Source organism: Haemorhous mexicanus, chromosome 6 (assembly GCF_027477595.1).
Source record: "Haemorhous mexicanus isolate bHaeMex1 chromosome 6, bHaeMex1.pri, whole genome shotgun sequence".
Taxonomy (NCBI): Eukaryota; Metazoa; Chordata; class Aves; order Passeriformes; family Fringillidae; genus Haemorhous; species Haemorhous mexicanus.
Window position 1 is genome coordinate 27,327,138 of NC_082346.1, and position 140,278 is coordinate 27,467,415.

The 140,278-nt window shown below is 44.6% G+C and overlaps 6 protein-coding genes and 1 long non-coding RNA gene across 10 annotated transcripts; 4 read left to right on the plus strand and 3 right to left on the minus strand.

Moving 5' to 3' along the window:
* The first annotated feature begins 2,405 nt into the window (after window positions 1-2,405).
* Window positions 2,406-16,510, plus strand: LOC132328958 (embryonic protein UVS.2-like). The gene is made up of 11 exons (XM_059849454.1): window positions 2,406-2,560; window positions 2,723-2,747; window positions 3,660-3,797; window positions 5,075-5,192; window positions 5,731-5,909; window positions 9,516-9,597; window positions 10,511-10,638; window positions 12,351-12,466; window positions 12,870-13,095; window positions 14,198-14,316; window positions 14,887-16,510. The coding sequence occupies exons 1-11, from the start codon at window positions 2,492-2,494 to the stop codon at window positions 15,115-15,117; spliced, it is 1,431 nt and encodes a 476-aa protein (XP_059705437.1). The 5' UTR covers window positions 2,406-2,491; the 3' UTR covers window positions 15,118-16,510.
* On the minus strand, window positions 14,298-19,332 carry LOC132328959 (uncharacterized). The gene is made up of 3 exons (XR_009486926.1): window positions 19,088-19,332; window positions 17,215-17,284; window positions 14,298-14,436 (listed from the first exon to the last, which is right to left on the minus strand). It is a non-coding gene; the product is annotated as an uncharacterized LOC132328959 (long non-coding RNA).
* Window positions 19,333-19,513: 181 nt separating this feature from the next.
* ZFYVE19 (zinc finger FYVE-type containing 19) lies at window positions 19,514-38,000 on the plus strand. 3 transcript variants are annotated; one of them, XR_009486927.1, is made up of 12 exons: window positions 19,755-20,107; window positions 20,251-20,372; window positions 22,853-22,906; window positions 23,411-23,571; window positions 24,791-24,936; window positions 25,806-25,920; window positions 26,471-26,680; window positions 27,174-27,253; window positions 27,959-28,069; window positions 29,457-29,599; window positions 31,010-31,174; window positions 37,739-38,000. XR_009486927.1 is itself a non-coding variant. In XM_059849456.1 (11 exons), the coding sequence occupies exons 1-11, from the start codon at window positions 19,677-19,679 to the stop codon at window positions 31,080-31,082; spliced, it is 1,269 nt and encodes a 422-aa protein (XP_059705439.1). In that variant the 5' UTR covers window positions 19,514-19,676; the 3' UTR covers window positions 31,083-31,538. The 3 variants fall into 3 exon arrangements, 2 of the variants coding, with proteins under 2 accessions (XP_059705439.1, XP_059705438.1); XM_059849456.1 differs by lacking the exons at window positions 19,755-20,107; window positions 37,739-38,000 and adding an exon at window positions 19,514-19,730 and having other exon boundaries at window positions 31,010-31,538; XM_059849455.1 differs by lacking the exon at window positions 37,739-38,000 and having other exon boundaries at window positions 31,010-31,538.
* On the minus strand, window positions 37,905-51,024 carry PPP1R14D (protein phosphatase 1 regulatory inhibitor subunit 14D). The gene is made up of 4 exons (XM_059849457.1): window positions 44,540-51,024; window positions 40,381-40,476; window positions 40,163-40,195; window positions 37,905-38,149 (listed from the first exon to the last, which is right to left on the minus strand). Exons 1-4 carry the CDS (start codon window positions 44,720-44,722, stop codon window positions 38,081-38,083), a joined length of 381 nt encoding a protein of 126 aa, XP_059705440.1. The 5' UTR covers window positions 44,723-51,024; the 3' UTR covers window positions 37,905-38,080.
* Window positions 51,025-53,367: 2,343 nt separating this feature from the next.
* On the plus strand, window positions 53,368-71,633 carry SPINT1 (serine peptidase inhibitor, Kunitz type 1). 2 transcript variants are annotated; one of them, XM_059849458.1, is made up of 11 exons: window positions 53,368-53,527; window positions 53,729-54,201; window positions 61,572-61,723; window positions 63,097-63,235; window positions 64,105-64,275; window positions 64,969-64,995; window positions 65,915-66,040; window positions 66,949-66,999; window positions 67,791-67,961; window positions 68,622-68,678; window positions 69,701-71,633. In XM_059849458.1, exons 2-11 carry the CDS (start codon window positions 53,772-53,774, stop codon window positions 69,895-69,897), a joined length of 1,521 nt encoding a protein of 506 aa, XP_059705441.1. In that variant the 5' UTR covers window positions 53,368-53,527; window positions 53,729-53,771; the 3' UTR covers window positions 69,898-71,633. The 2 variants fall into 2 exon arrangements, with proteins under 2 accessions (XP_059705441.1, XP_059705442.1); XM_059849459.1 differs by having other exon boundaries at window positions 53,393-53,548.
* An 18,215-nt stretch (window positions 71,634-89,848) lies between these two features.
* Window positions 89,849-96,731, minus strand: RHOV (ras homolog family member V). Its single transcript, XM_059849460.1, has 3 exons — window positions 96,359-96,731; window positions 93,005-93,063; window positions 89,849-92,658 (listed from the first exon to the last, which is right to left on the minus strand). The coding sequence occupies exons 1-3, from the start codon at window positions 96,552-96,554 to the stop codon at window positions 92,218-92,220; spliced, it is 696 nt and encodes a 231-aa protein (XP_059705443.1). The 5' UTR covers window positions 96,555-96,731; the 3' UTR covers window positions 89,849-92,217.
* Window positions 96,732-105,708: 8,977 nt separating this feature from the next.
* On the plus strand, window positions 105,709-115,040 carry VPS18 (VPS18 core subunit of CORVET and HOPS complexes). The gene is made up of 5 exons (XM_059849462.1): window positions 105,709-105,854; window positions 108,760-108,901; window positions 109,089-109,180; window positions 109,881-111,751; window positions 112,484-115,040. The coding sequence occupies exons 1-5, from the start codon at window positions 105,764-105,766 to the stop codon at window positions 113,210-113,212; spliced, it is 2,925 nt and encodes a 974-aa protein (XP_059705445.1). The 5' UTR covers window positions 105,709-105,763; the 3' UTR covers window positions 113,213-115,040.
* The last annotated feature ends 25,238 nt before the right edge of the window (window positions 115,041-140,278 follow it).

Consider the following 140,278-nt stretch of genomic DNA (forward strand, 5'->3'; position numbering starts at 1 on the left):
TTAATGTAGTAAGGACAGTTGGCCTCTTTAAACATGTAGAGATATCTGTGATTCCTCCTCAAAGGCAATAAGCTTCTAAACACACAGTTGAGTTATGCCAGCTGTTTGTTCTCTAGAAATTGCCTGCATAACCTTTGAGTGAATAGCTGAGGAACTGAGCTTTATTTGTGATATTCCACTGGCTGCTTAGACAATCACACAGCCATTCACCCTCCTGAATTTTGCTTCCCTTCACAGGAAGGGAGCCCTTCATAGGTTCATTCACTCTAATGCTTTAGCCAGGGAAAATGCCTCTGTACTCTCTCGTTATGGAAAAAACATGGGACGTACTATACTTAATGCTTATGATGATACCTGTTAGTGATACAGAACTAGGGAAAAACCCTCTACTTAAACACCTTCAGGTGGTTTTTTTTCTGACTTTGTCATTTAAAGTTTTACCAAGAGCGGTTTGGATTACATGGTGAAAGAGGTGCCCATTCTCTGTCATGGAATAAAGGTGAAACTAAATAAGCATCCCCAAAAAAGTGATCAACATAATATTAAAATGTCTAACAAGTAGCAGTGATAAAATATGTGGCAGATCAAGGACAGTGTGGGTAAGAATGAGAACTGTCAAATGCAACACAAGAAAAGGCATAAGGGAGAAGTAAAGCAAGTTAGAGCTGTGTAGTCAAATTATTTGGATAGATAATGAAACCAAGACCTGAAGAGTATTCTGGTAGAATATCAAAGCAGATAATATAGACAAGCAGCATCAGAAAGGAAATTTGCATCTGAGACAACTCCTGATAATGTGTTATCAGGTGATACAAGACTTTGGTCTGTAAATTAGCCTTGAAAAATGCCCAGTTGTTTCTGGCAGTCAGGAAGACTAATTAAACCATGGGATAAATCTCTTGATTTGAGGGTTTGGGGTTTTTTTTCCCCATGGAATGAATATGCAAAACTGTATGGCAGAACTTCAAAGGGCCCTCCCATCCCTGCTTACTGCACACCTGGAGTGACCTAGCTGCAGGCTCTCCACAGTGATCTGGACTTGATCTCTTGCTTTTATTGTTTAATAATTTCTGCTCTCTCCTCTGTCATTCTGTGATGTGTAGCAGCAGAAATATGCTCCTGTGACTCCTTCTGCCTCTCTTTTCAGCCTGATCTTGAATAGACACAGAGGTTGCTTGGAACTATACTGGAGGACCTCTGGTTGATTAACAAACTAATGAGGACTTCTATACTTCATCCTCTGATCAGCCAAAGAAAAAAGTGCCCTTTTTATCTGCACCTCATTATTTTTCTACATGGAAATGATAAATGCAGATAAATTGTGGAAGTCACAGAAATGTGGACTGTTTTAGAAAGTTGAGGAGAAAACTATTAGAAGGGTAAAATTAAAATATTAGTAGCAAATCTGTACATAATATCAGCTAAAATTTTCCTAGCAAAGTGCTCTTTAAAACAAAGGACCAGCCCATATATCTCTCTGGAAAGGCACCTGCCATGCCATCTTGATTTGCTATGAACCACATAGGTTTCTCAAAATATTGTCTTTGCAGAAAATGTCAAAGGTTTTCTTGCTTATTTCTTAAAGATCTGATGCAGTAAATCTTTATGATTTTCTACAGCTCCTCAATATTTGTGCAGGGACCGAAGCTGGGATAAGAAAACAGGATCTGCCTGCCTATAGTGATTTTCATGTGGCTTTAGCATGAATATTCTAATTCTTTGCCTTACTCTTACACTGTGAGTTTTCTAGGATTGAGCCTGCTTTTCTAGTCTTGTTTCTATTCATGGACATCAAAGGAAGGAGGGCTTCCCAGAAGCTGGGAAGCCAAAACTCTGTGACCTGGTGGTTTTATGCATTTGCAGACTCCAGAAAGACACACAATTTCTGTCAGCAATGATTATATTGCAAGATACCATGTTGAAAAAACAATTTCTGTCAACAATCAGATTAATCTCTGACTCCAACAGATTTTCAGTGCTCCTGGCCAGAAATGCTTTGCTGGGAGCTGTGCACAGAGGGGACAGGCAGATAGATGGGCTCTGCAGAGCAGGGTGTCTCCTGGCAGCAAGCTAAGGAGTTACTATTACAGGTAGCCAGTGTGGATGGATCAAAGAGTTCCTTGAGATGGAGTTTGGCTGTACACAGACTGCTGCTGGATATCCTGTCCCTTGGTCAGCAGTGAGGGGACCTGCAGCAGCTCATGGATTCTTCTTAGAATTAAAGATGAGTCATTTAAAGGTTACTGAATTTTCTTTCCTATTGCTCCACTTCCTCTGTTTTCTAAAGATAAATAAGAAATGAGAGCCTGGAAATTCTCTTGAGAGGTCCTGCAGCTTGTTTGTTTTGTGAAAATACTTCTTGTTATCTAATTTTGTTGCGCTTGTTAACAACAACAGCAGCAGCTTTCCCATAAAACTTGCCCCAAGTAAACTAACCACAATTTTGAGAACTGAGCTGCAGAGCAGAGAAGTTCATCTTGGAAATGTGAAGATGAAGTACTTTCTTCTGCCAACTCATTTAGCATTTCTCTGTAGCTTTGCACTAAGTAAACCCGTCCAGGTGTGTCCCTGCTCTGAGATGTTGAGAATTTACATTGCTGCTGCTGAGTTGCTCTATCTTAAAATTAATTAGAAACTCTTACTGCTGTGAATCTACCTGACAGAAGTTTTCTGCTAAGGAGATGAGCATGTACTAAAATATATGTACTATTTTTTTTTCCAGATAACTACAAGAAAGAATGACTTAGGTGAGTTTGATTGTAATTATTATATAAATAACTACAGGTTTTGGTGGAGCTACATCTGTGTACTTCAATGTCATGATTTGGTATATTTTCCCCTTTGAAAAGGTTTTTGGGGTTTTTTCCACCATCAGTGGAAGGCAATTCACAGAACTCAAATGTGTTTTAAAGTCACATTCATTGTGATTTTTTATGCTGTTGTGATAAAGGAATTATGAAGAATTATTGAACAATTGCTACATGAAATGTTCTTTTCCATATGTAGCTCTAGCAAATCAGAGTATTTTTCATTTTGTTTTCTATCTTATGTGATTTATGGTACTTTCCTGTCTGCTATACCTAAGACTTCTGTAATTTTTTGCTTAATAACAGATAGCTTTTGTCTGTGAGAAATGTAATCCCAGTATTTTAGAGTCAGAACTGAGAAGCACATCACAATGTCTTATGTCAAATTCACAATCAACCTGGACATTAATAGCTTGCATACATTCAATATGCATTACAAAAATAGTAATTCATTTAATAGTAATGTATTATTAATCCTATTTTTACAGAGGTCATTTATGATTTTTCTTTAATTCCACAAGCTCTAATGAAGCGGACAATGATTTATAACACTTAGCATTCCCCTCTGAAAGCTCCCAAAGCTTCTTAAGCTGAAGTTTATTTAGTCACAACTTTGATCACAGCTGCACTATGACACTTATATTAATACTAACCTTTTATATCCAGGAAGCAAGGCAGACCGAACCAGTCTTAACATACTAATCCTTCCTCACATTATTAGGAAATGAACTTCAGTGAAAGAAATTTCCAAAGATGCAAAATCTTGGTTAGTGTGTACCCCTTCTCTCCCTTTCTGCACATGTATTTGCTTTCCCAGTGCCTTGCATGTTCTTCATTTTCTGCACCTGCCAGGTAGTGAAATAGCTGTGTATGAAGGAGACATCCTCTTGAGAAGAGGGCGACGCAGTGCAATTAACTGTGAGAGCTGTTTGTGGCCCAAGTCACAAGATGGACTGGTCAAGGTTCCAGTTAACATCTCTTCTGATTTCTGTGAGTATATGCAAATGGATGCTCTAAAATTAGCCTTGATTTTCCAGTCCCTAACTCCCTGTTACTTTATGTTTCTCTGGCATGCACCAAAAGCAACCATTGCACAAGTGAGAATTTATTGACACGTCTCTTTTTCTACCCTGTTAGGCCCATGGAAGTTTGGCTAAGACTCCAAACAGATGACACTAAAATATGTGGTTACTTGGGCCAATAGTAATTAATTGTAATTTTAAATATTAGCTTGCTCCTGTTAGCTATGATGTACTTCGATATTTAACAAGTACATTAGAAGAGGCATAATTTGTTTACATTATGAATGTATTTTTGTCAAAATTATCACTAGGAACATGTTTTTTAATGCTCTAATTTTCTTTTAAATCTCTCATAGAAATATTCCCACACAAGAACCCCTGTAGAGGCAAAAATGGAAGAAAAATACTTGGAGATATTTTTCCGTTGTTGATTTCTTCTAGTCAGTCAATAGCTCTGTCCTGTGCAAAAAGCTGCAGGAGTGAATTCCATACCGACCCTTCTTCAAAGAGCTTCCCTTGAGAGAAAATGGCATGGAAATAAAATACATCCTGAGCCTTATTCCTGTTCCAGGGAAAGGAACTGAGAAAAGCTCAATCTCTCTGTTCTCTAGGCTGCTTCTCTGCCCATGTGCCTCCAGAACTGCAGTATATACTTTTGTGGATAGGTGAGGGTTACTTCCTCTGTCTGCCTCTCTCCAAAGTTTAAATGTTAGGAAATTGAGATACACATCAGTTGCAGATGATTCATAACTGAGGAAGCCAAATTAGGCCAAAACGTTCCAAAGTAGATAAACAGTCTGATCTTTATTTGGTACCTGAGCCTTGGCTGTCTCAAGTGATTCCAAGGGGGCTGTGGCAGGCGTTTGCTCTTTCTGATAAACAAATTAGGGTTTTGGTGCTTAGCTACAATCAGCTGGCCTATTTGGGATACTCTAATCCAACTATTTGTATCTGAAATTGCCTCATTTCTTCTGTTCTGCCTAATGGAAGGAACAATGCCAATCTTTTGCTTTCCATCAGCTGTCTCCTAAATAATATGTGTATGAGATAGCTATAATTGTTATACTTCCCCACAAAAATCCAATCAGTTTGAAGATCTCTGAATGTTCGGTGCCCTTTTTTTACTATACTTGTATGATAAAGAGCTAATGAGTGCGGTGAAGTTTTTAAGGAATGCACCCCATCAAAGCACCTTGCTTTTTGATTAACCAAGAAAGATTTCTCCTGGTCCCCTTCTCTTTCTAGCAATAACAGAGAGATCTTGGATTGCTGATGCTTTGCAAGAGATCTCCACGCTGACCTGTGTGCAATTTGTAAATCGCACTACAGAAACAGACTATGTTTATGTTGAACAAGGGCAGAGGTAAGCTCCCTGTCTCCTGAGAGTGGCAGCAAAGGGCCTTTCTGATTTTTTCTGATTTGTTTTGGATTTAAGTAGTAGTTTTATTTCTTTCACACTAGCAGTAAAGATTTAGAGAGAAGGTGCAATTTTTCATTTTTCTTTAGATATACGGGTAGTTACATCAGCTAATAGGCTGCAGGAATAAATGTGTATGTGGATTTAAAGATAAGGGGGTATAATTAAAAATAAGAATTTTTCCTTAATTGTTGTAAAAATTCAAATAAGTGTAATTGTTTCAGGTTTTGCTTAATACTTTATACTGCTTCGCCTTAGTTTGACATAGCCAATTTACTGGTTTGAAATTTGCCATCCTCATCACAAAGGCTTTATTTCCCTCCCACTGTGTCATTTGGCAGCTTTCAGAAGTCTAGATATCTCATGCCAGTGACTATTTGCATGTCCCCTGCTGTGGCTGCATAGCTTGGTGACATAATCAATACATCTATATATTTGTATTTGCTAAATGTGATCCTTTTGGTTATTGATTGCTTATTCTTAGCTGCTGGTCTTACTTTGGAAAGATTGGAGGACGCCAAGCAGTAGGCCTGGTGAAAAATGGTTGCATGGATAAAGGAGCAATTCAGCATGAAATGAACCACGCACTGGGTTTCATCCATGAACAGGCACGGAGTGATCGGGACAGGTTTGTCAAGATTATGTGGGAACACATTGTGGCAGGTATGTCCACTAAATCTTAAGAGAAAATATATACTTACACTTAAGAAGAATATTTCTCCTGTGAACAGTGCAAATAAGAACCATGATTAATGCTGGCTGAATTGCAGCAGCAGCAGCACATTCAGTATGATGGAATTTCTTGTTCAGTGTTTGTACTAAGGGAATTTCTGTGGCTACACCTATGGCACTGTGAAAGATGCAGCCTGAAAGTAGCTCTATATTCTTATTTTGATTGCCGTCTTGAGCCCAGACCCCAAAATACCAGGATCATCAGGATTACAAAATGTTGCAAAGACTTGGCCAGGAGGCAAGACTATGGGACCCTTAACTGAGGGGGGGTGAAGTGTGACATTCAAGGTCATGTTGGGGAATCACACAACAGTTCTATCCCAGAAAAGCCATGGAAATAGGGAAAGGCAGCCAGTAGGCATCTTGGCAAGTGAGTGAAATGCACATATCCTAAAATGTATATGAACCAGGGACTCAATGTGGAGGCATTGGAAACATATGCAACCATTAGCATTTCCAAAATTCTGGGACCTGGCTTGATGTGAGAGGAAAGACTGCAATTATTTCCTCCTTGTGGACAGGATCATAGACACATGAAAAGAAGGAGCCATGGGAAGCAATCAGGAGTGGTAATTCTGTAGAGGAAAAACAAGTGGATACTATTTATGGAATGGAATGCAGAATGAATCATTTGGGCATATGCCCATGATCTGTGTGCTGGGAACACGGCCTCATCATACACAAGAGCTCCAGGCTGTGGGGAGGAAAGGGTAGAGAGAATGGCAAGAGATCCAAGGGAAAGTGAGGAAGTGGTACACAGAAGAAAAATACCAGAAGAAGGTATGCAGGGCGTCTCTTGTCTGACAGCTGTTTGGAGAGCTGAGTAATCCATAACAATTGTAGAAATACAATAGTCTATTTAGCTCATTATGGCAAATAATAGTAAATGAGGACAGACAATTGAATACCAAATTCTATTAAGTCTCTTCAAGAAATAAGATACTCAACTACGCAATATCATGCACAGCTAAAAATATATCCATCTTTTTCTCCAGATGGAACTTGATTGTTTTTATTGCAAATTCCTAACACACTGCTCTTCAAACTTTCTTCAGCTATTCCCATGATATCCTAAGTAAATTCCATTTGTGTTGTTCTTTATTGAGGTTTCAGCTCCAGTGTTAAGGTGTAATTTTGCTGTGAGTTGTTTGCCATTGTACAACAAGGGTGTGCCATGTTTGAAATGTCAGCAAAGGATGTGCTAGGAAAGAGAAGTTGAAATCATGAAGTTATATACACTAAACACACATAGTCTTACAGTAGTTTTGCAAAGGGAACTCCAGAGGTTCAGATGTCATAATTCCTGAAGGATACAGATGTAACTAAGCTGTGATTCAGGCACCGTATCATGAAATGATAAATGAGGGGGAAGAGGTAAAGAAGACAAGGCTATGCCAAAGGAGATGAGGTGTATCATCGGTGTTTTGAGCGTTCACCATGGGTGAAGAATGAGGTGATTGGTGTGGCAAGGGAGTTGGAATGCAGAGTGTGCACTGTAGGGAAAAAATGCAAAGATATGCAGGGAAAAGGAAATGGAGACAGAGTTACTTTCATGAGTACTGTAATGTTACTACTTGCTGCTGTTAACACTGCTGATGGCAGAGCTGCTGCTGACCTTGGTGGTGTAGAACTAGACCTCAAGACCTTTTCCAGTGTCTCAGCTCACTCACACAAGCTGTTTTTCTCCTGCCAGGACTTTCATATTGTGAATGTTTTCTGGGTTTTGGTTTTATCCAGCAATTTACCTTGGAAGCCATCCTATTTTTGTCTTGACAAAATGTAGCCTGATGGGTTGCTGTCCACTTTGCTACTTAAAACTCAGCTTGATTTTCCTACATTTTTGGGAGAAAAAAAATATATTCAGAGTCTTCAGCCATAGTTTCCTTTTCAGCTCTTCTGAGTCATTGCACTGACATTCTGGCAGAGGTAGATTTTTTTTTTTCTTTTTTGAGAGTGGAAAAGATGGGGTAAGTCCCCAAACATGTGCAGGTCTAGACAGCCAGATCTCTTTGGCATGTAATGAGGTAGGTAGTAGTTTGCTGGCAGCACCTCAGTCCAGCTAAGATGCTGTCACTTTTTCTTTATTTAGCAAAGTAATTCAACAAAGCAATTCTGTGCCAAACAGTAGCCATATGCTTCAGTGTTTCACCACGTTTGAACTGTGTTCTCTGTTCATCACCTCAAAAAAACCTGCACACTTCATGATAATTCTTTCTGAATTAGTATAGCAGATAAGAAGGACTGAGATTAAAACAGAGTCAGGAAGGCCAATGCTGCTGAGAACCAGTTGAAGCCTTAACTGAGTTTTAGAGCTATGAAAAGCTCTAAATTCATGTTTATCCCCGAATTTTCTATCAGTTGGGATTTCAAATCTTTTTGCATCTCTTAGCCCTCAGCCCAGGACCAATGCTGAAGGACATTACTGGCTGAGATTTGCTCTGGTTGGAAGCCTGCCAGCTGAGTTGTGTAGATCTCAAGGATATCCAACTCTGAACTCTTGTCCAGATGGTCTGTGGTTTACAAACCACATTTGTAGTTACAATAATGAAGGTACAGAACTGGAAAGGAGTGCTCAGTGGCTAGGGCTTTAGTCTTAATTCCAGGCTGGATGCATTCAGCTCCCTGCTCTGACAGTGCTTGTTTGCCTGTCTCACCATGGAGAAGAGACCCAGCACGTAATTCATACTCATGATCTTCAGTCAGTGAGAAAAATAAGTGCCTTCTTCACATGAAACACCCTTCAACTGTGTCTCTATTTCTTTCCCTCTCCTCTGACTATCCTGGAAGCCTTGAGGAATAGCTTTAGTGCCTAACTTGAAGAAATAAAGCTAGGTGACATGAAATCCAGCCTCTGTCCCTGGGCCCCAGCCATGTATCAGTGTAACATCTTATCTCATATTGGCTTTTTAAGGCTGAAAAAAGTGATGAGATGCTCAGCAACTGTTCTGGCAGAATTTGTTTTTCTGTTTCATGTGAGTTGTATCACTTCACTCTAGTCACTGCTGGTGGGTTTGTCCAGAGACAAAGCCAGAACACGTATGGTAGCAGAGGCTCTGGGGCAAGTGACAGGGAAAATATGTTCCCTTCTTTTGTGGCATTAGGACTCAACATGACATCACCCATGAATAGCTTCTAGTTTTTCATCTAGGTGGTCAACCAGATTTCCCCCTCAAGGTATGGATGCAGCTTTGGGGACATAGGGTGGATGTTTATCGTATTCAAGATATGCACTGAAATGTATTTGGAGACACCCTAATTAAGATGGACAGAGGAATACCTTTGCTTGAAGAGTAGAATGTATTCATTGATTGTATCAAAACTTATTTGATTAACTTTATATTCTGAAACCTACTAGACTGTAAAAATGGGTTCCCATGGATTTCAGAAATCTCTGGTGGTTTTGATAGGTCCAGGATCTCATTAGAACACATATTAGTATCCTATGTTACTCTCTGGATTATGACAGCAGGCAGTGTACTGCCTGTATTAGAGCAGTAATAATTGTTCTGACTGAAATGCTGCTTTCCTACCTTACAGGGGAACAAGGGAACTTCGGAAAAATGAATTCCAAAAATCTGGGCCTTCCCTATGACTACTCTTCAGTGATGCACTATGGCGCGTAAGTTGGTGGTGGAAATATCCTTTCAAAGGAGCAAACAGCTTTCAGATCCTCTGCTCAGATCTAGGAAGAAGAAGTTGCTCTGTGCAGGGAGTGACTTCTGCTGTTCATTTGAGTGCATGGACATAATTAAGGGTGAGCATACTTCCTTTGTCAGCTGGATTCCTGGAAAACAAGAGTTGATATTGATAGCAACAAAACATAGGACAACAATTTTCTTCCAAAGTACTCTTGCCTTTTTCTAAAGGCCTTTAACAGGGCTCTGACCCAAAGTCTAATTCTACTGAACCACTGATCTAAACCAGTTCTGAAGTTTAAATTATTTCATAAACGTAGTAACAGCTGATCATAGACAACAACATTCAAGTGTAGAGGCAAGAAAGAAGGAAATTTTTTATATTATTGAGATGTTGTATGGTGCCTTCTGTTAATCTGGGAACACTGTCTAGGGCTGCATTTTAGTCCATAATGTACAAGCTTGAATAATGTACCTTCTTTATTTCCACAAACAAGAAATAATTTCTGAACAAAACCATGAAACAAAACTGGACTAGAAGAAGGCAGAAGGAAATTGCAGATAGCAAATAGGCAATTAGTAACTGAGACAGAACTATCTCTGCTCCTCTGCCTCAGGAACCAAGAAAGTGGGATTCAGTCCATTTTGCTGGACGTTACTGAAAGGCCTTTTCACTCAGGACAGAGCAGCTTTTTCTGCTTCCTTACTTTCACCTGCTGAACATCAAGTATCTGCCATGCTGATCCTCTTAAGGGAAGGCTACCAGGTCTCTGAGAAGCTTCTTGTCCATTTCCATTAAAATTCTGTTTACATGGTACACGAGAAATGAAAATGCAGTTAGAGAACTTCCCGATCTAAGAAAATCAATCTAGAAATGTGATTTTCTTGTTTCTACAGGTATGATTTCTCCAGCACTCCAGGAAAACCTACTATTGTACCAGTTCCTGACCCCTCTATACCTATTGGGCAGAGAGACGGGCTGAGTAACTTGGATGTAGCTAAAATCAACAAGCTCTACAAGTGCAGTAAGTGCTGTAGATAAAAGGCATATGAATACAGCTGATGTCTGTAGGTACTGACAGACATCCCCCAAAGGAATGTGGACCACAGTCCCTTCACTATATCTCTCTCACCCTACAACAGGAAACAGAACTGCTCCTGTGCCAAACTGCTGCCTTCTTGGAAAGGACCATTTACTTTCAATAATTCACTCTCATTTTGAGTCATCCTCACCTAATCCCTGCTCTTTGAGATAAGCAAAATCCATCAGAGAACTCATGGTTGCTACCTCTGTCAAATTCTCATTTCAGGAAAGCTGTGAAGGTTGCAAAGCATGCAAGCTCTCCTCAGCCATGAGTATAGCTTAGAGTCATGTGCATCAGTGGTGCCAGCAGATTTGTGATTTCTCTTAATTACAAAATGTCTGCAGGGCTGTAAGCATGGGTGCCATTCAGCCTGATCAGAACTCCTTGGAGGAGAAAAACATAGGCATTTTGTATAGATATCTACTTTCTTGCCACATCAATTTCTTAACTCATCCCTGTGGTATCTTAACGTCTAGGAATACCTAGCATTCCTCTGTAAACAGGAACTCCTCAGCCAAGATGCACAAAACAGGTACAACATCATGTTCCACCACTGCATGGGTTTTGCTTTAACTCCCAGAACTAAGGGCTAGTTGATTTATATGGTATTTGACTTTTCTGAGATGTTATTCAATTAGTTCCCACCAAAACAGCAAGAAGCATTAACAAGACCTAAATATTAGGGTACTAAATTCTACTCTTGTGTTAGAACATAGTTAAATAATTAGAATTTAGAAGGAATCAGCATTCCTTCAGTTGGATTGTTAGGTACAGAAATCATTGCTGAGAGTGGTTCCTCCAAATTCACAACAGCAGATGAGACAACTTTACAATTTATATGCCTCAAAGATAGTGATAACAAGTATTTTGTGATGTTTATTCTTGACAGTGGGGCTGGGAATGAATCACATTTCAGTACTGTTACTATGCAATTTCATAATTAGATCTGTATGTTTTGGAAGAAAAGCACTAAATGTAAAAAAGAGAGAAAAACTTGGGGACTAAAAAAACCATAAAAAGTCTGGTTGTCTCAGGAAAAGTAGGAAACAAGAGAAAAATGTCAAAAATTCCTATGAGCAAATGTCATATATTCATATTTTGTAATTTGTGGAGTTACATTAAAAGCAAAAAATGAAGATGTGGAAAAACAAAGACAGATGAGATCAGACTTTGTATACCAGTCACTAGGTCTGTAGGTTGACTTCAGTGCTCTCTGTTACCATTTTCCCTCAGTGACTACCTCTCTTTGCTTTGACAAAATCTTGTTTTCAAACTTGATTTTTGCATACAGTTATGAATACACACAGTTGCTAACAGAAATTTATGTAGTGCTGTCATTGAAAGTAGTTCTGTGATTGAAGTTAAGGGAGTTCATGAAAGATCCAAGCCTTTTTTAAATAAACTAATATATGTGAACGAAGCCCTATTTTCTTTAAAAAAAAAACATTAGTAGCTGAAACAGGCAAATACTTCAACTGCCTTTATTTCCTTTCCAGGTTTTCAATAATTTTTACACCAGGAACAGTTGTAAGCAGTATAATTAATTTATGCAAGCTTGACTGCTGCAAATGGTTGGAGAGACTTGTCGGGCTTATGGGAATATTTTTGTGCAGTTCTCATTCTCTTCAACACTGTTTGGTTCTTCCCTTCAGATTGCTGTAGCTCTGTGTTGCCTAAACCCAAAGGCTCCTTCTCCTCTGTCAATTACCCATCCCCATACCCGAACAACAGCAAATGTCTGTGGCTGATCCGCATCCGTCGAAGTAAGGTAATTTTTATTAGGAAGAAAAAGGTTTGAAGCACAGTATAAAGGCTACACAGCATTATTTCATTACCTTGAGTAACCCCTGGGAGTCAGTTCATGCATCAAGACATTTATTTTGTTATGCAGTAAATGAAAGTCTCAACAATTTTCATAAGAACTAAGGCTATTAGAGGGATTATTTCACTCAATTTTTATCCAGTTCAGATAGGATGGCTTTTCAAAGACAAGCAGTAGTGAAACATCAGTCTCTGGGATCTCAGTAATAGGACAGCTAGATGAAATTCTGTGCTCTTTTTACATAGAAAGTAAGGTTTCAGTAATACATGGATAGTAAAATGAATATGAAGGTTTGAGACTTTCCCTGTGTATAAAATTATACCCAACTTTTGCTTTTTTGTTTCTCCAGATCTTCCTGCAGTTTGAGGCTTTTGATCTCCAACGCTCCTCAGACTGTTCTTCTGACTATATAAAAATTTACAACGGGAACAGCAAGAGCTCCCCTGTCTTGCTGGACAAGTACTGTGGGAAGGGTCCACTGCCCTCCTCAGTGGCATCTGGATCCACAATGCTGGTAGAGTTTGCAAGCGATGAGAGCATAACAGCCACAGGATTCAGAGCCTCCTACAACAGGGGTATGAACACTCCTTTACAAAGCTTGGAGAACAGCATTAGCAGTATTTGTACCGAAGAACTGAAAACATTTACTATACACTACAGAGTAGGTCTTTTCACTGTCATTCTTCACACTTTCACAGCAATTGGAAATGCAGAAGGCCAGGCAATTATGTGTCTAAAGGTTCACAGGAAAGAGAAAGTGAGATGTCACATGGGTGTCATGTTAGTTATCCTGAGATCTCACTCACATTCTTCTGAGAGCCTCCTTTAGGCTTTTCATATCCCCAGAACAATGTCTTTAAATAAAAACAATACAATGACTGAAATTAATAGGAGCAGTGCAGCCAAAGAGCACAAAGACTGCAGAATCAACAAGAGACCTCAACCAATGAGATGCAAAGCCAGTATCTGGGCAAGACATTATTCAAGGTTTTGTGGGAATTTATGCAGCAGCAGAGGTACTGACCTTGGGTACCTTACACCTTCTGAATTGAAAACTTTATTTAAAGTTATATATACAAAGCACTGTGCTTCCTGTAATCATGTAAGGGGTGTCCTTTTTGCAAACACACAAATGCATTCTGGACTGCCAGACCAAATTCTGTTGTGCTGTGTCATGCTTTCAGCAAGAAGGCAGTAGCCCAAAGTTGCCTTATTTCCACTGAAAATCCAAGCTTCTTTGGAGCATAAATTGAAGAAATCTTAGAAAAGTGTTATTTTTACTCTTTTTGCTGTATTCAATGGAGTAATTTCTAGAAAGCACTAGATCTAGCTTGATAATGCAATCTTGAATACTTAAGCTGATTCTTTTCTGAAGGGCAGTCAGTGCCATCAGAATGCTATGCTAATATGGTAACAGTTGATTGGAAAGTCAGATACAGCTTTAGATGCAGCTTTTCCCTGTCCTCCAAAGATTATTTATCAGACATGTTTCTAGTGCCTTCAGTACACTGCTGATAGAAATACTAAGTGAAGAAATAAAGTACTTCAGCAGTGGGCTTTCATGGTAGCACATTTTTTCTTGGTTTGAAGAAATAATACAATAGGCTGTAAGCAAGCTCATTTCTACTGACAAAACGCTCTTGTTAATATATCTGGTTTTCTCCCTCTTCTCCTCAGTGAATTGTGGTGCCACTTTCAGAGATTCAAAGGGAGTCATCACCTCTCCAAACTACCCCAATAAATACCCCAAAAACCGAGCATGTTTCTGGGTCATCGCTTCTCCAGTAGGATACAAGGTAAGGCACAGATGAATTCATTTGTGGGTTTCATCACTGTTCTCTGATGAAACCTCTGTTTCCATTGAAGAATAAGAGCCGTTATGTCACTTTTTCAGCAGATATCCTCAGAGTAAAAATCTGAAAGCAAAAATCCATTTTAAGAATTTATGCTGAATCTTGGTATCTGAGGTGATCTGCAAGAGAAAAGCCTTCACACATGCAAGTGAACTCATGAATCTAGCCTGTACCACAAGGCTTTGTTCAAAATAATCCCTAGGCAAGAGCTCCCACTAGAAAACTGAAACATCACACAGGTGCTGTTTTTATTTCTCTAGAGGAAAGGACGTGAAGTGTAGAAGATCAATCTTGTCCCTTGCTAATCCTTCCAATCCAAATACTGATGAACTAAGCAAATAATTTGCTACTAATTTGCATGGCCATATGGGATCAGGATGTGGTGCACACACAGAATAAAAAAAATGGTGTCTGTACACAAGAAGTTTAGAGTATTTGTTGTTGTTGTTAATAAATGGGTAAGAGAAAAGGCTGCCACCTGGAAACAAAGTCCTTTGGTTGTATTTTCTCCAGATATCTCTCAAAATGTTATCCTTTGAGCTGGAATATAGTGACAGATGCATCTATGACTACTTGCTCATACATGATGGAAGCCGCCCTACATCCCCTGCAGTTGGCCCTTATTGTGGGACAGAGAAGGTTGCAGACTTCACTTCCACTGGGAACTTTGTGCTGGTTGAATTCCACAGTGATTTAGTGTGGGAGCTGCCTGGATTTGTGATGAGTTATACATTTGCTAGGTAAGTATAATACAGACAGGGTTTGAAAACCAGAATGAGAATAAGAGTCCAGTTAGCCACAAGTAAAAGTGAAGATGCCACCAATTTCAGAAAAAAAATATATAGCCTGATACCTTTAAAAAGCATGAAGTTTGACCTTAATCTCACATCTACAGTGGTGTAATTTCCATGGTGAATCAAGGGCAGAAATGTTCCTGCCCATGGGATGCTTCTGTCTGAGACTGTATGCTTTTTGTTATAGTATTCTCATTGTTGGTGTTGCATAGCCAAACACAAAAGCAGAGCTGAAAGTATGTAAGCAGATTTTCAAGAATTTCTAGTGGTTAAAACTGTGCCCATAAAACATTCAGAACATGGCTGTGTTGCAACTTTAACCTGTATTCTGTCAAATGCTATTACCCAACCTAAATGTGCATTCCAGCATACATACAGAAAAATCTTCAGACACATTTATTTACATTCTGAAGCCAAGATCACAGTTAATATAGGCACCAGAGCTTAGCCTGGCAATCACAACGTGACACCAAACAAGTGATGTCATAGTACGGTATGACATACAGTACCTCAACTCAAAGATTTGCACTACTCCTCCGTGAGATGGACCGGGTCAGGGAACAGATTGAACTAAAGAAACTAAAGTTAAGAGTAGCAAGAACAAGCACTGAGGGAGAGGGAATGGAATGAAGCATCTGCTGTTGTCACTTTGCTCTGGCCTGAGTCAGGTATTGAAATTGTCCATAAGGTGTTACCAAATTAGTTTTTAAAAATGAGGCCTGAAAACCTAATGCAAAGACCATTGAATGTTCTCTTTGGAGAGCATTTTAGGTGTGAAGTCTGTAGAGAGAAATTCACCCCTTCTAAAGAGATGGCTGGAGTGAAGAAAGAAATCACCACTGTAAACACCTAACACTTTGCCTTGACTTGATGTTTTCAGAATTAAATGCTAGTGCGAAACTGGGAGATGGCAAAACATAATGAATAATAAAAGACTTTGCTGAAATTATGTCTTTGTGAAGAAGAGCATGTAGAAATAGCCAATTTGATTTCCTGGTGCAACCAAAAAATTTTTGAATTATGATGACTTTGTAGCAGCCGGGGGGAGGGGTTTAAGATCTGTAATGTTTTGCCTTTTAAGCACTGGTTAATTTTCACCCACAGAAGAATGATAACTGATAAGTTGTGAATATCAAGGTTTAGAGCTTTCTTGCATCATGGTGGGAAAATGCATGCACAGCAGGCCACAAATATTTGTATTTCTTACAAGCTCAAATCTACTGGCTATAAAAAGCATTCCTTCATTTAATTTGACTCACTATTTAGATTGGCATATTTTTGGAGAATGTAACCATTTCATCAGCCTGTCAGAAAATTAAACTCTACTTCTATTTTTAAGCTCAGCCACAGACTATAAAAATGCTAATTCTTCTCCTTGAGTCTGAGGACTTTGATGGAGGTGCAAAAGTAACAACCTCATGACAACTCTGATTATATAATGAAGTTGAACAGGTCCCTGTTTTAAACAGATAGGCCTGAACAGCTTTGTAACTTGAGTATTACTTTGGATTCCCTTCCCTTGGTCTGATGTGGAGCTCTACAGATGTGCAGTGTTTTAGATGTTTACCCATACTTGGTAAAAGAGCAACAGCATATTCCAAAAGCAATATACCACATACAAGAATACTGATCTTGCAATTTGTCCCTAGAAATATGGTTTTAGGTAGGACATTGCCCATGTATAAATACCTTGTACTCTGAACTATATGAAGGAAGAGTAACCAGCTAGTAGACACAAGGGACAGTACAGTCAAAAGTTTAGGATTCAAATACCACAATAGGAGGATTTTCAGAAGTTCTAACTAAAGTTCAGCACTCACTTAACACACTTTTGAAATCCAAAATGTAAGGATTTAACCTTAAAACACAGAGGTATCTAGCAGTGAGGAATATATGCATTCCCATAGATGTACATAACTCATGACACAAACAGGTATTGCCTTAACTGCATACAAAACCAGATGTTTTTAAAGAGAGACCCACTTCCAGAAGCCTCTGTGTGTGTGTAAGAAATAAGAGTGTTTGTGCCCATGTTTTCCTTTTTTACCTGCTTTGAGACTGTCCTGGTTCCTGCCTGGGAGGCAAATCAGAGCCTTTGAGTGCTATGCTTTTGTAGTCTGTAAGAACCAGAACAGAGATCTGTCAATTATTGCTGCAGGAGAAGAACAGCCTGGAATAAAGCATTACAGAAGCACATAAAAATGTACTACTCATAGGTCTATTTCTGTGTTTAATTTAAAATACATTTTCCTTACATAAACAACTGTGGTTGAGATGATGCTTGCTTGCATGAATACAACCCCGGTTATTGAATCATAGAATAATTTGGGTTGAAAGGGACAGGTAAAGGTCACCTAGTCCAAAACCCTGCAATAAGCAGTCATCTTCAACTAGACCAAGTTGCTCAGAGCCCCATCCAACCTGACTTTGAATGCTTCCAGAGGTGGGGCATCCACCATCTCTCTGGGCAACCTGTTACAGTGTCTCACCACCCACACAGAAAAACTTTTTTCCTTATATTACTGTAAAACCTTTGTCCCTTGTCCTATCACAACAGGCCCTGCTAAAATTCGTGTTCCCATCTCATGTAAGCCCCCTATAAGTATGAAAGGCTGCAATAAGGTCTCCCCAGAGCCTTCTCATCTCTTGACTCAACTCGACCTGACTCCCTCAGCATGTCCTCATAGGAAAGGTGCTCCAGCTCCCTAATGCTCTTTGTGGCCCTTTTCTGGATGTGCTCCAACAGGTCCTTGTCTTTTCTGTGCTGAGGACTCCAGACCAGGATGCAGCACTCCAGGTGGGAGCTGCCTAGAGCAGAGTGGCTATAACTTTGAAGGACAGAGAATGTACGACTTACTGAGCAACAACTGAATTTGGCAAGAAGACACACAATCCAAAGCCCATTTAATCTCTCCTGCACTTAAAATAGAAATTGAAAACCTTATAGGCTAAGTCGTCACATAGGATTTTATAATCGAGTTCGCTTTACCACGGGAAACAGCCGCGGGCAAAAAAGAGAAATAAAGAAAAGCTGCTGCTGCTCTGCTGCCAAATGGCCTTCGGCTCAGGAGCTGGAGAACTGCGGGGGCCGGGCCCCCTCTGGCGGACACCTGCAGGGAACGGGAACGGGAATGGGAATGGAAATGGGAATGGGAATGGGAATGGGAACGGGAGCGTGTAGCGCCGCTCCTGCAGAGAGGTGAGAGAGGCCCATCTCCCGTCCCGCCCTGGCCGCGGCTCCCCGCTCCGTGCGGCCGAGGCGTTCTCAGCACGGAGGCGCCGCTTCCTTAACGGGATCCCCCGCGCGCCTCTCTTTGCTGGCGCTGCTCCAAGGATGGGAAGGATTCTTTGGGCTGCTGCTCGTATTTTCTCTCCAAGAGCTGCACTCCAAATTCCACCTGTCAGTCTGTAGGCTGCACTGTAACATCAAGACCGAAGTCTCCTGTTCCTGTTTTCCCATTGAGCAGCTCAACAGCAAAGACAATGAAGCCTTTTATTGAGTATGTCCCGATTCCCTGCTTTATGCCTACAATACCTGGAATGTCCGGGTGGTCTCTAATACAATTGCTGGACAAGTATGAAGATTAGCTTCCAGATGTCTTTCTGATATTTTTTACAATTAAAAACCTAACCAAACAAAAACCCCAACACGCAAACAAATGCAAAAAAATTAAAGATTGAGAGAGAACCCCCCCACCCTGTTTTCATTTTTTCCCTTTAAATTTAGCTTTATTCAGATACTGAGTTTTAGTTCCTTGAATAAATCAGTGAGTTTCCTCATTTAATTGTGTGAGTCTTTACAACGTGGGGTTATATATTAAACTGGAAAGAATGCACAAGGCACCTGCTAACCCACGCAGTTACCGGGATGACTCGTTTGCACTCCGTGACTCTTTTTGCAAACACTGCAGAACACTTACTCCTGAGGGCAGGCGGGTCAACACTGCCAGAAGGATGGGCTGGGGACAGCTGGAGTTTTGCAGTTCAGCTGATTCTTGCTATTCTGAGCCAGGATCTCACCACAGGTTTAGGACAAAAAAAACCCACCCAGACTAGTTTGAGTGCAACGCTGTCAGCCGTAGAGAATACGCTTTCTTGTCTTATTAACACCCAAGAACAGCTAATGCCCTCTGGGCCAGGGCGCCTCCGGCGGAGGCGAGCAGGGGCACCGGACTGCATGTACCACAATGCATCGCGCGGCGATGGTAGCCGAGACGGCCAGCCACTGCGATCGTGTGGAACCCTGGGCAGTGTAGTTTATTTGCGTAAGGCCGTCTGGCGTCTGAAGCCGGAGGGGGAGGAGTAAGGGACTACAACTCCCATAGGGCCGTGCGTCGCCAGGTTTGTGTTGAGGGGACGGGAAGGTGGTGTCCGCGGCTCCCGGCTTGTGACAGCCCCGCTCGCCGCCGATCCTTGGGCCTGAGGCAGCCGCAGCACCAGGCAGACCATGGAGCTTGGGATAGCGAGGGTGCAGCGCCGTGCCTGAGGGAGGGCTGGGGCGGTAGCGCCATGGATAGCCGGTGCTATGGGTGCGCGTCCAAGTTCTCCGTCTTCAAGAAAGAGGCAAGTCCGGCTGCGGGGGTCAGGAACGGGCCGGTCCCGCGGGTGCCTCCCCCGCCGTGCGAGGGTCTGAGAAGGGAACCGGGAGCTGCTTCTCCCGCGCCGAGACACGCTTCCCGGCCAGCATCCTGGCGTTGTTGTCCTTGCTTACTGGGCTCTCGTGGTGCCTATTTCCGATATGTCTTCAGATATGAGAAATTACTGACCAAAATCCCAAAAAGTCGTTGAATGCCATCCCTCTAATCCAGGGTTCTGCCATGGTCTCAGACAGTTCACACACACACTTCGCTATACTATGGGCTGAAGTGGTGACTCTGCTCCCAGCAGGAGTTATCCGCTGGTGCTCCAAGGTTCTTGAGTCTCCATATCTTCAGCAGCAGGTGGTGAAACAGTTCTGTCACAAAAAATCAGCATAACCCCAGCATTATTTTGTGTGCCTCGGCGCGGGCACTGCTCGCAAGCGGCAGCAGTGCGGTGGCGAGGTGGTGAAGCCCTGTCCTGCCCCTCTCTCCTGTCTCTGCAGTGTGGCTGCAAGAACTGCGGACGGTCCTTCTGCTCGGGCTGCCGGAGCTTCAGCGCTGTTGTTCCCCGCTGTGGAAACACTCAGCAGAAGGTGTGCAAGCAGTGCCACGGAAAACTAACTGGGTAAGACGGGAGTGTTTCACCCAAAGACGGTTTGCTGCTTTTTTCCTTCAGTTTACATTCCATGTGGTGTTGCAGATTTCTGCAGGAAAGCTCTGCCTTCCATATGTGCAGGGATGCTGTCTGTACCCCAGAATCAAGACAGGACATCTCTGAACTTGTTGTTATATGAGCTGTGCAGTCCTAAAATAGGAATCAGGATTTGTTCCTGTTCTCTATGGTTGACAAAGTAGTTTAAAAGCATCAGGTTTAAATCTTCATGGTTGGACACTGAATTCCTGTGGACAGCTTAACTAGATGGGCTGAGGTTAAGTCACATTGTGTTTTTGCCCAGAAATCTATACAACTTTTACACTTCTGGCAGTCTTCTCAGATGTGAATAGTTGAGTAGCCTGACAATAAGGTGTTCAAACTGTTATTAATTCTGTGGGCACGCAGTGACATAAATCCTCCTTGTTGAAGGATCTCTGCTATGTGTGGCCTGAAGACGTAAAGTTTTGTAGCCTAAAATCTATAAAATTTTTGCTTTTAAAAGAAAACTTTAAAAATTATTTGCAAACCTAACCAGTAGATTTTCTGTTGAAAACAAAACATGTAATTCAGTATCAGCAGAATTATACACTTGAACAAGCAACACAAGAACACAGGTGTACACCAGAATTTATCTGTCAACCAATTCTTCTGTGTTCTCCTTTTTCTCTTGCATTTCTCTTGTTCCTTTTCCAAACTTTCCCTCTATAGCATGGAATTTTCACCAGCAAGGGGGGAATTTTCTGGCTCTGCAGGTGTCTAAAAGAGAAGAGCCTCATTAATGAAGGTCTTCATCTTCACAGGCTGCAGAAAACAGTGAAGGACATTATTCAGTCTTTTCAGTTTCGAAATTATCTGATTTCCCTTCACAACTTCAAAGCCATTAAGAAAACAGGGCCCCCTGTCTTGACGTTCCCTCTGGGTGTTTTTTTCTCATAATTTTACTATCACTAGAGAGCTACAGCACTAGAGAGCTACAGCAGAAAAACAATCTTCCCTGCCTGGATAGCAGGTAGATTATAGAATCATAGAAGGGTATGGGTTGAAAGGGACCTTAAAAATCATCTATTTCCAGCCCCTGTGCTGTGAGCAGGGACACCTTCCACTAGACCAGGTTGCTAAGAGCTCCATCCCACCTGAGCTTAAACACTTCCAGGGATGGGGCATCCACAGCTTCTCTGGGCAACCTGTTCAGTGTTTCACCACTCTCCAAGTAAAGATTTTTTTTCTAGTATCTAATCTAAACCTGTGCTCTTTCAGTTTAAAACCATTCCTCCTTGTCCTGCCACTACTTGCTCTTCTAAAAAAGTCCTTCTCCATCTTTCCTGGAAGTTTCTGGGAAGACCCCAGAGCTGAATGCAGCACTGCTGGTGGGGTCCCATGAGAGAGGAAGAGATGGGTAAAATCCCCTCCCTTGCCCTGCTGGCCATGCTGCTTTGGATACAGCCCAGGACACAGCTGGCTTTCTGGGCTGTGAGCACACATTGCTGGGTCATGTCCAGCCTCCTATTCACCAGCACTCCCAGCTCCTTTTTGGCAGGGCTGCTCTTGATCTATTCGTCCCCCAGCTTGTGTTGATACCAGGAGTTGCCCCAACCCAAGTGCAGCAACTTGCACTTTGTCTCATTTCACCTCATGAGATTCCCAAGGGCCCACTTCTTGAGCTTGTCCAGGTCCCTCTGGATGGCATCCTGTCCTGCAGGTAACACACACAGGCTGCAGTTCTGGAAGCTGCATATGTTGTTGTTCTTCATGCAAATAGCTTTCAGAGTTGAAGCCTTAGAGCTTTGGAAAGTGTTCCAACAATGTTGCACTCAGTCATTACTATGTGGGCCTCAGCTGTGATTTCTAAGAACAAATAAAATATGCTGACTAACTTACATAAGTGTCTGCTTTAGTCCCTCAGCCTGAACACAGCAAAGTAGAAGAGTTAGACGTGTTTTAGGTGTGTAGTGTTCAAGTGTTTTGTAAGATGTTATATAATAACTTTTGTAACACTTTGTTTTACTTTTATGTTATATAATTCTGTGTTTGTTGCATGCCCCAGCTCCTTCCAGAGAGTCCTGCTGCATGGCAGCTAATTACACTGGGAGTCTTACCTAAGTGCTCCCTACCTGCCCTCTGAACTAGGAGGTGCAGGCTGTGGGAGGCAAGGGTATTTCAGCCCCACCTTCTTGGGTCACTGGTGACCATATTAAGTCACATTCTGCCCAGATGCAAAACAACTGGACCAAAGTAGAGAGATGAAGGCTCCCGCTGTCCTGGGCAGCTATATTGTCTTAATCCCTTGCATAAGCTGATTCCTCTCAGTATTAGTGAGGTTAAGAAAGGGGCTGTACCAAGAGGTCAAGAAACACCTACTGATTCCTCTGGAGATGAGAGACTAGATGATTGTCAGTATTGTCAAGTACTGTTAGTATGTTGAGTTCAGAGAAATAATTTTTGTCTTTCAGAGAAGGATCTCAAAGCAGTTCAGCAAAATGGTCACCACCAGAAAACTACAAAAAGTGAGTTGCACTTGCCAAACAGTTCTTTCTACTGCAGATGAGTCTTTTAGGGCCTCCTTTTCCCCTATGGATACCAGCAAAAGTGGGACTTAAGGTGTGGGTGTTTGCTTATTCAGAGTTAGATTAAGGATGGACTTTTTGTTTTGCTGTTTAGGCTGTTAGTTTGTTTGAAGGGGTGGGGGACATGCTATTTTGAATAGACTCCTGAACAGCCACCTGCCTGCAATTATCTGTGGCTGATTAGAGTTGGCTTAGAAACAGGAACCTGGTGATGAAATGTTCCTTGTGTCTTGGGAAGTGCTGCCAAATGTGTCGTTCTTGTGAGCTAAGGTTTTCCTTACTCTTAGGAGTACTTTATTGTGCTGATATTGGAGAGAGTGTTTTCATTTCTGTTCTGCCATGGCATATTTCAGGTAGCCTGTTGGGTTCACAGAGAATGTTTTCTTGTCTCCAGGTTAAAATCCTTGTTCTCATTGACATGTGTTTTTTCCATCCATGTCACAGGCGTGTAGCAGCTTTTGAGGCCAAACAAAACCAGCTGAAAGACCAACAGAAGGCAGCTGCAAAATCCCCAGGTCGAGCAGGCTGCAGATACCAGGGGCTCTCAAAAGAGGATAGAGCTATTGCAGAGAGACTGGAGAGGCTCAGGGAGGAAAGGAAACCAAGTGAGTTTTAGAGAACACCATAAATATCTTGGGTGGGAACACCACTGTTTGGGAAACAAGGAATCTGGAGGGGGAGGAAAGGTGAGCTTTAAGTGGCTGTGATATTAGGGGGATGGAGGCTTAAAATAGGACAGAGCATCCAAGGTCTGCTGCCACTATGGCCAACTTCTACAATGATTTTAGATCAATGTTCCAGTTTCATTTTGCTTCTTGGGGTTTCTCTTGAAACTACTACTCAGTTTTGGAGCGGTGTCTTACCTGTAAAATCACTTCCTCATTTTCCATTTTTTGGGGGAAAAACCTGTGTCAAACCCACTTGGAGTAGAATGAAATTGACGTCTTTGGCCAAACTATTTTGACGAGGGTTTCAGTGAGTCATTGTCTTGGGCAACAGCAGTTCCAATTTCTGTGGGACTATATTCTGACCTGCCTTTTCTCACAGAGAAGGAAAAGGATTTTCATTCCAGTCCACAGCTGTCAGGTTCTAGGACTGCTTTGAGGTGCTTGCATGAGAATAAACTATTTTAAATGTTGTGTATGGTCTCTAAAAGGAAAAGAACACTCTTCAGAGTGGTTACCTGGTTATCATAGAATCATCGAGTCCAACCGTTAACCCAGCACTGCCAAGTCCACCACTAAACCATATCCCAAAGTGCCAGATCTACACATCTTTTGAGTACCTCCAAGGATGGTAACTCAGCCACTTCCCTGGGCAGCCTTTTCCAGTGCTTGACAACCCTTTCTGTGAAGCAATTTTTTCCTAGTATCCAATCTAAAAACCTCCCCTGGAATAACTTACAGCCATCGCCTCTCATCCGTTATGTGGCAGGGGAGAGTTTCAGTCTGATAAGGCTGGGATTGCTTTAGGAGATGTGGGACCAAGGGACTGAACTGGCTAAATTACACTCATTTCTCTGCCTGTCCCTAGAATCCCAAGTCAGCTGATTTTCAGATGACATCACGTTAATTCTTGTGTTATGGCTAGGAGATAAATTGTGAAGAAGGCAAGGACTTGGAAGAAAGGGATAGCAGTTAGCATCAGGGTAGTTTCTGAGTCACTGCAGTATGACCCTTCATTCACGTCAGGGCTGGGCGACGCTTTTGCTCAGGTGTTCAGAGTCTGACTCCAGAAAGAAATACAATTTTAAGGAAAAAAACATGTAGCTTTTCAATTTCAATGACAGAATAATCTCTTCCCTTGGGTTATTGTGAATTGCAGAGTCCATCCCTACTCAGGCTGAGATCGAAGCTAGGCTGGCAGCCCTGAAGGAGGATGGCCGAGGACCTGTTCCATCCACACAGGAAATGGAGGACCGGTTGGCTGTCCTGCAGGGTAGAGATCCTCCTTCCCAAGCTCCCAGACCTGTAAGCTCCCTCAGCTCTTTAGTCAGCAATTTATTCTGAGCTGACACAGTAAGTGGTGTCAAAGCATGCTCACCATTCTTCCTGCTTCAGCTTTCTTGTGTCCAGGTAGCTTTCTTCAGAAATCCTGATTGTGTCATTACTCCAGAAGCAAATCACCAGCCTTTACTCGTTCAAAACTTCAGTTTGAATGCAGCATGCTCCTTTATGCCAGATGTAGTTTGTGTGTATATTTTTAACAATAGATGCTAAGGTTTTTTACTCTCAACTCATTTATGTACATGAGTGGTCATAGTTTTTCAGAGCTGTTTGTGTTGGAGGCTTATCAGCCCTAGCTTCTAATTACACCTTCTAGTTGTTACTGCATACCAGCTGGGCAGAATCCTGTTAATTTTTCCAGAAATGAAAGCCCAGCGTGATTTGTCTGAGTTTGCAGATGAACTAATTGGATACATGCCTTGAAAGCCTGTAGGAATGATCTTGTCCCCCAAGATACCATTTCCTTCGCATTCTTTCAGACGCATGCCCAGCTGTTATCATAGGTTTTTGTGGAGCTGCTGGCTGGCACTGTTGAGAATGGCACTTTGTTTACACTGGAGGTAGTGGCAGAGCTGGGGTTGGGGCACAGCAGCATGTATTTCCACACATTCAGCACCCCTTTGCCTTGTTTGGGTGACTGCTCTTAGAGCTGTGTGCATTCAGCACCTCTGAAAATGAAGCCCTTACAAATCTTACACTACATAGTTGTAAACTGAGCTTCTCAGTGTTAGTGGAGGCATCTTTGTATACTGCTCCTATCTAGGGTGATCGTGCTTGCCAAAATTCTCCTTTGATTGAGTATGCCACTTTCCCACACTCACCTGGTTTCTTAGGTGCACCAAGCCCCGGATACCCGAAGTCTGGTCCAGCAGACAGATGACCTGTTAACTCAACTGTCTGAGGAGGTTGCCATTGATGGGCATTACAGACCAAGAGTTCAGCCTCAAGGTATCTGTTTTGGCTTCTAAAGACCTGTTTATGTCTAATAATCTATGTGCTATACTGAGAAGAGAGTTTGTGCCTCTCTATGTAACTTAACAGGTGAGCTGAGCGTTCAGTTTGTCCATATCTTCCTTTTATAATCCCTTGCACTGACCAAGAGCAGCTACCTGGCTCCTTGCTGGGTCTTGGAGTCTTTGCTTGGAGATAGTTCCTTCTTGTCAGGGTTGTATTATTCAGATTCTCTGTTTCTCTAAAGTGACTCCTCCCTGAGCTGTTGCTACTCCTAATGCACCTGTGCACTGTTACAAAACATCAGAATCCAGCATACCATTATCTTCCTGGCTGCATTGCCTTCTCTGTAATCTCACTGTAAGCCACAGATTAGCTCATTTTCTTCTCTTCATGTACGTGAAGATCCTACTGGCATGCCTTTTCCTCTCGTGATCCAGTTTTATGGAGAGCAGCAAGCTGCTCTTATAGCATTGTTTGTCATGTTTTCTGTGCCCAAGGAACATGGCTGCTGAGTCACCAGTGTGTTCTGTGTGTCTGTCTGCAGCTGCTAGTAGCCAGAGTTTGAATGATCTCAATCGGGCAAGTGAAGATTGTGTTTGCCCTGCAAATCTGAACCCAAAACAGCTAGAGGAAGAGAAGAATAAACTGTTGGCAGAAGCTGCTGCTGAGCTGCGGGAAGAGAACACTAGGCAGGAAAAGATCCTACAGGTTGCCAAGAGACTGGCAGCACTCAAAGGCGAGGACCCAGAGAAAGGTGGGTAGCAGATGAGAATACAGTGCCAAGAGAGGCATCGAGTTGCTGTGACAGAGTAAATTCTTTATTAGTGTTTATCCATTTAATTCTTCTGTTCTGCAAGAAACAGACTGAGATTTGGTTCTGTCTGCAAAGTTGTACAGGTTGGTTTGTCATGAAATCATTATGAAAGATCTAAGTTGAGGGTAAAAGCTGGGACTGTAAGGTCAGACTGTTTTGTCTTGCACCCTTCTTTGGGATAATTCTAGCATGCTCTGATGAGGTTAACAAAACTTTTAAAAGTTAAACTCTGGTTTTGGTGGGGATCTTTTCCGACTCTATTCCAAGTATTAAAAATAAACAGTAACATCCTTTATGAGGAACCTGCAACTTAAAAGGTCAGGGCCAGAATGCCACAGCCAGCTCACACCACAAAGAGTTGTCTCTGGTACATTAGTGTGCACAAGGCTTGAGGCAGGTGTGAGTTACAGTCTCACATTTCTTACTCCTACAGTTACACTGGAAACCTATAAGCTCCCTGACAGTGATGAGGAAGTGGCTGAGGAGGAGGCCATTCGCCGAGTGCTGAAACAGGTCAGAAGTGGCAGCTGTGGCCTTGTTTTTCTTCCTCTTGATTATGCCTTGTGTGTGTGTTGCCTGGTGAGCATACAAAGGTTGTGTTTCTGTTCCTGAGAAGAGTTTCCTTCCTTTCCTAGTGCTTTTGCAATACTAGCTCCCATGGGCCATTCAACTATTTGACAGGCAATAGAAAACAATACTTCTAGTCTGTCACACTGTCTTTCTCATTCGTGCTTAGTGTCTCCTGTGGTCTGCATGTGTCTCCTGTATAACCACACTTTGCTGGTACTTCCTCTCTTCTTGTTCCGTGTTTTCCTCCAGCCAGTTAGAGCATGGATGATGAGATATGTGCTTTGTAGCTCAATTTATGCCTACATTTCTCCTCAAAATGTCTCTGAATTGTCTTGCAGGCAGACCTGAGCTCAAGTTTGTCTGATATGTCACATGTGTGTGATTAGCATGATGCTGAGGGCCTGCTAGCTGCACTGCAAAGCAGTGTGTGTGTGAGTGCAGGCCCCTGCTGCTGCAGACTGTCCACAATGGACACACAGTGTTCCGAGTGCAGAGCGAGCTTACATCTGTCTGGGTAACACCAGCTGCATTCAGACTTGTAATCTCCTGTTACTGCATGAGAGCCACAAGCACAGGAGGTTTAGGGCCTAGAATGAGGCTCACAGCTGTGTTTGAAGCAGGAGACTTCTTGCTTTGTGTTGTTACCAGCTCACAGAGGAAGCAGCCCTGGATGAAGCAAGTGGATTCAACATTCCCCCAGATCAGACCACCCAACCAGGACCCTCACAACAGAACCTGTGCAAGCAAGCAAAGCAAAAGGTCAGTAAACTGGTTAGGATCTCTTCAACTGATGTGTGGAATGATCCAGGGTGTCAGGAGAGTACAGTTCTGCAGCAGAAGTTTGTTGTATCCTAGGCTTGATGCAAAAAAAAAAATTAAATAACCAGTTTCTCCAGAGCTAACAAGCCAAGCAGCTTCTGCAAGGCTGACCAGCTCTGAGCTCAGCTGTGAATCATCCTTGTACTTACAAAAGGACTTGTTCCCTGGAAGACAATTCCTTTCAGTCTGGTTTTGTTGAATGTTACAGAGCTCTGTAAACCAAGAGAAGTTGGAAGACACCTCACAATATGGACATTAGAGAATTATTTATATAAGATGAACAAGGCCATGGTCTAGTACTATACAATCTGAACCAGAGTAAATGGGAGGTTTACCAGTGCTTTCAGCATGTGCAGAAGAGAACCTCTAGATAGTATCCTACTCTTCATGTTGTCATATAATGTCAGAGGAAGGAATTAGTAGCAGGATATCCTATGCGCAGAGCAGATTCTGACCTACTGTGGAAATATATACATAATCTCTAATGTATATTGCAAGAATTAAATGCACCTGTGACTCAGAAGCACCTGTCAGGCCTGCTCCCAGTGGAAGAAATTATATAATTGTAAACATTATCAAAAACATCCATCTCAGGTATGACACCTTGCATTTCTGGGATTACTGATGCAAAAGATAGTGTTAGGAAAAGATTGTGTCAGGAAGCTGCCTTTGCCAGTGTCCAGGCACAATGCCTCAGTGTGTTTTCAGCTCCACAAGAGTTCTCTAAGGGAGAAGGAGGCCATAGTTGGCTGTATGGATATATTTAGATTATGATTTCATAAGATCTTTTTGTCCCAGCCTCAGGTATGAATGAATAGTAGGGGTCTTTTGGCAAAGCACTTCCTTTGTCCCACAGTTTTCTTCCCACAACAGGGAGAAAACAATGCCCCCACCTCCACATTCCTTTCCCTTCCCACATAGCCCCTTTCAGCAAAACTGTTTGGTCTCTTGCTTTTGCAGCAGGAATTGTCACATGGTATTGTTCTGGTGCCTGCCAGAATATCTGAGCTTTATGCCCTTAGCATGCACAATGTGGGTGTACATCACTATAGACACTAAATGAGGCTGAATACCTGTTTACATTCCAAGCAACATAGATTTAAACCCAAATTCTAGAAAGTACCCTTGGGTTTTTATTTGACAACTAGATGCATATGGAGCCTGTCCCTGCACTCTGGGCAAGTTCATCTCACAGACTTAGGATCAACACAGAGGAAACTGTGGATTATGGGACAGGTCACTGTGGCCAGCATGCATTACAGTTAAGGTCCTTTATTGCCCGTGCTGGGCTTTGAACTCTCTGTCTCCTGTTTTCTATGTGAATTAGAGCCACACTCCAGCCACCACAGCTCTTGCAAGGGCAGAAGATAGTGATGAGGATGAGTTACCCTGGTGCTGCATCTGCAACGAAGATGCCACTTTGCGCTGCCATGGCTGTGATGGGGACCTCTACTGTCAGCGCTGTTTTTGGTGAGTCTTGTAATTCCTCTGGGTCTGAGAGGTGGTCAGAGGTAAGCTTGGCCCCCTTTGTATGTTTTTGTCATTAGGCAGAAAACAGGCATTAGGAGGCAAGATTTGAGGAATCCAGATTTGAGCTGAATGCTAGTTGTTAGAGAAACACAGTGTGAGATCAGTAGTTGTCCCAGGCTTCAGGGACTAAACTGGTCCTAGGCAGAAATGCTTCAGTGCATGTTTGGGCACTTTGTCTGAGTGTTCTCTGGAGCAGCTGATAATGCTGCATTACGTGGGATGGGATAAATGATACCATTGTTCAGTGACTCCTATGGCTTGTTAATGCCATTGATGGATGACCTAGGCTGGATTCCCTTAAAGGGGGAGATCACATAGTATGAATTCCTGAGGGTTTTCTTAGGTTGAGACTTTGCAATCCTAAACCATATGAAAAAATTCTTTGTTGAAATATGTATGTGTGAGCCTTTTTTCACCAGTCAGGCTAGTGAAAGACTTGCTGCAGCTGTAGTCTTTGTTTTTAACATGCGTTGCTTGATTTTTGACAAAATTTTCATGTCTCAGATTTGGAGGGTTAATTCATTTGAATTCAAAGTTATTCCTGACAGGTTGTGTGACTTCATTTTTTTTCATGCCTCAGAAGTATTGGGTAGTTGGCTGGGTTCTCAGATTAGTGCTGGATGACATTAAGACAGCAGGTTGCTGAAAATGTGGTTGGGATAATAAGAGATGCTTTTTGTGCATATTCTCTCATTTCTTGCAAATGTATTTGTAGGGAAATGCAAATGCAATGGGGGAAATCCATATAAAAATGTTCAGAAAATATATGACTGGCAGTGTTAGATAGTTTTGTTCATATGCTTTGTTTTTAACAATCTGACAGCAAACATCAGTAAAAGCAGATTTAACAGTCTGGCAGGTGAGTGTATCATCCACACACTGCAGATGCAGGCTTCTATCTTACTCAACATTGCCTGCTCCTGAGCATGCTTAAGACAACTGCCAATACACTGCATTATTTTCAGTTATTTTCCAGAGTTTTCTGGAAGAGACTTTCATTTTGTCTGTTGTCACAGTTGCTAATGTCCCTGGAATCACAGACACAGTGGTGAAAATGAGCCATGAGTTACATGAATCTCTTCAAGAGGAAAAGAAACAGAAGGAACTGTTGTAATTTTCAAATCCAGCTTACAAGGATGAGCAGACCTTCCCATAAAGCACCTCAGAAATTTCTGTTGCAAGCAAATATGTTAAGTAGTTAGTCCACATGGCTGCCAGTCAGGTCCTCACAGCCAACCCTTGGGATAAGTTTCTGGTTAAGCGGTGCTGGGAGATATCTTGTGCCGTGGCTAAGGGTGAGTTCCTGGCCTGGGTATTTACTTCTGACTGCACTTTGTATTTGCTTCTTAGGGAAGGCCATGAGGAGTTTGACCTGAAGGATCACCACACCTCACGCTATCATCTTCCTTGCAAACAGAAGTGACCACACTTATGGGCAGAAGAGGAGCTGGAGAATGGGAAAACAGAGGAGCCGGCCAGATGGGAAGAATCTAAGTGGATTTGCAGCCAAAACGGGTGATGTTTTGGACAGTTAAAGGATGTGCTGTAATTTGAGAGAGGCTTGGAGGGCGTGTGACTTGGTCTTCACAAATACACCTGAGAAATGCAGGGTTTGCTGTGCATGCTTGGGGATAAATGAGGACTTGATCTGTGGAGGTGGATACAAATCCATAAATACAGATGGTAAAACAGTGTGGGTAGCAGGAAAGATGTGTGTTTAAAACAGTACTGACTGGCTGATAAATAACTTCCTGCTTTTACTAACAGCTTATACACTGGTTCAACAGGCAGCAAAACACTTTGTGCTGAGAAAAATGTCTGCATTGTGATCACGTGTGTGATGGGAACTTGCAAAGCATAATAAAAATAATTTACAGAGGCCTGTGGTTAAAGTCTCTCCTGAAAATGCCTGATAGCCCTTAACAAAGTGTTGGTTTCTTATAATGGTATGTTAGTCCTAGTGTCCAGCAGCTTAGGGAAAGAAATGAAGAATAGTGAAGTCATCAAAAATGTTTCTGTGGCATGTCTGGAAAAGATGCAGGGCAGTGTTGCTCACTGACATGAAAGGAAGGATCCTTTGAAAAGGTAATCTGCTGCTGATAGTGTTGTGGCCTGCTGTGGCTGTGCCAAGGTCATGTCATCTGTAAGAGCAACATGTTAGTCCGAAAGAGTTGTGTATAAGTCTGAAAGCAGGATTTGACTTTGTTTATTATTTGGTCTCCTGGTAGGATAAAAATGTTACCTGTGTGATGCTCTTCATCTGGTTAGGAGAGAAGCTCAGTTGCATATGTCCATATCTTTCCTGGGAGACAATCCAGATGCAAGTGGCACTTGCCGGTGCCCAGAACACCCAGAATTGCTTCAAATATCCAAGTAAATTGTCTGTAAACATGCTCTGTTATTCCATCAGGATGAGCTCTTTCCAAATAATGTGACTTGTGAGAGAGCTCTCTAAGGCTGACAAATTCCAATTGCAACAAAATAAAGGATTTGCCTTTGACAGGGAATTTCCAGTGAATCTTGCCTGTCTGGTTTGACACTGCCACTCCCTGCTGTCTGCCTTGACCTGGAGGAGGTCAGTGCCTCCGAGGTGAAGTGATGAAACAGTGTTTACCTGCACCTCTGGTCAGAGGAGAGCAAATGAATTAAACCACTGTTGAAGATAGGTTTCTGCTAATGTGTTGCTCTGGATCAGACTCTTCAACAAAAACCTGATTCAAACAATGTAGAATAGTAATTCTTTAGGTTAACACACTAAAAATGGCAAGCATATCCAGCAGTGCCATCAAAACCTTTTCTTAGGAAGGGGTGGCAAAACCTGACTTCTGTGGAGGATCTTCTTTCTCCTGGCAGCCCTTGCTTCACCAGTGCCTGTCTCCTTGGGACAGGTAGATGGGAAAACTACTTGAGTTGTTCTGATGCAAGAGCTCACAATTAACCCTGTGACACACAAAATTTAAGTAAGTTATTTAAGTAAGCCCTGAGGAACTTGCAGTCTTAAAAATCAAAACAAAATGCTGTCCTTTATTTATGTTATCATAGGAGTGAGCCTTCTTCATTGCTATTTGACATGGATAATTAGTCTGATAGTAAGACAGCCCAGTTCTATCTGAGATTAAAGCCTTCATGTTTTATGTGTAGAGGGGGAGGTGCAGCTGTCTGTTCTTATTTCTATCCTAAATTGATCCAGTGCTTTGGGCTTCAGCCTGTGTCTTCCCCAATAAGTTAAGAGTAATTTTGTTTCTTGATTTACAGCTGCTGGTTTTTTCAATATCTTAGTATGAGCTGGTATGATACTTGCAACATTTTGAATGCTTCACCAGCCACAACAAAATTTTGAGCTCCCTTGCAGCTAGGCAGCCTCTGTCTTGTAAGCCCTGCCCTGTTCACATCCGTAGTAATGGAGCAGGTTGCAGCCGGAAGCAGTTTATTTAGATTCCCAAATTGGTTTCTGTGGGGCCATCCCAAGGAATCCAGAAATGCACCCAACCCATTACCTGAAATAGAACTTAGTCACACATGGAAGACTCTCTTCAAGTCATACAGACACAAGCTGCTGGTTTCCCTGCACCACTAATGGACATTTTTGTGGCTGCTGCACTTTCTGCATGTAATGGGGCATTTTAGTAGTAGCCCAATCACTTTCCCCTGAAAAGCCATTCCCACTGTAGCTGTTGCCTCAGTGAACTCCATGTAGGAGGGGCAGAGGGGTATCCAGATGGGCTGTCTGCAGGAAGCAGACCTAGCTGAATCTGTGTTGTGAAAGAGGAATGCTGCATAACCTTTAAGTGGGCAGTGCACTCTTAGCTGTGTTACTCCCTATCCTTGTCTTTGAAAGGGTGCTGGTAAACAAAGATACTGGTAATCAGTCAGTTCCTGACAGGCCAGATCAACTTCAGTCATGGCTGTTCAAGGACAGAAGACAGCTTGGCATCTTCCAGAAAGAGATTCAACTTGTTTGCTCTTGTCTTTGTAGCAAGTCATGAGGGATTTTCTTTCCCCCTCATGTGAATTATCAAATGTGGGCTCCACTCCAACAAAAATTCAAATTAGAAAAGCTCATGAACTTTCATACATTGGGTTATCTTGGTATAATCAAGAGGGCAAAGTTCCTTTCAAGCAACATTCTTAGATAGTATCTACATACTTATGCTAGTGGTGGTGCTGAGAAACAGCAAAGCTAACTGGAAGATGTTTGTAACAAAAATTTTTCAGGCATTGCTTTTTTATCTATCCTTGTGGTCTGGTGTGAGAACAGCCAAAACGCAAATCAAACCAAGTGTGATTTACTACTGTTTAAGAACGAAACAAAAAAGAAGTTACTCTGATTGCATTACATTGCTTTTTCTTTGGCACTAGTGAGCTGAGAAATCATCTACCACTGGCCACATGTTGCCTTGCTCCCCTGATCTCAGTGTGCTCCGTTGAAGTGCTCTCAGGTATCATTATGTATCAGAATTCCTTATGTATCAGAACCAACTGCACATGATAGGGTCTGCAGCTTACTCTTTTCCTGCTACTTGCAGTATAAGCAGAAAGTCAACTTCAGTCAAGCAGAGTTTTCAGAACCTGCTTTGTCTTTGATTCTAACAATGTCTAACTTAAAGCACAGACAAAAATTCTTTTTGCATCACTCCATATTGAAGAAATACAGAACCATTCCCAGGGGGTAGAAGCTATTTCTCTTGGGCCAGAGGAGTGGCATGTCATGTGTTTGTGCTGTTGCAGCTCAGCAGAATAAAACAAAGCCTGTTAGTGGGGTATGTAAGTAATCTTGTGAACTCCTATACTGCTGTGCTGTAGCTAATTGCATCTCTAGTTTAGGACACTCTCCTTATGTCCTTTCCTGTCCACCTAGCTCTTCCACCTTAACTTCTGTTTGATCCTAGTCTTTTTTTACCAGTGCTCAGAGCTTTTTGTAAATACGCTGCTTTCCTTTTTCCAGGGGTATGTTACATGAGTCTTAGCAGGTGTCATCCATAAGCCAGATCTGCAACCATCGCAGGTCTGGATTTAACTTTTTGTTGTTATTTTACTGATTACGCTGAGATTTCATGATGGTAGGCATGTCCCACTAGCCCTTTATTAAGCCAAAATTGGCGTGTTCCCAGGGCTACCAAAGACATATATTGGACCTGATAAAGAAAGACCATTTCTCCAGCCTAGTGGGTGAGGTTTAGAACATCTTGGAGCAGCCTTAGAACAAGACATGGGGTCCATGGCTTGCCAACTTCCAGTCAGATACAAGAAAAGCATGTGAAAGGAAGCAGGCATCACAGTTGTTACTGCAGCTTGGATTTTGTCTTCTTAGAGGACACAAACTATAGTTTGTTCACTGACAGCTGGAAAATAGGAGGGAAGAACAAGATAAAAGTTATCACTCTGCTACTGATAAAGATGGAAAGACTAATGCATTTAAGATATTACTGGTCCTGTCCAAGAATCCTTGTTTGTCTTTGTTATCTAACCTGCATTCCCCTCTGGTTCTGTAGTTGGTCCCTTCTGCCTGGCTCACCAAACAGACAAAAGATTACTTAAAAGCTGGCCTTGAATGTTCTGCTCTGTAGGAGCTCCTCTGCATGTGCCTCAGACTCATCTCTTGTGTTTGCGAGTGTCCTGGTTTGAGAGGAAGTGAGTTTTTAAGATGCTGTGGTCAAACCAATAGGTGCTCAGATTTGAATATTGGCACCTGGTGTGGCCACTGAGGACATGGATATGCCTCTGAGAACACAGCGGGGTTAAAAACAGAGAACTCCCAGGGGGAAGCTCTCTTGGGTTCCGTCTGTGAAAGAGGTCAGACTCCTCTGCCCAGCTGCGGGCTGGGCTGGGGAGGGGAAGCCACAAGGTCTGAGTGAGGTAGGCCAGGCCTGGAACAGAGAAGGGAGGTGAAGGCCCCTTCAGGATGAAAGGGTGGAGGAGCCCTGAGAGACATCGGGCAGCCCCCAGAGAGAGATAGAAAGAGAGAGCTTGGGCCACCTTGAAATTCGATATCACGTGTGGGCAGCATGGCTGCTGGGAAGGAGAAGGGGGGTGGCGAGAAGGTGCCCAGCAGGGCAGCGTGGGAGTTCAGGACAGGTAGAGCCTGATATTTTAACCCTTTTCTTGGATGATGGAAACCTTACAAATGCTGATCCTCCTGGAGCTGAATGAGCAGAGAGATAGAGATGGAATAGCAGGAAATAGGCAAGTGTGATGCAAGTTGGTGCAAGTGAAAGATGTCCAAGAGAAGCTGAGAAGAATCCTAGGTGGGAGGAGATGATGGAGTGGCCTTTGACTGGACTTTTCTTGTATAGCCATGGACAGAACCATTTTTCCTGTGACACAGAGACTGCATTTAGGGGGAGGCAATGGCTCAGAGCCAAGAGAGTGCAGTGATGTGATGTGAAGGAGTGCGTGAACAGAGACAACGGGTGAGGAGGGTGGTGGTGCCCTCGATCTTCAGTGAAGGAGAGGATCTCTGTTCTCGAGACCCCTCTCGAGAACAGAGTGGGGTGAAATCTGGGGGGGACAGGTGTCCCAAAAGTGACACCTGTGCTCTTTTGGAACTGGACAAAGCACCCTTAAAAAGGAAAACCCTAGAAGTAGCTCTGGTCCATGCGCATTGGTGAGAGCACTGGGCATGGAAAGAAGATGTCACAATGGCAAAATGTTCTCCAGGCAGTGCCACGTGTGACATGGAAGCACAAGAGGTTTCAACTGTGTTTCCAGGGGAAGCCTATGGTACAAGAGGGACTCCTCTATTCTTGATGAACTGAGAATTGATTATCTGAAGGGTGGTGATGGACTGAGAGTTAGTGATCTGAGGGGTGGTAACTGAATTGAGAATCCAAGGTTTTATCTTACTATGATGTATTGGAAATTTGGTGGGGGGAGGAGGAATGTTTGGAAGGTTTTCATCCTGAGTTCTGTGTGTTTCTTTTAGATATTGTAGGTCAATAAAGTTTTTTTTTTCCTTTTATTCCAAAGCTGGAGGCTGCTTTGCTCTATTCCTGGTCACATCTCACAGTAGACAGCAGGGAAAATGTATTTTCATGAGGGCACTGGCATTGCGCCAGCATCAAACCATGACATTTTTGGTTCCCCTGACTGGGAATCAAATTTTGGGCAAGTGATAAGGTAAAACTGTGAGATGGGATCAAAGAGGAATAAAAGCAAAGCATGTATTAGGTTAAGGTGGATTGGTAGTGAAACCTTGGGATATAGGTTTTATTGTTTTAAGTAGAAGTTTGTTTAATGTAATTTTGATAATAATTTTAGAAATGTGTGTTCTCAGAGGCAAAGGGTGGAGTGTCCTGGTTGAGAGGAGGTGATTTTTTGGGATGCTGTGGGCAGGAATCAACATAGGGACCGGGCATAATGTGAGAGCGCTCTGCCTAAGCAATCAGCCTCCATTTGCTGTCTAATTTCCTAGTCACATGTGTCAAGTTACTGACTTGCTGAGAGGCTGGATGTAGTTTCCTCTGTATTTTTCCAGGCAAATACTAGTTGTAGCCAGAAGAGTTTGTGCAGTGACGTACTGTGTCCTACTTCACTGCTCATTTGTGAGACCTACCTGTCTGCAAAAGACTTGCTCCAAGATGCTCCTTGAAGGGAAGTTGGGAGCAGGTATTTTTTACTTCAGTTTTTCTTTAGAATCTAAAGAGAGAGCAAAATCAAGCAGCACATGGCTGGTTTTCTCTGTTTTAATATAAATAAGTCTTTTTCCAACATGTTTTTGAACTAGGAGAAAAATCATTCCTCCCAGACCTTGTTCCTTTAGAAAAGGCTTGTAAGATTTAAGTCTTAAATTCCACAAAATGGAAAAAAAATAGCCATTAGCTGGAGCAGCTGTTTCACAGACTTCTCCTTAAGTAGACCAGGTGCACCCAAACTATCATATATTTTCTGTCCAACCTTCATAAATAACAGAGGCTTAGTAAGAGTTACAAAGTATGTGCAATGCTGTAGAGTAAGGTACACCAGTAACAGGCAGGAGATCACAGTTGGGTTTAAGCCAGACTGAAATGAGGTGCAGCTTAACAGCAGCTGATTTTCCATGTTGATGAATGAGTGATAACCAATGCCTTGTTTTCCTTGCAGTGGATGAAAAAAAGAAGTCTTGATGAGCTCCTGAGAATTGTATTCAGTGCTCCTTGGCCAGCATGGAAATTCCTAGAAGAATCTAAAGGAGGGACATCTTGTCCTGTTCCTCAGGTTAACACACTCTTTAAGAATCAGGAAAATGTACAATCTAGCTCTCTGTGTGTAGATCTGGAAGGAGTGGAGACTTCAAACCATAGGTACAAAGTTCACAAACTTGGTGAAGCTTCTCAATAATAATAAATCCTAAACATCCTCAGAAGTTCTGTTGCTGATCCTGGTTTTTGTCAGGAAGATACACGTTTCCTTGTAACCAAAGCTGGGTTTTCCAAGTGAGCAAGGTCATTTCTTCTGAGGATTGGTGACTCTTCGGAGACCTCTCAATCGACTAAGCAATTCTGTGATGAAGTCCTACAAGAAGAGTTGGTTGAAGAAGGATGTTGTATTAATTCCAGCACTCACCAGCCCAAAGCGTACTGTAGCGTTTCCATCATTCCCACATTCACCCTCGCATTGAGCAGATACCAGAATTTTGACATATATTGAGCAAATCTATGTTTTAGCATAGGAAAGGAGACCTTGTGATGGATGAGAAGGGTCTAAAAGCTCCTCCCCTTTCCCTGTCTCCTTTGGAACAGCCATGTTTACTTTCTCCTCAGGAGCTAGCCTGACCCTTCTTATCCCAGATACCTGCTTTTCCCACCGTGAGATGACCTCAGGATGCTGTTGTTCTCTTTTAGGTTCTACTGCTTCCTGTTGCCACCATAACCTCCTGCCCACTTCTGCTGCCCTCCCAATCTAGGGCAAAGCAAGCTGTCCCTCTTGTTGAACCAGTAGGGCTCCATGTTGTGAATTGCAAACCATCCTGGAGCTGTGCCAGTTCTACAAGGAAGTGGCTGGCAGAGAAGAGGTGGAGCAAAGCAAGTAGGACTAATGATAATGTTGACCAGGGGTTGAGGACAGGCAGAGCAGATAGATGAGCAGTTAATGGAGACAAACCCCGACTACTTTGCTGACACAGCCAAGGACTATGAACTAAACTGGCCTATCTGGTTATTCCAAGCAGAAGGCAATGTGACTAGTGCAAACTTTACCCTCTGCATGGCAAGTAACATCACCATAAAGAGGTGTGCAGCCTTTCTCACCCAAAGACATGGCTACATGTTCTTGTGATTAGGCAGGGTCACTGGAAGTATTGCAGCTTGTTACCATTTGTGCTGTGTGGAAGCCCAGCGTCCTCACTTGGGTGATCAGAGGTTGCTACAACATGCTCTGGAAGTAAATGCCTAGGATCATACCTTTCTTTTCAGTCAGTCCTTTCAGTTTCTTGCCTGCCTTCTGCAGTGAAACTGCTGTGATCTTTCAAGGGGACTGGATTCAAGATCCCCAGGGTGAAAGTATGTGTTCTTGCCAACAAGGCAGCAGTATCTGTATTCAGCAGGTACTGTGCTGCCCACAAGACACTTTCCTGGCTTCTGACTTAGCAGAGCAAACTCTCTTCAGTTACTGCTCTGGGAATGTGACATTCTTGCCTCAGATCTGACATTCAGACACTCTGAAAACTATTTCATATTGCCATCTTTGCTGAAACCCCTGCTAGGAGAGTATCTGTGATGATTGCTAACGCCCGGTTTAATTTCAGTGATACTAATATTGATTCAGTGATTGAATTTCAGTCATGCATTCATCTCATTTCCTGTATGTTCAGCACTGCACAGCCACATCGGCTTGACAACACGCGGAGTCTGATGGGTAATGTGCAAGCAGCATTTTCACAAGCAGTGCACGTGGCTGAAGCAGTGATGGGGACCACATTTTGCACAGGTGTGCAGTGCAGCAAAGGACCCTGTGTGGTGCATGCACACAGTATTGCCTCCAATTGTCTGGACATTGTGGGATTAACTGTCTAATTCAAAGTAAAAACTTGCAAAGTTACATGGGGGAAAAAAAAATGCATGTTTAAAACTAACCTACATGGCCACTGCTCAGCAGTTATCTGCCCAGTCCAACCTAAGGACCATTCTACATCCTTGTCATTCATAACCCTAGAGTGTTTTAAGCTAAGAATGCATTCAGTTAACAGTGTAAAAAATGGTTATGTGAGCTATGTCACTGTCTATGGCTTTTCTACACTGAGGATCAAATAGCAGCTCAGACTGATCAGCTTAGGATGTCTGAAACATGGAAAGAACTTCCTCTGATTGTAAAGCATATTTTCTTATTTATTGTAGCGCTCTGCCTTCAGCTCATTCATGTGCATATGTAACTTTACAATCACAGAATAAAGTGGCAAACACCTCCCATTATGATTAAATAAATCTGCAGCCTGGTAGTGTCTTGGCTACTCAGCCAAGCAGCAGCAAAGACACTGTAACAGAACAGTGTAACATGTATACATGTAAATTTATATAGCGCCTCACTCACCTCTGTGGGGCTGGAGCACTCATGGAGGATTTCCTAAAAAAATAAGGAATCAGCATTTTAGTATTTTATGAGTTGATGTAGTTCTCCCCTCCCTACAAAAAGGAAGGCACAAGAAAGCATCATGCAACACTACAAACACCTATTATCTACCCCACATGCCACTAGTCTTTATGAAGAGAACTTCACTAACTTAAAATCACCAAGTCCCTCTCTCTGACCTGTAGTTTTATTTTCTGTTCTTCATTAGGGACCTCCAGAAGATCTTCAAGATCAATTTGTGGTTCAGGAGTTGCTGCCTCTGTTTCTTCCCTTAGCTAAAAGGGAAAAAAGCCACCAGAGTTAATTAACCTTCAGACTTCTAAGAACTCTAGAGACCGTCTTTAAAGAACTAAGCAGCTGAGTTACAATAAAACTATGCTGCAAAGTTGAGGTCAAGATATAAATCATCTCAAAAAAGGGAGGTTCTTGTAATGAGGACATGGATTCCAGCCCCTTTGTGGTGTCTGCTACAGCCACACATCCTGACATACATATTCTTCATCTTTTCCAACCACTGCACTGCTCTGGGATCATCATCCATCATTGGAAGACCATTTCAAGAATATCAAACAGCAGTGCCATGTATACCAGCCTGTGACACCCTTCATCTATGAAGAATTCACCAAACAGGACTCTAACAGGCTCAATCTTAGAGAGGCATAAATAATAGAAGGAGATTTTTGGGTTTTTATACTAATTACACTCACCTACTTTGTATTTATACTAAAGCTTTTGGCAGTAATGGAGAGAAAATTATGCTGTTGAAAGACCTAACAATATTTTGCCAGCTTTCTCTAATAGATATGAAAGGGATATAATAGTCTCCTTTAATGTAAGAGGGACTCCAAGTTTTGGTGACGAGTGATAATCTTGTACTGCATGGGGGTGTTAGTTGGAAACATTTGTTCACTCAATCACAGACACATTTTAGCTTCACAAATCTCTGCATGGAAAGCAGCCTGTGTTTTTCCAGTGTATTTCCAAAATTAATCTTTCACAACACAACACTAGAGATATTTTGACATAGTAATCAGTAGAATAAGGATACTGGGTGAACCGCACAGTTCCTGATTGCCAGGTTGTGGCATTTATGGATGTGTATAACATTAAACATTAAAGGCAATACTTACAGGAAAAAAAGAAACTTTTCCTGAGCAGTCACTGATTCTAAGCCAGAGAGAAAGTAGAAAGCCCTTGTTTCACTTTGATACACAGCTGACTTAAGAATAAATAATAAACCTGAGTTAAATATATTGCTCTGTGACCCACACAGTATTTCTTCTTAAAAGTAATAGTTTTCATGTGACTTTTTAGAAGACAGGTGACTTTTTCTGACTTTTTCTCTGGTTAGGGAGCTAAGTAGGCTGGGAGGGTGAGATAGGGTATGAAATCCCTGTGGTTTTTAGTCCTAGTGTGGATGCTTTTCTGGATTCCATATGCAAGGAATCATCTTTAAAATCAGTCTTAGTTTTGTTGCTAAAAAGCCTTGTGACAGTAAACATCATAGCATTCCCTGCATCAGGAGATGATGTTTGAGCTAACCTTGCTGTCATTTGAATCTCTGGAAGACACCCAGGAACTGTGCACTGCCAAGGGCAGGTGGAGCAAAATAAGAAGTAACAAAGAGACAATTGTAGTGGAAGTTGATGGATACAAGGAAGCTCAAAGAAGCAGGGCAACTAAATAGTCTTGTCACAATGCACAGAGGAGAGCAGGACGACCTGCTGGGCATCTCTGTGATTACAAGTAATTTACTGTGGCCCATGTATGTATTTGAAGAGATCCTGTTAACAGTCTCTGACCTGGCACAGCATTATGTTATGTAGTTCCTTGTAGCAAATCTCTTATGCTGGCCTGGATACATCAGGAAGCAGGGAAATCTGTTTTGCTGAAGAAATACTAGCAAGGGCAATGCACTGGCAATCTGTTCCTGTAAGGGCATGGCTGGGTTTCTCACTTGTGCCTGCTGGGATTTTGCAGTAGGGAAAATGAATCCCCTTTGGGCATCTGCTCTGATGACAGCAAACAGCTATAATTCTCTGGAAAACAGAACTGAACATAAACTGACTTTGAAGTGTAAAGGTCTGTCTCTGTACACTTCAGCAAGTAAGAATAGCACATGGATGACCCCATCTTGGGTCATGTTGCTGGTCATACCAAGTGCTTCTTGTCGGTCTCGGAAAAAAAAGTGACAAAAATCTAACTCCTCAAAACTGCAGTAATTCTCCAAAGGGCAAGATGTTCTGTTACTCAAAGCAGCAGCCATTCTCCTTGCTTATTTCAACAGTCAGGAAAAGGACTCTGAACTGAGCTACCTACTCCAGGGGATGGTCCTTTAAATGCCAGTGCAGGAATGGTTGGGAAGCAATATTGTCACTGCCACTCTTCTGAACAGCTTTCACTCACTAGGACTACCATGCTAGCACTTTGCTGACACACTTAATTTTGCCTGACTGGGTCTGCTGATAACTTCTGCTCCCATGTGCACTGTATAATGTTTCAAAATTCATTATCAAGAGGCCTAAGATACAGCTGAGAATTTCTTACTATCATTTTAATAAGCTATAGAAAACAACTGGAAATTCACAACTAACTTTAGGAGATTAGTCCTTTTTACTGAGCAAGCTGTGTTTAGGAAATCTAAACCAGTTAACAGAACAGAAGCAGTAATGTACTAATTTTCAGAGGAGCCATGCATTTGCAGCAGAAGGCAGGACCTTTTTCTCCATATTTGTTTTCTGCCTGTTCTTTGCATAAGGCATAAATTAAAACAGAAATGAACTATTCTTATCTCCCAACATGGCACAAGAATCTGGCACATTCCCACACAAATATCAAATACACAATCACACAGAAAGTCACACAGAGAATTATTATAATAATGATTATAATAATAAAAACCACAGCAATAACAATAAAGATAGACTTAGAAGCAGTTCCTGAAGTCTGGGTCTTCAGCTGTGAAGGTGACATCATTCTGTAGCTCTCAGGCCCAGAAAATCAGCCTGAGCAGGGAAAAATTTCTCTTACCATCATAGCAAGTAACACGAAACCCACCATTCATGACCTGTTCTAACATGTCCACTTCAGTGTTGATTGCAATTTGAAACTGCTGATGCTCAGAGCAGAAGACTCTAAAAAATCATCAACTCCTATTTCCTTGCATCTCAAAACTGTGCTTAACACTGCACTGGGGTGTAAATACAGAACACAGGGCAGAAAGGGCCTGGCAGTATCTTTAGTCCATCCCCATCCAGGACATAAATAAGTGGTTTTACAGAATTTGTTAAACCCATCTGTGTCATCTGCTGAAGATGGAGATTCTCTGTGAGTCAAGAAAGATGTGTTCTCTTACTGTGTCAGCCACTGCCCTAGAGAGAAAAGCAAAATCCTTAATCAAGCTATTTAAATGTGTTTAAGATCATGATGTACAATGAGGAAAAGCCTTTCATCTTTTACTGTACCGCACTCCAAAGGATTATCTCAAACACAGAAGAACAGTATTGCTTCTGAAAGCACCCAGCATATAACTCTTATACATCTAAGGACAGAGGAATAGAAGCGATAGTACAGGGTTAAAATTTCAATATACCCAGGTAGTGATGGAACTTGAATGTCACTAACCCCATGAAAAAATGCAACAGCTGAAGTAAGGACCTGTTCCATTCAGGTGCTGTAGGCACTCAGGATCTCTCCTACTGGGACAGCTCTCAGGCAGGCAGGAAGAATTTGGAAGGGACTGTTCCTGGTGCAAAGGGAAGCTCAGGCAAGGGAGACAGCTCTGGGGATTGGTGAAGATGGAGGCATAAGATCTATACATTTGAGCAAAGAGGTTTTTTCCCAATCTTTCCTGTTGCCAGTAATGTGTCCAGATTCTGCAGTTACAGATACAGCACATTCCAAAATGTCTCATTCAAACAGCAGGTAGAGCCTCACTGTTGCATGAAAAAGGAACAGGGATACACTGACCACTCTAACCCACCTAGCCTGGATACTGCTCACTGCAAAGCCACTCATCACATGGAGTTCAGCAACAAGAATCATCCTGGGTTTATACATCTCTCTAGGCTGCGCTACTCATGCTGAGCAACAGCTACACCCCCTCAGTGGGTGCAACTCCAGGCAGTTCAAAGCCAGTTGGATTGCATCAGCACAAGCTTCCCTGCCTGCCGACACACCAGTCAGAGTGCTGCAGAGGGGCATGGAGATACCTGCTGGGAGTTGAAGACAAGGAACTGTTTCCAGTGAAATGGAGCAAGCAAACCTCTGTGCCAGCACACAAGGCCTCTAGATCCATTCACCTGACATGCAAGTGGTTCGTGTGCCCCAGCTACTCACCCGGCATTGGTACAGCTCCTGCAGCTGGGCGTTGATCCATTCCTCCAGGTCTAGCCAGCGCTGTAGGTCTTTGCGGTTGTACTTTATGGTCAGCTTGCCCAGTTTCCTGTGTGATGATTCCTCCCCAGGTTTCTCTGGCGTCTGGAAAGTCACCCGGGGCAGTGCACTGGAGTTGCTGGCCATCCTCACTGCCTCCTCCTCTGACAGCAGGAGCTCACCTTCCTCTGGGCTCCCTCCCACCTTTTCTCTGTCTCCTTTAACCAAAGCCTCTCTGCAACCAGTGCTTCCTTTCCCAGCACAAGCTAGTTAAAGGCACCAAGGGTGGGAGGCATTGGTGATCCTAGGGAGAGAGTTAGGGGTGGCCACAGGGCTGGGGCAGCAGCCAGGCTCTGCAGGCTGAGTTACAGCTGCAGACTCTTGGGTTTCACCATCAGCTGTGCTGACAGGAGCAGGGAGGTAGGCAGAGTTGTTGTAATAACATCTGTTGTTAAAAGAAGCCAAGTGAACCAGGGAACTGATGAACCATGTTTGTTAATATTTAACACAAGTGAGGTCCAAGAGGTGGGGAAGAAGGAGGTTTAAAATTACTGTTTTCCTACAGGCATAACTTACATGCATGTGCAATTCCAGAGGGCTGATCCATACATAATGCATTGAATCCTGCTGCAGTTCATATTCAGGAAACTGCCTGTAGCTACAGGGTTTAGCTGCCTTCGCAATGTTATGTTTGGGATTTTCCAGCTAAAACACTGGATGCAGCACAGATAAGAAGTGGTCTAGAATCAAGCAGTTCATTCATTATTTTACAGCAGGAGGTCAGGAAATGACACTGCAACCCAAAGTTGAGCTCAGCAGTTCCATTTTTTGTTCTATATTCTCTTAAGTTAACTCCAGCTCTCCCAGAAATTTCTGTAGAAATCCCAGTGACATGAATTTGAAATTATTTGAGCAAGGAAATTCTGGGATAAAAGAACATATCTTCACTCAAAAAAGTACAGTATTTGATGTGATGGCACTGCAGGGGAAGACCTCACTAGGGATATAGCACCATCTCCTTCCCACAGAAGAGTATTCATGGTAAACAGGTTCACCTGCTGAGGCATCATAAATGGCTATCCCTCTATATATTATCAATGCTTGGTTTACAGTTCCTCTCCAATTGGTTAAAGGTCTGCAGCATTATTGCCCTAAGACATTTGGAAGAATATGTGTGAGAAGTGCACACTGCTGTTCCGTTCAGAGGAACAGAAATCAGGCTGGCTGTGATTACAGGGTGCCAGAACACCTCTTTATCCATCTGTTCCCAGAGCCCTCCAGCAGCCTGCCCAGGGAGCTGCCCCACCACATGGACAAACCATCCGAGACCCTCCGTCCTGAAGCAGATCAAGCACCTCCAGTCTCATGATTCATGTGGAAAAAGCAAGTAAGCCTCTGCTGCCAGGAGCCAAGGTATTTCCTGTTTGGAGGCCAAGAGCTAGAGAAGCCAAAGGAAAAGCAACTGATCCCTCTCCCGCTGCAAGGTGCTGCCAGGCAGCATGAGGCAGTCTGCAGAGGGGCTGGTCTCTCAAAAGCTTGCCCAGTACCCCTGGCACAGTTCTGTACCCAGAGGGATGATGGTACAGGCAGCCAGCAAAATCTTGCACACAGGGTAGTAGAAAAAAGAGCAGGGCCATTACAGCCCTTTTCATCCTTAATGTGAGTGAAAAAATAACAATAATTTTTTTAATCCTTTTCAGATGGGAAATTCTGCAATTTGCTTTCACATGCATGAAGAATAAAATGTTAAAGTATGCCTGAAAGTGATATTATCTCCTCTGTTTCTCTCGCAGCCTAAATTTTCTATTCAGAAGACTACTGTTAGCTTTAATTTTAGCAGCTTTACCCATTTTTTCTCACTGCTTGGCTGTATCCCTGCCCTAATTCCACTCCTAAAACTTCCTTATTTAGATCAAAGTTACACAGAAAAATCTGTGTTGAGAGGCTTGTAGCATACTTAGTGAGTGCAGATTCTTCAGAGATTCTTAACTAGTGGAAACCTCGTAAAACCTATTGAACAACTTATAATGCCTTTACAACTATTGACTTTTCAAAGGTTAATATGGCCTAAAATGGGCAGGTATTCACAAGGTAAGTCTGGACCAAAGGACACACATTCAGGTGATAAATTCCTGCTTCCAAATAGAAGTGCTCTATTTTGGTGTCCAAGGACTGACATATTTGAAGGGGGAAAAGAGGGGGGAAACTGCACTTATTTGGTTCCAAGAATCTCCAGAGAGGCTGGCATTAAGAGCAGAGAAAGAGGACCAGACTTAAAGGAAAAGCTACTTGTTATCTCTGAGTCACTCAGATGTCTGCAGCAGCTGAAGGGCTGGCAGGGAAGCCCGTTTCTTCCATCCCCTGTGCTAACTCTGGTGCTCTTGAGCAGTTTAGTTAAACTCTACATGAAGGGTAGGGTTTGCCCTGTTAATATTCTGCCAGTATGGTTGAATTTATGAAGCAGAGGATCCAGAAGTCACAGGAGAGCCTTGAAAATGAGGGAAAAGGGAACATAACCTGCTCTAGTGGCTCTTCAAATAGCTTGAACTTCTGTTAAGTTGTAACCTCATTAGAGCTGAGATGCCACATCTGAAAAGGTCCACAGGCCTGTTCTCTGAGTAACAGACTCACCCCACGACCTGTACTCCATCAGCAAAGTAACAAAGAAGGGGCACAAGCCCTCCTGCTGGTCCATCAGTGCCACCCTACAGCTGAACAAGACATTCAGGGGATGATGTCAGAGGCCCACTCAGGAAAGCTGCAAGCCAAATTGAGCCAGATTACAGGATGTTCATCCTACTGCTTTGGCTTATTTCAGCTGAGTCATGAATTTGTTGTAATAAGAAGGTGGCAATATAGAAACAAATGTTTGCTGATAAAGTAGGCTTCCTGCAGCAATAAAATGTTTTAATCTATGATTAAAGCAAGAAGAAGCAAAAGCAGTGCAAGATCAGTGGGTGTGGCAGAAGTTCCTGCAGGAACAGGACTGGGTGCCTCATTCAAGGTAGGGGATATTGTCCCCTTGAATGAGGCAGCATCTCCCATGGGTGCACCAGCCACCTGCCAGTGCTGGTAAATGCCAGCTGCCACCAAAACAAACACAGCTCCAAGACTTCCTTCACAGTGCCACACCCTGTGCTGTCCCTTGCTTGCATCACAGCAGATTCACATGGCCAAAGGGACAAAAAGACATTCACCATTTTGTTTGGACAGAATCTCAGAGATCTCAGGCATGGCTAGGAGACGGAATCTTATTTTCAGCCTAGTTATCTCTCCCTATAGCCTCAGACATACAACATGGACAAAATTTCTGGAGTGAACACACATACTTGGGCAACTAAGACATCTAATCAGACAATCTGTTTTTTCACAAGAGCTGTGCACACGTAAGCTCCAATGGACCTCCTGCTGCACCTGCTTGTGATCATCTTCTCTTCAAATCTGTATATCATTTATGTTGGTGAACAAGGGAGTTTAAACATGGCCAACATATTTGAACTGTTAGACTGAAAGAAACACTATGCCTCGGTTTCTGTGTGTGTGACCTGGGGGTGCTGATCCTCCAGGCCTACCCTAAAAGTGAGGTGCCTCTGAAAGGAGGGGAGGATTCAGTACTGTGGAGCTGGACTTTTAAGGCTGTCTGTGGTGCCAGAGAGGGCCACCAAACCAAGCTGAGCATAGGCATCACAGTACCAAACAGCTGTGATATTGATCCAGGCAGCAGAGTATCCAAGGGCATGAGTCAGATCCAGTTACACTCCTCTGTTCTTGAAGCTAGTAATCTCCATCCCACACCTGTGACCTAAGCTGGTGCTTCTCTTTCTTCCTGAGCTGATGACTCTGGTGTGTGCTTAATAATTCAGCAGGGCCCCAGCTCATCTTTCCACAGAACCAGGTTGGCCCTTTGCCTTGAGTCCCAGCCTAGTGAGGAACGTTTCCCTTTGAGACAGCAGAAGCCACTCTCCACCTGCTTTAGAAAATAATCACTTTCCCTGTGGTTGCAGGTGGGATAGTTAACACAAATTAAACCAGAGAAGCCAGCAGAGGTGACTGTATCAATACTACAGTGACACCACAAGGTAAAGAGGTTCTGTTCCTTCCTGGGAACAGGAATTGGCACAGAAAAAATGTTGTGCAAGAAGACAGAGTAACCAGGACTGGAGATTCAAAAAATCCAGAGCCCTAGGTGAGCAACCCCAGTACACCCAGCACCTTGATGTCCATCATCCACTTTATTTTTCAGTGTCTCCATGGGAGCATGGAAACCAAAAAGCATTGCCCCAGAGTTCTAGTGAGCAGGAGGAGAACACATCATCACTCACCCTCAACTTCTGGAGATGTAGGGAAGCAGAAAGGGATATCCAGCTCACATAGTCCCCAGCTTCACCTGAGAAGTACTACCACCTTCCCATCAGCACAGGATGAGAAGCCACTACACTCTTCAGCCAGGCGTCAGTAATCAGCCTTATTCCTTTCTCCTGACAGGCCCACCTTTCATAAGGCACTGAAATGGCACTGGGAAGGAATAATGACAAGTGCCAGAGGAAAACATTTCCCAATTTGACTGATTGACCCAAATTGCACATTTGACACTGTCTCAGAGAACAGAGAGGTCTCAGCAATAAAGAGGTCAGGTGAGCTGGTCTGCCCACCTGCCCTTCCTCTGGCCTCAGTAACTGGCAGTCAAGTGAAGCATAAAGGCTGATGTCTCATCAGCAGTTCAGAAGGATAAGTGAGAAATAGCTGTACCTACTCCTTTGGCACACCAGTTTTCCTTGTCTGTGTCCATCAACAGACTGGCTGGAGGCAGGAGGTTGAGTAAGCATCTCAACTGAGGAAGAAGACTCCCTTCCCCTTGAGTACTTAGGTGAAACATGAATTAGATGCCAAAATAATTGTTTGGAGATCTTTGAAAACCTGCCCATGTTGTTTTTTTCTTCTTTCCCTCTTGGTTGTTCCTCTCCCTCATTACACTGCTGTTTCGCTAGAGGAAGAGGTCTGAAACACTCATAGCATGATCAATGTTTTCATGTAACACGGAAGTTTCAGCAAGTCTTTGAATGGTGGAGCTGGAGACAACAAAAGTACCATTCAAACTGAATAGTTGAAGGGGATCTTCCTTTTTTCCAGCCTGCTTTCAACATTGTAGGCTTGCAGAGGTTGTACAGCTCTTGCACCAATAAGTTCATTATGACCCAGTCCCCTTGAAAGGGTACCATTCCATTTGCAGGGACTGTACTCATCACACCTGCAGGGAAATTGCCATCTACAAGCAGAGGGGAGAGCAGACTTTCCCAGGAGGCACTGGCAGCTGGCCTGAAGGTGTTAAAGAAGATTTCTGGGGACTCAGTTGCTGTAGGATGTAATGGAAGAGAGCCTATAGGGAACCCTATGGCCAATCCTGTTCCACCCGCAGGCTCAATGAAGAACAGATCAAGTTGTGAGAACTTCAGTGGGAAATGTAAGTTTCTTCTAGTTCCTGCAAACTGAAGGTTCTTTGCTTCACATTTCCATACCTATCTCCCTGTAAAAGCCTAGCACACACAGGGCAAAAATGCAAATGTTTTCTTGGCGTAACCAGTCTAGACACTGTTTCCACTTCTTCCTTTCCCATTGCTCCTGCCTTTAAGGGTTTACCTTGACCAGCAACATTAAAATAGAAACCAATGCCATGAAACCGTAGACAAGAGCATCCCCAAAGAAACAAAATACTCTCATTGTAACTGCCTTCCCCAAAGCTACCCCGATGCAATGCAAATGGCTCTCAGGAGGACTCAGCAGGCTGTCATCCTTTCTCCTGCTTTGTTCCACAGCACCAGTGGTTAGTCATAGCCTGATGAGATCCCTTCCTGTCTCCTTCCTTTGCCACATCTTTGTGCCATCCCTTGCATCCGGGTCTCACCCCTAAACCACACCAGGAGGTTTAACCTGAGGCAAATACAACAAAACAAGCAAGCAAACCTGTCTCCCAAGTGCTAATTACACATGGAGCGGTTCCCAGGTTAAACACAGCAGAATGGATTCATCTGCAGCAGCCGGTGGGACAAGCTGCTGTGAGGAAGTCATTGCAGATGATGATGCCATGGAGCTGGGCTGCACAGCGGGGCAAAGGGAAACCTGAACCAAGGCTTCCTTATTTTTCTGCCTGTTGGAGTCACTTCCACCTGGAAGGTGAGCATCCAGCTACCAAATGTGCTGTGGTCTCAAGAACACAGAAAGAAGGCAGGGGATAGAGGCTCCAGCACAGCAATTGTTACAAGGCATGCATGTCTAAGACCTCTTTTAATCTTAGTCAAATATTAAACTATATGTGATTTACCCCCCTGAGTCATTGTCGGAATAGTTCTTTCCAGACTGAGAGCAGACATTTCAAAGACAGACAAAAGTTAACAATGACTCACGGTATCAGGACCCCTTAAAAACACTCCCAAGTTGTAAAATCACACACCCTACTTTCCCTTCATGCTAACATGAATAATACATGTCTCAGCTGAAGCTGTGGGAATTTATTCATTTTGCAGGAGATGAGGTCTGTAATGGGATTTTGAGGTTAGGAGAGCAAAAATTGAGTTACTGAGTGGGAAGAAGAGCTGCTGCCGCAGAGAGGGGCTCCTAGTAGAAGTCCTTGATCTTGGGCCCAATCTCAATTAAAATTTTAATTACTGAATTCCTCCAGAATAAACTGGGCATATTTAGAAACTGTGCTACTGTTACTGAATATACTGAATAAAACTAAGTATGAAGTGACTATAAAGACAGTTAGGGTGAACAGCTGAAAACCTTGCAGCAGAACTTAGCACAGCCTTCTGCTAAGAGTAAAAGCCGATAAAAACACCAATTCTAAAGGCTAAGCTTCACCCTCTTATGAAGGGGCTCATCCTTTCATAAATATTTTTTTAAAGTGGGGGGAGACACTAAAGATGCTAATCAATGAATCCTCACAGTTCTGTGTTTGTAGGAATTACATTACTCCTATATTGTCTGGCACAAGCAGAAGAGATATCATGTCCTTCTGACATGTAACACAACACTTTTGCTGAGGCAATAGTGAAATTAACTTTTTGCCAGTGAGACAAAAATACCAAACTGCAGCGTTTAGGCACAATTCTGCCAGTGGGGATATCCAAACACAGTCACTGGTTTGCCATGGGACCATCTGCTCCCTGCTCCTGTGTCAGAGAACTGCACTGAGCCTTCCCTGGTTCCACTCTGAAGGCTTTGAATATTTATCCAGGAAAAATCTATTCCAGGTTTAACGCAAGAGAGAGTTCCCAGCAGAACATCTCAGGCAGTGCAGAACAGAAGAAGGGGACAACCTTGTTGCCATTTTTATTTTTCCTGCATATATTTAGATGTCCAAATACAACAAAATAAGCAAGGTCAGCTCCCCCTTTACTGCTTGCATGGTCTGCAGGCAAGTCCAAAAGATCTGGTTTATAAATGGGGTGGGAGACACCCATGCTTCTTCTGACAAAGACTCATAAAGTCAGTGAGGAAAGAAAACATCTCTTTGCTCTGCAGATATTCATGTTTTCACTGTTCATTTTCAAGGTTTATTTTATACTTTACCACTGCCAGATTGAAGCAATTCCTTTTTCCTAACAGATGCCAGTACTACACAAATGTCAACATTAGGCCATAGAAAGTCATTAGAGGTAAGGAAAAATTATATTCCCATAATACTAACCTCCTGTCATGGTTGTTACAGCCAGGAGGCAGGAAACATGTCTCTAAGGACTCTCAAGAAATCCTGGATCAGAGTTACAGAAAGAAACAGAAAGAATTGAAATCCTGGACACCAGAGTGGTCTCCCAAACCACAAAGCCAGCTGCTGTTTGATGCATAGCTGCTGCTCACCAACTCTTTCCAAAGACATACCATGGAATGCCATCTCAGATTTGCTGTTGTTATTTTAAGTGATGAAATATTTCATTATAAATAATGTCCAAGCAAATTACCAACCCTCCCAGCCTTGCTAAGGACAATGACAGAGGGATAAGAGCAGTTTGCCCAGGGGTTTTAGGACTGTTTACAGACAGACAGGGTGGATGACACAGGTGTATGTGTTGAACAGAGGAATTTGATCATCGATCTGCAAGTAAAAGCACGAAGGGGGAAAACATATGGACAGGCAGCCTTTGCATTCCCATGGCCCCAAACAGCACTGTCCTGCAAGGCAAGGGCATTACAGACGGACCACAGCTAACCTATAAGAGATTGGGGAGAACAGTGAAGTACTGCTCATGAGTGGGGGGTGATTACTTCAAATTTTCACTGCTGGGGTAGCAGGGGTCCGGCCACTCAGGCACTCTCCAGGTGTGATCCCAAGGGCTTTAGCTGTGAAAAAAAAACAAACCCAAAAACATATATATATATATATATACTGGATCTCAAGAGCAGTGAATTCATGATTTCGGGATGCCTGCACGGAGCACAAAACCTCTTGCAGCACCAACAGCGATGAGCGCTGCTGCAGACGGGGCTGCAAGGCTGACTCATTTGGGTTAGCGACACACAGGCTAATGGTGCCAGTGACCACACCGGAGCACAAGGGCGACTGCCACAGGACACAGATCGCCTGCTTCTCGGCTTTCAGTTCCTCTGGAGCATCCTTAGCACGGGGATGCAGCCAGCACCCAGCAGGTGGGATGCTCCTCTGGAGTGGCTGCCCTCGCACCTGCGGGAGCGAGAGACTCCATCTCGGCTCCGCTCCAAGGGGAGTAGAAGATCGTATCAGCTTGCCTCTCCTCCCCTTCCTCTTACGCAATTCAGCACGCAAGGGAGTGACTTGATTTTTTTTTCCCACTCTCTCGGGGAGTTGGTTTTCACTTCCTGTGCTCGCCGAGCCTTTGTCTCCGCTGGACGCAGCTGAAGGCGCACCTGAGGGGTGAAGGCACAACGGGGCGGCGGGGACACCCCGCTCCCACAGCAGCTTCAGCCGAGAGCGCCCAGGTGGGGGCTGAGAGCGCCCAGGTGGGGGCTGAGAGCACATGCCTGGGGCTGAGGTAAAGGGTCAGGGGACACGCCGGCTTCCTCGGGTCGAGCCGGAATCCAGAGCGCAGCCTCGGCCATGCTCCGGCTCCCTCTCGCCCCGGTTGTCATGCACCTGAACACTGTCCCTCTTAGCTTCATATGTCTTCTCCCTTCCTTTAGGAAAGGATTGAAGCCTTAAGACAGTGAGAATCGGGGCGCCAAGATGGCCAGAAGGAGTCCGGGGCCGTGGTTTGTACCCTGGCTCTGCTTGGTGCTGGTGCTGCACTCGGGCGAAGGGCAGAAGGAGAAACCCTTCGGTGAAATGTGCCTGGAGGACTTTACGGCAGGGCTGCCGGATTGGGTGCTGGACACAGACGCCTCCGTCCAGAATGGAGCCACCTTCTTGTCGTCCCCCATGGTGCATCGGAGCAGGGACTGCATGAGAGCCTGCTGTAAGGACCCCGCTTGTAACCTGGCTCTCGTGGAGCAGGGCCCGCGCTCGGAGGATGACCGCATCCATGGCTGCTTTCTCCTCAATTGCCTCTATGAGAAGGCTTTCGTTTGCAGGTTTGCCAGGAAGATCGGCTTTCTCAACTTCTTGAAGAAGGACGTGTACGATTCCTACCTGGCAATGCAGAATCACAGACCTAGTGGTAAGGTGCCCGTAATGGATCCCTGCCAGCCGGGTCTGGAAGAGCATTAATGGTTACTTGGTGCCAGCTCCTCCGGCCATCCTATGAGCAGCAGTGCTGCCAAACACTCGGGGTAGGGTGATGCTAGAGATGGTGTTTCTGTGTTTTCTTCTGCCACAAAGGTTTTTCCCAAACCCCAATGCTCATTTTTAAGATCTGTGCCTCAGTTTACTTGTTAGTGAATGAATAGGGAATCTCTAACCTGTTTGAAGCAGGTGGAGTGTGTGATTAACCAAAGTCAGAGCTTTTGCTATTTGACAATGTAGAGAAAAAGGTGCTATTTTTCTTCTCCCTTTCCCTGGGCCTTTGAGGTTGGAAAGTGAAATCCTCTAAAAATCTACGCATCACCATGTTTTAAAGGGCTGCATTAATCTCTTAATTGCTCAGGGGCTGGAGGCAGGATGCAATCCACTTACCTTTATTTAACAGCAGCCTTGATGGTGAGGTGTGTCTGTACTTCTCTGCTTGCTGGGGCTGTTTCTGCTTGTTGCTGATGGGAGAGGAGCAGCTGGGGGAGGCTGGTCATAAAACTTCCCCTTTGGAGGTGGGTTTCCCTTCCGCAATCCCTGTTTCCCTGCTCTGAAAGATTGCACCTGGACACAGAGAGCCAGGTGAACTAATGAACTAATCTGAAGCTGGCCACCTGCCATCTCCAAAGACATGCAGTGTGCTCAGAAACACTGAAAACACAGCAGCTTCTCCTTTTGCCCCCTCCTCCTGTGTTTTGGTTGAAGCCTAAGAAGGCTGGCATGTTTCTAGCCTGACTGGGTCTTTGGCAACCATAACCAGTTTATCATTTGTTGGTCCCTGGGCAGGGCTGTTAGGGATATCTCTATGGGTAATCCTCCTCACACCCCTTCCAGCCCACCTGTGGGAAGGAAAGGATCTGTGAAGATGGCAAGGGGAGCATCCAGGTGGGTGCAGGGGCTTGATGATGTGAGCTGAATAGATCTTTGATCTTCTGCTGGGATGTGCCAGCCTGAGGCCTTGTGTGTGCTGGAGGTGGGAAATGGCCCCAGACTCCACAATGACCACTTCTCCATCCAGAGCAGCAGTGTGAGAGTTGGAGCAGGGCACGACTTCTCTGAAGCGGCCCTTGGGTGTTGCTGGTTTGAACAGCAGTGTGGCAGAAGTGGTCCTCCTGGTCCTCTGTCCCTGCTCATGGCTTCCTCCTGGATTTTAGGGCCTTTTGGTAAAGGTGTCTAACTGTTTCAGCAGTTCTCCCGCATCTCCATTCCAGGCTCAAGATCCTTTTCACAGGAGCTGCAGTTAGGGGGGAGCTGAAGGCCACATCACCAAGAATGGAGGTGGCATGCTGGCAGCTGTCTAAACTCCTGTATGCTTTGCTGTAGGAGGAAAAGGGAATGCATCATCTCTAGTACATCCTGATTTCACAAGATTAGATTAAAATACAATGTACTGTTGAGCAATTCAGCCTCTTTACCTCTGTGGAGCAGTGCCTTATACAAGAAGATTGCAAGCCCCTTGTCCCTTGGCTGGTCCCAGGATCTGGCATTCCATGTGTGCACATCTTTAGAAAGTGTCACAGGGTTGCTGTGTGACCAGCAGTGACATGTTTGCTAAAATATGGCACCGAGCTGCAGCACCCCAGACACCAATACAAAGTTGCTGTCTTGCAATCCGCCCCTAGTGCTCCTTTCCCGGATCCTGGCATGGCTTCGGTGGAGCAGGAAGACCCAGGCAGGCTTATCAGTGAGAGGTGAAAAGCACTCCAGAAATGCAGTTTGGGTGCCTCTCCTTACTCACGTGGGCCTTGCCTCGGGCTGCTGTGGATGTAGGAGGGGCTAGGTCTCTTCTACAGCTGTCTTTGGCTTTGAGGGTGTTGGGTGCCAGGCAGGTCTCCAGCTGCAGTGACAGACGGTGGGCAGCTCACTGCTGTTATTTGGGTCAGACTGCGATGTTTGTGCTGTGCTTTTATTGGAAATGTGTGTGGTTCCCTCCTCTCTGAATTTTTTGGGCATTGTCTTTGATACCAAAAGCTTTCTGAATAACCTCGAATGACACTGGAGGGCTAGCAGGGGAAAGAGATGAAGGGAGTTATCCTACTGGAGAAATAACTGAGTCCCCCTCCCTACAGCAGTTGATGAGACACTTAAAAATGTGGATGCCATTTTGATTCAGATATAAACCAAAAGAATCCAGACCAAAACCCCAAGCCCTTCCAGCCATGGTGCTGGAATTGGGTCCATGCAGGACCTGTCTGGACAGGGATGTAGACGCCTGGCTGTCAGTGAGGGGGAAGAGGGGAAGGGCACAATGGGGCAGGTGCAGGAGGCCAGGTGCGGGAGCCTCTGGGCACTGAGCGTGTCTGCCTGGCAGCATAAGGAAGCTCTACAGCATTTTTGCTTCTGGACCTTTTAGGGATGCCTGAAGAGGCTGGGTGAAACAAGTGTTAAAGGAAGCTGGTTTTGGCATGTCAGGTCTTCCTCCCAAAATCATGGCCCAGGTTTTGGACTGGAGACAAAACTGTGTAGTTTTCCTGCTGTTGTGCTGTATCACTGCTATACCTGAAGTCTTGTGACTACTCCGGATCCCAGGTTACTGTCAGTCCCCTGATTCTGGCCCTGGGGTCTGCAGGAAGCTTATCTGCTGCTTTATCATGCATTCCTTTCTTGTGTTCACTGCTGTCAGGTGTCCTAGGAGCCTTTACTTGTATCAGTCTTCCAACGCCCTCTGCAATGATAAGAATTAAATGCATGTTTTTTCTAGTGAATAATGAAATACCCAGTTAGTGATTCCAGGGGGTGACATTAAACAAAGAAGTCACAGGTTATAAGACCCACACTACTATTGCTACTACAGGGAGCAGACCTGTTGAATTAAGAGGTTTATATATGTTTAGGAGGAGACTAGGTAACACTTGAAAGAGAGCACACAGCTGGGGGCTGCTGAAAGGACAAATTTAATCTTGGAGTGTTTCTGGAGCCTGATGGAAGTAGCTGAAAGCTACTATGCTGGAAGAGCATATGCTATGCTGGAAGAGCATATTCTTGCAGTGCTCTTGCTCTTGTTCAGGCATCCACAGTGATGGATGGCAAGTGAACGCAGGGACGGGGGTACTTGCTCTAACCCACTGTGGCCACTCTTACAGAGTTATGACTTCAGAAAAACCTGTGGGTACAGTCAACAATGAATACAGCTGAAATCTGGGTTCTGCACATCTTCTGAATATATTTTCAGTGTTCTGCAGAGCAAGAGCTTCTGAGTTCTTTGTAAGCTGGTGACGACAGCTTGGCACTGTCTCTTGCCTGTTTCAGCTAACGTACAGCCTGAAGTCTCTGATGTTATTGTTAAAAGGCACAATCTTCTTAAATGATTCCTGAGCCTGAACTTTGGTGCGAGTTTTCTGCCTGGCTCATCCGGGAGGGGCAGGCTCACTATGCACTTTATTGGTTATAATGGAGCCCAGTGTTTAAGTAACTAGCCCAGCTTATTCTGGTCTAGGCAAACCAGTTTTGGGTGTGAAACTGGAAAATAACCTCCCTGAACCTTTGTCCATTTCTTGAACTGAACCTTTTGTGGTTGTTTTGAAATGCTCAGTGACACTCTCCTACTCCTGTTGAGTCCAGGGCCTGTGAGTGGGAGACAGGAAGAGCTTGGGAACCACAGGGTTCTGATCAGATACGTCTGCTCCTGCCTCACCATGGAGGGAGATTTGCAGGCTGAAACTTTGGTAATGCATTCCAAAAGAAGAGCTCCCCAAGAGTAAAGCTCATCCCTCCTCAAATGTTTGGTCCGATGCTGGTTTCCATTCTGTGGACAACTAAAATGAGCAGTAGTGGTATCACAGCTGGGGCTGGGACAGGTCCCCTTTGGGTGATGCTGTTGAGCCCTGAGCCAGCTGCTCATCCTTAAGCTCAGGCCAGGAGATGGGAAGTTGCACAGTCAGTACCCACAGCACAGATTCAGAGGCTAATGTGTACTGGAAGGGTCCTAGAAGACCAGCTGGAAGGTCCAGCTCCCTGCTCAGAGTGGGTGATGAGGCATTCCACTCCGCTTGCTGTGGAATGAGTGTTTGTTGTGCAGCATTTACTGAAGTGGCTACATCATGTCCTGTCCAGAGCTCCAGTATCCTTGAAGAGACTGGAGGTACAAACCAATCTTCACTAAAATAGCATCAATACCTGTCGGAGAGTCTTTCCCTCTGTCTGCCAAAGCAAATAGGACTGGTTTCCCACGCTCTGAGGAAGGATGGAGGCAACCTAGGGACAGCAGCATCTTATGTTATTCTGAAAATATAATCCATTCAGTCATACTGTATTGTTTTAGAGAGGTTAAGTTGATCTGCTGTGTGTACCACTTACAAACCACTACAAAAACCCCTAGAAACTAATGCTGAGAGCTGCTTGGCTGTGCATGAATTGTTAGAAAACTGTATGGCTTTATCATGACTGTATTTGCTGCCCAGCCAGGATGAAGCCCTAAAGAAAGAGCCCCTATTTCTCTTTCTCCAGGCACTGCATTGCATTGCCTTGTTCCCTTTTCTCTCTTTCCACCTCAGGCAAATTAATACTGTGGCAGCAGTGTCATCCTTCATTACCTCTGCCCATGGAAATTGAGAGTTTTCTAGTGTGGATGGGTGAGGAAGCTGTTCACTTTTGAATTACTTCCCTGGAAGCAATGCAGGAGCAGAAGTTAAGCATTTGTGGGAAGAGCCACACTGCTGCCCACCTGCTTTTGCAGCAGACAGGTTCTCCTGGCTTCTGACACTTGAAATCTCCAAGGTCCTGTGTCTCGTGGATGCTGGAATTTGGATGGCCTCATTTTAGCTCCTGTCTCTGCTCCTGGCTTGGTCAGTGGCTTTTGTCCCCAGCGAGGTCTTTCCCTTGCCTGGTCCCCAGTGCAAACCACACTTGTCTCATTTGCAAGTTGCTCCTGCAAAGGCAGTCAGCAGAGGGCTGTAAGGGCTCCTCAGTCACCATGAGAAAGCTTTCCAGCTCTTTCTAGTGACAACCCCAAATCATTCTGAGGTATTTTTAAGCATTGCTTTGTAGTCTCAGCTACTCAGGGTGTATCTGCATAAGCTCTGGAATGGAGGAAATCTGGTTTTTTTATAGATCTCAAGGGCAAAAGCTAATATCTGAATTCCAGAAGAGAAATACCTCCAAACTGTGAGCTTTGCAAGTAAATTCTGCCATGGGATTTCAATGGTGCCTGCATAGCAAGGTCCTTAGTGGGGTCTCTCCCCCACTTAGATGCTTATTTTTGAAGCCCTTGTAGAAATGAATATCTTTTAAATTCCAGTTCCCCCATCAATTTTGGTTCAAGTTACCTCATTAGAGGTGAAGCCAGACAAGCCACTGACTGCATGAGCTTTTAAACAAGAGGAAATTTTTTAAAAAGCAAAAATCAGGGTCTCAGGCGTGAATACAGCATGAGTAATAAAACTTTTTAAAGCGATTTGGATTCCCTCTATCATGCTTTCCTCTGGAATCATAAAGAAAAGCTACATCCCCTACTGATGTGTTATATAAATGGGAGAGGAAATTGTTACTTATGATGTGACTCCAGGAGTATGTTTCATAGTAAAAAGCATGCCACAGACAGCATCATAAAGCTTTAACCTCCCTGTTAATTACAGAGCTTTACAGCAGAAACTTTCCATGGTCGAAAGAGCATTATAGCAAAGGTTACTTTCATTTCTCCTATAGACTTTCAGAGCAAAACAGAGTGGAGTTTCCATTGTATGAGCAGTTTGCTGGTACTCACTCTGGGTCGGTCAGCACTTGGTTCTGAAGCTCAGGTGGAAAGCAGCCACGTTACCAGGGAAGGCTTCCTGCAGTGAGTGTGGTAGAAATACTCCAAAGTCACTGACTTTTAGGCATCCTAAGGAGAAAAGGGATAGTCTTGAAAAACAGGTCCTTAAATTCTACTGAGCATTACTCCTTGGCAGTCACCACAAAAAAAAGAAATACACTTGACTCTTCTTCTGGATGTGAAGAGAGTAAATTTGGCTAATCAGAGATGGGAACTGAAGAAGTTGCTGACCCATTGAACTGAGCTTTTACTTGATCATGCAACCCACAACCTAAAGTAGCTATATGTTTGGCCTGCAATTTTTTGTTTAAAGTGTGCATGCTTACAAATGTCAAGGAAAAACATGATTTGGAGTCACATGTTAAGGATCAGCCTCTGTGTTGTTGAAAAACTGGTCTTTTCCTTGTGCAATTGCACCCACCTACTGGGCTCACCCTGGAAAGACAGTGGCAGGGAGTAGGCTGCCTTTCTCCCTGGCTCCTGGTGTTTGCCTAGCAGGAATGGCAGGAATGTGTCCCCTTTCCACAGCTTGCAGCGGTGTGTGCAAGGTGACAAAAGAACTAAGTGGCCTGTTTTAATGTCAGGTTTGTTTGTACATATGCCTTGTATTAAATGTCCCTTCAGTAGACTGCAGCAAGAGTCAGCAGCTGGGATCTGAATCCAGATACACAAGATTCAAACAGGAAATTAGGGGCAAGTCTGCAACAGTGAAAATAATCAACTAATGGAGTAATTTTCTAAGGGGTTTGGACACTAATCCTCTCCTTCAGTCACAGTTGATAGAACAGTGTAATGGCAGAGTGATTTCTATCTAACTTATAAATGATGGTTGGTGCCTTTACAAACGACTTGGGCTGAGCTGGAACACTGAGTCTTGGACTTGGTACAGGTGCTGCCAGGTGGAGTTTTATGGGTTGAGCTATGCACAAAGCCTGCAATCAGACAGAAGGAATTATGAGTCAGGCTCAGTGGTGTCATTGTATAGGCTGTTCTTGCTGGCATGGACAGGGATCAGTTTACACCTCTTGTACTTAGAGTCTGGAAAAACATTTAATAGATTGTGGAAGTTGCTGGTAAGCTAATCCATGGAACAGTACAAAAATAGCAATCTCATGAATGGTTCTTGGTGCTGTTTTAAAGGCATGTATGTCAGAGAGTGGGGTGGAAGATGAGCTGGAAGAGAAGTATTTCCCATCCAAGTGCCACATTGTGCAGGTCTGGCTAAATACACTAATGTAGTGTATTTAGCCAGGACCACCCTCTCTTGGTGGTTCCTGTGGACAGAAGTGCCCAGGGAGCCAGCTGGCTCAAAGAGACTGCCATAGTGGGTTGTGGACTTATTAAATTAGTGAGGGCAGTAATAACGGTACTGGTTGCCTGTTGCTTGCTCAGGCTGCGAGGAGCACAGCTGTATAAAAGTGTTTTTCTTTCAGCAGTTGAAGTCTGGATTGATTTAGCCTGGAAGAATCCCTTTCCCTTGTCTTCCTGTAGTGGAGACAAGGACTGGACCCTTCAGTCTCTTACCCAAGCCTTGTTCTACATTTCTTCTGCAGATGACCACCCTCCAATAGCCCGTGCTGTCAAGGACATGAGGGTACAGCCAGGGGAGCCAGTGATGCTGAGAGGCACAGAGAGCACGGATGACCATGGGATAGTCAGCTATGAATGGAAGCAGATCCTTGGCGACCCCTCTGCGGAGATAAAGGTAGGGAGCTTCAGGGAATAAGTAGCTTGCTCAGTGGCACTGTGTTCTGCACTAGGTTGGTCAGTCAGAGCCCTGACTTAAAGGTCACCTTGTCCTTCCCTCTTCAAGCCAGTCCATGCAGGAGCCTGTTCCCAAAAACTATGGAGCGGTCCTTGTGGTTGCCCTCCCTGCCTCACACACTATTTAGAAGTGTCATGTTTGGCCTCATTAGGTCTCAGGCTCCCTGCACAGGATGCTGTCACAAGCCTTCCTGAGCAACACCTGACCTGCCTGGGTGGGAGCAGCTGAGAGGGCAGAGCTTCCATGCAAGAGCTGCCTCTGGTCCCAAGATCCTATAGTTCAGTGAAGAGCCTTCTCTTAATTTTACTCTGTCCACTTCAGTGCATTTCCTCTTCTGTCTTTGAACAATCCAGTCTCAGGCTCTGCTTCTGTTCTCCTGGGGCTTTTCCTGGACTTTGCCTCTTTTTAAAGTATTTTCTTCCTCCTATTTTATCTGAACTAGAGCAGAGATCCAAGATCTCTGGTGTGTGAACACTGCCTATTTGCTAGATGTTAAAAGTGAATTGCAGCTTTAGAAGGACAATTATTTATTTTAAACTTCTGCAAAATGCTTTGGGAAGCCATGGAGTTGATATAGAGCTCTTGAGGCACCTTTTGGAAGAATTAGCAAATGAGTACATCAGGCCCACAACTGATTTTGAACATCAGGAGTGACGAACTCCAAAGTGCCTAGGGGTCTGTGTAATTCAGCAAGTGCTCCTTTCCTTTTCCCTTTGCACTAGCCCAACCAAAGCAACTTCTGTGAAGGGGGGGAAGGTTCCCTAATATTATGCTTTATTAACTACATAAAAATTATATATGGCAAGGCTGTGTTCTTTTGAAACCTAATCAAAACCAGAAATAGCATGGAAATGAATGTCCAATTTTATTGTAAATATAGAAGAAAATTTTGTCTCAATAATATTGTAGCTTTCTCTTCTGACAAAATAATTAAATACAGCTACCTTATTCCCTCTGCACTAAGTAAATGATTCATAATAGGTTTTGAGTTTTAAAAAGTTAAATAAAAACTACACATATTTCTGTTCTCTCCAAAGAGTTTTATTTTTCCTTGTGCTTTCACAATGCTCCAAACCATGAAATATCTAATTATGCTTGTGGTACTTGTTCTCTCTCTATTCCAGTTGGGTACCAGTCCATGGGTTTGGGGGGATTGTCTAGTACTGAGACATTTTTCATGCCAGACATCTGCTTGAAGGTTTCCATCCAAGTTCCTTTCTCCCTAATACAGGAACATGGACCTTGCATAGCTTCAGTCACTTCTTCCTTAGAAGTACTTTTCTCCTACATAAGCCTTTCTTTTGCATTCTCAGAAGCACGAAGAAGATCAGGTAGAAATCTCCAACCTCCAGGTGGGGACTTACGTCTTCCAGCTCACTGTCACAGACACTGCACAGCAGCAAGACTTCACCAACATCACCATCGTGGTGTTGAGCTCTGAGCAGACAGAAGGTGAGCCTGGGCCCACACATATCTACCTGGAATCCTCGAGCCTGGGTGCTGCTCTGGCATTATTGGTTCTCTTCTCAGAGGGGTGGGTGGGAGAAGAGCACAACCAAGAGCCTGGACTTGCATGTCAGCTTTTCCCAGTAATAGCCTGCACCAGTAGTGCAAGGTCTCTGCATTCTTAGTGATCTGTTTTGGAGTTCTCATGGGCCCTTGGATGATTTTTTAATAGCTTTATTTAATGATGAAAATGTTTAGCATTACAAGTGTATTAGGAGTAAGGAGTTCTTGGACAAAGCGTTGACTAGTAGCTAAGCAGGGGATGCCTCCTACCTCAGGTACCATAAAAATATAAGAGCAGTCATGTCAAGTGATGCTAAAGATCTGACCAAAGCCCAATACAACAGTGTGCAGAGCTTGGTACTTTATAAAAAGTGCAAGAATGTGACATGCTATCAGTAAATCTTTACTATAATAACCCCCAAGGATTTTGCAGCTGGGAGATGATTTTAAGCAGAAGATGGTGTCTTTGTGTTTAATAACCATGTATGAATCCGTTTTTCGCCTCATGTAATCTTTGAAAAGCAGCAACCTCCTGAAGCAAGGAGTTTCACAGCTTAACTATGAGCTGTGTGGAGATGCAGCTCTCTTTGTTTTATGCATGTGGCACCTTCTAATTCCGTTTTGTGACCTCTCTTTCATATAAAAAAATGAATTCCATGATTCCCTACTCTCCTTCTCCATGTTGGTGAAGATTTTATAAACCTTTCAGACACGTCCTTTGGAAGATTTTGTTTGCCTTCACATATGCAAAACAGAAAGCCTTCCAAAGGACTTATCTAACCCAGACCCTTTTGTATTAACTTTCTTGATAGAGCATTGTTTGACTCCAAAGAAGGTGGGTTGGTGTCGGGGATCTTTTCCACGCTGGTTTTACAACCCCAGCCTTCAGCAGTGTGAGGAGTTCATTTTTGGTGGCTGCAAGCCCAACAAGAACAACTACTTACGGGAAGAGGAGTGTGAACTCGCCTGCAAGAATGTCAGAGGTGAGTCCTTCAAAATCCAGCTCCCTCTTTCTCATAGGATTGGGATGACCCTATGGACAAGTACTGCAGCCTCTTGGCTGACACCTAGTTAGAGCCCAGTAAGCTGAGGAAACTGGGCTAATTATGGATGGGCAGTCATTGTCTTAAGCCGCCAACATATCTGACCCAGCTCCTAAAGCACTGGACAGTGTCCCTGGTATTCCTCTGGCTACAGAAGCCCTCATCAAATCTTTGTGTTGCATCTGAAGCCTAAATTAAGAGAGCAGCATCATGCAGTTGGGGGCCAGAAGTGCTTCACTCCCAAAATGAAATGAATCTCCCTCATTGCCACCCTCAAGCTACTGAGAACAATTTAGTGCTGCTCAGATAAATGGGCGGAGCCTCTGCCAGGCCCATTGCAGTATATAGCTTAAGAAAGAGGTTAAAGCCTTGGAAAAGAAAGACAATTTGGAAATGGTCTTCCTTGTGGTGGGAAGTTCCCCTGTCCCCCTGCAGGCTTGCCTCACATAGGTACAGCTCATCTGGATCTCTGAGTGGTGGGCATCCATATTTCACCTCTGTAATCCAGGGCCTCCTTCCCGAAAATATGCTCTTCTCATGTGATATATGGAGGCAATGTAAAGCTGATCTTAAGCTGACAAAACGCTGTGGTGGTAAATTTATTTTATTTTATTTTTCCCCTTGTCTCTTCAGGTTCTATTGGTGGGCGACAACAGCCAGGTGAGTCTCCCATAGGACAGTGTAATCCTACTGCAAGCTTGGGCTGAGTGTCTCATGTCCATTCCTGTGGCTTTTGATAGGACTCAGTGTGGAAAGTGAGGCACTGGAGAGTAATTTCTTTAGTAAGCCTTTCACTTTCATGTCATAGGATAATTTAGGTTGGGGATTACCTCTAGAGGTCATCTGATCCAACCCACTATTGAAAGCAGGCCCAGCTTTGAGTCACACTAGGTTGCTCTTTATCCAGTTCGGTTTTGGGTATCTGAAAAAGGAGATTGTACACTTTGTCTGGTCAAACCATGCCAGTGTTCAATGACCCTCATTATAATTTTTTCCCCTTATATTGAATTGCTTTCCCTTGTTGCAACTCCTGTCTGTTGCTGCTCATCCTACTACTGTGCTCCAAAATGAATGTCTCTTCTGTAATTTGTCTTCTCCTCATGCAAGGTCTTGTGCTCCAGGCTCTTGCTGAGATTTACTCTAGTATGTCTATGTTTTTTGTCACTGGGGAGCTGAGAACTGGGCACAGTACTCAGCACTTGGCTCCACCTCTAGAGAAAAGAGCCTTGAAGCTTTTGCAGCCCAGTGTGCAGGTCTCAGTTTGGCTTCCCTAATTTAATCCCCCATGCTTGGGCAATGTCTCCATTTTCTTCCTGAGTAGCTCATTCTTGCTTCCACCTGTTATGTACTTCTTTCTGAGAGGAAACATGGCTGTTTCCAGAGTAATGTTTCCTTTATAAACAGGATTTTTTTTTTTAATTTTATTTTTGAGTTTAGGGTGGCATTGAGGAGAGACTTTTAGCAGTCTGCCTTGTTTCTTGTTGGCTGGCCCTTTCAGCAGCTTTTAAGTCCTTCGTAAAGCATCTGGCAGGGAGAAACAATGAATTTTAATGAGCTATCTGAACTGTTTCTGATGCAGTATGCAATGGGAACTGTCAGGCCCCCTTCTTCAGATGCAAGGATGGTTGCTGCATTGATGCCTATCTGGAGTGTGATGAAACTCCCGACTGTGCTGATGAATCAGATGAGATGTACTGTGAACAATGTAAGTACTTTAAATTCTGGCTCAGACAACTTTACCAGCTGCCCAGGAATGGGTCCAATGTAAGTTACAGGTGCTGAGTCAATACTGTTTGGTGTGTTCTGTTCTTAACTCCTGACCCTGCACTATCTCTTTCCACAGTATTACTGCTAAGTTCTGCCATGTCCTGTATCTCTGCTGACTGCAAGAGATGACCTTCCTTCTGTGACATTTCCTGCCTCTTAAATGGGCTTTGTCTCTCTTCTCTGCACCTATCTGTAAGACTTCAGGCCTGTCTTTCTGTCCCCTTTCAATTTTTCTCACTGAATGACCTTACCTGCTCTCTTAGCGTGGGAAAATGGGGAAGGAAACTACTATTTCTCCAAGTCTGTCCAGTGGCACAGTCCCCTTGAAATCTTCTTATGCTAATGTAAATGCACAGTGGTGAGATGCCCAAATCCACCCTATCTCCTTTCTTCTTCCATCCCTCCTCACCTCTTCTGAATTGCCATAATCTCTTTCCTCTGTATGGGTGTTTTGTTGCCTTTTTAGATTTGCAAGCCTATGATTCATCTCTCTTGCCCTCTTATATATTCTTCACTAGTGCTCTTTTATATTTTTTAACACCTGGAGTGACTTTTCCCATACTTCTTGATGGAAAACAAAAATAAGAAAGCAGCCTTTATTTTCCTTAGTTTTGTCTCTGTATCTGTGGATTGGAAATTGGGAAGAGTTTCTTGTTACTATATTTTATTTTTCCCATATTCCTCTCATAGCTTTGAGATATGTAAGAACATCAAATGATATCTCCCTTCCCCTGGCTCGTGATAGCAAAGGAAGGTGCAGGAAAGCCCTGTCTGCCCATGTCTGCATGGACAGAGGCATTTCTTTTCAACTAGTGAGAGAAGTAACATGAAATGTTTCCCTTGCAGATGCTCGTGAGTTCAATAGACTGCAGAAAATCAATGTCACACATAAGCAAGGTATGTACCATTCAGAGCACCTAGGCTGACCTCTGCCAGCTTTTGTTTTTTTTCTTCATTTTGTTGTTCCATGGTAAAACTGCTTCCCTCTATAAATCCAAAACCAGGTGTAGCATCTGGATAGTCCCTGTACTGAAAATGAGCAAGGGCCTGTTCTCTCACCTTGAGGACAGCTGTTGACAGCAGGCATTCACTCTCCTGCCTAAACTTTTTCCATCCAGGTAGGTCTCATGCATGTTGGGCACAGTACCTGGCCTGTACACAACCCTGCAACACAGTTTGGTTTTTCTTTTAAATAGTGCGAACCAAAGCAGTGTGGGGGACACAGCAATGTCTGTGCTCAATCCCATATCTTTGCCTTGCTTGTCAAACTGTAGACAGTAGACCTATCACAGGGCTGAAAGAATATATTCCAAGTCATTTAAATGCAGCTTGGTTGTAGAGGAGACCTGAGGTGATCTGTGGTTTCTGTGTGCTCAGGCTCTTCATGTTCCCTTCTGCCTCCCAGGGAGGACAGGTCATTTCCACAGGGGAGTGAATCCAGGGTTCACCATGACTCCGCACTCTGAAGTTCCTTTTCCTGCCTGCTAGTTGGATTTATGGCAGGTGCCAGCTCACCTTGGCATTGCCAATTTGACCAGCCGCAACTGAGCAGTGGGGACCTGAGAGCCACTGCTCTGGCTATGGATTTCCTCTGCCATGGTGCTTGTGCTCTTTTGTTGTGAGCAGAAAATTTTGCTGCTCTGGGAAGACACTGCTTGGGCTAAAGCACCTCTGCCTTGCTTTGCCAGGCCACTGTGTGGACTTGCCTGATACTGGACAGTGCGCCGAGAGCATCTCCCGCTGGTACTACAACCCATTCCTGGAGAAATGTGATCCCTTCACCTATGGGGGCTGTGGTGGCAACAGCAACAACTTTGAACAAGAGGAGGAGTGCATGAAATCATGTTCAGGCATCACAAGTAAGTATACATAGTAAGGGCTGGAGTTTTACTGATCAAACTGGGAAACCCACTTCGGATTAAGTTCTGTGGTCCCAAAGAGGCAGTGCCTTGGGAGCTTTCAGTCAAAGCTGCTCTGCTGTCAAACTCTGGCCATGACCCACAGCATGGGGGATCTACAGCATCTTTCTGCAATGCAGCCTGTCATTTCACAGAGCTGGAAAGCATTTTGGGTGCTGATGCTGAGGAAGAGACAAAGGGGGATAACAAAACTAACCAGAGATATATCTGCTTTGAAGAGAATCTAGCCTCCTATCTTGGCTCCGGGTCTCCCCAAGTGAGAGGGGAGAAATTGAGAAAATCCTCAATGACACATACTAGCCTGAAGCTTTAAACAAAATAGGGAAAGGGTTACACTGTACACTTGGTACCTATTGCTTTGGAGGCCAATGGGAAGAATACTGCCAAACTGTATCTGTTAAGGGGCAAACTACCTCCCTCAGCTACACAGGGCCTCACAGCCTACCCTGAGAGTTCAGTACCATGGTGGTCGAGGAGGGATGCTGTGTGCCTCCAGTCACTTCAGAGCACTGGAAATATGCTCCTCAGAAACCTGTCTTATCCCTTGTTCCCAACCTGCTTTGTAAAACTTTTTTTCTCCCTTCTGTGTTCCCAATTCAGAAGCAGATGTCATTGGCCGAAGATGGGAATCATTTGAATCCCAAACTGCTATGTTAAGTGAGTAAAAATTTTCCCAACCAATCTTCCTTATTGCTTTTCCTTGTCCTGAAAAATACTTAGTCTTTCCTTGCAAAGAGTAGCCTTCTCTCCCCCACCCCTTTTGAAGCTGGGGGAGCAGTGTGGGATTTGTGGGATGCTGGCAGTGGCAAGAGGTGCTTCTGTGCACTGTGGTCCATTTTTTCCTGTGTCTGTGACTCAGTAGCTCTTACAGAGACTCCTGTTTTTCTCTCCGTCAACTTGCATGAATGTTCCACAGTTCAACATCAATAGATGGGAAGTAAAACTCTTCCTAAGGACCAGTTTCGCATAAGGACTGCTAGCTTCTACAAGAAAGAAAGCTCAAGTGGATATGTGAATATCAAGTGCTAGACTGTGGGGAAATGACCCTATACAGCCTCTCTACAGCACTGAAAAAAGCCAATGCTACTGAAATACAAATACTTTTTAAAATGTCACATGAAGGTTATTGTTCTTAAATCCTAGAGATTAAATCAATCTTTAAATTCACACTGTCTCTCAAAAGCATCATGTTTGACTGTCTCCACTTGGTTGGAAAAGAAGTGTTCACACCACTGCCAAGTGTACTTTCCCACAAACTCAGCCTGTCCTCCATAGCTCACTCTCTTGGTCTTATCCCAGCCAGGAGGTGCCTTCTGTGACCACCCTTTGATGGCCTCCCTGTTGAGGTATGACACAAGGCTGCTTTTGCAGAAGGATTTGATATTCCTAGGGTTGTCAAATGGCCAAGCCTGCCAAAGTCATGGAACAGCCTTTAGAGGGCGTGGTGCATCTGGGAAACGATGGGAAATATCATTAGGGAGCGACAGGCTGGCTGTGCCATGCAGTTGCCATCTTTCTTTTTTGCCGGTTGTGCAGTGACAACCGTGCTGTCATGTCAGCTGTTGCCTCTTTGCCAGCACAATTTCTGCAGTGGCTTTTGTGCTTGCTTCATCCTGGCCACTCCTGCTGCATCAGAGTTTGTGCAGCATCCCTTCTAACATGTTCATGTATTCCTGCAGGTGCCTTTGAGGTAGTGATTGCTGTGCTCCTCGGGATCTGCATCATGGTGGTCCTGGTGTTCATTGGCTACTTCTTCCTGAAGAAAAGGAAGAAGAACAGCCACCGCCGTCAGCCTCCCACTGCTACCAACTCAACCCTCTCCACCACAGAGGACACTGAGCATCTGTTCTACAGCAGTGGCATCAAACCAGTCTGATCTACAGCCTCTCTCTCCAGCTCAGCACTGGAGCACTCCCCATAACTTCTGGAGTTCTGTTTTTAGACACAGGTCTGTGCCTGAAGGACTCGTTCTCTGTGAAGACATTTGGAGCATCAGGCCAAGATTTAACTGTGATTTGGCAGTACTAGTATTTGTGATTGTCTAGGCTAAATGGCTGCTCTGGAAAGGGAGGAACTGGAAGCATTCTGTTGCTCTCTGACATCCATCCGTTCCTGACCTCAAACAATCCAGTGAAACTCTGAATTACATCTTTCTTCCTGCTCAAACCTGGGGCACAACTTTGCTCAACTTCCAGAAGGGGTCTGGAACTGGATCTGTGTAGCATTCATGTTGGTGAATGGTGCAAGCTCACCAGAGCCAGTAATTTGTTTTCAGTGTCACTTTCTGCCACTCAGCTTTGTATTTTCCACCCCTTCTGCAAAGTGCCCTGCCTTTCAGCAGTCTACCTGATCGTGGTGCATCCCTTGAGGTCTGTGGGATTCACATAATCATTCAGACCTGAACCAAGAGCTGTCTGACGCTCTCTGGCAGTTCCTGTTTTCAACATGGACAGAAACAGAAATACCTGCTTAAGTCACTAGGCTTTCTTTTTTAACAGAAAAGCACGGCTAGACTTTTTGCTGGCTGGCTGCTGTGTTTCAGTCTCCTGTGTACAGTACGTGTTCACCATTTTTCTCTCTGTGAGTTGCCCTGGTTGCTTTCCCAGTGTTCAGTCTGAACCCAAACACATTGAGAAAATATCTATTTATTCTCACATGAAGTAAATGTCCATACTTTACCTGCTGATTGTGCAGAAAAGCTGCAGCTCTGATTTTACTGAGCACACTACCTGATCTAAGTCCCTGGCATCTCCTAGAGCACAGGAGTGGTCTGGATGCCACCAGCTAATATCCACAGGCTTCCTTGCTCCTGCTGGCTTGTCCCTTCTGATACAAGATGAGCCCAGCCCAGGTCTGGGAGGTCCAAAGCTCATCTGTGGCCCCAAGGCAGCATGTGAAATCCCCTCTTTGCCAATGTCCTGTTCCCAGTCCTTGTCCTATATGCTCCCCTGTAGTCCCTTTGCAGCGAGATGCTCCCGAGCTCTGTCCTGCATCTTCTGGTCCAGGCTTGTAGCTCAGTGAGCTGAGGATTTCTTTTAAGGCAGAAGAAGCTATTTGTGAAGGGCCTGATGTGCTGTCAGCTGGCATCAGTCCCTAAACTTCCAGTGCCTGCTGCTCTTGGAAAACTGCTGTGAAGAAAGAGGAAATCTCTGTGTGTGTGTGTGTGTGTGTGTGTGTGTGTGTGTGTGTTTGTGGGTGTGTGTAAGAAGCATAAATCTATGTACAGGCTTCAGTTTAAATGCTTGGGACTCTTTCAGGGCCAAGGGCAGAGTAGTTCTGGAGTGCTCTGGTGAAGCCATTCCCGGCTCATGTCCTCTCAAGTGCAGTGACAGAACAGCTGCCTACTTGGGCTGATGGCTGGGCTGAAAGGAAAGAAACTGCTGCCCAGACTCTGCTGGCATTCTGACTGCATGCCTCTCCCCATCACAGGCAACTGCATCAGTGTTCCTGGGTCAGATTCCTCCTTTCTGTGACCTGTCTCACATCATTTCTTCCATCTCTTTGTTTTTCCCACAGCCTATCATGGCCTATGCAATAAACCTAATGTTTTGATTTTTTTTTTTTTTTTTTTTGGTGTGTGCTTACTCTGATAATAAAGAGATGTTTGTCTTATCTGGCTTGGGAGTGGTGTCTGAGGAGCAATGACCCGCAGAGGGTGCAGGTACAGTTCCCATGCCTGCTATCTCACACCCTTTCATCTGCCCCAGCTGTGGTATCTTGGGAGAGCTGCTGCAGCAGCATCCCATGGCATGGGGAGAGCTGGAAGCGGGGATGCAACATATGTGGATACTTGAAGAGGAAACTGCTGCACGGGGTGTTCTGGGAGAAAGATTATTACCCACTAAGTCACCCAGAGAGCAAGGCAGGGTGTAACCTGAAACTGGGTTCCAGCTGGTCAGACTGGTTTGGGCTTTGGGTCTGAAACCAAAAGCAGACACTATTCTTTAAACAGGAGTTGCTCTAACTGTGTCTTCAAGCTGGTGATCACTCAAGAACTGCGATCTAAGTCAGCTCAATGCAACTGGCTAACTGGCAGTGGGTTTGTACAGCAACCAGGTGGCCCTGCCCTGCACCACTGACCTGGCCACCCTGGCTGGCCTCCGAGTGCTGCTTGCAGCAGGAACGCTGCCCCCCCACACTCTGCTCTGGGCTGTGGGCTTTGGTCTGTCATGAGCCCGCACTCTGCACCAGCCCTCCCATCGTGCCATCTCCAGCCACTTAGAGGTGTAAGTGCAGACATTGTCCCTCCTGTGCCCTGAAGCGCCGCTCCGGGAGCAGCTCTGCCGAGCCCGGCTCAGCGTGGCCCATGGGGTCACTGCTCCCCTCCCGGCGGTGACCGCTGGCCTGGGGGCGCCACCTGAAACCACGACTGCTTCTCGTGACAGTCTCCAGAGAGAGGAGGGTACGTGCTCGGCAGTCTCTTTCGCTCACACCACACCTTTGTGTCCCCTGCCGTTTGACACAGCCCTGTCGGAGGCTGCAGGTCCTGCCTGAGCCCTCCCCCGTGAGGCTTCTGGGCCCGCCCTCCCCAAATCCCGCCTGCCTTCACCCCTGCACCCCCACCTGACACAGGGGCTCCTGCTTCCCAGGAAATCTCAGCTCTTGGATTTCAGATGGGAACAAGAGCCCAGAGTTTGAAATTTTGCAAAATGGGAATCCCACTCCTCAGGGGCCAGCAGTGAGGGGAGGCCGCCTCACTGCCTCAGTGCCTCACTGCCCAAGCAAGGGCAGTGTTCGGTGGCAGCCGAGCTGCCCCGTTGCACTGGCTGTGTCGGACAGGGAGCACATCCTCCATGTTCCCCAGCTGCCAGGAACATGCAGCTGTGTGAAGCTGCAGGCTGGGTCAGGGCAGGAGGCTCTGAGGTCTGGGCCTGCCCCTTGTCCTTGCAGTGTACACAGACAATGCCTTGGTCAGTGTTTTCCAAAGGGTTGTTTGCAAACCTTGAAGAGCCAGGCTCCAGGCAGGCCCCAGGAGCTGCTGCCTCACTGACGGGAAACTACTGCTCCTTCACATTGTCCAGTCAGCCAGTTGGAGGTGTCCGCCTCTGCAGAAGGATAGCTGTGGAACTTCTCTGCCCTTCCTGACCAGCAAAGCTGTTTAGTCACCTTGCTTCGACTGTCAGGAAGGAGGATTTGCCTGAGCTTTTGGCTGAGATCATCCCAGCAGGCCCGAAGGGACCTCACAGTGTTTGTGTGGCTTACTGGCCTGGATGCAGGAAGCATTAGCTTGCAGCTAAACGTTGTGTGAGCGTGTGAGTGTGTGTCTGGCTTCCCCGGGGCACCATGGCTCTGCAAACCAATGCAGCAGCTGCCCTGATAAAACAAGGGATGGCTCCGCAGTGGCAGGCCAGAATACTGTTCCACACACAAAAGCTGCAGTGGAGTGAAACTTTCTGATAAGTTGCTTTAGCCCTCAGGCTTAATTTATTGACTAAGGAAGAAATTATTTTGGTTTTGAAACCAAACTGTTCATGCTGGTTATAAAGAAGAGCTCTAAAGCTGGGGGAAAGAAGGAACAGTTTGGTGTAAGCACTGCATAATGTAAAGACAGATCTTGAATCTCATTTTTGCCCACCTTACTTCAAGCATTAGTAGTGACCGGACTTGCTCCTACTGCAGTGCGCTTTGAGCTCCTAAATGGCACACATGCAGACTTGAAGTCTAGTCCATTATGTGGTAAGCAAACCTTGCTCACTAAAATAGCACCTGTGTGAGAAACAGCCTGTGAAAACTTCCCAGACAGTTTTTTTTTTTTTCCTTTTCCTCCTTGGAATCAAGGAGAGAGAGATTGTAAATACTGTCCCTTGGTTATCAAGCATAGAACTGCATGTTATTGTAATAGCTTGTAGTCACAGAGAAATAAAGTCACCTCAAGAAATTCTAGCATCTCTGATCTCTTCTGCAGCACCTAACAGGACATGGAGGAACCTTTCTGCAAGGAAACCTGGCTGACCAGTAAGTGTTGCCTGGGCAAGGTGCCACATGAGGCGTGACAGAGTTTGTGTGGCCCTTATTCAATAGTTGCCTCTCCGAGATGTCCTCATCTCCAGCTGTGTCAGGAGTTTTGAAACTAACCATCAGTTCCTGTAACAGCCTTATAAGATTTTGCAGAGGCCACCCAATGTTTAATTACCATCTTCTCCAGGTTGCCCAGAGCCAGCCTACATGAGAGGATACACAAACTGACAGTGAGCAGCTGATGAGAGATGCAGGGAAGAGGAGCCCTGCTGGAGCCAGCCAGGCGCTCCAATAGGAAGGGAATTTTTCCACAAGTCTCAGTGCATACAAAGAGCCTGTGTCTTTGTTCTCTGCCCTGACACACCTGACCCACATGACGGCTGCTTCAGGATTGTTAAAAAATATTTGAGAGCAGTTGAAGCAAAACATTGGTCCAGAAATTTGAGCTGCTGGGACTGCCCCAGCCAGAAACTCTTCTTTAAATGAAACTATAATGTCCCTCTCATGCAGGCATTGTGTGAGCCCTTCCCTCCCTCAGCTGCTTCCCCAGGAGCCCCAAGACTTCTGCCTCTGCCATGGGCTCCGGGCTGCGCTGCTGCCTTTTTTTATTCAGTATGGGGTGTTGTTCAGCCAGAGCAGCTGCCCAGGGTGGTTTGCCAGCTCCTTTTGAGGTGTCCACAACAGGGGGCAGCAATATCTTAATATCCTTCTTGGTGTTGCCTTGGACACTACTGTTAAAGCAGCAGGGACATGGTGCACTGCTGGAGTTGGTGCTGATGTGTGATGTGAGCCTCTGTGAGCTCCATAAGATGTGAGGTCCTGTTCCCTTTATCCCCATCTATATCATGGTCTAATGTTATGGTTCGTATTATACTCCCCCAGTTCACAAAGCATCATACCCACCAGAAAGACAGGGAGAGGTGGTAAAACCTTCAGAAGAACAGAGGATTGACTTAGGGTCTCCCACACCTCTTGTGGGTGTTCTGTGCCCGAGTTTACTTCCCTTCAGTTTTGTATGGGTTACATAGAGGAAGCCCCAGATACTGGGGTCACCAGTCCAGCCCCAAAAACTTATCAGTGTGACTTAAAAAAAACCCCAAACACGTGGGTGCTTCTCTTTCTTTAGCTATTTGGATCAGTTTCCCAGATTTCTTTTGCTGACTTCGACTGCTGTCCCCAAATTACGCACTACATTTTGAAAGAAATAAGAGACTTTTTCCCAGTAGTCAGAGGACTTCAGGCAGTAGAACCTTCATTAAAACAATGAAACATTAAAACATTAAAACAAGCCAAAACAGTTCTTTTAATAGACTGTCATCAAATTTGGAAGCTGGTAGCTCTGTCTCCCAAGCTTCGCCAGACAACCTACAATCCTGCAATCTACATTAGAGGATGATGGGGCATTTGTGACACACTTGAGGTGGCTCAGCAGCTCTAGGGAGCTGTGGGGTCATTGCATGGACCATGCAGCTCTGCAGGCGAGCAGACAGGAGCTGCCGGCAAGGATGCAACGCTCTTATTCTAATGTCCTCGCTAGAGGTTTTTGGTGCATGGAGTTTCTGTTAAACCAGTTTGAACTGGTTCTCTCTCATATTTAGAAACTATCCCTGCTTATGCTGTAGAATTACACCCTGTCAACAAATTTTCCTTTCCCTCTCCTTTTAGTATTTTGGGATGGGGGAGCTCTTCTCCCCTTGACCCCAAAGCCTGGGCTAATCTGATTTAAATGGAAAATTAATTTCCCCAGGAATCACCTCTTGCTTGCCATGTCTTCGGCTAGCTGATCCATCCACCACTCTTCTGCTGCTCAGCCCTGCAATTTCCATCCTACTTCCATTTATCCTCCCTTTCAGGAAGTAAGGGACTGGCCAGAGACAGAATCTGTGCAGAGCACAACCCCTCAGGTAAAGGGAAGAGCTGGCACACTGTGTATGTGCCCAATGCCATTCTTCCCATCCCCTTGTATATGCACATTCTCAGCCAGGGAGGCTTTATCTTCTCTCTTATCTTCTCTCTTTTCTCTTGCATTCCCATCTCATTACCTTAAATATTCAAGGCCGTAAAACCCATGCAAATACCTACCGGCCATCACAAAATGAGTAAGCATCTGGAGGGCTCTGCTTGGAAATAGTCAATGTACCAGACATTGCAATTTAAATATTAAAGCATTGTGTACTGAGGGAACTTCCACTGTTGGCAAACCCTGGGGCAAGTGGGTGAGGTACAGAAGGAAGTCCAAGTACCAAGAAAATAGCTACTTGTTTTCATCAGTATTTTTTCACCACTAGGCCCCTCTTTCTCCACAAGGCCCTGGATTCAAAGAACTGATCCAAGATCTGACATGCTGTACCTCACAGCTGGTGTTTCACAATCCACTGCAGCTTCTTCCAGAGCAAATTTGTCTCTGTGCACTGGAGGTGAGCTGTGCTCCTTCAGATGGGCAATGGTCTTCATATTGCCAAGAGCCAGGCAGGTCCATTTGGTGGGACAGGCTGGAGGGGCGTTCTGTTTCTCTGCTGGATGAGCTTTCTGCTGGGCTGTCCTGGCCCTCTGTGTGGTGAGAGCCTCCAGCCAAGGGTGCAAGGCAGGGTAGGACCCCTGTGTGAGCAGCGGCCTGCAGAGCTGATGGTGAAAATTGAGCCCAAAAGAGCAGCCCAACTTTACAACTCAGTCTGTCCTAAGCCAGCTCCTGCTGAAGGAGTAGCTCTGCACTCATTTAGCTTTCCTCACACTAGCACTGCGGGCCCTGAAACATCCTGGAAAAAAGCAATTCCCTTTTCAGGGATCTGTTTTCTGCTAGTACAGTTCCTTGAACCAACACCCCAAAGCACCAGCTGAGCACCAGTGCTGGCAGAAGAGAACATACAGGAGCATGGCTTGGAGAGCATCTCTGAGGGAAGCTACCCATAAACATCAAACTGTTCAAGCCAGTCCTGACACCCCCCCTAGCCCCATGTGCTCTGGCTCTACAGTGCTGGAGTGAGGCTCTAGGAAACTGCATCCAGGTTCTGTCTGTTGTCCTGCAAGTCATTTTGCTCTTGGCCCTCCCCATGGTTCAGAGAGTTTTCCCCTACACCATTTGTAGTAAGGCTGGTGTTTGGGCAGGCTGTTTCCCTGCTGTCCTGCTTTGGCCCACAGTGCTGAAGCAGAGGGAGCTCAAGTGCTGCCCTAAACTGCCCTCATCTGCCCTTTCACATGGACCCGCAGCAACCTCATGAAAGGCTCCTGCTTCCCCCATGCCTCCGGGCTGTCTGCAAATTGCCTCGTCCAGCTGCTGAGAAAAGGGGGTTTCCCAGCTTTCTTTTATTCCCCACTACATTCAGGTTTATGTTAATTGGGTGTGATTAGTTAGCTGTGGACTGGAAACTCTTCTGACTGTCTTTTCCAAGGAAACCATGAGGGAAGAGCCAGGAAACAGTGGTGGTGAAACCCGCATATGAAACTGCAAAAGCTTCTCCCTTGAGCCTGGATTTCTGCAGCAGGAGGAGCAGGCCACAAATGCCCAGGAGTGCAGTGTCAAGTAGAACCTGTCTTTGGGAGAAAAGTGACCAGTTATTTTGCATAAGTCACCTGAGACAGCAGGCCAAATATTTCCTGGCAGGGTTGTGTGTGTGACCATCAGAGGGTCAGGAGAAAAGCCTTTTTGTTTTTTTTTTAAGTAGTGCTGAAGAGCTCATAGGTTTCTAGGCTGGAGGGAACCAAGCCCTTTGTCCCTGCTCCCCTTCCTGTACTCAAGAAAGTTCCTCCTGAGGTTTTTTGTGGCTGATCCCAGGTCTCAGAAAACCTGCAGACTGGGCACTTGAGCCTCCCTTTACTCCCTGTCTTCAGCAGAAGCAAATCAGAAATGCATAGTGGTTGTCTCCAAACCTTGAGAGGAAACTGAGGAAATTAGGATGGCAGAGAGCACAGGATGCTTGTCCTTCCCTGGGAGATAACTGTCTTTCCTGACTCTGTCCTCCTAATGCTCTTTCCACTTCATAGCTCCTAATGAGCTATCCTTCTGAGATGGCCTAATAGACATGTAATGAATGAAATCCAGAATAGTTTATCTTAGTTTGCAATTGGCTTTGGAGTATGCTGTTTCTGTTTCAAAATGGAGACGAGCCTGTGTGCCCATCCATTTGCTTTGAGCGCTGCCTCTTCTTATCAAGCTCAGAGCTTGGTCAGACCATAAAAAGATCGTACTTTGTAGAATAGGAGAAAGGCAAATATTCTGGAGAGGGAGGGTCATTTCTCTTCTGTAGAAAGAGGATCATGTTAAACTGCAATGATTTGTGAATCTACCTGCTCCTGTAGCCAGGGCCTCCTCTGCCATCCCTGTCATCAAGCAGATGCACCTTGAGGTGCGCTGCAGAGATCACTGAAACCTCCTCTGTCACCATCCACTTGCTTCCCAAGTCCTGCAATGGAGATGCCACGTGTGGGTCCATGTTTCCTCTCCAGAGTCATTTCTGGTTCCTGCACATGAGCCTGTGGCAAGGGTTGCCAGCTGACTGGCAGACTCATTGCAGGGTGTCTTGGCCACCTCTCCTCCACAGGAACACAATCAGCAAACAAGCCCCATGCTCAGTGCTGCTCAGCACCCCAGTTCCCACTGCAGTCACTGGGCAGACTGGGCTGTGGTCAGGCAGCAGACAGGTAGAGCCAGTACCTGAGGCATGACTGGGCTTGTTCAAAGTCTTAACTTCCTATTGCTCCTTTGCCCCTCTCCCGCTCACTTTCCCATAAACTCTACCTTTGTTTGACTCTCAGCACACCCTCCTTTCCTGTCTTTCTGTTTTTTCCCCCAGAGACTTCTGATATGCATTGCAAGATGTCTGGAACTGCCAAATTGTGTGGCACAATCTAAATATCACAGCATCAGGTAGGAGATAGCATCTTTCTGCAGTTGCAGAAGTCCCATGTCTCTCTGTATGTTCCTGGACACGGTAAACTTTCTGCACCAGATGTAAGGGTGTCCAAAAAGGAAGTGATAATAATTTTTCCTAGTTTGAACCACTAAGGGGATTTTTGGCACTGTGCAAAGCACTGCAATAGCTGTCTGGGCGGGACACTTGCAAACTCTGCAGAAAGCTCCATGGGAACCCTAATGATTGAAAATACAACTGTCTGTAAAAAAAAAGAGTGCCTCTGATTCGAAGAAAGCCAGCTTCAGTGGAGTAAACAGCGAAATTCAAGATAAGGAAATGTTCACCCCAGTATATCCACACTGGACCCACACTCCAACTCCTATCTGTGGGTGACGTCCAGCAATCGTGTGAATATAAAAATGACCTGGCTGTTCTCTCATCCAGCTTAATGTGCTTTTCAACAAATATGAACCAAACTGTCCTCTCCAGAGTGCCTTTCATCTTCTTAGAGCGGAAGACAAAACAACTCCTCCTTAAAATGTTCAGCTCTATACTAGCCACCTCCTTGTGACCAGACTACTGCTTATGTGACATGGGTTTGGGGCTGTCTGCTGAGATGTGCTCCTGGTGTCTTGGGCAGATTTTTGTGAGTCCACCTGGGGGGGCGCAGAGTCTTTGTCCCAGCTGAAGCTGTAATGAAATCACCTCTGCCCAGTTTTCCCTGAAAAAAGTGGCAGTCAGGAGCCCAGGCTCCTTACTAAGGACACTGTTACAAGAGAAAAGATGACGCACGGTGCATCTTAAAAGTGGCCACTGAAAGCACCGAGGCAAACCATGCTTGGTTCCTAACCAAGTCAATGCTTGCTCGTGCTGCTTTTAGAGTGGAGTAATACATGTTGCATATGGTACAGTCCAAATTTCTCATAGAGATGAGTGTTGTGGAGCTGGGCAAAGCTCAGGAGCCAGCCCCAGCCTGATTGTAATTGTGAGGCACAGCAGTCCTTTGAAACTGCTTTTGAGTGCAGGGCTGGAAAGGGCCGCCTGACTCATGTCCACTTACCTTCTATTTTAGACAACTTTGTCATCTAGTAGTTTTCACAAAAAAGACATGTTTGGTATCCAGGGAAAGGGGTTGTCCTTACAGTATTCCATCTGCTAAACTCTCCAGAAAATCCAGGCTCTGTGATGAAAAAAAATCTGCTTTCTAACCTATCTTGAATTTTGTCCAGCTCACACTCTCTTAATTTTTGCCCAAAATTGCTGTATTATTTAAAAATCTTCTTTTCTATTCCTAGCATGAGCAGGCTGAGAATCTCACAACAAGGCTATCCAGTGTCTGTGTCTGAACTTCTCCTTGCAGTTTGTCCCAAACTGCGGTATGTAATTGTTAGAGCATTGGACCTCCTGGCTCCATAGGATTAGCAAAATATGAGAGATTTCAGAAATTCTTGGGGTGTCTAAAGAAGCTATGACTGCTGATCACCTCTAGGACAAAGTAGAGAGACAACCCTGCTGTCCCAGCATCACTGTTCCTCTCAGGCAAGGATTAGTATCCAAGAGGATTCTGCCACGGCCAGTGACTCTTTCTAAGTCACTTGTTTGCCAGCTATACTTGGCCAAAGTTTAGACAGGGTGAGAGGAAAGCAAACCTCCATGTTTTCATGACAAAATATATTTTAACATAGCAAGACCTGTTTGCTCATTTAGTTTAAAAGCCCATCTGTTTTCAACCTCCCCAAACTCTCAGGAAGCACCCCTCCCCTTTGCAATGCTTCTCCAGTCCCCAAGCCTAAAGCTTTGCAGGCTGTCATTGCTGAATTGAGGCAACTATTTAAATTAGGGATGGGAACTCCATTGATGCTCTCTGCTTCACAGATACAGAAGAAAGAGTTCACCCCAGCTCTGAGGAGTTGATTAGCTGATGCAAGCATGACCCCATGCCATCTAAACCTCCAGGAAGCAAGTCAGATTGATGCTCTGCTGATAAACATATCAGCAGCTGAGGAGCTGAGCACAGTGCAGCTCCCATAATTACTGACTCTGGTTCAAAGGCTTTTATGCAAAAGAACAATGGGCACCAAAACAGTTTTGTAGCCTGTTATGCACTGCAGTGTTTTGCTGTGAAGGAAAGGTTTGCCCTGTCAGAGAAGCCTGCTTTTCATGTCCCTGTCCTCTTCACAGCACAGAGGTAATTCCTGCTGGCAAGGAGGCTATTGTCCACCTTTTAAGAGCAGAATCCAGGGATGTACCTGCTGGCTAAGGAGATGAAAAAAGATCTTAGTAAAAAGGGAAGTGCCAAGCAAAAAAATGTTCTTCTCATTGCAAATCTGTCCCTATTATCAAAGGATTTCCCTGTCACCAGCAGTGCCTAGGATGGAACTGACAGCTCATTTGTTTTGCCTTCGCTGCCAGCAGTGGAGCACATCTGTGCATGTCATTAAGTAGCGTGCAGAAGACATTTACATTTTTTCCTCATGTCCATTTTTCCTCTTTGCTCACTGAATTGAGGTTCTGCCTTCAAAATTAAGTCTGTGTTCAGCATCATCTGGGAAACTGTAGGATGTGAGCTGCTACCCAGCCAGCCCCTGCCATTCTGAGGTGCTCTCAGAGCTGCTCTCACCTACGTCAGAACCAGCTTCTTCTTGTGCAACTCTGCAATCAGCCATGCATATTATGACTGGGCAGTTTCCTTATAACCAGAGCAGTATTTACTTTGCAGGGGAATGTTTGTGTAAAGCGTTCATGCCCTGCTCACTCAGCAGTGCTGAGGCAGGACTCTCTGTGCAGCACCTCACATATGGAGTGAGTCCCTCTAAGGTGCCTTCCAGACTTTATGAAAGGCAGGCCTTTTTCCAGTTCCCTGGGTTTCTTAGAACTCTGACACTTGTACACAAAACTAGATTATCCCTTACAGTCTTTCATCTCTTTAGTGGGATGTGGTTTATTTTCAGTCAGTTGCTTTTCTTCCTGCTCATTTTTCCTACTTGACCCCAGAAGAGCAAAGCAGTGTATTTGCACAGCAGCCAGAGCTACAGAAAGTGCCTCCATGTTATTGCAAAAGAGCAGAATTCTGTCCTAGATGATGGACTGCTTGGAGGGCAAGGGAAGAAATAAAAGGGCAGTGATCCTCATGGAGTTATCCCAGCAGGCTCCTAACACTTGTACTTTTCCAACCTCACTTCATAGTGGGACAGGTGTGATGTGAAATGCTCTGTTTCCTGACCAGCCAGAGAGGTTGTGCTGGAAGTCGTGATGGAAGTGCAATTTTAAACCACCAGGCTTCTTTTGCTGTCCTGCAAATGCTTACTTGGATCTCTGGAGGTACAGGCAGGCTGGTAGGCCAGGGTCACCTGAGTGTTTATTCAGTCAGGGTCTCTGTGAGGTTGACACAGACTTCAGTGGTAAGGATGCCTACAGCCAGCATCCAGGAGTGTGTGTTGGCAGGCTGAGCTGAATAACAAAAACATGAATTAATTACTAATAGTAACATAGTACCTACTTCATATTGTGCATAATACTCGTTTTCACTTTTCTTCCAAGTGCTGCAGCTTGCTGGAACTTGATTTCTTCTCTGGGGCATATATTCATGCTGCTTTGGAATATTTCTGGCAAATATTCCAATGCAGATTTTTGTTATGAGCTACACTGAACCCCAGGATTTCTGTAGGACATAAAATTTCCCCTCTAGGAAACCATGAATTCTTTCTCTCATAAACGAAAGAAGTAGCATGGTGCGCTCACCTCAGAGAGATCTCTTTTCCCACAGACACAAGGGATCTTGAAAGAGATATCCTTCCAGCCAGGGCTCTGATGGTATCAGAGCTGCAAGGGCTGAAGGTGCAACTTGTTTCTTTTCATCAAGAAGGCAAGAATCCAGAAGATGACCAAATCAGGAATGGTCAGTGGTTGGGTTTTTTCCAGGGTTCATAAAAATTCACTGCTGAGAATGGGCCTGTGATCCAGCAGCCCTGGTTTCATTGCAATGCGTTGTCACCAAAATGGGACTGTTCCACACACAAATCTATTGGAAAAAAAATACTCGATCAAAATGTGAAAATGTTGGTTAGATAATTCCTGGCCAGTACCAGCCTGTAACCCTTTTATCAGTTATGCTGTGTGAGATGAAAAGACAGGTATGCAGAGTACATGAGGCTGCATAGTAGTTGGAGCTTGCTCCCTGCCAGGAGAGTTTCCCAAGAGTAGAATGACCAAAGGCAACAGCTGAGGACTCCAGTCAAAGGAGATGTCTGGAAGAACCTTGCAGGGGGAAGCGATCTCGCAGTGAGTCACCCTAGGCTCAGGTCTGATATCCCTGCCCAAAGAGGCAAAGGTAATTGCCTCTTCTTAGTGCTGGCAAACTTCTGTGAACTCCAATGAGGACATGAAAGGACTGACATGCCTCTGAGATGGGGGTAAGATAGAGTACAGCCAAGTGTGGGAAGAAAATTAAGCTGAGATGTAGTTTTTAATTACCAATAAAGCCATGCTCTAGAATAGAAGGTTGAGAACAGGACTCGGTCTCTTCTTACTGTTTTGTGATCCTTTGTGTATAGAAAGGAGTTTAGGGAAGACCAACTCAGGATTGCTGTGGAGTCCCATTTGTAGCATTTAAATGCTTATGCTGCCCCCTCACCCTTTCTTGTTCAGAGGCTGTAACTATTTAGACAACAGATGTAGCCAGGGATTTCCAGTGGATGCCAATAAAACATGGAAGGGCACCATCATTGAAGTCAGCACTGATATTTAGCAGGAGAAAAACTACATCTTTACTGGCTATTTATGTGGATGAGGCAGGAAGAAAGCTCTACCCCAGAGTGTGCTGTTTCCTCTTGATGAACATCCCAGGTGCTCAGCAGCCCTGATCTGATCTAACCTCTGGAAGAGGGAGAAGGGAATGGTCCAAGCCATGCCTGACAGCAAGTGGCAACACAAGGCTTTCATGCCCCTTGGGTGCATCTGTTTGCACCTCAGTCAGGAGGCATGGTGAGAGCCTGGGGGTGGTGGGCTCGCTTCGTCCAGCCACGCCGAGTATTGTGACAGCAGCATGGGCTTCAGTGTGGGTTCAGACACGACTGCCCAGGCCACCAGTGCTTACCCAGAGACCTTGGCCTTCTTGGAAGCCTGTACTGTTCCATCAGCTGCTCTTGTCTACCAAAGTCCGCAGAGGTGTCTCAGTATTCAGAATGTCTCTTCCTCCTCTGCCCTTCCTAAAAATGATAGACTCAGAATGGGATGCTGTTTCTACACCCATAATTAAGCTAGTTCAGACTCCTGCTGCTGGGCTCCTGGACTTCCTATGTGGTGTCTTCTCATCCACATGGGCTACAGGCATCACGTGAAAGAAGCAGAACAGACATGAATGTCCCACATTCTGCTCTTGGGCCCATCTCCTTATTTTATCTGGGGACTTGATAGCTGTGTGAAGACACCACATTTCAGTCTTCCTCCTCTCCCACCCATCACCAAGGTGGCATATGCACTATTAAGTAGCAATAGGCATAGTGCTTCCTTTTAATCATCTCCTAACTTTGCAGACCATATGATTCATGTTTCCTTCAGCAGCACTAAAGTTTGGAGATATTTGCTCTCAGAGCTGGAGGTATAACCAAGAGGGTTTGATTTTCCACTTCTCTCTGGAAACTCACAGAGGGCAATAATGGACACATCTCAGGACTTTTATCCCATTTCAAGGACCATGAAAAGAAGCATTGTCATGTTCCTGGCAATAACCCTTCCTCTCCTATGGCACCCTGTGTGTCCCAGTTCATAAATGTTTATCATACCCATGGAGGAGAAGGAGCTCCATTTTGCAAATGGAGTTCCCTTTTCGGGAAGTCATTCACCCAAAACTGCACAGGGAAATGATGTTCAAGCCTGGGATAGCATTTCCAGGTTTCTGATTACCTAAATTATATTTAGACTTACCTTTTCCCTTGACACCTAATGCAGGATTTTTATTATCCAAAAGGAGATGTTTGGAGATAGTGAATAAGTGCACTGCTTGTAAAGCTAGGATACTGCCATTACTGGTACTCACGAGGCAGGCAGGAAGTGCAGGAAGTCCTCTTCCTCCCAAACTATGGTTGTATTTTATTTATTAGCACAGAGTCCCTGTATTTCAGGTTCAGCATTCTTTGACAGGAGTTTTGTACGTGTAAGACTTTACTGTTAGATGCTAATAAATTATTACTCTACAAATCTATTTGGCTTACAAGAAAAAAACCAAATCATGCTGCAGAAGATATCACAACATTAGATATCCTTTCCTACCCTCCCTTCAAATTATACACTGCTGCCTAGATAATATTCCAGGGTGGCTGACATCTTTCATCTGCTCTATGTTATTAAAACCCCTTAGCAAGTAGAATGAAAATTCCTCTGTGCTATGTATAGCACCATGTGTACAACTATTCACAGCTGGGAGTACAGCCTAGGTACCCACACTTGGATCTTTATGGTCTGGGTTTTGCAAGCCTTTTTTTCTCCATGCCTGCCAAGCCTCTGGCTGGCTGGTGGCATTGGAACTCCGCAAGAAGCCTGCTGCTCTCCTTTTCTGGCAGAGGTTTCACAGGGTTTCAAAGTCTCCCTCCACTGCGGTTATTAAAGGCTTTTGTTTATCTTGTGAAATCTGCCCCGTGAATGCTGACACTGACTGAAGTGCTGGGAGAGTTTCCCTGACTCTTCCTCTCTCAGTCTCTCACGGGCCTATTCCCATGAAAATGATCTCAGGTGTGCTGTGCGTCATCAGTCTGCCCCGGGCGCTCCCTGCCTTACTGGCAGGGAGGATGAATGCGCTCTTTCTGAAGCTCTGCCCGTAGCTGGGTGCTCCTGCTGCCTCCACACTGCGGAGAGCCATCCCAGCGGCTCCGGCCACGCAGGCACCCGCTGTTCCCGGGCACAGCCGCTCCCCAGGCGTGCAGCCCGGCAAAGGGCTCCCTGCAGGAGAGCAGCGGGGGCTCTGCAATACCATCCGACACCCATAGGCACTGCTTGGGCAGCATTTTCCCAGCCTCTCTCCCATCCAGCCCTGCAGGGATGCAGCCTCTGATGGGAAAACCAAATCCTCCCACGGATGAGCTCTCCTTCAGCACGTGATGCTGACTTTCCCTTTTGGATGAGAAAGGATCTCGAGTCTGTAGGGCTGGGGTGTTGACCCACCTTCCAAGGGAGATCCCAGCTAGATTCCAGCTACATCCCTGTGTCCCTGCTGCCACTGAGCAATGTAACCAGGTGTTTACCTGGAGAAGCAGAGAGTTAAGCTCGGTGATAGGGTGAGATGCTTATGAGGATGGTGGAGGAAGGGACAAGCCCACGGCTCAAGCACCCTGAGCTCCTCGCAGTTTAACATTTGTGATGGCACCACCAGCACCACCATTCACACGTAGGTAACTGCCTGGTAATCACCAGTGCTGTCCCCACCAGGAAATTCCACTGTGCCACCAGCACAGTGATTGGCAGCACAGCCAGGGGAAGGGGGCTTTGCTGTCTGTGATTTATTCACTAAACTGTGCTCTCTTCCACAGGAGGTCGAGCTCTTCCACCTTCACCACCGGCAGAGCCAGGTCCCATGGGTGGGCTCCTGCTGCCAACTGGGGAAGCAGCAGACACCAGGCCTGGCTCCGAGGCTGCCACTGCAGTGCTTCCTTCTGCGCTGAAAGCCTGGGGAAGGTTTCAGCAGTGCCTGGCTCGCTTTCTGAGAAAACAAGGAAAGAGCTTCACCCTAGACCCTGGGAAGCCCGTGTATTTTCATTGTATTTTAATTTTAAGAGATTGTCTGCCCCGCCCAAGATTATCTCATGGGAAAGAAAAGCCTGGCTCAGTGACTCGTGGTGAAACTTGTCCCACAGCCAAATTTCTTTGCACCTGATGTTCCTCCATAGCAGCAGAAACCAGAGTATTTCAGTTCACAACACTGCCCTAGGGGTAATGCTGGGGATACGGGGTTGGAGGGGGAGGATGGGACCCACATCTCGTCCTGCTCCTCTAGAACAAGTCTTGCAAGTTTGGATGCCGAGCAGCTCAGTCTGGGAGCTGGAAAGGGCATGGTGTCACCCTGGGAACCAGGATCACGTGGGACTGCAGCAGAGGGAACCTGTCTCAGGGATAAGTTGAGACATACCCTGCCCTCTTGTGCAATAGGTCTTTGCAAGTACAATGCTGTATTTATACGGTGGGAATGGGGAGCCCAGGGCTGGACTCTGCAGAGGCATGAGTAAGCAGCTTCCAGGAGGCCCAGGTGCCAGCTGGGCCAGCTCTTTGATTCCTTCTCTGGGAGCAGATGCAGATGAAGTGCTGGGTCTCAACCAGCATTCTGCACTACAGGAGGGACAGTCTTAGAGCCATATTGTAAAGTTCAAGTGGTTGCTTTGGAAAAATGCTTTGTCTCCCAGGCTCACTACAAGTGATTTAGCATGGTCAAAGAGAAGCAATGACATAAAGCAGACTCAAGATGTACAAGCAGACCCCACGGCCAAGGGCAGCATCCTGGGCAAAAAGGACTCTCAGCAGAATGGAAGAGCAGCAGTTCAGTTAGCACACAGGCTGTGAGAGGACAAACATGCCTTGTGCTGACAGCATCTGTTTGAGCAGCACCTCTGCTCCCTTATGCTTTTGTGGTGTTCCCATGCTGCTCTTTGAGAGACTGCAGAAAGGACCATGGGAAAGGACCAATCTAGCCCAAATTAGGGGCAGGAATGCATTAAGAGCAAAGTTGAAGCAGGCTACCTATCTGCCAGTACAGCTGAGAAAAGTCAAATCAGACCCTGCTTCCAAGCTGGGCCTAATTGATAAATAAGTTACACTTGGAGCAATCTGAAGAAAAAGCCAGTTAGCACCTGAGGATTAAATTGGGGAGTGTTAAGAAAGTGATAAGGTTGTCAATGTAATCACACCCTCTCAGGAAATGGGGGCAGGATGCCATTCCGAGGTAATTGCATTTCAGCAGGGTTCCTCCTGCTGGGCTCATGTCAGCTTCTGACCTGGTAATAGTTCAGCCTGTCCCTTCAAAATAAATAGGATGTAACCTACAGGGCACAAAGATCTCCAGAAGGACTTTCAGACTTGCCCTTTTGGTGCTGGAAGGAGGATGTGCTGAGTTAGATGAAACATGTTATTATTCTGGGGTTTAACTCCCAGTCAGGGCTCAGTGGAAGCTGAGGAAAGTGTTACTAGCTGGAAACTTTTTGGCACAGCTCAGCCCATTTAGGGTGCAATACCTACAGAAAAAGGAAACTAAAGCGTCCTTTCCATACTATATCCCTACTGTTGCTGACATCTAAGCTCAGGTCCTTTGGCAATGGCAGCTGAGAGTAGCAGCAAGCACACTGGCTTCTTGTGGATTTACAAAACATGGTGTGTACCTGTACTGCAGTACTTGTACTGTTATCTATGCTGGATCTCAACCAGCATTCTCCAGTACAGGAAGGATAGTTTTTCTTATCCGTTACTCTGCTGGATGCAAGGATATGCAGGAGTCTGCTACCCACGATCCAAGTCAGAGCTCTGAGCAAGAAAGAAGGCACTGGAGAGTTTCTACCCTGTAGGAATGTCGGTGCTTTTAGCATTTGATGCTGAGCTTTATGCTATGGAACAAGTCAGATCAATTAATCATAAGGATCCTTTTTGGAAGAAAGTAAGCAGCACTTGTGAGGAATTGTGCTGGCCTAGCAATGGAATGGGCTAGCTTCACCCAGCCTGGTGGGGTGGTTTGTGTTAGTAACAGTCTCCCAGGATCTCCTCTGTGCTCTCAGCAGCATCTGAAAATACAGGTTGGTCAAGCAGCACTGCAAGGCAGAAACAAGCCCAGACTCTACCAAAGCCAGGTAGTAGCACAGATCCAGTACTGCACCGTAAGAGGATGAGAGCAAGGCTTTACAGACACCTCAGGTGGCTTTAGTAGGAAACTCCATTTAATGAGATAGATTCACCTCCCCACACCCAGGAGTTCAGCTTTGTTCACGGATTTCAGGGAGTTTTAGAGTGCTTATTGTGCATTTGACAGGATATGGCTCAGTAGAATGACTCACTCCCTGTAAAGTTAATTCACACTTTGCTGCTATTTCCATTCACAGGTGCTTCTGTAAGATTTAGTGCCAGGAAGTTACAAAGCTGGGAGCCAGCTCCAAATACTCCCATAGGTTACTTTACACCTAGTAAACAGTGGGTCTGTAGGAGAGTGTGACTTGGTAAACAACCATGCCCCCTCCCCCCACAAAAACCCCAAACAAATCCTAAAAACCCCAACAACCCCCTCACCCAAAAAATCATGTTTTATCGGTAGTGATTTCCTATTCCCTTCCAATTTCTGAATTTGCCCATTACCTCTGCTACTCTGTTTTTTCATCCATTTTCTTTCCCAGCTCTCTGCTGAACCACCACACTCCTCCCTCAGCAACCTCACTTTCCAGCCCTCTGACTCTGGAGTAGCTATGGGGCCCCACATCTGGACATGCAGGAGCCCTGACCGATCTGTAATACTGAAGATAGGGCTGAAAGGGTTAGTCCTGTGAGCTGTCTTTGATGGAGCCTTTGCATTCTATGTGGCACAGGCAAAATTTTTCATCACTTGAGCAGTAACTGCCAAGGTAAGTTAAGTGAAGCTGCTCCTAAACTACCCATCAGCCTAATGATAGAGCAGCATGCTGTCATTAAGGCTCCAAATGCAAGTCCTGCATGGGCTTGGCTCATGTGTGCTGGGAGGCTTCCTGACTGGCCCCTGGAGAGTGGCTTCTGGGGAGAGGCATTGAAAGCCCTGGATGTTTCCTACTCCATCCCCCTCAGCAGCATCCATACTGAGTGGCTGCTGAGGTAAAGAAAGATTAACTGAGATTAACTTCCTTTCCAGAAGGAACATGGAAAGTTTTAGCTATGAGGGGATTTTTACCATTGCTAGTGGGAGTTAGGACATGGAGTGAGAGGTGGGGACATTTCCCTGTTATGCTTTTTGTCAGTAAAATGGAGTAACTCCCTTTCAATATTAATGCCCAACTTAATTTGCAGTGATGAAATTACAAACACAAATTGTGGACATGAAAAAAATTTATTTGAACAAATTTTAGACACAATCACATAGAACAAAAGTAGCTCCCAGTACAGTTTCTTTTCCAGAATGAAACAACCCCTGTTTCATACCAAGCTACTGCAGGACAACCCTTGCTGTCCTTGGCAGGAAGGAGGCTGGTGTTCTTTCCACCTGTGGATTTGCTCCATAGGGATGTGACCTGCTCTTTGGCAGGTCACACCACAGCCCTTCGTCTCACAGGCTAAAGAAATGTGTAAAGACCCAACAGACAAACTGAACTAGTGATACAGCAAAGGTACCTGTACAGGTAGGATATGCACACAGGGATGCGTTGCTGAGCTTTGTCAGGTGTCCTACCTAGACCTGTGTCAGACATGCCACTTCTAGCTACTGTCTCTGTGCTCACCATCTCTTTGGACTCCACACTGGACTCAAAGGGCATTTCAGTTGGAGGAGTCCTTTCAACATTCATCTCATTTTGCTGCACCATCCTTTTCAGGTCTCTGAGCCTTACCCTAGAAGTAGCTCCAAGGCTGTGGGCCACTTCCCTTCCCAGGAACACTTCACCTCTTTCATCCTGCAATACTGCCCAGGGAGACAGCAGTCTTGTTTCACATCCTGGGAACTACATAAGCTGCACTACAAAACCAGCCGTCTGTGAGAGCTGTTGGGAGGCATTTGTTTGGAGCCAGACTGTATTAGTCACATTTGCCTTGCTACAGGCTCACTAGCTCACCTATGCTTCCCTTTGGTCTAGGGCAAGCTATCCACAGCTATTTCTCTTTCTGTCACATTACTCCAGAGCATCCTCAAAGTGATGGGCTGTGGCCAGATGCAGAGAACCCCCTGAGTATCAAAAGCATCTCTTGACAGACCTGTCATGCTCTCTGCTACATAAACCAAAATGAAATGTCTCTGCAAAAGAAGGTTTAGAAATTGCTGCAAGTTCTGTAATAAAATATAATAAAATGTGAATAGACTCTCTGAGGTAATGATCCCCTGAGAAACAGGTAAGAGGGGAAGGGAATGAAACATAAGGAATTATTTTCTCCAGCAAAAACGTCATGGATTTCCTTTGCTTTTGATTTCAGCAGATCAAGCAGTGACTTTTTAAAAAGGGAAGCATAACAGAAAGAAGCCCTGAGTCCTCTGTTCCTGTTCTGCAGCCTCAGGAAGAACAGTACAAGGTAAATTCCATTCTTCTGTGCAGATCTGAAATGGAGGATTTTCCTAATAAAGAGGAACTCTCTCTCACTACAACACCCTCCTTTTGATTCAGAACTGAATGTTTTGACAATATTACTTTGAAATTCATATCACTAGCAAAATTTTCAGGTGCCTAGAGGTTACCCTGCATATTAGCATCTCAACTAAGTAGAATCACAACTTTCATTTAACTACATTCATTCTCCTTTCCTTCTCCATCTACCTTTCTTCATTCCATCTTTCTCCTTTCTATTTGCTTCTTTTTCTTCCTTCTCCCTCCATCTACATTTGACCCCTTGGTAGTGTTATAAACCCTTTGCTGACACGGTTTTTTCTCTGCTAGACAGAGCCACACCTCACTCTTCCTCACCTCTTCTTTCTTTCGAAACACCACACACACAAAAGACCTTTCAAAGTTGGTCTCCAAGTGCACAACTACCTCTTAGGATAGGACTGTAACACCTGCACCCAGAGGACTAGAGAGTCCTCTCAGAGAAGGTTTTGCTTAAAGTATTACGGTAGCTCCCAGTGCATTTTCTCTTCAGCCTGCTAATGGCCTTTATTTAGGAAATAACTTCTCAAGAGTACTCCTAGTACAGGACCTTTAAGAAAGAGAGCTGCTTTTTCACAGTCAAGTGAATTCTACCTATTTCGGCAAATGGAATCAGAGGGGGAACCCAAGTCTCATGTTACAAACTCTGCACCCCATGCCTGACCACATTGCAGTTGCCTGTAACTGCCCCTGCCCTACTCTCTGCCATGCCTGTAAATCAGCCAAAACACAGGCTGATTTCAGAAGTCCCTCATGTTTATTATGCTGCATCAGAACTCTGAAAGTGTGTGAGCTTTAACCAGAAAACTGGATATTCTGAACAATGTAAGGAACCTGCCTGTTCTGGGGTACTGAGTCTTGATGTACTAAAGGCTCCCATTAGTCTGGGACACTACAGACATGTCCAGCAGGTATTACAGCTGCCTGGACCATTCCACATCTCAGCACAATGTCTCCTTGGCATCTGATACTGTACCCAGCAAGAGACAGGTTTCCAAGCCCGGCAGCTTATCATACCCTCCTTGCTGGGGCCATAGGAGCAGTCACTCCAAGAAGGTGCAGAGCCAATACTGGCATTGGGTGTTTCTTTTCCCCTCCCTCAAAGCAGCTTCAGACAAAGCAAAAGAACTTCTTCCAGCGGCACTTAGAGAGAGTCTTGATGCCTTTGGCAGTCATCTTCTTTTCCTGACGTGCCTTGTGCTCAACACCACTGACAATGGCCATGTCAAAAACTTCTTTAAGGTTCTTCTGGGTCAGTGCTGAGCATTCCAGGTAGGCTTCAGCCCGGATTTTGTCAGCTAGACCTTCTGCCTGAGGCCGGGGCACAGGCTTCACGTGGTAGCGATCCAGGCTGATGAGGACATTGACATCATCCCGCAAGTCTGCCTGTGTCCCCACGAGCAGCACAGGTGCCCGCGGGTTGTGAGTTCGTATCTCAGGGATCCATTTCTCTGTAATGTTCTGGAAGGAGCTTGGGTTTACCACACTGAAGCAGACAAGGAAGACGTCGGTGTCAGGGTAACAAAGCGAGCGCAAACAGTCAAAGTCCTCCTGTAGAAAAGGGAGGGGGAAAAAAAATCTTCACTGGACTGCTCTTCTAACAGCATGATGCTGCAGTAGCTTTTCTACAAGTTAACTAGGATAGCAACAGATGCAGGGCATTGTACTGACTTTGTGGCCATGCCACATTTCAGACACAAGTTTCAGAGCTGAGGGCATCTGTCATTCCCTTGTCTGTGACTGCCATACCAGCAAATAGCTGGTATGGCAGTCACAGACAGCTGGTGCTGCAGCAGTGCATTTCCTTTCTTCCCTGTTAAACACCTCCTTCCTCAAAGCCTGAAAACAATGCCTGTCCCACAGGACCAGAGTTGACAGCTGCTTTGATAGAGCTTACCTGTCCAGCAGTGTCCCACAGCTGAATTCGGACTGGGGCTCCATCCACGAGGACCTGCACTGTAGCAGAAGGAGAATAAGGATGAGTCTAAAGCAGCTGGCCAGCATACACATGTACACTCATACAGGCTTTTCCTGAGCACTTTGCTTCACACCCTGCTGAACAGACTCACTGAAGTCACTCACATCTCCTCCCAGCTGAGCATCCTCCCAAACCTTACTAAGACTGTTGAAGCTTGCCCTGGAAACATTAAGAAAACTGCAGCAGACCTGTTTTTGTTAGCTCTCAGGTGTTTTGTGCTTGTCTCCAGAATTCTGAAAGAATAGTTCCACGTTACTGAACAACTGCTCCTCTGGACAAGAAGAGCCCTTAGCCAAACAGTTCCCTGAGAACCACTTGTTCTTCTTCTACAACCCAAGAAAAAAGATAAGGATAAAATCTGAGAACTTGGGCAACTTGCACCTATCTTCTTGGCCAAGCAAATTCAAATCAGTCTCCATCAAACTAGCTATTGGAAATTTTTCCCATCCAGACCAGAAATTTGACCTTAAAAAAAAAGTTACATGAGTGTCCTAGCTAAGGAAAAACCCACCTTTGTAATGAAGAAGCTATTAAGGAAACAGTGATGAGTGAAATCCCTTTCAGAGACTATCCACACACTGAAAAACTGCTGAGTTACACATGTAAGGTTTGCTCCCATTTCACTCCCTAATCACGGTAAGCCTTCATGTGGTATCAGCTGACTCAGACTGAGGGCTGGCAGGACCTCTGATGGCAATCAGGAATGAAACTGTTAGATGTTTAAGTGCATAGACACCACAGAGATTAGTCTAGGAACTGAGGAGAGGGAAAAAGGGGTTGTGGAGTTGGAAATCACTTGAAAGTCCTGACAAGGTGGATGGGGCTGTGCTTGGATGAATAGAGGCAGACATCCTGGCTAGGGTGACAATGGCTGACACTTGGCATAAGTTAGCAAAACTCCACTGCTGTGTGCAGGGAGGAGGCTTTATTGTCTTTTTTGTTAAAAAAAAAAAAAAAAAAAAAGGAACCAAACAAAAAAGCCCCCCAAAACCCACAAACAAACAAAAAGTCTCCCATCCAGAAGCAGGATCAATTGTTTGTGATTCTTGAAGTAATTTGTCTGGTGAGAAGTGACAGAAACAAGAGAGTTCCACACAAGCTTTTGAAAGAGAGCACTCCTCCCTGAAAGCAGTCTGGGGAAAAAAAGGGGAACATAGACAAGAAGATGAATGAAGTTTGGTGGGAGACCAATACTGGAAGAAAAATGAAGGGGTGGGTGCGTCCACCATAGTGCCACTCCTCGCGGCGTAGCTGAAAGTCATTGCTTCCGTGTGACTGGGAAACAGTTGGGGTGTTACCATATCTTTGCCCCAGAGGAGGAAGAGAAACCTGTTCCTGATCAAAGAACCTGCTAGATCCTGACTTGATCTTCAAGGCAGCAGACATTTGACTTTCTAGTATCTGGTTTTCTCTGTCTCACAAGTGCATTGAGAGAAGGAATTAGCATCTCTGAAATGTCTCGCCATCTTCAGAAGAAACGCACCACACATATTACCTACTGCTCCAGCATTTGCACAAAGTTTCATCCCATCTGCTGCTAGCTTGAGCTACGTTAGCAGCTCTGCAACAGCCCTCCAAATACCGCCCTCACAAGGTCCACACCCTCAGGATGAGGATGGATGATGGTACAATAGTGAAGAGGCTGGCAGAACAGGATAGCCTGGTGGAGAAAGGTCATCGGGTGCGCATTTCACTCAAGGCTGCTCTAGCTGGCAGGGACACCCAGCAGGAGGTAGCAGCCAGACTACATCTGTGTGTGGCTGGGTCACTGCTCCAGAGACATCCCCCTGATAATGCAACACCTTCTTCTATCTTGTTATTGGCATCTCAGTCCCATGACCAGGATTAAGGTTAGAATTTAAACTGCTGAGTTCTGCAGGCTGTTTCAATGGCAGGTATTCCCCAAAAGTGGAAGGAATTGGGTTGAAATTTCTGATCTGGATCCTGAAGCATAATATTTGACTCCAGGAAGGGACTTTATCCAGGGTAAGAATAGGAGTGGGAAGGGAAACTTGTCTGTCCTTCCATTTCCTCCCAATAAGCAGAAAGCGAACTTCACAAGACAGATTTTAAATGTTTTTGATTTATATCAGCTACAAATCCTATGAAGCTCTGAAGGCAGACTTAGTACTGGGACATCCAGACTAGAACTAAACCCATGTGCAGCTGTCTTCAGAATACCTGCTGGTTATCAGGGAGTCTGCACTCATCTTGCCTTCACCTTTCTGGACCATTTTATTATGGATTTGCACTTCCAAAAATGTGCAGTCTAATAATTACAGTAATGTTAAGCCTCTCTTAGTCTAATCCATACACATTAATGCAAAGAGGGCAGAGAGAGCTGTAACCTTTCCCTTGGAGGATTCATGATTCCTTACATCTGTTCACAAAGGGCTCCTGGACCATGAACAGCAGCGTGTTCCCAGTCCAGTTCCTTCAAGTGACAGTGGAATAGCTTGGAGAAGGTCAAGGTAAATCAACAGCTCTCAGAGTGAGCAACTGAGGGGAGACATTCAAACAAAACACTCCCTCTAAGCACCCCTAAGACTATGACACATTAGATGTCTCATTCCTGGCCTGACTTGAGCACATCTCTAATCTACCAATCTACATTGTCAAGTAGTGCTGTGTTTCTTCATATCAAATGAAGATAAGAAATCTTTCAAAGGGCTTTGTATTCTCCTGGGTTTATATTAGAAATTGGAGCCAAAAGGAGTGTAGAACAAGAACAAAGATAGCATTTACAAAAGTGGAAACTAATGAGAGCTCATCAGCTTGTAATTCTAGCCAGACTTAAAAAGTGCGTCAACTTTTTGACAACCTCTGTTCAGTGCAAACTTCACCAGACAAGGAGAGAAAAGGATGGTTTTCCCGAGTATCAGTTGAAGCGAAAATCACAGCGTTACACTGTAGGCTATTTCTGAAGCTAAAACCACTAACAGTAAAAAAAAAACTAAGCCCCCTTCTATTTAGTCATAACAACACCACAAAAACAGGAAGATACCCAAGTTCATAGAACTTGCAAATCAACTCGACACAGTTGCAGAACGGAAGACCTCCACCTGCTAAACCTCAAAAAACGTCGGAGGGACTTGGTCCGAGTCCCAGAAATCCCCTGGGGCTGTGTGCCCGCAGGCTGCGCTGCCCGCACGGGGCAGCCCGTGGCCCCGGGAGCGCTCGCCTCCATCCGCGCCGGGAGCCCGCTCCTCCCCATGCTCCAGACTGGATTCCTCCCGGCCGCCCCATGCCCGCGCAGCCCGGGCGGGCACCTACCGGAGAAGGTGTCGAGGGCGGTGGGCTGGTACTCGTCGGGGTACCCGTTGGTGGTGTAGCTGACCACCAGGCTGGTCTTGCCAACGGCGCCGTCGCCCACCAGCACGCACTTGATTCCCAGCTCCGGGCCGCTGCCCCGGGACGGGCTGTGTCTCCGTAGGGCGGGCGCGTAATCCAGGAGCTCCTGGGGAGGCATGGCAATGGCACTGACGGTGGCACCGCGGACTCGACAGGGTTCAGCGTGGGGAGGGGCGCGGCGGGGCCGTTGCCATGCTCCTGAGAGCGGGCTGCTGTCAGAGCTGCCGTGCGGGGCCACCCTCTCCAGCCCGCCGAGCTTCGCTCCTCATCACTACACCTGCCGCCCTGCGCACAAAACCAGCCTCTATTTCCCTAGTCCCGCCCTGTCCCGCCCCGCCGGGAGGTGGCCGGGCCCAGCCCTGCTCTGCCCGGCCCGGCCGCCTCCTCCCGCCGCCGTCCCGCGGGCGAGGGTCCCGCAGCTGCACCCCCATCCCCCGCCATGCCCCCGAGCGGCGCCTGCCCTCGGAATTTCGGCAGGTGCCACGCCGTGCTCTGAGCTGCACACACACGTGAAAGCCGCGCTCCATCCAAGTCGCCCCTGCTTCCTTTTTGAAAGAAGCAGCTCCACTGTGCCAATTGGGGCATCTGTGATTTCTGCCATGAAATCAGGACAGAAGTAAAACCAACAGTGCTGGTCAATATTGTGAAGGACAATATAAAACAAATGGCCAAAAGTCATCCCATCTGTTAACTACATGCTTGGCATTACTGGGTTGCTGGGGCCCAGCCAAGCTGTTCCTACCTGCTGGCAAAAGCCACAAAGTGTATTTTCCCAGCTGCATGGACAAGTGCAGGAGTTCCCAGTCTGCTGCCTGTTTTTCATATTCACCTCTGGTAGCTCCCACACCACACTGTGCCCTTGGCAGCTAAGAAGACAGCTCCATCCCTGCCCTGAGGAGCTCACTGTCTAATGAAGTATGACTAAACAGAGGAGTGGGAACACACAACTTAAAAGGAGAGATACAGCCACACTATCTCAGCCATCACTGCCGGCCAGTGTAGCACCTCCAAGTGATTGGAAACACTGGAGTGAAGGTATTAATGCCTGCAATACCCAGTATTGCAACATTAGCTTTGAATGTGGAGCCGCTTCCTAATGGAGGAGCTAAACTCAGGCTATCAATGAACAACCCTCATTTAGCTACCATTATGTCCTTCACAGTCCTCTCAGCAAGGCAGACCTGTCTGCACTAGGCAGGTTTGTGCTGCAAGCAGCTGCTGATTAGCAGTTTGTGAGTTTGTCTTGCTGTAGTTTGCATCCGTGCTGAGAAAGATAGGAAGGTGTTCCACCTACACTAATGTCAAACTTGAGAGGAAATCTTTAAGTAAGGCACAGTCTGGAAGCCTTTTCCCCGTGGGTGACAGAAAGTCATAAGCACTGCAACCTTTCATATTCAGTGGACAAAGCATGTCCACTCTCTGGAGACAGCCAACAAGCTTCCTCGGAACTGCAAGAAGGCTTTTCCTCTGCAGTTTTCTCTAGCAGTTTGTTTTAATCAACCCCTTATATGTTTTTCCACATAGCACAGCCTTACATTTCTGCAGCTACAAAAAATGGGGATGGTATTAGAAACTAGGCTGCTGCTAAAACATGTGCCAGGTAGTCTTGCTACAGCAAGTGGCTGCTATCTCAAGGGACTGGCTTGCATTAGACTGGCTTTTTCCAGTGCCATGGTCTTCAGTGCTGGTTCAGAGCCAGGTGACAGCTGAACTGCTCCAGAAAAGGCAGAATGCACTGGGGCAGGCCATATTCTGCAGTGTGTGAGGTGTGGCAGTGCCTCCAATGGGACCAGCAAGGACACGCTACACTGCAGCTGGGACAGGCAGCACAGCAAACAGGGATCTTACAAAGCTTTCCCAGTGCATTTCAGACTGTGGCTGACTTTCTGTGAACTATGACATTTCCATTTAATTGGAAGAGATGAATGTAAATGAGGGATTATTCACCAAATTGTTCACTGTTGGCAGGGACAAGAAGAGAAGTTGACAGTTCAAGTTCCCTATTTGCTGTTTGCTTAGGAACGTATCTCCCTTAAGAAGATACAATGTTGCTCCACTCCCCAGATACAGCCCTTTTTCTCTTATTCCTTACCTAAAACCTCTTCCTTCTGGGACTACACTCCTTTTTTCTTGCAGTTTCTGACAACCGTTGGTTGACACACACTTAATTTGTCAATGAGCTTAAGTGATTTTTAATCTATATTTAAACAAAGTGATTAAGCAAACAAACAGGGCCGCTCCCATGGATTCGTTTCTCAGGCCTTTCCTTGGTCCTGACAGATAACAGTGGATGCAGATTTAGTTTCACAATGCAGAGAGCAGTCAGATATTTTGGGTTTGCTAGATTCTTTTTGCACAGTTCTGGCTTTTTTGCAGTGAAAGTCTGTCCCATTCCCAGAGCTGCTGAGCCAACAGCTCTGGGGACTGGCTCTGCCTATGTAGGCAGCAGGTACATTAGGAGAGCCCCATTTTGTGCTGTTTGCCTGACATGCTCCTTTGCCAAAATCAGTCATGCCTGAGTGGGAAATACACAGTCTGCAAGGCTTTATTTGGCCTCACTCCCAGGAATTATAATTAGTACAAATTATGATGGTATTTCTCATTATGTGAATTCCTATCCACCAGGATCTAAGTACAGAAGATCAAACTCTTTCCAGGCAGATCAAATACAGATTTCAGGTCCTGTTAGTTTTGAGCCATTACTCAGCTGGGCTGCTCTATCTGGGCTGCACAGAAAAGCTGCTCCATTAAAGTGATTTACAGTGGAAATAGATTTCTATATTCAGGCAGTGTGTGACTGTCACCACCAAACAGACTTTATACAACTGTACAAAGTCCTGTTATTAAAAAACCCAGTAATTTAGAGGAAGACACTTCCTGTTCTGCCCATTTCTATTAATTATAATAACTTTTCTCACCACTGCTGTGACAGGAGAAGTCCACCTATGGACCAAATCAAGAACAGTTCATGAGCCAATTTGGATGAGGAGAACACACGGGGATGCGTAGTTTCATCCCTTGTGGGGATGAAACTACAGATCAGCTCAAACTATTCCACATAATTTCCATCCTGAAGTGCAGTATTATAATATGGGGAAATGGTGACACTGGGCTTTTTAGCAGATAGTGGTCCTGACTTTCAGTGGCTCCTAAGCAATACTTGACCTCCAACAACCTTGTATTCTGTTCCTCTGGCAACATCGTGTTCTGCCTCCTTGGCTGATATTCTGCTTCCCAGTCTTGTCCGAAACTCACAGAGTGGAAGCCATTCTCATTTTTGCAAAGCTTAACAAATTACTCATGTTGCCTCAGAAAGAGCATTGTATGTTATGGGAGGTGGCAGTTTTAAAAATAACACGGTTCCCTTCTCACCAAGAGAAAGGAAAAAAAAATTATCAGCCCCTCCTAACATGGTAGTGAGCAGACCCAGCCTTCAGCGTTACCTGCATTTGTACAAGTGGGCTGCATTTGTCAATATGGCTCCCTAGCAAATGGTGCCCTGGGATCCCATTTCTGAGTCTGTTCACAGTGCTGCACAAGAGAAACCTAAACAATGAGAAAGGGGGGCACAGTGAGAACAGGCGACAATGCCATCAGGCACAGGGTAGGTGGGTGGGGATCTACATTGAGAGGGGGGCTAACTGGAGTGCAGGTGACAGAGCAAACTGGAACCCGTGATGTCAAGAGACATTGAAGAAATCGAGGTACTGCTGCTGCCCAGCTGGTCGAATTCGTAATTGCAAGCAATGACACAATCAGTTCTGAGTCACCAAGTGTTTGTCATGCACCTGAGTGTGCTTCCTCCCTGGGAAAAATCAAGCTAACTATAATTACCACTTAAAAGGAGTGACAGACAAAAGGGTGAAGACAAGAGCCCGAGCCTGGTTTTCCCTTGCGGTGTGCCTTGTCTAGTTATTGTAACCTTCAGGAAGTGATGTTCAATGCTTCTTTGTATCATTTTCTATCAACTTCGCAGAGGCAGAAAGAGACAGAACACAAAGTCAGTGAAATATCAGGCTGTACCCATTCACAGAAAAATTATGGCAGGAGAAATCCCAGGAAGAATTATTCTAGTACTTACTTTCCTTTATAGAGATTTTGATTGATAGAAACTCCATAGTTCCTGAGTCTCCAGCAATAAAAATGTTTTACAATTCTATAGCAGCTAATGGATACTTCTGGTGTGATCTGGAGATGTGTGCTTTCAAAACGCATTTGGGGAAAAAAAAAAAAAATAGAGAGAAACAATGTTCGAAAACAGCTTCCACTATCCTGGCCTCTGAACTAGTTCATTGCTCTTTGGAATTAAAGGCAATGCCTGAGAGATGCACAGAGAGGTTTCTGGTTCACCTGTTCACTGCCACTCTTGTTAAATGTGGAGGCAAAGAGCCACAAGAACAGTATTATACTACATTTTCGGATTAAAGAATAATAAGTTCAAATGAAATAAAAATGCCACTAGCTTTAAAAATATTTTCTTGAACGTTCCAAAGGGAGACAAGCACCATATTGCATTAAGTCCCTTTCTCAAATTCTACTTCATCTCCTGACTTGTTTAGGAACTAGTACTGCCTCTCAGACATGCTGTGAATAATTTAGAAGTGTGTTGCCATCTGCTGGAGAAAGTACATATTTTAATACATCAACTGAAGAATGTGAAAGAACAGGCAAAATTTAAGGCGTTCAAAGACTTTCTTTAAATCTGAAAGAAAAACAGCAAATTTCAGACTAAAGACAGGTTGGAAGACAATGGTCTGAGCTTAATTTAATTATGTCACTCAATCGGACGTTTTACACCAAAAAGAGGCGCTAACGTTTAACAGGAATGGGTGAGGGAATTAGCAAGAGAAAGGTGATAAAGTACACATCCCCCCTGTGAAACAAGGAAAGGCAGGCAGTTAACACTAAACAGTGAAGGGCTGGGTTTAAGAGGGATCGGAAAACCAAAAAATGCTCTAAGATCACTGTCTCTGCCAAGTTATCAGTTTCAGTTCTCAGGCTTATCATTGATGGATCTCCCTTGAGGATCAAAACGGAGGGATTAGCCACAGGGTGCTGGTGATGGGAAAAAGGTTTTCTCACTGCAAAAGCATGTTCCCCTCCTGCTTTTTTCACACTCTAGGACAGATGGATTACGCCCTAGGGTTTCCAAGGGGGCACTCGGTGGGTTTACAAAGGGCAGCCTGCTCTGGAATGCACATTGGTAGTTCACCTGCGGGAAAACAAAGTGTCAGGGGAACCGCGGTCTGCAGGTCTGCAATTGCTTCTCGGGCATGATACAGTTCCACCCAGTGTTTACTGGTCTGCAGGAATCTGTTTCTGACAATGGTTGGAAGAGCTTGGGAGGTTGGTTAATGGTTAGGAGGCAGGCTCTGGCAAGATTTTCAGCAGCTTTGATCTCTTCCAGGGTAAATTCTAATTGTTGTATGGCTCCCCGTGTAGGTTCCAGTTCAGGTTCTCATGGGTAACTGTAATACCCAGGGTACACAGCTCCTGTAATTCTGTTTACTGCATTAAATTTGTATACAGCATTCAAAAGATCACTCAGAAACGCTGTCCCTTCTCTCGGGACAAGGTCTTTTGATTGAGTGGGGGACACAGGTATCTGCAGCACTCTCCTTAAGGCAGTTCCAGGGGTGTCTCATAGCCTGGAAGTATGTTACACCTTTGTGGGTATCTTATGGAGGCTGGTCCATTTAGGGAGTTACACCTATTTGCCTGTGGCTTTTAAGAATACAGGGTATTTTTTATGCTGATTACTGTGAAGGAATATTCTATATACAGTGAGGTGGAGTGATGATCAGTACCGTCTGTAGTGGAAATCTGTGAGGAAGTCCAGGGTTTAATTCAAATTTCAATTGTGTCAATAGATTCTGCCCTTACTTCTCTCCCCAGCCACATCTTCCTGCCCTCTCCTCTGCACCAGCATTCATGTTTAGATCATGGATCACAGAGTCATCTGCTGCAGGGCAATGAACTGTCTCACTCTGCACTCATATACACGCTGTTGTGCACCAAGAGGGGGTTGGACAGGGCAGCCAGGAATGACACAGACAGCATTGAGGAAGCCCAGATTTAGACAGGGTTTATCTGCTGGGAATCTGAACCTTGGACACATTGTATGTTTGTCAGTGCAGATATCTAGAATTACCTGTTTCTCTAGGCATTTGAGGAGCATAACATGCCATGCAACACCTAGATGTTGATAGCTGTGCCCACAGCTTGGAGAAAATTTAAGTCAAAATTACTGCAAATTGCTGCTGTGACCACAGCTGTACCAAACCAAGACAAGGATTTAGGTTTCCAATCCAAACAGATCACCAAAATCTCCTAAATTCTCTCGCACAAGTCCCTCTTATAGACTTACACCACTGCAACACACAAAATGTAATCATCTGATTCTCCACACATTCCTGGTGAATCAAAGAACTGCAACCCTCGCTCTTCCCTTCTTTCCAGAATACCAAATCTGTGAATGTAGCACTGGGATATAATTATTGCATATGTTTGTAAATTAAATAATCACAGCAGATGATACTGCAGATGGATGGAGCAGGCTTGTGGGCTTGGGTTAGCTTTAGGCTGATGTTTTATTTCCAAATAAGGTGAAAATCTGGCTTCCAATTTAACCACATTAAAATCAGACACAGGTTTCTCATGAGGTATTAGCCCTAAAAGGCAATAATATCTGCCAGAATGAGAACAAAAATCTCTTCCATTTCTAGACCTGACCAAGTAAAAAACAACTTATAAAACATGGCCTGATCTAGGCTTTGAGCTGAAACAGCCCACAGAAATGCACACTGAGAAGTTTTTGCACAAATGTCAATTTACCCTAATATCCAGATATATTTCAAGAATATAAAAACATGATTACAAAATATGAACTGCTAAAAATATGATTACAAAGAGGAAAAGTAAAAACATCATTGCAGAAGACAACAGGGAGAGACCTCATCTTAAATGAGGGATCAACTATGCTCATCCCTGTGACATAAACATGAGCTGAAGCTGCAATCAATGTAGAGAACTGAAGGATGCTCTAAGGAACTAATCACCTCCTCTTTTTAAGAGAAGTCAAGAACTTCTTGGTTTGATAAATCTTGGATTTGATACATCCAAATGAAGGCTATGATTTGTGATGATTTTTGCAGAGGAAATGAAAAGCTCAGCAATGTCTTGTATAATAAAGATCAGTGTTTGAACAAGAACGAAAGGATTCAGACTAGCCACAGCTTATGTTAGACTGGAAATCACAGCTCAAAATCATGGGAGTGTTTGGAACAGGTATGAGCTAGAGCAGTCAGGGGAAAAAATACCCACACTATATCAGACAGAGCTTAACAGGAAGAGAGAAAGGACTATATGATGTGGTATCTACAAGAGTGGGAGAATGGATCTGATAGTCCAAGAAGTCCCTTCCTACCTCATTACCCTAAACCTAATGTAATTTGTTTGTGCCTTTTGAGATGCTGAAAGAGAACAGTCGCTGCTTATGAAGATCAGGATGATTAGACAGCAGAAGAATGTGGTTTTGCTATTTTGGCTCAGAGCTGCCACATAAAGAGGGTAAACAGCAGAGGCTGGGACTGGTGCTTGCAGGCAGGCTAGGTCAGCAAAAGCCATGTTCTGTTTTTAGCAAAGCAGGCAGAGGTGACCCTCTGGAGGCGTGCCATGGGAGCCTCCAGGAACCCAGCTAGCGTGGGACCTGCATGTCTGGCTCAGCACTGGGAGAAGGCCTGAGGCTGAGTGATGCAGACCACAGCCCTAGTTTATGAGGGTGGGGTGTCCAGTAAGAGCAGAGAAAAAGGAGGTGTAACGTTGTTTGTGTGAAGCCAACCACATGGAACTGCTGCTTGTGGTGCCTCACTGCCACCTGATGTGCAAACTAAGTTTGGGAAGATCTCTTGTGTCTTGTAATGGATCCTTCTGTGTTGCAAGCTGTCCCGTACCCTGAGAGACATTTCTCCATTGCTTCCTGAAAGTGAAGCTTGTATCTAATATGCAGTATACAGTATACTCACAGTATGGTGTATGGCACACATACAGGGTACGCATATACATCTCTGTTCATTTTATATAGGATGAAACCCAAAGGGTTGTGTAAGAGACTAGTCCCTCTGGTTAATGCCATTGTTATAAATTCTGCTAGTTAAGCTAGAGAGTAAAATTGCAAATAAACAGTTGTTGGCACACCAGAACATAAGAAAACTCCAGGTTATAAATACTATTTAGTGACACAGAAACTGGATCCGACACATAAACCTGGGATAAACTTGCAGAGCAAGTCTAGTGTAGTTCAAGGACTGCCTTACGCTGGATCCCTTTATGCTGTGCCTCAATGATCATTCTAGTGAAAAAGCCAAGATTTTGCCACTCAATGCTACATGAGAGCCACAACAGAGGAATTTTTACAGAGTGTTTTAAACCAGATAATTCCTAGTAGCAGTCAGTAGAATTGCTCTGGCAATCAGGACTGATTCTAGTAGGGCACACTGCTACGTTAATGAGGTAATTTCTCGCAATGTAGCTGCACACAACAGGACAGCGTCACTGAAAACTGGGAAAGAAAATCTTCAAACAAGAGTTACAGGTTGGAAAGCTGCCACTACTTTGTTACAGTGCCAGGTTAATGGGTGGTAGGGGGTGTCTCTCTGCCTGTTATGCACACTAAGAGTCACATTTCTATTACCTATATACAATTTTTTATATGAATATGTATTTACACGCCAAGAAGTTTACAGCTATTTCCAAGCAGCTTTGTACATCTGCTAATTAATTGTGTGGGTCTTATTGCCCATGCTCATGTATTAGGGAAGGGGTCTCTAGGGGTCATTGGAGGGGTCTCCGGTGGTCCTGTGGGATGGCACCCTACCTCTTTTTAGCCCCCTTTGGTGACATATTCAAGTTTTGATGTTTGGCATGGTTCTACTTGTTATATTCGACAACAAACCCAGAGCGTACATCGAACCTAGAGGAACCTCTGGTTATTACTGGCGTATAAAAATGCTGACTTTGTTTATTCGAGCGGGCCCTTTCTTAATTCGACATAAGCCTTTCGTTATCCGCGGCAGTGAGCAGACGCGGCGGGCACCGCGCGGAGCCCAAGGCCCGGCAGACAGGGCATAGGCCGACCAGCTCGCTCCGGGGAACACCGGGGACAGGAGTACCGGGGACAGGAGCGTCGCGGCACAGCCGACCAGCCGCACCGCCCCTATCCCGCCGCCATCGCTGTGAGGCAGCGGCCCCGCCCCGCCTCGCCCGCGCATGCGCAGGCGCCGGTGCCGCGGGTCAGCTGAGCGCGCCGCGCTCGGGCCGCGCTGGGCCATGGCCTCCATCCTGGACGAGTACGAGGACTCCCTGCACCGCTCCGTGTCCGTGCCACAGAGCCGCGGCAGCGTGGGCATCCCGCACTCCGGTACGTGTGCTCCGGGGCCTTCCGCGGGCGGCCTTCCTGCTGAGAGGGGGAGGCGAGGCGGCAGCTCCGGGTGGGGAGCAGGGCACGCCAGGCTGTGCTGCCTGGAAGAGGTGTGTCACTGTGTGTGTGGGGCAAAGCATTCGGCTGCGGCTTGTTTTTTCCACGGCTTGCTGTGGGAGGTGTTTAGAGACGGGGAGCGCTCGAGTCCTGGCTGGGCGGAGTGGTGATGCAGGCCAGCCCCGCGGACCCGCGGTGCTGCTTCTGTGCGGGAGGCTGTGGCCGGAGGTGCTGCGGGAGCAAACGCGTGAAGTCGCATGTGCCTGTGTGTCACAAGTTACACCCAGCCGCACCTCAGGCCTGTGCAGCTCAGAGCTGTGCTAGCGGGTTGAGAACATCCGTCACTTTGCTTCTTCTTTCTGCTCCTCTCTGAGGAAGCCACGCTTTACCGTGTTATGGATGTGTGCACAGCTGTTCCTGCACGGAGTTCCTTTCCTAACCCAGGTGCAGTTTACCGAAGACTTCATTTCTCTAGAGTGGTTCCTTTAGGCTGACTACATGATGGCAAGGTGACCAGCAAAGTAGTCTGTATCACTACTACACTTTTCTGTCAAGGGATGTGACAGAACTGTACTGCTCGGAGAAGTGTCCCATCAGTGTGAAGTAATGGTGTGATGATGACCAGTCTGTTTTTTCTTTCATGTCAGAGAAATTTATTTCATTATTATTCCATGATAAATTCAAGATTTATTAGGTTCAATAACCATTTTCTGCTAGATGTCACCTCTCAATGTTTTTTCAGTGTGGCAGGGAAATGTAGGTTATGAGAGAATTCTGTTGTACCTGGTATTGTCATGGTAGTACCAGCTGCTATGCAGAGCTGGTGGTTTTGGGTTACAAGTTTGGGAATACATGGACACGTTCTTTCAAGTTTTTTTCCTTGCATAGTGTTGCCCACTGGTAACCTTTGGGGAAACCAGATTGTGAGGTTCATCTATGTGCTAAGAATTGATAAATTCTGTCATGCTATGAAAACTATGGAGTATAAATACACTGACACAGTTACTTTGAGTCTGGGTATTGAAGTAGGTATGTTCCACTTGTTTGTTTTGACATGCATGGTTATTTCATTGTGCAATGTTAAGTGCAGAATAAGTGGCCTAAATAGGTGTTGTGCAGAGCAGTGTTGGGACAAGTCGTGTAATGGAAAATAAATTTTCCAGGACTCAGCTTTTCTTTGTGACAGCTGCAACACTGTCTTCAGTCATGGCTGTCTTACAGTTGAGAAATCTGTCTGTTTGCTCACAGTTGATATTGGCAGAGGAAGTTTGGGAAACTGCTTAACTGCAAAGGCACAGCCTAATCAGGATTTCAGTTATTCTTAAATTAGGCCACACAGGCAATTTTTAATAAAATTTGGGTTGGTAAAAGTTCCGGGCAATCTGAAGTTTAAGTAAATTTATTTGGTAAAAAGATACAATAGTTACCTTCCTGAAAGCAGTCCTTAAGGTTAGGTTTGCAATTTTGGAAGATGTTGAAACTCATTCCTCAGTTTCAGGGAGTTGTTCGCTGTGCTTGTTGAACTGCAGGTACTGTTTCTCAAGGTTGTAGATAAACAAGCAGTGACTCTGTATCCAGCCTAAAGTCCTGCTGCATTTTGAACTTCAAGTACTGTAGCTCCAGCTTTGAAAAGCCTGCTTTGACCCACAAGGCCTTACTGGTGATCTTAGATCATTGGACAGATTAAAAGGTCTGCAGAAATAGGTAGCTTTGCTCAGAAATCAGGGTGTGAAATGCTGCAGTAGAATCTTGATTAAACAGAAGAGGTACACTGGGGACAAAATGAGGGGAGAGACTGTTTGAAAGGAATTAATATTATTAAATAGGCATCTCCTTTATATAGAGAACTGTATATTAAGGAAGCTCATCCTTCTCCTATTAGGGACAATGGCAAAAATCCTTATGTTAATGGTGATGATCCTATGGGTGTTATAAATGTAATGGATACAGGCCTTAAAAGCCCAGAATGCTGAAATCCAATACTTTGGCTTGAACTATGATGGAATTAAACCATAAACAGCTTCTCCTTAATTCTGAACCCTCACGTCTGTACAGGTGCTATTTGTTCCCTTTCCTTCCTGCCTCTAAGTTTCCTTGCTGAGTCAGCCTTGCTTTGCCAGGTGACAGTCTGAAAAAAAATTGAGATTACCTGGATGAATGTGACTTGATGATCTGGTAACGTGTGGGTTTTCCAGAGTAATCCTTCCCTTTTATATATATATGTATATATATAAATAGGTATTTATTGGTTAGCTGTGATATCATGTGTATCTGTACCTTGGGAGCTTTTGTACGTGTTTTGAACTGCATTTCATACCAGCAAATTTAAACTGTGGCATTGCAGCTCCCTAATCCAAAAAGAAGAACATCAGTTCTACCTAAATGGAAATAAAGGAATGCACATTTGTATAAATGGGTAGAGTTTAAGGTGTGGGTCAATGTGTAAGAAAAAAGCACATCCAAAAGGCTGCCTACTCAGGTGTGGTTGCTTTGTCTCTTCCTGCATGTGCATCTTTCTTCTGGAAAAAGTGTATTTTAAGGATTCTGCAGCTGGGCTAAAGGTGAGGCAGAGGCAAGGAGAAGGCATTGGTGGAATAGACAATTAAAGGATTTGCCTGCAAGTAGCAGGCTACTTTCCACTACGTTGTCTTTTTCAGCACCAGCAGGGCTGGAATTAGAGGTTTTTTTCCTCAGTATTCCTGCTCCATGTAGCACACTTCCTTTTCAGTAAAACTTGGAGCAGGATGCAATCCTCTTAGTCTTTTAGGCTGGATTTTGATGCAGTTTGGGGTTGTTGTTGTGGGGTTTTGTCTTGTTCAGTTTCTAAACGTTCACATTCTTTCTCCAGGATATGTCAATGCACGACTGGAGAAGGAAACGCCAATATTTAACAAGCAGAGGATTGATTTTGCTCCTCCTGAGAAAATTAACAGCTTAGTTGTCTCCTCTAACCAGCTCTGTATGAGCCTTGGGAAAGACACCCTTCTCAGGTAATGTTGCCAGAATCCTGAAGTTACTGTTTGTTTTTCCCCTGCCTTCTTTTTTTTCCCTTAAGTTGATAGAGAACTTATATTTGCAAACTGGATAAAAAGCCACGAGCCCAGTATGGAAAACAGGTGAGGGTTACAGGCATGTGAACTTTTGCTGGCAGCATGCTTTCATGGTTTCTCTTTGCAGGATTGATCTTGGGAAGCCAGATGAACCTAATCAGGTAGAACTGGGACGCAAAGATGAAGCCAAAGTCTACAAGATGTTTTTGGACCACACAGGTGAGGCAGTGGGTGATGGATATTTACAGACAGTGAACAGAGCAGAGCAAGTGCTGGTGTAGGAGTTCTCTTTCTGCTTTGTGCATAAGGAGAACAGATCAATCTTCCATGAGCCAGACTCTTCCCCAGGGCCCTTGCTCACTGGTTTGCCATTTTGATATTAGTAAAGCACAGGCTTGTGCCTGTGTTGTGTTTTCAGACTCTGAAATGAGCACATGCTATTAGGCTGTTCTGAGCAAGGCTAAAACCAATCAAAGGAAGGTTTGCAGTCACTCTGCTGTATGGTTTATATAGGAGTTTTTAAAAAGGGCCATAAAACTTCTGCAGTTCACTGTAGCCTAGACTGATTTTAAAAAACTAAACAAAAATTTGGAAAGAGATGCTCATATCTCTCACCAGCTGCCAGGGATAGGAGTGAGCTCTGGGAAATGTTTATCCTTAGAACATTTCTTGAAACAGAATACCTTCTTGCTAAAGCATCTGGTACCAGTTATTTATCATTGCAACATATGGACTACTGTTCTGATCTAGCATGGAAATCCCCCACATTCCCATGAATGCCTGGGAAAGTCTTGGATTAAGTATGTTGATATTGGAGTTTATCAAATGTTAGGATTAGAAGCTTCAGGAATTTGGCTTGCTTAGGCACAGTCTTGATTTGGTCTCTCCTTCTCCCTCCCATACCCCTCTGTGTTGGCAGGCTCTCATCTCCTCATTGCCCTGAACACCAGTGAATGCCTTTACCTGAACAGAAGTGTTCAGAAAGTGCGGGCACTCTCCCGCTGGAAAGGACACTTGATTGAAAGTGTGGGCTGGAACAAATTTCTTGGTTCAGAAACCAACACAGGGCCCATCCTGGTGGGGACATCCCAGGGGCAGATCTATGAGGCCGAAATCTCTGTCAGTGAAGGAAGCCTCTTCAGCACTAACCCTGACCAGTACTTCCGCCAGGTCTACACTCTGGAGGAGGAATCTGGACCTGCCCCAGTCTGCTGCTTGGAAATTGAACGAGGGCTAGAAGGGAAATTTTTTATTATAGCCACCACTAGGAAGAGACTCTTTCAGTTTGTTGGCAAAGTGCCTGAAGGGACAGAGCAGCAAGGTTTCAGCTCCATATTTGCTGTGCATGCTGACCATCTGCCCAGCTTTCGGGAGTTTCCAGCCAACTTGGGTTTCAGCGAGATAGCCTTTTACACTCCGAAACTGCGTTCCAACCCACGCTCCTTTGCCTGGATGATGGGGAACGGTGTTCTGTATGGTACCTTGGATTATAGTCGACCTGATTCAATTCTGAGTGACGAACGGGTCTGGGTTTATCCTCCTGATATTGATATAACTGTGAACAAGCCAATATCCATTGTGCTTACCCAGTTCCACTTTCTCTTGCTGCTGCCTGACCGGGTGAAGGCGGTCTGCACTCTGAATGGACAGGTTGTGTTTCAGGATCTGTTCCTGGAGAAGTTTGGCTTGCTGACACGCATGATTAAAGATCCCACAGTGCAGCAGATATGGATTCACACTGAGAAAGTAGTGTTCCGCTACCATGTGCAGCGGGAATCTAGAGATGTGTGGAAGATGTATATGAATATGAACAAATTTGATTTAGCAAAAGAGTATTGTAAGGACCGTCCAGAGTGTCTCGACATTGTGTTGGCTAAAGAGGCAGAGCACTGCTTCCAAAACAAGAGGTATCTGGACAGTGCCAAATGTTATGCACTGACCCAGAACTACTTTGAGGAAATTGCTCTGAAGTTCATTGAAGCCAAGCAAGAAGAGGCCCTGATGGAGTTTCTGATTAAGAAGCTAAGTAACCTAAAGTCCTCAGAGAAGACACAGACTACTCTGCTGACCACGTGGTTGACAGAGCTGTACCTGAACTGGCTGGGCATATTGCAAGGAGATCCCTCGCAGCGAAATCTCTATTTGGATACACGGGAGAAGTTCCGCACTTTCCTGAGCAGTCCTAAAAACAAAGACTGTCTTTTTAATAATCGGGCATCTATCTATGAGCTGTTGGCAAGCCATGGCGACACAGAGCACATGGTCTACTTTGCAGTCATCATGCAGGATTACGAGCGTGTAGTAGCTCACCACTGCCAGCATGACGAGTACGATGAGGCTCTAAATGTGCTGTCCAGGCACAGAGATGAGAAGCTCTTCTACAAGTTCTCTCCAGTTCTCATCCAACATATTCCCAAGAAGGTGGTTGATGCTTGGATTTCTATGGGCTCTAGACTGGATGCCAGGAACCTCATTCCAGCCCTTGTTAACTACAGCCAGAGTGCCAGCACCCAGCAGATCAATGAAGCCATCAGATATATGGAGTTCTGTGTCTACCAGTTGGAGGAAACCCAGCAAGCCATTCACAACTACTTGTTGTCTCTTTATGCTTTGTGTCGGCCAGACTCGCTGCTGTCATACCTGGAGCAAGCAGGAACCAACCCAAACAGGATCCACTACGACCTGAAGTATGCACTACGCCTGTGTGCAGAGCACGGGCACCACCGTGCATGCGTCCACATTTACAAAGTGATGGAATTATATGAGGAGGCTGTGGATCTTGCCTTACAGGTATGTGTGTATCTGTGTATGCTGATACACTGGAATGTAGCTTGTTCAAGTTACCTTGAACAGCAGAGCATTGAGAGGAGCTGGACAGACTCACTGGTATCAAAGCGGTGCAGCTGATGCTTGGAAGAAAGAGCTGGCTCTGTTAACATTTTTCTGTGCTTTCACAACTGTTTCAAGTAGGCAGCTGACTGACAAGCCATAACTGAGGGTGGGGGCATGGAAAATACAAGGAGGAGTACTGTTTGTCTCAAGCTCAGTCTCTGACATAAAATACCTTTAACATATCTACATTTATGCAAGATTTGTTAGCTATTTGATAGCTATTGTTAAGGATTCTAATTACCTATTCATAGCTTTGGTAATTATCACAGAAGCCTTTGTCAGCTTAGTCTGACCTTCAGGGAGACGCTGTATTTTTTTCTGATTGGAATTGCTGTGTCTTTGCTGAAATGTGTGGCCAGCAAAGATACTATAACATGAATTTGCCTTTTCTGTGCTGGCCTTTGTTCTCGGTTGGGTAGCAAGCTTATCTTCAGTGAGGAGTACTGGTGGAGAGGAGAGGTGTTTGGCATGGAAACAAGGAGCGGGCCAGGAGTGCAGTCCTAGGCAGTGAGATAGCAGCAGAAGTTTTCTAAATGCCTCTTAAAATGGACTTGAGCAGGCTTTGAAGTTGAATGGTGGATAAACAAAGAGGGAAGCTTAACTCTGTTTCCTTGTCTGTCCAACTTCTAGGTGGATGTTGATCTTGCCAAGTCCTGTGCAGATCTTCCTGAAGATGATGAGGAGCTCCGGAAGAAGCTGTGGTTGAAGATCGCTCGCCATGTTGTCCAGGAAGAGAAGGATGTCAAGAAGGCAATGGCCTGCCTGTCCAGCTGTGCTCTGCTGAAGATTGAAGATGTGCTGCCATTCTTTCCAGACTTTGTCACTATTGACCATTTCAAGGAGGCAATCTGTAACTCCCTGGAGGATTACAACAAGCACATTGAGGAGCTGAAAAGGGAGATGGAGGAAGCCACACAGAGTGCCAAGAGGATCCGAGAGGACATCCAGGAAATGAGAAATAAATATGGCTCTGTGGAGCCTCAGGAAAAATGTGCTGCTTGTGACTTTCCACTTCTAAACCGCCCTTTTTACCTTTTCCTGTGTGGTCACATGTTTCACTATGACTGTCTCCTCCAAGCAGTTTTCCCTAACCTTCCTGCCTATAAACAGGTAAAACTTGAAGATCTTCAGAAGAAGCTGGCAGCTACCAGCCAGCCATCCAAGAGCCACCATCGTCCCAAGGATGCAGACACCATTAGCTTGGGGAAGGGGCAGCAGAGCCGGGAACAGATCAAAGCTGACATTGATGATATTGTGGCAGCTGAATGTGTGTACTGTGGTGAGCTGATGATCCGGTCCATTGACAAACCTTTTATTGATCCCCAGAAGTATGAAGACGAGATGCAAAGCTGGCTGTAATTTTCCAAATCTTCAACTGTCAAACAAATTGTGAAACTTCTCTGGTGTGGATATAACCTCCTGGAGCAGGAACACAATGACTTCTGTGCAACTCTGAACAAAGGGTAGTGCAGTCTTTTTACCAGGCTTAGGGAGAACTAGTCTTGAGAAGTGGGGAGATATAGCTATGGCTGTCTAAGAACTTTAACAATACTTAGAGCTAACCTACTGGAATATATTTAGCAGATGTTTCTGCTTGCAGTTCTTCTGAGCTTCTCAGTGTGATGCTAAATGGAGTGCCTTGTTGCCCAGAAGGAATTGGGAACAGCCTGTGATTTATCTGCCCTGTTGTGTGGTATTTGTTTTGGTGAAGACAAGCTGAAAGAGGAGGGTAGTGAAGGCCACTAAGCAATGTAGTTGTCATTCATCATTTTCAAAGCTAGACTTGCCCTCTGTTTCCTTTTTGTTGAGAGTCTATAACCACATACATAGAAAGAACATGAAAGAACCGAAGCTCTTACATATTTATATTTTGTAAACATCATGCTACACAAATACATGTTTCTACACAATGTGATACAAGAATAATTTTCAATTATTCAATTATACAATCTTGCAGAAAAATTATAAAAGTAATTTGCCTGCAATTCAAGATGTATAATTCTCTTTATCACAAGCTTTATGCATGAGACCAGGCACATTTGGATTTTCTGTAGGTACTGTTTCTCAAAATGCCTGTTCACCACTCCTCTTTCCATCCTGTTTCTACTATAACTGCCTTTGTATAATGGGTCTTGGTTTTCTCTTCACCCCAAACCAAAACGGATAGATGCAGTAGTAAGGTTTCAACTGACACTCTGCAAGCAGGAGCACAATCTGTTTGTATATCTTGCTGTGGTTCTCTTCAAGCTGCACTTGAGCATTAGACGCAAGATCTAGTCAGGGGTTTGCCCAAGGGTAGTCTACAGAATGTTCTGTTGGTGTGAAATTTGCTTTGCCCTTTGAAGCTAGTACCTTGTGCCTAAACAGTCTTTTGCCTTCCACTTTTTGGAGATGGCTGCAAGTCAATGCATCTGTCTATTGCTCCGACTTGGAAAGTTTTTCCCAGAAGGTAGCAATCACTACGTTGTGAGTGAGAGAAGAAAAAATTGTCATTAACAGTTTAGCAAGGGTTCCTTGTTTTGTTTTAGGAAAATAAAATTTTAATTAGGTTTTGCTGTTTGGGACTGAATCACAAAGGTAGTAATTGACAGAAGAATTGAATGTTCTAAAAGACAAAATACAGTTCTTGTAATTAAGGCAACAGAAAATACTGTCTTCTGAAAAACCACCTCGGTTCTTTCACATGAATATGTGTGCTTGTCTTGAATACCTTTCTCAATCTCCTAACCACTCAGCCTGTTTGTAGGGTTGTAGAAATGGGTCTTCATGTTATTGTAGGAGAATATATATTGGTTTCCTCAAGGATCTGACCTAAGAATTCTGAGTTCAGAACTTCAGAAGAACATCTATGTTTTTGTTGGGAGCATCAGCCTCGAACAAATGAATTTTATCTGTGTAAAATGACACAAGTAATAAAAAATACATATGAAATTAGGAAGACCTGAGGTTTCAAGATCCTCTTTTCTTTGATGGAGCCATGGGATAAAGAGTCCCATTATCAGCTGGTTGTGTGTGTTTGCTGGCTTGTCAGAAAGCACTTTTTTGGTGGTTCAGAAAACCCACATGCTGTAGTTTTCTTTGCATAGCCTTTTGCTTTGAAAAAGTTGGTGGGTCTGGCAGAAGAATTTGTGATGAAAACTAAATGTGATGTCTTTTGAAGTTTACCATTAAACCTATTATAACTGGCCACTCCTGTGAATCATCATCTTTTCCTCTAAGCAGTGTGATGTTTAAGGTTGTACATGTCATTGCAAACCAACAGTAGCCTCCACCCCAAACCAGTTTCTGGTCAAAGGTAAGTGGCTCTTTTTCTGCCCTTTAGCAGAACATGGATATCAGCTCATTCTGATGCAGGGGTAATTTCACATTATTTTGACATGTTCTTAACACTTGTTCCATCTCTTTTGGGCTTTTACAGGATGCTTTCCTGGTATATTAGAATTACTATAGTTCTCCATCATTTTCCTGTTCATCCTAGAGAAGTCACATCACTAAATAGACCATTGCAGAGTGATCTGTTTGTCCATAGTATTAGAAGAAGCTGTGGGAAATGAGGCATAGCAAGTAGATAAAAACCCTCTGGTCTTTGCCTGAGATTGGGTGGTAGAGAAAGGCACCTCCGATTCCAGTCATGGGTATTAATAGATCTCAGTTAACCAAACTAGAAGAAGGTATTTTTTAATGACTAGTATGCAGTATTCTCTGAGGGCTGTAGGCACACGCACCAGATACATGTACTACAAATCTCATTCTTCCTCACCATTGTTAACTGAAAAATTATTTAAGTGATTTGTGGTGGAGGTTATAGAGTGTTACTGCTGGCAAAAACTGCAGTAGTGATGAAATGACTAGTGCCAGTAATACAAAAAGGTACATGAAGGTATCTTCTGAACTTTCTTTACATTGTCACATGCTTCAAAAAGTTTCAGTAGCCACTTACCTGTGCTTCTTGGCAATTTTGCAACATCGCTCAGTGAAAAAGGTAAGAGGGTTTATTTTTTCTTGGGGGGTGAGGTGGGTTTGTGGTGTTGGAGGGAAGTGAACTGCTTACTGTTTTCCCATAAATCTAATCTGCAAGATCTCTTCCTTTTTGCATTCAGAATAGCATTTTTATCTTTTCTCCTTGTAACTTCAGCACAGTTACATTTTAGAACTTGCAGTCCTTTGTATGTATTTTAAGCTATGAATGAACTGTACCAGCTGTTAAAAATTGTGGCCTTGGGTCATGTCCTTGTCAGTGTGAATGCCTCCTACCACTTAGCCTAATGCAGCTGAAGAACAGCATAACCAAAAGGGTGTGTGGAAGCCCCAGCCCTGTATCCCCAGAACAAATATCTGTAGCTACGTCTACACTGAAGAAATTCAGTAGTACAAGCAAGGCCTAGAGCAAACTTGTGCCTACTACATGGCCTCTCCTAGGCTTTGAGCAAGGGATGCGGGAAATGCTCTGAGTTGGAGGAGACAGTGGTGAGTGTTTTGAAAGAGTTTGTGGAGAATTTCGGGTGCACTTCCTGTAGTTGGCAGCAGCTAAGTGAAATGCTGAAAGCGGTGGGTTCTGTCTCCTTTCTGAAAATGAATGCCCGGGCTGGGAATATAGAAAGGCAAATTCTTAACCTGCCACTAGATGTCATTGCTGTCCATTTAAATACTGGAGTTTGTTGCAGACAGCTGAAAGCGTTCTGTAGCAGAAGGAAGAATGGCACAAAAGTGAGGAACTGAAGCAGGATCCCAGTGCTTTTGGAAGGATGTGCTAGGTCCTTGGAGACACAGCCTTTGGTGTAAAGTAGCTTGGATTTGGTGTAAGGATTGGAGGTAAAGATGCTAAAAAATTGTCTTTAAATGGCAATTTCAGCTCACAGATCACTGATTTTAATGTTTTGAACATCAAAAGCTGGATTTACTATGTTAATAAATGAGTATCATAGAACTGTGGAATCATTTAGGTTGGAAAAGACCTTTAAGAACACCAAGCCCATCTGCTAACCCAGCAGAGCCAAATCCACCACTAAACCACATCTCCAAGTGCCACATCCACATGCCTTTTAAATTCCTTCTGTGATGGTGATTCCAGTGCTTCCCCAGACAGCCTGTTCCAGTGCCTGAGCACTCTTTCAGTGAAGAAATGTTTCGTAATATCCCAACTTTATCTCCCCTGGCACAACTTAAAGGCCATTTCCTCTCATCCTGTTGCTTGTGGCCTGGGAGAAGAGGCGAACTGGGCCCTTGCTACAGGTAGTTATAAAGATAAAATAAATAAGTTTTTTTAATTTATTTTAGTTGTAAAGATATAATAAATAAGATTCCCCCTGAGCCTCCTTTTTTCCAGTCTAAACACCCCTAGTTCCCTCAGCCACTCCTAAGACTTGTGCTCTGGACCCTCATTGCTCTTTGGACACCTTTTGGTGCTCCAGCACCTCAGTATCTGTCTTGTAGTGAGAGGCCTGAGACTGAACATGGGGTTTGAGGTGTGGCCTCTTTTGTTGTATTCTCATGTAAGTTCCCTAGAGACCTAGCTGATTTAGTAAACTGCAGAGAGATCATCCCTGGGCTTGGAGTTGCAAAATCTGGTGGCCTTGGGTCTGGTCATCTTTGCTTGCTTCTTCTTCATACTCTCATGACAGCAGAGTGTAAGCCAGCTCCTTAGTTGCCTGAGTTCACATTTAGTTTGTCTTGTTAAAAGCACCAGTAGAGCTTTGTTCGCAATGTGACATTGGACGCTGACTTGCATAAACAGATAAGCTAGAATGTTTGCTTTTTCCTTTTCAGTTGTGGCATCATAATCCCCGCAAAACAGCAAGTGGGAGTAGGTACATCTTGTACTCTATCAAAGTAAGATGTAGTTTGACTCAGACTGTAGTCATGTATTAGCATGTATTTCTTGGAATGGGTAGTTCCCATTCACCCCTGCCCTGTCAATGCCAACATGTGGATTGTCTATGTTTCCAAGTGCAAATTCTTAGCTTCTAGTGGGATTTCATGGGAAGTCTGTTGTTCCTTGCCTCACTTCATCCAACAACTCTGAGCTGTGGGAAGGCAGACTAAAAATAGATTTCTTACTTACAGTAAGCGTGCTGAGCTGAAGTTTGGGGTTTGAAATGTACAAGACTTATCTTTGAATTTTAAGTTGTTACTGTTGAGATGGATTAAGTATTTTTCTCCAGAACAGAGGGAGTAAGATGTGATTCACTGTGGTATGTGTAGTGTGTATGAGAGAATCTTATGGCATCTACAAAGCAGAGAGGGGCTGTCCAGGGTCTTCCATTGGTTTTGTACATGAAGAAAGTGATGCACTCGAAGGGAAAGGGAATGGTGGTTTCTGTAAAATAATTTGACCAAACTTTATGTATCTGACTTCAGGGAAGCTTCTGCAGTGAAACTGTGATATTGATGGATCTGTACTTCTCATGCAGAGGTGATAAAGAAGAAAAATAATTTCCTTTGAAATAAGGACTTTGTTAAAATTGAAAAGCTTAGGGCTTGAAAGAGGGACATTAGAGGCATTCCTTAAATTCATTGTGAATTATGCATGCATTCAGCTCCTAAACTGTCTGCTATCTCTGATTATGTCCAATCCTGACTTTACACCTTCTGAACCCTTTGGGATTTGCATTTTATGGTAATAGTGTGATTTTGGAGACTTGTGATACTTCCCCCTCAACTCACTGTTTGGGTTTTTCACTCCCAGATCTCATGGAAAGGCATCAGGCTACTTATTTAGGGTATGAATTTCAAAGCAACCTGGCCTGCAGCTGCTTTCAGGTGAAAGGAGGGGGAAAAGGATTAGACAAACTTGTTAGATCTGCTCGTTGAAACTTGTTGGGATGGAGAGAAAAAGGGGCTCAGGCATTTCCTCTCTGTCGTGGCCAGAGGTATTGGAGGCAGCTTGTTTGAGTAGGACTGGTTGCTTAGAAACAGGGAAGCTACAGGAGCACTCTAAGGTTATGAGTACATCTATAACTAATCCTATACACTGTCTTTGCCATGGAGGGGCAGCTCAGCAGAGGAGTTTCCAACTTGCAGCATGTCTGTATTGGGTTCAGACTTGCTACAGTGCTTGTAGGTCCTGTGGTGATAGGAGAGCTGTTTTAATTCAACACTTGAGCTGCAGAGCTTGGTAGGTGTGGGAATAAGCACGAGTGGTAAGTCTGTATGATATCAAGCTGTCCCACTGCACAGAGCTTTCCATCACATGCTTCCTAGCACCACAGAAATAGCCTTGCTTTATAAAGGGGCATACAGGCCATACCTGACGAGTGACAGGTAGTAATTTCCCTGCTTTGCAGGAGTTCATATATTCCTGCTGTGCTGCTGTGTTGGCTGCGGGCTGTGTTGTCTTCAGAAGAGGATTCAGTACAGCCTTTTGTTTAACACCTGGTTTGTTTGCTTCATCTGAACTAAGAATACTAGTTTTTGATAGTTTTATTACAGTGTAAGTGTTCCAGAGAAGCTGAACTAGAGCCTACCCCTCATTTCGTGATCCATCTTGAATGGTTCATTGTAGGTGATGGCTAAGAGGAAAAGGATTGAACAAGTGGTTTGGTATCCAAAACCAGATATTCCCAACTCCATGCAGTTTAAATCCATGTGCCGGTCACTTGGCATGGGGCATGATCTTCAGAACACAGCCTGAACTTGGAGGCTGCTGGACTCTACTTAAGCAGACATCTGTGTTTTCCAATTAGTCAGTTATTCAACAGTCTTTTTTCATCTCTTTGTGTGTACATGCTGAACAGATTTTCTAGTAAACAAATTATTACTGTGAAACTGGGTTCGTAAGGAAGTTGTTCCTATCTACAGATTCTCTTTTATTTTCACATGTTTATTAAAAGTGAGGTATACAGTGTGGTTTTGAGGAATGTCACAGGCAAAGAGGAGCACAAAGGCTGATGGATTAGTTTTTGAGGACTCTTTTCTACAGACTCTGCATGACAATTATTAGCAGCTGCCCTGGCTGTGTTTGATGGCTGCTGCATGTTTTTCACCATGTGAACAAGACACTTATTCTCTGCTAAGAACCTAGGAAGGCATGAGTAATAAAAAGTTGGTCTTTGACTAATTACCACAGATTTAGAAAAATACCTGTTGTCCAATTTTTCTCACAGTAGCTATCAAGATAACAGTATCATAAAAAATTCTATATGAATTTGAACAATACGTTGCCATCCTTGATAACAGGAGTGGAGACTTAGATGAGCTCACGTTGTTTGAGAGAATTGAACAGTGTTTGGGTGAGGAGGAAAGAGAGACTTGAGTCTCATGCTCCTGGATGCCTCAGTTCTTTGTTGAATACTTGCCTGTGTGTCACAGTGTGACTGTCTCAGAGTGACACCTGCATCTGTGTCACAGTGGTACATTCTGCTGAGCAGCCTTTTTGGGGAGAAACACATTTCCTTATGTTCTGCAGTCTGTTTCAAACACTTGCTTGCTTGCCCAGTTAACGAGATTGGAACAACTAGGACCATGTAATCTTTCCGTGTTCTTCTGATAAGTTGCTTATGGTAATCCTCAATATATACTTCAAACACTTGCAGTGGCAGGATTTCCAAAGCAAAAAATATTTTAGTACAGGAAACATCTAATGGAGGGTGAACAGAAATGTCATCTTCTGTGAACTTGAGCGGGTGCAAATCAATTCATGTGAACTTTTCTAAGTAGCATCTTCTTAAACTTGTTGGCTGTTGACTGGGAAATGCCTTGTGATCCTGGATGCACCTAGTATTGGTACCTACAGCCAGTCCTAGGAGACAGTGCAGTGGAACAATGGGCAGTGTTCAGAAGGCAGCAAGACTGGACTCTGGCAGTAGTTCCTTTGCTGGTGTAGAATCAGAGTTTTCTCCTGGAAAGCTGTATTTCTCTGCAGTGTGGTTACAGAAACAGAAGGGAGTTTTCAGAAGAATCTTGAACAGCCCTTGTACCCTTATGGAGAGGTCACCTGGGAAGTGGTAACTTATGGAATTGAGTGGTTCAGTATGGTGTTTTAGCAGCTGTGAGTTGCTTGCTTGATGCTGTGGCAGCTGAACCAAAGGTAAAGGTGTGGATTATTTACCTGCCAGGCATCTTGTCCTGCCCTGGGTTATGCTCTGAATGAAATCAACAATTTGAGAAATTCATGTTAAAATGAGGAAAGAGGAAGAATTTCTGCACACAACATAGACATTGCTGTGAGTCCTTCAGCACATCTGCATTGTTTAGGTTAGAGCAAGGTTAAATGCTCTCTGTAGGTCAACAAAAATCTGTAGGTAGGGCCTTGGGCAGAAGTTCAAAGTGCTCTCTTCTTATCCTGTTCTTCAGAAATTAGGACACTTGTGGAGCTGACTACCTTCATTTGAGACCCTGAGTCAAGAGTGATGCCTAAAAAATCATTTTTATTGATTCTTCTATCACTGGACAGGCACCATCTTAGCAGCCACTTTTGTCTCTCACTTAATTCTTTCACCTCCTTTGCTCACTGATTTAGCAAAAAACTGTTTGATTCTGACATAAATAGAGGAAGGGTTAATACGTGGGGAGTGGTGAAGCTCCCTGCCACTAAGCTTGAAAACTAAGGAAGAGAATTATATGAAGAAGGTAACAAGAGGCCCTCTGGGTTTCAGATTTCAGAAGGATAAAACATGGGATACAGACCAAAGCTGTGCCAGGGTAGTGTGATGAATGTATTGCAATGCTTATTTCAATACAGCAGAATTAGTACAAACTGTGAAAATTCTTGCTTCTGGCAAGTCTCTCTTTCCTGAAGAGTGTACTACTTTTCTCTGAGTCATAGACAGGAGCATCACAGATTTGTTAAGAGAAAAGAGTTTCAGATTTTATCATTTGCAGCAGGCACAGAGGATGATCTGCAAGCCTCCTTTATTAGTGAAATTAGGAGTTAGTGTGGGGCAGAGCATACTTTGGATTCAAGAGGGTCACTGGTGTATAAACAGTTCTCCCAGAGGCTGCTATCATATCTGGCTTTTAGGTGATTTTATTTCCTAAGCAACACTGTGTATATATGGAAATACTCAGGATCTTTAAAATGCTCCTAGATGCTTGCACAGCTGAGTCCCTCCTGAGGTGTCAGCAGGACAGTTTGGTGTCGTGTCTGAACTAAAGCCACCTCTGGCATGTCCAGTGTAGCTGTGCTGAGATGTCTCAGTAGCAAAGCAATGGAATTGCAGTTTTAGTAAACGTTGTGATTTAAGTCTGCAGAGATTGCCCACAATAGCGTGGTCATATTGAAGAACTGAATCTGGATTTTTTTGGTATTTTTTCACTGCTTTTTCAGTGCCACAAATGAGATGTGAAGAGGATTTGGCTTTTCACTGTGCTTCCATCTTTCTGACTTAGACTATTAGTGAGTATGGGAGGCTCAAGATGGCTGAAGAAACTATTCCTCCCATTGACAAACAGGTATCTGATCTTGCAGAGAAGTGACTGAGTTGTTCTTCCCAGTTTCAAGATGGGCCACACAATATCTCGTTCAAAACAAAAACAACCCTCCAAAAAAGCAGTGTGGCAAATCTCTCTCAGCCAGCTTTACTTCTGTTCCCTCTCTGAAAGTTTTAAGTTAGCTAATTTGGGTTTTGGTAGCAGTCCAAGTTGGTAGCCTATGAGAAGTTATTGTGTTCAGATGCCTTCTGAGTGGGGACGTAAACGCAACACATTGCAGGCTGCAGCTGTTAGATGGAGATTGCAGCAATGTCCCTGAAACACTGAATTTAAAAAAAAAAAGCAAAATTGTTGGATTTGAATAAATGGGGGTGTTGCTCTCTGCCCTTATGTAGTCCAGTACATATCAAAGGCCCCCTTCCTTTAATAGCAGGAAGGAAATAAGATCTGTATCTCTTGGGAACATGCTTCTAAAACCAACTTTCACTTGAATTCCTATGTCTCCTTTTAGTTCCTCTGAATAGTAAAAATTCACATTGTCACATTTTAGTCACCCCAGCCTGCGTATTAGATCACTCGAGGGTGTTGGAGGGTGTTGGTTTTTAGTCAGAGTCTTACTAACATCTTAATTTGGGTGTTGGTGTTCCTCTCCCATGTTCAGGTGCCTAATATGGATTCTTATCACCCCAAAACAGTGAGCTTGGATCCCAGCCCAGCATGTGTGGGCATTGGCAGCACTTGGATATTTATAGGGATTTCTACTTCCTTCTTTTATTTGGGCCACTTTCCTACTACAAGAATTCCTGGTTTCTTCCATGCACCAATGAATGCAACCCTTCTAGGGTGGTGTCTGGGCAGGGGATGTTATGTATGTACCTTCCCAGCTGCCAGGGCCAGTGCAAACAGGCATAGCACAGCACTGGCCTGCAAGGCACTGAGGGGGAAAAAAAGTACTACCTTTTTCACACCCTTAGATCTAGTTTTGGGAGATTACTTAGCCTTGTTGATTTATTGTGTCATTATTAAACTCAGGTATCTTGACATCTCAAGCACCATTACATTTCGGTTAGAGAGGGAGAGAGAGTCAAATGCCCTGAACATTCTTCTGGTTGATAATTTCCTCTGGATCTACAGAGTGGCAGAAGGGTGGAACTTTCAAACAGTACCGTCCTGGATTTGTTTTGATCCATTCTTTGAAAGGTGAATCAATAAAATCTGATTCTTACAGAAATCTTTGCAATTACCACTTGAAGTTTCATCTTACTTCCTAGGTGCTCATGGTAGAGAAGAACATCAGCAGAGGCAGCTGCTTGACAGCTCCTTATGTGCAGAGTAGCTCAAAGCATTTGCTGCCAGACCAGCCAGCTGACAGTGGGACTGCAGAGCAGCTAATTCCCTTTTCCTATCCCTTGTTGCTGATTCTGTCTGGGTTTCTCTGTTCCATTCAGATGTCATTTCCCTCAAAAAATTGTAGGAATCTGATAACTCTGCATCATTCTGAAATTTCAGTTAAAATCTCTCAGTATGTCTCTGTTGGGAGCTCAGCACTAGAAATATGATTTTAGAAGCTTTGTTTCCTTTGGAAGCCAGAGGAATAATGTGAATATTAGATCTGAGCTGCTGTAATCAAGACTTGGGACTTTGTGGAATGGAGCAGAACCCTGAATGCATGGGTGGAGAAGGAAAACCTGCAGCAGACATATTTTGAGCATTTCCTATCAGAAGGCACTAAGAGACTGGATTAGGAGCCCTTACTTGAATGAGTCCATAGCATCCTCTGTGTCTCATTAACAGATGGTTCTAAAAGGCAACAGTGGAAATGCAAACTCATGCATGTTTGTGCTTGCTCTGCTTGTGCCTCTCCTGGCAGCACTTGCTGGCATAATCTGTCAGAAATTAACCTTTTGCTTGAGGTATTGTTACACAGGCTGGTATAATTCATCCCATTGCCTGTGACAAATATCTGTCTAACCCCTTCACATGCTTCCCACCTAGAAGGAATTATGTCAGAATGGTAGAGAAATGCTGGGTGTAGGATCTCACCTTTGTAATGGGCAAACTTCCTTCTCCTACTCTAAGTTTTTCTGTGCTTTCATTGCCAGGATTGTCCACACAATCCTCTACCCCAATTACCCATTGATTAGGGCTCCTCTGGTAATCTGCCAGATGCAGGTTTGTTACCAACAGATGGCAGAAAGCATTTGAGGTAATGAGAGAAAGGATAATGATTGCTGATCTGCATAATAATCAGCTTGTGAACAGGTTTCATGGGTTTTTTTCCATTTCCACTGGCTCAAAGATTGCACTGTCAGACAACCAGGCACCTTCTCTTGAGTTAAAGAAAGAGTAAGGGAGGAACCAATTTCTTCCAGCTACTGTTAAGATTTCTGGAGGCACACACACACTCCACCACACAGATTAAGATTTTAGCCAGAATCAGAGACTGCACCCGGAGTGCTAGGAATGAACATTCAGTCCTCTTGTGATCAAGACCTGTAACTGACCAGTCTGGTCAGAAATACTTTATTTCTTCTGTTTTCTGAGACAATTTACCCAACTTATACCACAAGGCAAGAAGATCCTCATTTCCCTTGGACCAGCATCACCTTTGCACTGTCTAATACCTAGTCTGAAAAAAATGACTTCCCACTTCCCTGTGTTTTGGAGTTCTTCAAACAAATTCTGCATCTTTGCACATGGATACAGCTTCATACAAGCCTACATCTAAGCTACTCCAGAGTCCTTGCAGGAAGAAGTCTTCTCTGTCCTCTCTCTCACTCTAGAGCAGATTTTCTGGAGTTATGTATCTTATAACACCAGTTTCCTATGCTGCACAAGATCTGTAGTACAGATTTTCACTGTTTGAAATCTATAGGGTGCTTGGACTCTGTCCCTATCTGAAACGAGCCATATAACACTCACTCAAAATCATTTTGGTGCCATTCACTGTGACTTTTGGTGAAGGATTTGAATTGAAGAACTTTTCTCAAAACCAGCCTTACACATGTGGGTGCTAATGCTGGGCTGTTCTCCAGGTGGGCTGGCAGACATGACAGACAAGTTTCCATCAAACCCTTTTTACTTTGCAAAATCCCTTCCTTGGTTTAAGATCTAGATGGAGATTTTTGACTTGATTCCGTAGAATAGTAAAGGCAGATATTTTCCCTGATAAACCTTTCTGTTTACTCTGGGTGCTGATAATGCAGCAGCCTCCTGTCATTCTTTGTAAGGATGTTATTTATCACATTCTCAGCTGTATCACTTGTCACTATTAATTTTAGCATCTGAACCTTACAAGGCAATCACTATCTACTCCTGTCCATGTGTTGCAGCTGTATTCTCCCTCTCCAGGAGAGGGAGGATTTTTTTTGAGCTCATACTCTAAAGGACAAGGATTAACTATTCAGTCTTGAGGCCTTGCTACAGACATTGCTGTTGGTTACAGGATTTTCCTGCCCTTTGCCTGGTTTCTAAGGAGACAATGCCTGGGCATCTGAGCTTGTGCACATTTGTTATATCCTTTTTTTCTGTGTCTGTGGTTTATTTCTCTATGCTTTCTGAATTTCTTTGCCAAGTGCAATTTTATTTGACACAGACATTTAAAGTTACTGACTTACTGTAAATTTCCTGAGAATAGATGATGGGGAATGACTCTAAAGACAACACCCATGGTGTACACTGAGAATTAGAGATACTAGAGAATCTATATGAAAGAAAAAGAGAGGGGGCTGTGGCCAGAGGAAAAGCTTCTTCTGATGCTGGAACTTATTAGACACATGAGAGTTCAAATGCTAATTCATAAAACAGCCACCTTCTTTAATTTGACTTCTGCAATTGTTAGTGAAAACTAGCCACAGTAGTCACTGTGAGGGGAAGAAAACCAAGTTTCTTGTATTTTTCAGAGACTGTCTATGACTGTCCTAATTTAGCACCACTGCAACACTACAGGCCATCCTTGTAGATGCCTGCAGGACACTTATTAACATGTTCTATTTATTTTCTGGAAAGAGAATGGCTGAACCATGTCCTGTGTTAGAGGGTGATGTTTGTGACGAAAGATGGAGCTTTTAGCCATTCTGTTGAACAGGTGACCCCTGATTAAGTTGGGTCTTGCCCAGAAGCCCTGCAGGGAGAGAGAAAAGCCTGAGGCAGAGACTTCACATGCATCTGAGCTGGCATTTGGTTCTTCTGGCTTGTGGATGACACCAGTGGGCAATAAGATCTGACAAGGTATGTGTAGGGATGGAAGAGGTGAGACAAGGGGAAAGGACTTTCATCTCCTGGTAATAGTGAGCTGTTTAATTTACTGTGTCTCAGGCTGCTGAGAGTTTGGATATGTAAAGATAATGTGTATTCCTAAGGCAGGAGCTCTCTTGGTGGAAACAATAATCATGACAAATGGGAGTCAACTGCGAGACTGTGTGTATCCTGACAGCAGCATGCTGGGTGAAAAACAGACTTCTTGGAACTGATCAGAGTGTAAGTAAAAACAAGTCTGTGGGGGGTGGAGGGGAGTTGGTTTTGGGTTTTATGTTTCTCCCAAAGAGCACTGTGTGTTAATGCATCTTTCTTTACCCAGGGACCTGCCTGGTGCTAGCTGGTTGCAGGGTAGTGGTCAGACTTTCAGACTTTCAGGGTTAGATATTCTCTGCCATGGGAAACAGGGGCACTCTGGGGCAGGACTTGGGTCTGCACAGGCCACTTGGGGGACAGTGACAGCACAGGCTGCTGGTAATGGGCAGAGCTCTTGGGCAGAGCTCTGTCAGGCAGCAGAGGCTGGGGTGGTGTCCCTTGTTCTTAAAGGGGACTTCTTTAGCTGGGTTGCAGCATGTGGGGAAGGGGGCTTTTCCAGGAGGAGAGATGGGGTCTGGACTGTGTCCATCTCCCCCATCCCAGATTTGTTAATCTTTGCAAAAGACAGTTGCCTTTGTTAGCTGGTAGAGCAGAGCTCCTTGACTGCTGGCAGAGGGTAATGTTGCTGAGCCTGCTTCCTTCTAAGGGAGGTTGAGCAGGACTGTTTCTGCCACTGAATTCCCAGGGACCATGTGTAGATTGAGGCTGTCACACTAGTTACAATGATCCACAGAGATCCTGGAAATTCTGCACCAATCCTTTAAGTCAAGGAATGGAGAGAGTAAAGGGTTTATTTAGGGGACAAATAGAAGTACATCTGGAATGTAGAAATAAAAGCAGGGGAGCTTTAATGTTTTTAAGAACCTCCCTCTCCATAGTTTCCTTGAAAGTGTTCTCAAGGCTGCTGTCACTTCAAGCCTATTCAAGACCAAAACCACTTCTCTTTAGCAGGTGAAACAGATGCTCAAATAAATGAGGCTGAATTGCTTAAGGCAGTTATGTTCAATGAAGTAGTATCCAGGACCTTTCCTGCTGGCAAAAGTGAGGCTAAGCTTAGAAGCCACTGAATTGCTGTTAATAGCTTATCACAGTTATTTTCTCTCTGCTGCTGTCCTGGCTTTGACTCCTGGCTTTGGTCCACATAATAATACTGTGCATCTCCTGTGAAAGATGTCCCATACACTTTTTTCAGACAGCAGAGAGGTGCAAAGTCTCCTGTTCAAAGGCAGTTGATTTGTTATTGTTTACAGATACCTAACTGCTTTCTCTGGCCTTAGTCTTTTTTCAGATGAACATAACCAAAAGGACTAGGAGGGAATAGGGAACTCACATTTCTACATGTCTCCATCTCATCCTAATTTGCATGTGCTTGTTCTCAGTGCTACTGAACACCTGTGTTTGCTGCTGCTGAAATTGCATCTTGGGACTTTTTGGAAATAAATTGCAGGGGTTTTATTATTTATGCAGTACACCTGCTTGCACTTTCTTCCTTCCCTCCTTCTCTGGGAAGCCTCATCAATGCCACTTCTAAGGCTTCAGACACAAACTACTACAAAAATATTGCCAGTGGCTCCATAGAAAAGACTGGCTGGCACAAGGCATTTCTAATTCCTTGTAGTGCTTAACTAACTAGTCTGAGAATGCTGAGCTATTCATTAGCACACATAACAACAGTACTGTGTGCTACTTCAAAGAGGGAATTTAAGCTCTGCAACAGTCCTACTGAGATATTTTATTGCCTTTGACTTGAGAGCCTTTCTTCCTAGTGAAGATGTCTGGCTTCACAAGTGCAGGTTGCTTTATTTACAGATGGCATATTTTTAATTCATCCTTAAAGGGACTCGTTCATAGCAGCCCCAACTCTAGAGTGAAACTGACTGTGGTTTTTGTGTCATGTGGTGGGTGATTCTGAGAGAGGACTGGACACTTGTAAAGGCTAATCTTTAATAACAGCTAGGAAGCTTTGCAGCCACAGAGTGGTGTAAGTTTTTGGGTCCTCCACAAAGCATTCCTCTCTGCTATACATCCTGAGTCTTGGTCAGGCTATCATAAGGCAGGACATTTCATAAGTCTGTCAGTGCTCCAAAGCTCCAGAGAAGTGCTAAGAGCTGCAGAGTGGGGATGATGCAGGTAGTGTATAGGAAACAGATTAAGCTGAGATGTCTGAACTGATTAGGATCCTCAGCTATTCTGTCCCTTCCCAAAATGGTTGCTTTGCAGTGGTGTTAGCTGGGGAAGATCTGAGTAGAAGAGAAAAATCAGTGCACCCACTCTTAGAGAGCTTCTCTTCTTGAACCAGCCTAAACAGTTCTGCTAAGTTGGAAAGAGGATCTGATGGTGAGGAGTATCTTACCTCTTGATAATTAGCAGCAGATAGCAAAAAAAACCCCATTGTGAACTTGACTTTTGATACATGATGGTGGTACAGGAGCTGCTATGGACTTCACTTGATTGCAGCTGGCCCTGCAGTGAGGGAGACGTGGTAGATGGCTGCAGGAAGAGATGGGGGATTGTTCCATAACTATCACAGTTTAATCTGCCACCATACATTAGAAGTGCCACAATTCTAGGTATGTTCAGCAGGGCTCCATTTTCTGCTCTCACTTTACTGGGTTGGCCAAAAGAAAGCATATTTTTTGAGGAGTCTGTTTTTAACTGAGTATTGATTTTTTTTCTCTTCCCCTCTCATCATAGCACATAATGATGGATTCTTCATGCAGTCAACACATTTTTCTTAAAACTGATGCAAACCAGAACCAAATAAAATAGTTCATAAGTTACCGTTACGCTGTTGCTCTTTGAAGGTGTAAAAAACTTAGTACTTCTTCCTGGTTCTGCTACTTGCCTGCTCTGTGGTTTTTGAGTCACATAGTGGTATGATAAAATGAGAAGAATGATACCTGTGGCACATGGCTGAGTGGCAATCTCAGGCTCTCAAAGCTGACAGGAGTATAAGACAGGCTTATTTCTGAGTCAGAAAAAGCTCTGTCACCATGTCTGTGAAGTGGATAGGGAAAAGAAGGCTCCCAAAGAAAGTCTGTTGGGGGTTTTCTGTCTTCTGCCTGGATTGCTGCCAGAGCTGGTGATGGAATGAATGCTGCAAGAGATTAAAGTTACACTAATCCAGATCATCCAGAAATGCGAGACCTCCAATCATGCATGGGGAGGCCAGAAAATTACACTGTTGTCATTCTAAAAAAGAAAATACTCTTTCCTAATGTTCCTCTGGGACTATCATATTGCAATCCAGTGACCTTACAGTGAGCACCTAGGAAGTCCTTGGTGATTTCTTGCTGCTCTTGCTTCATGTCTCTGTTTTTCAGGAACTGAGGAACACTTTGAAGGCTGCCCTGTGGGGGCAACATATCTATTCAGTACTGCACCTTGATTAATACCTACTTAAGTCTTTCAAAATTGTTATTTATAAGAGCAGTGCCTGAAGTGGTTCAGGATGCAGATACATTGCTTGAGCATTATCAAACAATTGTGAGCACAAAATCTCACCAGGGCTTAGAATTACAGAGTACCTCTGAGGCAGGCAATGCTTGTACGGACAGCATTATTTCACTCACAACACATTTTAAATTGTGTAACAAAGTTGGTCTGTACTGGAATTACACAAGCTGAGCTCCCTTCCCCTGCCTAAAATACAAGCTTGTAGTCAGTTTTTCCAGCTTTTTTTCTTCTTTTTTTTTTTTTTTTCCTTTTCTCCACTTACCCTCTTCTTGGGGTATTTTCTGTATTGCATCAGGGCTGAGACATTTGAGATTGTCTTTTTAAATGTGTCCAGTAGAACCATTCTCTCTGGCATGCAGAACAGTTTGGGCTTCAATTTGGGCTGATGCTACAGAAGAAATGCAATTGTAGTGAGTCAAAATAGAGTAAGGGGGAGACCCTTCCCTGAGGACCAGGCATGCTGGGACTGAAAAAGTTTATGCATATACAAGAAACATCACTGAATGATTCACTTGTGGTCAGTCATGTGAGTTTCTTTGGCAGTCTGCTTCTGTTTTACTTTGTTATAAAAAGTAGCAAATGCACTTCCACCAAAAATCTGCGAAGGAGTGGTTAACTTTTATTAGACCCTTAGGTACAAACAAGAGCAACAATACTGTGGAAACTTACAGATTTTTCCCCTTGGAAAAAGACAGCCCTCATGGAGGGTTAGACTATTCACCTCTCTTGTTAGCCTTCATAAAATATGCATAATTATAGGAGCAAAAATCATAGGAAAGCAATGAAAGGATGTGTTCCTGCATGTTTGTTTAGATGTTGCAGGTCAGGCAAGCTCCTGAGGAAGAAGCCCCCAGGGCTTTCAAACAATCTTGCCAGCTAGAGAGCAAGAGACAAAGAAATTTTGACACTTACAAAATTAAGTTCTGCTGCTTCTGCTTTGGGCCTCCAGCATTTTAAGACATTCTTCTGTAGCAGAGAAGGACAGAAGCTAACTTTGAAAATACAAGTATTTCATCATTGTCTTCTTTCAGAGCCTGGGCTTTGAAACAACATCTGAAAAGAAAGATGTGAGAGTTGTCACAGTGATTATTCCAACTTGCCTTTTCAAGCTTCTCTGTACAACTGTCACATAAAGAGACACAGCTCTGACCTAAAAGTGAAGTCATAGTGCATAGCCACAACTTTGTCACATGGCATGGCTGCAAGTGCAGTGTGTGGCAGTGCCACAGGGCTCTCAGAGTCGCTCAGGCTTTTCTATTGGGCCCCCATTCTCAGAACTTCATGTCTCATTTCTGTGAAACTGATATCCTTTGCCTTTTGCAAGGAAAAAAGTTAATGCCACTTCTTGTCTAAATCACTGCCATTTTTTCCTCTAATGAGCCCCTGCCAAATGCTGTATCTGAAAAGAATCTTTATTGTGTGCAAATATTCTTCTGTAGCTCACAAGCTGATTGATCCCCTGTGGGTCAAGGGGAGAGTGCCAGGAAAGGGAAGAATTAGATTCTGCCTTTTCAAGACTAATCCTGAAGCACAAGTGTTTGCATGCTGGAAAGTGTTTTGGTACATTTCTGAGAATTATGAATACAATCCAATACAGCTGTTGTGCTAGATTGTTACTTCCTCTCCTCTGGCACCATAGGTGGGCCCCTGGATTTTGAAGACCTGTATAGGAAACCTCCACACCTGGTTGTACAAAGTGTTTCTGCTGGCCAATGAATTCAAGCAGGACTCAACACTCTGCAATAGTGTTATTGCCTTTTGTGCTACAGAAAGCTCTGTTAAACTTTGGCCAAGCAAAGGGCATTCAATTTGGCTTCCTCTGAACTGTCACAAAGTAGAAGGAGGTGCTTAGTAAGAAAAACCTCACCTTTGTCTTGTTGGGGGCACTGTAGCTCTCAGTCTTTATCTGGTGTTAGGATAGTGCTAGAATTGAGTGTTGTTCTGTCTGCTATAGACTTTGTCCTGAATGAGACTGATTTGCAAAAAGCAATGACACTGGTGGAAGAGGGGAAGATAAATAATCCGTGTGTGCTATTTTACCAGGTTGTATTTGCTACAGTTCTATGGGAATTTCTTCTTGCTTTTCTTGGAGAGAGGAAAGGATGGGGGAGGGGGGCTTGGGGGATGGAGAGGGGAAGGGAATATCTGCCATTTTACTTTTGTTTAGCCATATTTTTTAAGCTAGAAAAGAGATTTGAAAAACCGAACTGCTCTTGCAATCCCCACTATATAATAATTCAAGCTGCTCACAAAGCTTACAGGCTCTTCTACCTCTCCAGTGCTGTTTTTCAGCCATGGAGAAATCTATAGTTCTGGCCCTGTGGCATTTTTTAGAGGCACGGGGATGTTAATGCCAGAATCTTGGCAACTTTCCAACCAGAGTAATTACATTCTGCCGACCTGAAATTCTTCCTGCTTCTGCACAAGGTCACTTTAGGCACCAACAGAGCCAGTTGGTTACAACCCAGTGCCCTGCTTTGCCCTCCCCTCCATCCCTTTGGCCTATCCTTCAGTCACCTTCTCCTCCTCAAAGGCACAGAGGGCTCTGTGCTCACCCTAAGGTACTCAGTGCCCTGTAAAAATTGGGCAAAGGAAATAGGTCTGATCAAATCCTCTGAACTGCTGTCATTAGGTTTTGAAGTATGACCTGATATCCCATTTCCTTTGATAAGTCAGGGGCTAGTATTTTAACAGACAGTGGCTCATTTCTTGTTTTCCCTTCGACCCCGTTGGAGCCAGTGTGGCACAGCTAATTCGGGGAGGAAATTACATTTATTACTTCTCCTAGCAAATGCGCCCTCTCTGCAATGCTGTTTCATGCAGCGTGGGGCAGATGCAAGTCAGGCAGCCCATTTTCCTAATTTCATTTGGAGGGATCAAGAGACACCATGCTGGTCTCACAGGCTGGGGGCTCAGTCTAGAAAGAAAAGGCGCAGCAGGCTCCCGCATTGATGGAATCTATGGCATTGCCCCAAATGTTGGTTGTCCAACGAGAAAAAAATCTCAAGGACAAAGCATATCCTTCCAAAACCAAAACAAACTGCTCCAACAAAACCAAACCTGCCTTTGTGACAGCCCTGACTGGAAGGAAGGGATCTTGAGTTGAGGCAGTAACTCAGCTGTGGTTTCAGTGTAGATCTGCTTGTGCTGGTTTTGCCTTCCCATCCTGAAAAGCAGAGCTGGAAAAACCCTTGACCAGGAAATTCTGATATTCAAGGCTGATCTTTCCTCATGATCTGCCTGCACAGTCTCCACTGTGGCTGTGAACAGACCTAAATCTCCAGGCACTAATCCCACAGGTCTTTGTGTATTAATTCTTTACAGTGCCTCCATGCTTGCTTTCCTCTTATGCCTGGACTCTCTTTGATGTCCCAGCTTGCAGGTTTTTAAAATGACACAACCTAGGAAGGATTTGGGGAGAGGATAAAACACGTGAGAGACACATACTGGCCAGCTTTGGAGCTGTTTTTGTTGTAAGAAAAAAAATGAAGTTTTCCTCATCTACACACTGTTTTCTTTTTACTCTCCTTTGCCTCTGATTGTTTATTTTAAGGAGATGGTGCTAGAAAGAGACATGGTAATCATATCTGATAAAGTTATACAAAGGTGGTTTGAAGAGATATCAGGATGGCCCTTCAAGCTTTCTTAATTCAGCAGTGCTGTCAAAACAAATATTACAGGACTTCTCAGATTTGTCATTCTTATTTGAAAGTGGTAAAAAGTGAACAATCATTCAGAATTAATATCCTCACCAGTCTCACCTCAGAGTGAATTTAACACTTGTATGGGTTTAAAAAAACTTATGCAAAGAGTCAGGAAAAGAAAGTATAATTGCATTTCTACTTTAATTAAACCTAAGGCAGTTCTCTATGAAGGTTTCCTCTTTTCAGTGGATGAGGCTAGATTTGGAGCTGTATCTCGAAACACATAAGGTAGAAGTGCAGGGACAAAGTCTGATTTTCAAATAACTGTGAAATCTCATGAACAGCATGCAGCTAAATAGCATAGCTAAAGATTAAAAAGACTGATCTAATAGGGAAAGCAGATGACCACCTAATATTAAAGCTGTTTTTAAAAATGTATTAACCCAATTTCAGTCAGCTGCCTCAAAATTCTACTGCCTTTGGCTTTGAGCCAAAGCATCACTGTGCTACACAGAATTACAATAACCTATAGATAAATTTGGAAAACAAAAGAAAACCAGGAATCAGCATATTTGAAACTCTGCTTGTGATCTCTTGTTATTGTGTTTTTATCCTCAGTATGCAGTACCATTCACCATGAGCCAAGGCAGAGATAAATGGTATGTCATTGCTCTGGTTCTGGGGTTTTCAGGTGTGCCCAGCTGTGCCTCTGGAGTGCCAGTCAGAGGTGAGGTGTGGGCAGGCTTCGGCACATCATGCCGTCTTAATCTCTGCAGCATTTGGCCCCTGCAGCCCTTGCCCTGGTGACACCATGCTTCAACAGAGAATTTGCTTGATAAAAAGCACCAGTTTAGGAAGTGGGGGAGAGACTGCAAGACTGACTAGGTAAAGAGAGGGCATGTCTGCTGGCAGGCAAGAAAGCAAGGCAAGGAAAAGGGTGAAGCCTGCAGATGGGAGAATTAGTGCCTGCTGTTTGTGGGGCAAGGGCAGAAGGAGCTCCTGCCAGAAATCTGGTGCTGGCAGAGGGACACATACGCACACGCACACACACGGAAGGAAGCGCGCGCATTCATGGGTGCATATGGCTGGGCCCATGTGCTTAGACATGTGGCGTGTTTATGCAGATTCCCTATATGTATAAACACACCAGGAAGAGGTCTGCCTTTTCAGAAGTGATTCACAGTTTGGGGTAAGCGAACACGTTGCCTCCGTGCCGCTTGCTTTGTCGGGAGGAGTCTGGTTCCTTCTGGGCTGCAGTTGCAGCCCTGCGAGGAGCCGGCAGCGGTTCCCGGGGCAGTGCCCGCTGTCCGAGCGCGGCCGCGGTGCCGCCCGCCGGAGCCGGGCTCCTGGGCCCTGCGCTGCCACAGCTGACACCGGGCTGCAGCCACGCTGAATTTTAAGAGCAGCCTCAAGGCTGGGCCTGAGGCCAAATGAGCCGACTGCCCACACGCGGGACTGGGTTGAGGGTGAACCAGTGAGCGTATTCAAGGCAAGAGCCTTGAATGAGCTCTGTGTATTTACTCGTCGCACAGGCAGGTCCCTGCGTGCCGTGCCTGCCCCATCTGCTCCTGTGGCGATGGCACATGAGTGACAGGCACACAAAATACCCCAGTCTCTGCCTCAGTTGTCACCTGCCACAGGGCAGCTGGGATTAGAGCTCCACTGCAGCTCAAGGCTAGTTGGGCTTCCCTGCCGTCGCTGGCTGGGCCTGCTCAGGTGCACGTTTTTGCAGCTGTGTAACGTCAGGGAATGCTTTTACCCCTTTTGTAGTTCGTTCACCCCTCCAGAGCCAGGTTCCTACTATGTGCCCCTGGTGGGACCTTTGAGATTTCCAGGTGGGGGGCCTGGGTGGGACACAGCTCTGTGTCCAGCACCATGGCACCAAGCTGTATCTGCACACACAGCAATGCAGTCCTCGAATGGCAGGCAGCACTGTGCATCAGACAATCACCGCTTAGACATGCTATAAAGTTTTCTAGTGACCCAGTAGAAAAGTTTCTAGTATTGAACTAAGCATAGAAGCCTAAATATGATAATTTACCCATAAGATGCATGAACTGGAAAATTTGCATGTCAGCCAAATCTTGTCTGGCATCAGCTTGAGGTACTGCATCAGCAAATTGCGAAATGAGTTTTTTTCCCCCTCTAAAATTCAGTTTACTTTGAAAAAATAAGCACCATACATCTGGCCACAATTATACTACTAAGAGAGCAACAAAACAGATTTGAATTTTTGTTTTAGTTATTTAGGCTCAGAAATGATCACTAGTTTAGGTGCCCCACTTTTTTTTTTTTTTTTTAAATATTTGAAGCTCTTAATGCCAAGTATCAATGTGTATATCAAAATGGCATTGCAGTGTTACACTGCACAGGGATCAGTCTAGAAGAAGTTTGCTATACTGTGATTTATGGCCCCACTTAAAGAGCTTGCATTGAAGTACTTTGATGAAATGGGGCTGAGTTCAGTTTTAAGTCTTCATCCTACAGATGTCTTCAAACTTTTCTTATTGATGGATTTGCCTTGAGAAAGGGGACACCTTGGAGCCAAACACATAGCACAAGTTAAAAACCACAGACCTGAGCAACACAGAGCTTAAAAGGACTATATCAGCAGTTAAGCACCTGTAAGGCAGATAAAAATAGGCAGGGATGGCACAAGAGTATCTGAAATATCCCTTTCCAGGCCTGCTATGCACCCTCATCTTTTTCTCATGCCGAAATGGAAGCTTTGTCACTTGCCAAGAATCCAAAGCATTCTTGTGTGCTGTGGACACTTACATTGAACCACTTCCACCAGAGTTTCAAGCTGCTTTCAGGATTGCAGCAAAACTGTAGAATGCAAGCTCTGCTTGCTTGTCCATGTGGAAAGTGCAGCAGCTTCCTGGGTCTGAAGGGGTGTGGGGAGACACAGGCAGCCCTGAGCTGTCTAACACATGTGCTGGGTGGTTGCTGGCTTGTGGCATTCCATGGCCCTAGAGCTGATGGATGATATTGTGAAAGAGCTCTCCCCTCATGAATGTAGGATTCAGTGCAGCCTGACACATGGAGCACACAGGGTGCATCCTCCAGCTTCTCCTCTAATTATGCACATTGTAAAGCCTGTCCTCCCCAGCATCTGAGAAGGAGTGGCTCCATATTCCACTGAGGACAAAAGTTCCAGAGCATCAGCCTGTTCCGGCGACAGTAGAAAGGCTCAAGGAATTTTGTCTGTCCATTTTTTGGGGTAGAACTGGATTTTTTTTTGTTTGAGTCTTGGTTAGAAATTTATGCTGCTGGTTTTGGTTTGGTAAAGGTTCAACTGCAGTATGGATTTGGCCATATTTGTTGTCCTGGGCACAGATTTTCTGGAGGACTCCAAATGAGAGGGTGCAAGAGAAAGAATTACTGATGTTCCTATGCATCTCCTTTTACTGTGTGAAGTCCAGAGGATCATTTGAAAATCTTGAATTAAGGTCTTTGTGTTTTCTGTGCCAAGCCTCAGTTAAATTTGCCAGCATGACCCTCTGCTCTCTGGATCACTCTAGCACTAAAGAGGCTAAACCAGCATCAGAGTGATTTGCAACAGTATCTGTGTTATACAGCAGATTTGGAGGGAATTCTACAAAATTGGCTATTGGAAGTGCTGTAGAAACTGTGAAGAATATTGCCACCCACCAGGCAGTGGGTAGAGTCCAGTTGCTGTTTCTGGCACCTGGCAAAACAAGACAAATGCCCTTTGGCCTGTGGGTTGGGCAGGTTCTTGCTTTGAATACGCAGGCATTAAAACCCAATTTGTGGTAAAAAAAAAAAATGAAAAAACACCAACCAAACAGGAAATATCTTAAGAAACTGTTACAAAATAACTACTAGGAAAACATCTTGCCTGTATTTAAACTGGGAGAAGAGGCCAGACACTAGCCTGGCAGAGGAAGACATCAGACATGCAGGAAGCAGTGGGAGGCTTAGCAAACTTCAATGGCCAGTGGGCTGGAGACAACGCTGGGCTGAGGGCATGCCTCCAGCCCACCTGGGAAAAGGGGCTTCCAGAGAGCAGCACACGCTTCCCTGTAAAGTGCACCATGGGCTGGATTTCAGGAGAGGGGACAGAATGGAGTGCTGCCTGTATGGTTTGTTCCTACCTTTGAGTGCATCAGAAGAAAGCCCTCTGAATTAGTCCCCCTCTCACTGATTGCCCTCAAGTCGGGGCTGCAGCAAGATGTTTTGCCACCCAAGATACGTGTCATGTATTTCCTATCAGCTCTTCCTCCTCTTTTGCCAGCCCCCTGCCAGCTGCATCCACATACTGGGATCAGCCAGCATGCCAAGAGCTGATGTGTTTGAGCACATATGCTCCCCCAGCAGGCCTTGCTGGAACTGGCCCCCGGCAGAGGATGGGATGCAGTGCTGAGAAGTTTCACATCACCAAAAAATGAGACGCTTCCATTCCGTGCAACTAATCTTATGTCAGATAGGAGGGATGAAGGGAAATGCATACACCAAGCACCGGTAAGTGTGCAAGTCTCTGCACGAAACTCTCCCTCCAACCCCAACACATGCACAAACTATTCCCAGATTGCAAATATAGCTGATTAACTGTACTCATTTGTTTGGCCTAAGTAAAGAGTTAGGTGTTTGAACAGGTTATTTGGCAGAATTCAGGAAGTTGAGTTCAGGTTGTAAATCCAGAAATTCCTACTCTCCTCTCTCTCACTTAGCACCTCTTTTTTTTGTTTGTTTTTTCCCCCACCCTCAAAAGAAATCACCATGCCCAGAAAAAGCTTTGTTTTTTGTTCTAAACAATTTAGTACCTGTCTTCCTCAGAGCTCACCTAAACCATTCCCAGGTGTGTATTTGCTGAGAAAAACCACTGGATACTGGGGAATAGTTTTGATGGCTCCTATTAAAAAGTTCTTCACTGGGAAGTACCCAATATCCATCAAGTCAGAAGACGAGTGCAAGAGGGATCCTCACTCCACATCCCCATGGGAGCCCAAACCCCCTTCTCTGCTGAGCTGCCTTCCTCTGTGGGAAGTGTACACTTCCCCTTTAGTCAGTCTGGGGGATCTCATTTACGTCTGCAAGGTGGAGCAGTCTTGTGAGGAGACTCAGTGCCTCTCCCCAGCCAGTGGATCTGGACTCCTTTCTGGATGCTGGGCATCAGGGAGTCAGATGTGGTTACACCAAGTCCATTAGCTTCCTTCAGATGGTGTTAAAGCTCTTTGCATGTGGTGCTAAGTATACCCAGGTGGTATTTCAGCTGTGTTTTTAGTAGTATAGAGGTAAAAAGAAAGTCTAAATATTCCCTTGACCATCTTCTCCTAAATCTGATCTGTAGGACCCTTCACCTGTTTCTTGGCAGCTTCTTTCTTGTCAACTTCTCCTGCTCTCTCTCCCTATTAAAACCCTTCTCCCCTTTGCAGTGGTTTGTGATGAGAATTTGAAGGGGCTTTCTCATTTTGGAATATATCTTTCTGAATAGGCCCTTCTCCTATCCCAAAGTAGCCTTAAATCAGGCATCAACCTCCACCAGGTGAATTTGTACATGAGGAATGTCATGGAGCCAAGCTCAGACACTGGCAGGTCTGGAGCCGAGTGAATCTGCCCAGAGCACTGTGGTGCGAGGGGAGCCCAGGTACAGCTCTGTCCCCCTTTTCCTTTTAGCAGACCCTTGTTCTATGCTCATCTGGTCTATAATGTGCTTGTGTGGCACAGCAGCAGCAGCGCTGTGTGCACACCTGATGGGATGGAGAGTCAGAGCAGCATTTCAAAGCAATGAGGGATCATCAGGAACACTTTGGCTAAAGTCATGCGAACTCCCAGAGCACAGAGCGGTACTACAGAATTTCACGTGATCCACTGTGATCAAAGCCAGAAAAAAGCGTGAGAAAAATATACCTAATGGAACTAAGGCCAGGAGGATGTAGCTCAATCCAAGGTGAAACCTGGAGGAAGGAAATACAGTAGCAGTGGAATATGAGAAGGGATTTTAAATTCTTGCAAACAAAGATACCTTTTGTGACCATGGGCCTTCCTTCTGCTATATCAGCACTTTGTCGGTAACAGCTTGGGAGTCTGAAATCAGTTTCTAAACCCTTGACCTCTTCGTGTGAAAAAGCAGCAGCAGGCGGAGGTGGATTTGCTGTGGATAAAGCTCTTTTCCACAAACTGTTTATCATTTAATATCAATCTAGGGACAAAGATAGCCATAAATCTATGTGAATCATCTATATGCTGTGTCCATTCTAATGCTGAATGGGATGTGTGCCAGGCAAGTGGACTGTGGGGTGGCTGGGCTCTAAAACTGTGAAGGGTTTTGCCAGAAAATTGGGAAAATTACATTTAGGGAAAACACCAGATTATTCAAATAGGTACTATTACATTTGTGTTTATCATTAAGGCTACTACTAAAATGTAAAATATGTGATTAACTTTTTCAATTTACGTTATCTTTCAAAAATTGATACAAAAAGGCAAAGAAAACATGAAACATTTTGATAGATTTGATTTCTCCTGCCTTTATTCCTACTTTCCCCTCTTTGTCTGAGATGGCCTATTTGCAGATACAGTTAGGATAGAATTTCTTTTTTAGTTTGGAAGGACAGAGACAGGGCTGAGGACTGAAAAG

What these genes read in the sequence shown, in the direction of transcription:
- LOC132328958 (XM_059849454.1), top strand. Translation starts at nt 2,492, where the DNA reads ATGAAGTACTTTCTTCTGCCAACTCATTTAGCATTTCTCTGTAGCTTT. An exon ending in CACTAAGTAAACCCGTCCAG is followed by an intron (nt 2,561 to 2,722) that starts GTGTGTCCCTGC and finishes TTTTTTTTCCAG; the next exon opens with ATAACTACAAGAAAGAATGA. An exon ending in CAACAAGCTCTACAAGTGCA is followed by an intron (nt 10,639 to 12,350) that starts GTAAGTGCTGTA and finishes TCTTCCCTTCAG; the next exon opens with ATTGCTGTAGCTCTGTGTTG.
- VPS18 (XM_059849462.1), top strand. Translation starts at nt 105,764, where the DNA reads ATGGCCTCCATCCTGGACGAGTACGAGGACTCCCTGCACCGCTCCGTG. An exon ending in GGGAAAGACACCCTTCTCAG is followed by an intron (nt 108,902 to 109,088) that starts GTAATGTTGCCA and finishes TTCTCTTTGCAG; the next exon opens with GATTGATCTTGGGAAGCCAG. An exon ending in GATGTTTTTGGACCACACAG is followed by an intron (nt 109,181 to 109,880) that starts GTGAGGCAGTGG and finishes CTGTGTTGGCAG; the next exon opens with GCTCTCATCTCCTCATTGCC.
- PPP1R14D (XM_059849457.1), bottom strand. Translation starts at nt 44,722, where the DNA reads ATGGCCAGCAACTCCAGTGCACTGCCCCGGGTGACTTTCCAGACGCCA. An exon ending in AGGAGCTGTACCAATGCCGG is followed by an intron (nt 40,477 to 44,539) that starts GTGAGTAGCTGG and finishes TTTCCCTTTTAG; the next exon opens with CTAAGGGAAGAAACAGAGGC. An exon ending in AACAGAAAATAAAACTACAG is followed by an intron (nt 40,196 to 40,380) that starts GTCAGAGAGAGG and finishes TTATTTTTTTAG; the next exon opens with GAAATCCTCCATGAGTGCTC.
- ZFYVE19 (XM_059849455.1), top strand. Translation starts at nt 19,985, where the DNA reads ATGGTCTCAGACAGTTCACACACACACTTCGCTATACTATGGGCTGAA. An exon ending in AGGCGAGGACCCAGAGAAAG is followed by an intron (nt 26,681 to 27,173) that starts GTGGGTAGCAGA and finishes TTACTCCTACAG; the next exon opens with TTACACTGGAAACCTATAAG. An exon ending in TTCGCCGAGTGCTGAAACAG is followed by an intron (nt 27,254 to 27,958) that starts GTCAGAAGTGGC and finishes TGTTGTTACCAG; the next exon opens with CTCACAGAGGAAGCAGCCCT.
- SPINT1 (XM_059849458.1), top strand. Translation starts at nt 53,772, where the DNA reads ATGGCCAGAAGGAGTCCGGGGCCGTGGTTTGTACCCTGGCTCTGCTTG. An exon ending in TGAGATGTACTGTGAACAAT is followed by an intron (nt 66,041 to 66,948) that starts GTAAGTACTTTA and finishes TTTCCCTTGCAG; the next exon opens with ATGCTCGTGAGTTCAATAGA. An exon ending in ATCCCAAACTGCTATGTTAA is followed by an intron (nt 68,679 to 69,700) that starts GTGAGTAAAAAT and finishes GTATTCCTGCAG; the next exon opens with GTGCCTTTGAGGTAGTGATT.
- RHOV (XM_059849460.1), bottom strand. Translation starts at nt 96,554, where the DNA reads ATGCCTCCCCAGGAGCTCCTGGATTACGCGCCCGCCCTACGGAGACAC. An exon ending in CGCCCTCGACACCTTCTCCG is followed by an intron (nt 93,064 to 96,358) that starts GTAGGTGCCCGC and finishes CTTCTGCTACAG; the next exon opens with TGCAGGTCCTCGTGGATGGA. An exon ending in TGTGGGACACTGCTGGACAG is followed by an intron (nt 92,659 to 93,004) that starts GTAAGCTCTATC and finishes CCTTTTCTACAG; the next exon opens with GAGGACTTTGACTGTTTGCG.